Source organism: Thermobia domestica, chromosome 2 (genome assembly GCF_964235325.1).
Source record: "Thermobia domestica chromosome 2, izTheDome1.hap1.1, whole genome shotgun sequence".
NCBI classification, from domain to species: domain Eukaryota; kingdom Metazoa; phylum Arthropoda; class Insecta; order Zygentoma; family Lepismatidae; genus Thermobia; species Thermobia domestica.
The window spans coordinates 119789875-119934053 of NC_137455.1; the positions used below are offsets into that span (position 1 = coordinate 119789875).

Below are 144179 nucleotides of genomic sequence, written 5' to 3' on the forward strand. Positions count from 1 at the left end.
GTACCATTGAGCCATCGTGTCTCCTCGAAGTATTACAGACAAGGTGGTAAACAAGTAATATACTCAATATTTTGCAGCACATATTACACAACTCTTGTAATATTCATGAATTACATATGAGCCTTTTTAGCGTATTGTTATTTCTGCATCGTTATCATGAACCGCCGGGAAATATAGTTACAGCTTACACCCACTTTAAATATCAAGGACTCTATCCACTAGTCTGCCAACTACGAAAAGTAAACTTACCAGTACCTACTCATAGTCCTCAAGCCAGATGAATAATAATTGTATTTTAAACCTTGAAATAAAGAGTTGATCCTGAAAAAAATATCAAATCATCCGGTAATATACAGGTCAGTTGCAACAACAGCTTAAGGTTCACCAATTGTAATAATAACAATAGAAAAGAATATTAAGCTTACTATGAGTGTAGCGAGGATTCGTAAACATTCCATAGACATCAGGGTCAGCGGCCTGAATATCAAAGTTCAAAAAATGAAATCTCAGTTTTGCGTCCCACGGTTATGCCGGCTAGGCTAAAGGAGACGGTGATGATGAGAAATGAATGAAATGGTGGAATGAAGAACGTGGGAGGAAACGGGAGAACCCCGAGGAACCCCACACATACGGTGTTTGTCCATTACAAAGCTCAGTAGCAAACACACCATTAGCCAGCAATGTAATTAACAAAACTCGAGACTTCATACATGCATACAATGATTACAAATTAACTCATAACTTTACACATTACATTTCACACCCTCATTGAATGAGTAAAACTCACTATTTTTTGCTTTGCTACTTACGCTACACTTCAACAGTCTCTCTGCTGATGTAATATATCTTAATCACCTGTTAACACTACCACCCAGCAATTATTTAGGTAAGGAATTTTTATACAAGATTATATATATAAAGATATCAATCAATATTTCTCAACACGAAATTCTTTATAGATGTAGATCCAACAAAGTTCAAATAGAATGAAAATTTGTCTCTAGACAGGGATCGAACTCAGGCCTCCGTGTTACCGTTCTACTGAGCTGACAAGTCGCACCTATAAGATATGTGCAATAAAGTAGTGTATATATATATATATATATGTGTGTGTGTGTGTGTGTGTGTGTGTGTATCGTGCTCATGTACTTTCTACTCATTTCCTGTTGTTTCAATTATAAAGAAGAACCACTGGTATTTCGTTTATCCTCTGTGAACCTCCAAATTATTATGCACAATCCAGTTATACCTTATTAAGCTTTCGAGTATTCCTTTTTGAATACCACCGCTCTAATCAACCAAAATGAGAAAACGCGTAACCATGATTGTACACTGAGATCTGGAATTTTCCAACGCACACTAGGCAAGAAATTTATGAATGATAACTACAAATAGATATGTCGGATCAGAACAGAATCCTCAATACTGATAATAAAAAATCAATCAATAAGTGAGTTTAAATACTGTTTTCAATATCGCTTTTATTTAACTTGAGGTAAATAAGTACACAGCAGTTTGTTGGAAAGGAAGTTTATTGATTTTTTTTTTATTTTTATTTTAAAAAAAAGTACTATGATTCTTTTCTAGCTTGTGTCCATAATTGTGTACAAAAGGTAAGAACAGTTCTTCGGGACAAAACAGCTTCAAAATATTTTATTGCACAGATGACTCTGCCGGGGGACATGCGTGTAATCTTCCCCTCACACTGACTACGTAGAATCACAACACAGTACACGAACAAATTCATCCACTAAAAGTAATGTATTTTTTTTTCTTTTTAAACATTTTACAATATGTAGGTTACAACTTATTCCATTTTTTCATCAGTCTTCACTACTTAATGATGTAAAACAGAGATCTGAAAAAAAAAAACTACTTAAAAACATCACTCCGCTCCTTACAGGAACGGAGCCGGCCAATAAAACTTAATACAACTGAAAATGTTATTTTGTGCAAAAAACAAATTAACAGTTACAGAAAATAAAGCATGGTAATTTAACGGAAGTTCATAGTTACTCAAATGTTTAGGGGCTGCAAACATAAGTTTTTTTTTTTTTTCTCAAACTAAGAACACTAATGTAGCTTTGTATACAAAAGTCTGAAACATTAATATTAGAATATAAGAACTAGAAATATTTACTTTGTAACCATGTGAAACAAAACCTGTTTAATTGATTTATACAATATACAAATAGAGTTGCGAGTAAATAACAAATAATAGTATCCCTGTACACTTATTATGCTCTAATATTAGTGTTACTCCATTACCAAACAGTGACTGCTTTTCGCAACCCCCAGTAAGCCAGTATGAGAGATCATTTGTCAGTTTCCCCAGATACAGTTCCACTTTTCTATACAGTGCAACTGTAAATGACATCAGAAGTCGCAATACATCTGTGTCAATGTTATTTTCTTAATACATGTCTCAAACAACAGGTAATACATAAAATGAAACTTTCTCCATGTTAAGAAAATTTACCGTAACAAGCATATCTTCAGTCAAAATCTTCAAATGTTCCTCTTATTATTATTATTATTTACTTTTTTTCTGTTATGAATATTTCGGTGGAAAAAAATACAATATTTACATATTTCAAAATATTCAACTTTTAATAATAGTACCAGCAATAATTATAGTAATAATACATATAACTTTTACAGTCACAGTCGTTTTAAAAAATTGTAGTTTCTTTACCATATCAAATATGACGATAACAGCTTCCTTGCATATGTGACGTCATCTTATGTATATGGACTTATTTAGTTAAAGAGTTGAGAATTTTGTCTCATTCTTTGTCATTTTGCAACAAGTAGAATTAAAAAAAAAAAAAAAAAAAAACTACCTTATTTATATATACGTCTCCCTCAACTATTTATTTCCAACAAAATAATATACAGAGGACAGTCTCACGTGGGCTGATCTATGTGATGGAAGATTGAACAGGAATACAAATATCTCAACAGAGATCCGCGAACAGGATTTTGCATATAGCTTTTGCATGCGAATTTATTATGCATTAGCCTGATTCTCTCAGGCTTAGTAACATCACACAAACGCCCAACATTCATACTATATATTTATTATTATTTTTTTTTTATTTACATATATGTATTTATATATGTACACACACGGTTAACACTCATTTTTTTTTCTTTTAAACATTTTTCTTAACTACAAAAACTACTTTTTTTGTACCCTAATATTCAAAGGCATTTTTTTTCACTACGAACAAACACAACACACACACATTTCTGACTACTGCAATTTAAAGAAAAAAAAATTATGATAAAATTTACATCATCATTTACTTAAACAGGAAAAACGAAACATTGGAGAAATGAATTTTTTTCTTTCTTAGATTATTGACAGATTCAATAATAACAGTACTTAAATACTTTCAATTTTTAAGTCTACATCTCAATGTACCTAGATATTACTATTTTTTTTTAAAAAAAAAGCCCATTAAAAATACATTTCTTTACAATAGATATAGCACTTAATGGAAATTAACGAATTATGGAATGGACCAAATCAACCTCACGTTCGTAGATTAAAAAAAAAATCTCAATAGTTTAAGTTCCAGTTACTTGATATGCTGATATTACAATAAAAAAAAGCATTCATTTTCTTACCCTCCCTTTCCCCCCGATAAAACAGCTTCCCACTCCTTTCCCTATAAAAAAAATCGCAAATAAGGAACACATTAACAGTTATTTGACTATAACAAAGTATTTGGCATACGTGAAAGTCATTTAAGATTATTTAAACAGTTCTGTGGCACTGACAACTTTTCACTTTGGAGGACTGTCACAATCATTATCGTCGCCATCCTTTTGACATATTTAGATGCTTATAGTAATCTGGTTTCTGTAACATTCCTGTGCCGGAAAAGTATGGAGTTTATTATCTATTTTAACACAAACACGAAACGTTTTATTCTTTACACAAAATATATTACACATCTAAACTCAATTTGGCAGCTAGCAATATAATTTGCGAAAGACTTATTTCAGTTTAGGTATTTTCCTTTCGTTAATACGAACAGTACTTTTTTTTCTTCTTTTTCTTCTAGTTCAAAAGACGTTGCATACTATTTTAAGAATCTTAAGCACATTTATAACAATTTATTTCCGAGAATTAGATCGATTATCACTAATTTTAATCAAAAACCAGGAAGTTTTTATTTTAATTGTGTGATGTGTATGTGGAATTAGCCAAGGAAACAATTTGCCAAGAATTTTATTTACTTTTGTTTTCATTACCGTATGAAAAGGATACAATAAACCTGTTAGTAGTTATCTGGTAAGTCCAGCTGCTGTTCTTGTTAGAGCGATACAATATGTTAGATAAAAAATACCACACACACACATACACACGCTGCCATGTGCAAGCTATTTATATTTTTTCTAGAGGTTTGCATTTCCTTTTTATACTTGTAAACAGCAGCTGTACTAAAAAATTGGGAAAAAGTAAGGCATCGATAATATATTTTAACAATGATGGCAGTGTTACGAATATTACAGCTAAGTTTTCCTCTGCTTTCTGATTATCACAGAACAAATACTTGGGTTCGATAATCGTAGGTAACTAAATCAATTTCTCAAACCCAAATCATCACCGTCAAGAGCAGCGAAAATTACAGGGAAGTGACACATTATAGGGTTGCCAGTTATATGGCACTTCTTAAGTAAATTTGCATTTTCCATTTAATGTGACAAACAAAAAATAAAAACGTTTGTCTACTCTCAACTTCTACAAAAATATTTAACTCATCTTTTGAGTTTAAATATCTTCACCATAATAATATTAATAATAATAATAATAATAATGAACATTCACTCATTCAATATTTTTCTACATTTTGTACAGAAAGACAGACACAGAGGCACATAACGAGTGAAGAGCCACTAGCTTGAAAGGCAAGTGTCTTTGTAAGTTTTCACTGCAATGATTTAACATGTCTTTTTTTTTTTTTCAAAAAGTTTTGTTATTTGCAATCTTGTAAACTAAATTCGAAGTCTTACACAAACACACATCCTCTTCCTTATACACACGCTCTCACACATGTATATATAATTATATGCATAATTTATATACACATATATTTATATACATAACTTCACTTTTAAAGAGTGAGTTGCGTGACTATTTTTTAACACAGTCACAAAGATAAAGTTGAACATTTAGTTTTAGCTGTGACATTTCACTCCACCTCATGTCTCACTGCATGGGTTATATGTCTGCCCCTAGAAAATGCAGTAACAAACTTTGACAACAGGTCAACGCTTGACGCCAGCGTCAATCACTTACCGAAAACATTTCGATTTGACACGAATAAATGCCTTGCCGGTGCATATTCAGGCTGATCTACATGATGTCCTGTGCATCACATTCATTTTATGTTATAATATACATTAATACACAAATTCACACACACGAGCGCGCGCACACACACATTTTCACGAACTCATTCACGCACTTTGGTCGTTCACAACCACAAACTACTGGCACAATAGTTTTTCTCTTACGATGTCTGCAACGCAAATCATTCCCGAACTGCTACACCGGCTGGCTAATTATCATCGCCCCACGTAACTGCTTTTTCCATTATTGTCTTTTCGAACGTTTGCTACATTGCCAGCGTTTTTCCTACGTTTGCGGCTAACCGAATGAGACTTATTCCCTGAGTTGTTCTGATTATTCATATTCACGTTTATATTAGTGGTCACGGTAGATGATCCACTCACCATGTTAGGAACACTGTGGACTGGGTTGGTATTGTTCGTGCTGCCGCCGTTTCCCAGTGATGAGTAATTTCCTTTAGAGTTTTGGCTCCCACGGTAGTCCATACTGTTGTGCTGGGAACCTATAATTAAAAGCCCAAGTATTAATAATATTATGCAGCAATCAAATATGAAATTAAATGCTTTTCTTATTTGTCTCACCAGATATGATACTTATTATTTGTAAATTAAACACCTCTACTTTAACACAGACAACAATCACTAACCTTTTCTTATTTCCCTGAAAATCCTAATTGGCCTGTTAATTTTCTGGTATAACTTCGGTAACCAATCCTGTTATTATCAACTTCCAGGAACTAGCTGAAGAACATTATTTACTTAGCCCTTTTCAAAGACAATAATTTTTAAGTTTTAAGCTTAATACTTGGTGAGATCATCGCCAGACATGTGACATCGAAAACATAACATTTCGACTCCGCAGAATGACAATGCTGTATAAAATATAGAGTTGTATTTACTATTTACTCTAAGGGATATTACATAATAGGAAACTGCAAATTTTAAGTTGTTAGGCTCCGCGATCTGCTGTTTACCTTCTAATGACTTGTACATACTTTGCACACACAACGAATTTTTCTTCGAAGATCAAGATCTAAAGATTACCTACAACTACCATAAATCCTACCTTATAATCAACTATAACAACAACCACATCATTGTCACTGCCACAACGAAGAACTATAGTCCAATATGGCCTACCCCATTACTGTTATTATAGCACTATATTACAGCCCTGTTTACTTCTAGTATCCGTTTTCTTCACACTAATATTAATGTAATTCGTGAACGTATATTCCGCCAAGTTACGCTTTGCAGCTAGCCTACTTGATCTGACACTAATATGAAAAAATGCTTTATGATGTTTAGTTGTAAATTTCACACAGTAAAATATCCTGAAAAACAAACTGTTATTGAGTCAAGTGGCATTTCTCTGCTCTCTACCCAAGTCTATGTGTGGATTTGTCCATAAGCAACGTAAAAGAGCACGGCATTTTAAAAGGCTAGATCTTCCCATCTCGCATGCTTTCAGTGCATAATGATGTTATCACTACATGGCGTTAGGAAACTTGCACTTATGTTTTGATTGTACAGTCCGCAGCAAAAAACCTGCAACATGAGCATGTAAGTTTATTGTGAAACTACACCTAACAGCGCAGGGAATCAACATAACGTCTAAGTGGTACGAATCACGCCAGAAGAAACCTCGGCGTCCTCCACGGCACACTTATTTTGGAGCAAAAGACTTCGTCGTTTCACAATAAACTTACATGTAAGTCGGCTAAGAAATGAACTGAAAGTGGTTTATACTCTTGAAGAACAAATAATACATCAAAGAAAGACTTTACTTCTTACATAAATCTCAATGGGTATCAAAAGGTTTATAAATATATTTTCACTTTTTCTTCAACAACTGCTTCAGCTAAATTCAGATTTTTGTTTGGTAACAGCTTGTTAGTGCATCCTGCAATGAACTAAATTCTGTATATTAAAAAGCGGTTTTGAAAAATTAAATTGCATTTCTTATTACTATTAAACAATCATTCTTGAGGAGAGGATCAATATTGAGAAAGCATTATTGATACTTGTAGTTTTAAATAATCTGTGTATGTATCAGTATGTACAAATACTAGTATAATGTGCGAGGAAGATAGGTCTGGCATTTCTAGGGACTGTTCTTGATTTTTTTTTTTTTTGGAAGAAATATGGCCATTATATTATTATTATTATTATTATTATTATTATTATTATTATTATTATTATTATTATTATTATTATTATTATTATTATTATCCTATTTATAATGCATAAATAGAATCAAACTGTGAGTCCTACTAATTCACAATATTGGCAGGCTAATAGTTGTTACTAACTGCGTTGCCTCCTATCTGATCCCATAAGATATCAATTCTGGCAATTTGCAGATGAGTAGAATCCTTGAGAGCAACAATTAATTCCAACAAGAAAAATTATTTGGTTGAATAACTTGTATTTAAACCACTGTCTTATTTAGGTTTTTGATTTGGACGACTGGACTCAAAGGAAGAGCAAGCCAGTCTTTTACGTGCGCGCTGGCGACGGTGGAAATCGGTAATTCTTTCTAATAATGGCAATATTCGACTCTTACAGTCTGAGTGACGCCGGTAATGCCCTTTTGACAGTTCTACTGTGCATAAGTTCTGTTTGAAATTCCACTATATAAAAATACAATGAACGATCACTGGACACTCGACATGGTACGGACTAGTCCTGGAAAGGCCGATAATACGTGGCTCCCACGTCATAAGCAGGTAAGAGAGAAGAGGTGTACCGCTACCGAACATAGTCAAACGCAGTAGACATCAGTCATGGACAATCAAGATGATGTGGGTGGCTGAGCGAGAGCAAATTGAGGGAGCACGGAGGGTTGGTACCAGTATATCTCTAACAGACGCACTTATGGGATATTCAAGAATTACAGTGTCAAAGGTGTACCAGCAGTAGTCAGACATCCGCCAGACAATCACTCCTGGACTAGCAATGTGCAGTGGATGCAAGAGGTGAGCGACATTTAGCATGTATGACACCTTAGCACAGGCATGTGACAATGAAATAATTGAATTACCAGAACAAGTGGACCAATACGACCAATTTCAACGATGACATGTGACGTACCCTGTACCGGCTGGGGTATTACAACCACAGATCAACTCGAGTACCTATGACAATATACGGGATCCATAATTACGGCTGTCACGAGCAAAGGCACGGATTCATTGGAATAAAGATCACTGAAAAGGGAGAACAAATGATGCTCGAAGAACTGGAGGCAATTAAAGTAGCTGTTGAGAGATTCACATATCAATTATTTTTCATATTTTTCATGCTGTGAGCACAGATGCAACGCGTTGTAGTACTTTCAAATGATATAGATGTTTTCATCTCTCATTGATTTTTGCAAGATATTACAAGAAAATGGACTCTCAGAATTATGGATGCGAAAGTCTAGATCAGATATACTAATTCACAACCTTGTCAACGATACAGGTGCAATTACAATGTACTTTTTGTATCGCATTTTCTTACATGGTCTGGTGTGACCAGTAAGACATGGCAAAAAAAAGTTTAACGTCCAACAATTATGTTCTTTAGACTAAGGAGACAGACGGATGATTAAGGCAGAAGAATTATCAAGGAAGAATTGGTGGAACGATGATGTGGGAGGAAAAGGGGAGTATCCCGAGAATAGCCAGACATGATGATGTTCCACCTCCACCACAAGCTTACTCGGCCGGAGATCAAACCAGGGACCCCATGCCTAGAGATATGCGCTCTACCACTGAGCCACCGTGCCTCCCTTCCCCAGTAATGTAGGCAACGAAATATCTGCAGTTACGGCAGAACCGGAAAAGTATCTGTGCGAATTTGGTCGGCATCTCCCTCTAAGTGCCGAATTCTTGAAACTTGCTGAAGTATATTTGATGAGGGCTGTGAAACTGGACTCAGGGTCGATGACGTTTGACACATTTCGATTTGAAATTATGTATTAAAACAGTTTCCATAGTTTACGGGAATTGGCTTGCACCAGCTCTTCATTATTAAAAATCACTTGAAAACATCCTTTACTTGATATACGCATTTCTACACTGTTAAATATAGAAGTACCATTAAATCCAACAGATTTAGAATGGACATTCAATGCTGATGACTCATCGCTTACACCGGATGATAACACTAACTACCAAAAGATGTTATTTTTACCGTACTTGCACGACCTGTTCTACAAAACGGTGTAAATACTTCAAAACCTTTTTCAGTTGTACGATCTTCTGTAAGTGCGAAATAGTTTGTGAAAGCAAGAAACTTTTATGAACTGTAATACAATTCAACGCGTAACATTATGTAACCGAACTCTTATCACATCCTTTAATTAGTTACTCTCAACATGTCTGAAAAATACTTATAACACAGAATTACACGAAATCCAAAACCAAGCACTTTCGATAAAGCTTTACTTACTGTAGATTCTTACACCACTGAACATCTATGTAGTTTCTACGTATATCGCTCTCCAACTTAAACGCAAATTTTCATGAATACGATCCAGGACGCTGTTTTTAGAATTTCTCTTGTGATTATCAACATGCTGCTGTTATTTTTACGTTTACTACTTTTAATTGACTAATTTGATACTAGCTGAAATGCCCGTTCTTAGCACGGACTGAGTTTAACGTCACTTTCAGCAGCGAGGCTATATGAGACGTGGATCTACAGCCTAACATGGGGTCCGAACCACATGAGCTCTCGCCGAGAATCAAACCCGGGTCTCCCATGCCAAAGGAGTGTACGCTAACCGCCTTACCACGAGGTAAGCTTTATGAAAGAAAAAATATCCCCTTATGTTGTATTATAGACAATTATCCACGAAAATGCTCAAAAATTGAATGAAGATATTAACTATTTCCTGCGGTAAAACTCCCGGACTCCCTCCTACTCCACTGTGGGGTATTCCAAACTCCCGGAAGGTCTGCCCCCAGCAGGCAACCCCTAACTCCGCCCATGCTTAAAACACTGCATTTATATATACATTAAGGGAAGAAGACACATACATACACAAGAAAGAAACAATTCAATATGGCACATCAAAATATAAACTAGGTGAACTTCTTTGAAGACACCCCATTTTAAAAACAAAAGGTAGGAAAAAGATTTAAAAAATATCGATGTTAGCTACTTAGAAATTATTTCTACATAAGAAATAAAATATTTTTACATACAAAGTTGTTCGTCAATTACTGTGTATAAAAATATTTAGCATCTACTTTCCAGTGGTGATATGTCTTGATCACTGAAAAGCCAGAGACGGTATGCCTTCATCACTGAAAAACCAGAGGTGGTATGGCATACCACCACATACCGTCTCACTTCGACCACTGGATATAACACACCGTTGATTTCTTTCTTTGACACACGGAAACCTTCGTCATACACCGTTCAGTTATTTGGCTACAACTACGTCCAATGTCGGAAAGGGTACAAATGTCCCACTCGCAATATCTTCTCGGGCATGTTCACGCGTGCTGTTACCTAGTGATTGAATTCGTTACTACAAACCTGAAACAACCCTCTGTATTAACATAAGGCTGGCTCTAAAATTTTCAATAACAAGAACTACAAACCTGTACGTAAGCTCTGATTATTAATACTCTAATTTGACTCGAGTATGACTTGCGAATCGGCTTACGTTAAAAATATCGAACTATAACTCCACAGCCGGAAGTATTGCTTTAATTATTTTATTTTATTATTTTTTTTATGTTCATACAGTAATAGAGACACGTAATTAATGTAAGGAAAATTATATCGTTGCCAAATGAATATTTTTTCATCTGATGCAACTTGGGAAGGTAACCGTAGCTGACGATCGTTCAGCGGATAACGAGCGATACAGTGATCAACACATGTATGTAAGTATTAATACTCTAGCAGCATATTACCATAATTTACGAAGCTGTAGTTTAAGGCATGAACATAATAATAATTATCTTCTAAAACGTGCTAAAGAATATTATGATAGAATGTTTTGCCTAACTATCGCTCTGTACATTCGAGAAAATAGCTAACACGTAACTTAAACAACAAATGACGGGCATTCGAATAGTACACACATAAGTTTTACACCTAAATATGGATACTGAGCAACTTTGTAATTCACGTTACTGTTGCACACATTATTGTATACTTTAATATTTAATTTTCTTAAAATTAATAGTAAGAATTAAATTGCAGCTGTGTAAATAACCATACAAAATATAAAGGTAACCAAGAAAGTTCCGTCGCTTTTTGTGGAGGTCTGTGTTCTATTGGCCTTTATACCGTGAGATGAATGCGAATGGAGATAAGGCGAGGGTCAGTTATTGGTGTGGGATCCAACAAACTACATGGTTGTGGTAGTTCAGTTACACCGTGAATTTGCGTAACGAAAAAGTAAATATTTTTGAGACCTCCACAGAGCGTCATAAGGGCGTGTATGCTATAAGAGTTCAAACTGGGGTCAAACGCCATTGCAGCGGAGCGTAACATATGCCAGGCCTTTGATGAGGGTATCGTTAAACTATCCCTGCACTGTCTGCGTAGTCACAAGTTTAAGGACGGCGACGAAACACTCGAAGACGCACCACGTGCCGGAAGACCAACACATGTACAAAATGTAATCTTCAGGCAGTAATTGAGGCGAACAGTGACCGGACATGAGGAACTGGCACTACAATTCAGTGAGAGTGGAGAAACCATTCAGCAGCACCTCCATCAACTTGGGAGCATTATGAGTTGGGTCGACGGGTCCCACATGATTTGACTCCGGGCCAGAAGGCAACACGAGCAGACACTTGTTTCTTTGCTGTTTCGTCTGAGGAAGGAACCATTTCTGGACACGGTGTTGACATATGATAAGTAGGTCATGTACGAAGCTCTACGGCGCCGTCGTCATTGGTTAGCATCTCATTAACCGGTTCTAGAACAGTAGAAACCAGCAATGAACCAGAAGAAGGTACTCCTGTGTGTTTGGTGGACTGCTCGCGGCATCGTGCATTGGAAACTGCTATCAAATGGTCAGAGCATCAATGCAACTGTGTACTATCAGCAGTTGAGCCGTGTTCCAGAAAAACTCAAAACTCTGGAGCAAGCACTTCTGAATCGCAAAGGGGTCCTCCTGTTACAGGACAACGCTAAGCGCCACGTGGCTAGAGTGACCTGGGACACCATTCTATGTCTTGGATGGGAAACACTATTGGATCTGCCATACTCCTCGAACATTGCACCGTCCGATTATCACCTGTTCCATTCCTTGGACAATCACCTTAGAGGACGCCAGTTGAAATCCCTAGTAGAGGTGCAAAATGCACTTAATACCTTCTTCGCTTCACGGCCCACAAAGTTCTACCGCAATGGAATTCATGAACTTCCAGAACATTGGCAGAAAGTCGTCGATGCTGATGGGGACTATTTTTGATCTTCCACGTACGTCTTAGGTGACATATCGATGCTCGAAGGTGGTGGGTGAAAAACCGGCAGAACTTTCTTGATTACCTTTATAGTAAATAAACCACAACAATCTACTAACCACTCGTATAACAGTAAATTAGCACAGCTAGCAAATCAATAAAACTTTCAAACAAACAAACTGAGAATGAAAGTCAGTTAAAGTATAATTTATTATAGTAACTAGAGACCGGATATTTAGGCACTAAAAACCTAGAAAATAGGCACTAAAAATTTAAAAAATAGGCAGTAAAATAGACACTAAAATGTAGCTCGAAATAATGAAGATAAATATTCAATACCATTAAAAAATAGATTCAAGTCATAAATAATGCTCAAAGAATATAGAAACATACTTATTTATCAATATCTTCTTTTATTGCATATATAAAAACGAAGCTTGCTATGCATTCCATATATAATGGGTGAACCTGGAAGATGTGCACATACTTCGGGAGGTGATTCGTGACATCAAAAGAATAAAAAAGTCCTCTTGCATGTTGTGGAATTCCGCGTCGTATACGAGTGACAGGGGGCCAATTTGGAATCGAAAATCGAATCCTGACAATTGGAGCGAGACATAAAAGTGTGTACATACTTTGGGAGGTGATTCGTGACATTCAAAAGGACTTTTTGACTTCTTTTCATGTCACGAATCACCTCCCAACGTATGTGCACATCTATCTGTTCCAGTCCAATTGTCAATATTCGATTTTCGATTCCAAGTTGGCACCATTATCACTCGCACACGACACTGAATTCGACAAACTACAAGAGAACTTTTTGTCTTCTTTTGATATCATTAATCACCTCGGAAGTATGTGCACATCTTTGAAGTTCACCCTGTGTATATATTGTAACGTACCCACGTGCTTGTGTTTACAAACACCTAATATACGTATATATGTATGTATTATTTATGTTATATAAATTATATATTTTCCCAATGAAGGCTTATTTTGAAGAAAATAAATAGAATAGGCAACATTAGGCACTAAAGCAATTATTTAGGCAGTAAAGGTCGAAATAGGCAAAATAAAATTGGCTTTAATCGAAACTATAACCCCTATATAAACTTTAAAGCGTTATTTTTGATCATATCTTGAATATTAAAGAATAGGCATTTTGCCTAACATCCGGTCTCTAATAATAACGCAAATAAAAATAAACCATTACTACTCGAAATAATACAAACAAACGCAAGGATCCGCATACCATATATTATCCCGTACACAAGTAATCAGACCATAACGTAATTGCCATTGGCCAGCTTTAATGATATGGTATGCGGATATGTAACATCTTGAGACAAGTTTTGCAAAGCAGTAACTCTTAGTTGGAACTGAAATACATTGAATGTTGCGAGAATTCACGAACTCCTCCGACAAAGAAAAACACAATTCTGTTCCTAAGAATTTAATATAAATGGTATAATCACAGAGGGAACGAGGAGACACGCGAGGTAATTTGCTAATTGAGTGTCTAAGTAGTAACACAAGCACTTGAGAACCACCAATTCACTGAGGAATACGGAGTTGATTTCCTATGACATCTTCAATATCTGTTCAACTTAACCTGTTATCAATTTGTTTCTACAATAAAATATACTATTGAACTTAAAAAAAAAAAAAAAAAGATTCCGTTATTAAAAATATATTTTTTAATATTGAACTCGTAAATTTAACAATGAAACTATAACCATTATACTGTACTACAACGAGTTTCTTCAAAGTTGCACCCGTGACTTAGCATTTCATGACTTTCTTCCACCTACTTAAAATAATGATGATTTAGCTGTTTAGTAGTCAGTCAACGGTTACTCATGAGCGTAAAGTATTTGACAAAATAAAAAAAAAAATAAAATAAAATAAAAAACAAAAATCACAAAGAAACTTACTATCTAAATATTGAAACTGATGGAAAGAAAATAAAATTATGACCATCTAATGTTTGCATAAATGTCATACTATGTGAAGTATTCTACTATTGTTCAATTACATTTAAGGTAAAAGTTCACGACAGTAATGTATGAGAAGCAAATCGATTTCATACAAACTAAACAACAATGCACAGATACAACTGTCTCACAGATTTTGCTTAATTAACTCTTACAGCGACAAACATGTCTCTTCTACTATTTCGATTTTGACTGCCTATGGTAATAATTTGGTCTAAAGTTTTGCTTTGGGAGAAATATTTTAATATATGCTCTCTTCCCGATTTTAATAGAAAACCGACACGAGTGAAGAAAAAAAATTAATTAAATTCTGTTAGGAAACAAATACGAAATTAATAGTTCGAAATATTTACTTTGAATTCGAGTTAACTTTTTTTTAAGGGTTTAAAACAACTACATTCCTTACAGATTTCAACAGTTTACCAATCTAAGGCATTACTAACTAGAATTTCGAAATAACTATAAGCCTGCAACTGAAAGAACAAACATCATGTACTTCAACCTTATTTTCAAGTTTATGAGCATGATAAGTGTTTTAATGTTTTTTTCTTTCTTTCTTTGTATATGTGTGTTTTTATAAGTGCGTTACTGCATAGTATTCAAACATAAGCTAAATTAAAATGTGAACGACATCTTGAAAAGAAAGAAAACGAAAGAAAGAAGAAAGAAAAAAAAAAAGGAAAAATCCTAATAATATAGGGAATTCTTAAGTTACGATATCTCAACACACAATGCTTCGAGTTTACGACGCTCATTCCCATAAACACTCTGTTCTTTCTTTCTTCAATATGTTATGTGTGTACAAATTCGATGTATCTCGAGGATTATATTGTTAAATATACTCTTCCTAAAAGCTATTAATATACTATGCGCAACCTTTTATATTTATCATGTGCAATTTTGTAGTGCCCACACACGGTATTTTACGAAAAGAAGAAATGTCAATATCGATACGCTCCTTGTACGTTGGAGTTCAAGTATTAAACTTGTAGATTGGGTTGTAACTCAGCAAGAGTAGTTGTAAAAACGTTGCACAATCTTGTTAAAGATTTAGTATAATTTGCATGTTTTCTAATATGACTTTTTGAATCAGAACAGCCAAGACTGCAAGACATTATGTAACGAAATCTATTCATTTTAAACTTTTGAGCTGATGGTGTTTCCCCTTGTATACGACTGTATCAAATTGATACGGTGTGACTAGCGATGGTATTATCGTTTATTGTCAGTTGCAGTGTGTTATCGCAGTGACTTTTTTCGTTAAGAGTTTATTTCACTTACGTGAGTTATTTCATTTTTCTCATTGAGTATGACAAAGGGGATGTGCGAATAATTATTCTGATGTTCAACTAGTTCAGAAACTGTTGTTTTGATTATGGAAATTCACACAATTCACTTAAATTAGAATACTATGGAGAGGATTCTGACACATTTGACAATGCTGATGAGGGACGTGAAGGAAACTTGAGACAAAACAACAAGGTGGTATAGTGATAAAGCTTCTTGAGATTTAAGATATTGCCAAACAAAGTAAGATCCCATTACAATGTTACGGCTTTAGAATATTATTCGTTGTACGAATCAGTAGTGTAGAACGGGAACTTTAAAAAGAGAGTGTGATACAACTGGTATCAATTTGTGTGCAAGATCTCCATTGGATTTCTTGATCTGGCCAGATCACTACATGCAAACAGATCGATATAGGAAGATTTGTGAGGAGGTGTGTTGCAAAAATTTAGACATTTCATGAACCATCTGAAATTTAGATTTTTCACGCAATGTCTTAGGTTTGATGACCAAATGAAGCGTAATGAAAGACAAGCAAATGTTTTTCTCTATTGCAATAGAGCAGATAATCGGGTAATAAATGGGTTCTACAGTATGTTATTATATTGATGTTTTCTCTGAAAAACAGTAGATATAAATAGCGAATAAGTCCGTCACAAAGATTTGTTACCAACTAAATACAAAAACTGTCCAATATGTCTTAGTTTTAGAATGAATGTTTCCATTTTGAAATGAAAAGCAATTATGAAGTGTAGAAAGGAACTAAAACCCAATAAAAATTTGTGTTATAGACTAAAATTAATGTATGCGTATTAAGTGTTGTATAAAATGGCAAAGTATTTTTCCAGTGTATCAATTTGATACATTACGACTCTTGTCATCATAAAAGACACTGCACATCTCCTTGGTTTCACATTATTCCAAATGTTTTTTTCTTCAAATGATGAAAGGACACACGATAAATTTATGTCCTGGAATTATTTAAAACAAGTTACTGAAATTACCGTTATATAAATAAATAATCACTATGTAGAAGTGATAACTAAATCAAGTGTATCACTTTTATATACTGCGACGAACTCCCACGGTTAAAATCTGTTGTGATACGAAGTATACGAACTTTCACAACCGAAAGATATATCTAAGCCATATGGCACATCCCTTTGTGACTTGAATGTAAGTCTCAGTTTTCGTGATATCATTTTTGATTAGTTTTTAAGTCTGTTCGGGGACTAATTTTTAAAGAACATGAAAACAGAATACTCATGTACTTCCTTCAGACCACAGGTTGCCTGACAATCTTCTCCAAAAGACTTCTGTAGATTAAGAACGTGAACTCGTGTTGAGGGTGTAAAGTCTATATTCCCTTCGCATCAGCAAATTCTACGTAATATCTTAAATAGTTGATAATTTGTACTTCAGTCTCTTTTCAGCACTGAGGATACATGCAACAGGATCTCCTAATAATATAGGATCCGAAACTTATTTGGGTATTTTTCAAGGCAAGTTCTTTCACCAGGAATCGGACTTGAAACCAAGCATATACAAAACGCACGTTATCTACAATTTGTCTGAAATAACAAAAACTAAGGCAATAATAAAAACATTTTTTACAAGAAAGTATTTACTTACATTTCATTCAAACTGAGATTCATTCGACTTTTGTTATTCAATATATTCTTATGTTCAGATCAAAAATTAATGGCCAAACAGCTAAATAAGTGACTGCACTTTGACCATTGTTTCCTTTTCGTAATTTCTTGACTCTTTCGCTGGTTTTATAATGGACCGATAACCTACATTTGGCGTGGAAATTAACTAGGCTATTATATTCTATCCATTCAATATTATTAATTGTTTGCCCTGGGCATGTCTTCCGCTTGAATCTAATGTTTACTTTTTTCCCCACCGGAGTCAAATTATTTTCATTTCTTCATCCAGTGTAACAACTTCATACAGATGACATATTCGTACATAGTACATGTAAAGGTGGCGAAGAAGATATAAAAGAATATCACTTGATTCTGCATTCCAACATTGCGCCCAACAGTTTTCTGTTTTTTAACCTCTTCCCTTCCCATTTGATGAAGATTTTCAGCGAAAGCACTTACAATGCAGCTTTCTCGTGTATATTATTTTCGCTCTTTTCTGGATGTAATTACTTCGTGCTGTCATTCATCCGGTTCGCCCGAAAGAACCAATTGTTAAAATTGTCTCTCCATCTCTAGATCAAGTAGTTACGAAAACATTTAGCTCTCTAGTGTTATTTTTGAGAACCTACTACATACTTTTTTCCTTTCCAGTTTTTGAAGACAATTACGACTTATTAGACATTACACTTTTATTTTCTATAGCACCTCATCAGTAGAAATTTAAATCTGTCGATGTATAGGCATGGTTCGTCTCTGTAACATGTGTTCAGTTTCCTCTCAGAAATGAAAGTTTTGACATAAATCGATACGAAATGGGGATCATGATATTTTAGTGTTCTGGCACTCACAGCGGCGTCGCTGCTATGTTTCAATGGCCGGAAGATATGTTTATTTTAGCTGGTGGGTAAATTACATGGCTTCCTACTCTGATATATCGTTTAAGAACAGATTTAGCAATTAAGTGTCAATGTAAGCATATTGCACGACTTATAGTTTCACTGGAATTAATACACAAATATATATAAAATATAGTAATTTAATACTAAGTTAACTTACTTCACTAATTAATAGAACACTTACTAAATTATTTGAATGTAACAACTGATTATATATTCTCTGAAAATAATTTTTCTTTTTAGGTGAACGAAACATGTTCAGCCTATTTTCCATCGAAACATTTCTGTTTTGAGATGTCCGTACAAGAATTTTCTTCTTACATGACACGCATCACACATTTCTTTATTTTCTCAACTAATACAAATGGACCACCAATTGTTCCTTCTCAAAACTAACTTTTCTTCCTTGTCTTCTGACTATTGTGTCCCGCCCAATTTATCACTTTCCATGAACATTTCCAATATTTTTACTACGCCAAAGGTGTATCATCACTAAATAACTTAAATTAATGTATGGAAATTGAACTAAAACAGGCTACTTATAAGTAAGTGAAAGAAATTATGAAAAACTAAAATTAAATACAGAAATATTTACACACACACAAAAGCATACGAACGTACATGCTATTTGAAAACAATTTGAAAAAGAAAATGAATTCTGCATCCGTGACTAACACAATGTTAAGTGATATTGAGTTAATTTCTCTCATATTTGGCCTTTGACTCAAGGACCGTGTTCATGGAAAAAACTGCATTTATTCGTAACCCTTGCTGTTTCCATAATAATAAACTCACTTCTTAACCTTTCATTCCCCTAAAAACATGTGTAGTCTTTACATAAGATATTTCCGATGTTTGTCCTTTCGTCAGATTTCGTATAAAGGAAACATATTAATATGAAAGTTAAGTTTTTGATGGCACAGCCAACTCTTCAGAAACCGATTACACAAATGAATACAAACTGAATAAAAGATTTTCCACCTACCCTTATGTCACTGCAACAGAATCCAACTTCAGAAAATGTAAGAAATTCATGTATATGCTCTCTACAGAGTTCTCATGACGAAAAGATATTACAGTTATTATCCTTAGAACCAAAAGAAAGTGAATGAATAAGGAAAATACCTTGAGAAGCAGAGTAGCGTCGGTGTTTGGCCCATCCTACCCTGTTGCCTACATGAGGCGGGCTTCTACCTTTATTTGAATGAGACTGAGAAGGGTGTTGAAAGTGAGCAGGAGGAAAAGGTACAGCTGGGACGACCTGTCGAAGCTGTGGTGGTAGAGGTGTCATCATTGGCATAGGGAAAGTAGGTGGGGCAATGATCACAGAACCTGGGGATGGACTACTGTTGTTGTTAGGTGATCCTCCTCGACTAGGGTGACTGGGATCCACATTGGTCTCTGAATCCTGCAGAACAAGATGATTTCAATATGTTACTCCACAAGCAATTAAGGGCACTAAATACAGGCGAACTAAGAACGAAAAAGTGATTAGGATAATGAGATTTTCACCACATCGATTAAAAAGATGAGGAATGACTACAGTAACTTTGACCTAGGTATTTCCTTTTATACTGAAGGAAGACCTATACATATTGTGTACGTATGAATGAAAGCGTTATTTACAAATATGTGGAAATGTAAAAGTCTAAACTGTTACATTACTTTCACCTACATCTCGAAATATGAAAGCTGTACTTTTAGAAAATCATTCTGTTTCATGTAAGAATTCCTGTCAAACTTATTTTAAATCTACATCCTATATTAAATATACTATGATACAATTAATAGATTTCAATATTAGTTATCTGCTAATTTCTAGCTTAACAGTGTTTAATACCTACCGATTATTATTATTATATAGTCCATTGCTTAATATGAGGATTTTTTTTTTTTTTTTAAATGAACTGGAATTTTAATGGCTTGATTTTACTGATTTCTTCTTCAAATCTAATTAAGTTTATTTTGCTTTCTTCAAAATCAAATTTGCATTGTGTATAAATTTAGTAATACTTAAATGAAATATTAAATTATGTGTATCAAAATTTAATTTTCACAAAGTAAGGAATACTTAAATAATTTGAATAAGGAATCAGCAAAATCGAACTATTAAAATTGCAGAGAAAACACAAAAATAATATATCCCACATTAATCAAGGGCTAAAATATAAAGATGTCATAGGTTATTCAACGCTGTTAATATTTCAAGAGACCCAACATTATTATGGTAAGATGTCAAACTTATAAGTATTCCAAAAATTTACTTTAAATGTACATGTCTAGTGTTAAATTTTATGAAGAAATATTTAAACAAACTTCACAAATCATTCTTGGACAGAAGCAGCGCAATAACATAGAACCGAAATATGAAGTCCACAAAGGTTAGGGATTACATCGCTGTCTTAAGATATATAATGGCAGAGTGTTTAGAATGACAATTTATTTCTTTTTTTTTTTTCATTTTCTGCTCTTACTTTATTTCTTTCCTTCTCTAGTCCTATCCTGACAAAAATAATCAGAATTGTTTTGTTTATATTTATTAATGTTTTCTTCAAACCCATATAAAGTTACTTATGTACTCAGACTAGATTCCATTTGTTCTAAATATAAAATAATCATATTACTTAGTTTCTGAACGACGTGAAAGCACTTACGTATATTAGATGTTAGAATCCAATTGATAAGTATCAATTGACTAATATTTACAACTCACACATTGACGGGAATTCAAAAATGTAAAAATTAATTACCGAATGAAAACTGAAATATAGCTCTGATTCATGATCATTTGTAGCTTCCAGCAACCATCATCTTCGCATTAGATTATTTGTTATCTTCTTTTCAGTAACACTTCTTAGATTTGCTTCAAAATCTACCCTCTACTGACGCCCATTTTGCTCCATTAGCAGTCGATCAAACAACTTAAATTTTTAATCATACCACAATGTTAATACTCTGTGATGTTTGCATTCAGTTGCAAAAGGGAATGAAAGAATACTATACATAATATAAATAAACAAATAATAAACACAAAATCTGAGCACAATGAATGTTTCATACGTGTATGCATTTCGTATATGAACCAAAAATTGAACATTTTATTTTTTGAAGTACAAAATGAGTTGTAGCCTATTATATAAACAAAATCCTATCTTGATGTATACTAAATAGTATTATTGCAAACCTTTTCCTCTCTCTGTTTAAAGTCAGATGTTTCAACAACATTAACAAGTCTTACCGTGCACTTCAATGTTATAGGTTCCTGCTTTCAAAAATACAGCGCAAGAAAACTGCATGTTCATCTTCCAATGCAGTAGAAAAAATTGAATTACTAAGCAGAAACAGATTTAAAAACATCAAATATGAATTCTGATCTGGAACAAAGTCTACACGACAAAAAAATAGTGCTGATTTCATCATGGCTCCCATGAGACATCCTCAATATCTGACAACACATACAGAACTGATCTTAATAGCATGTTTAACCACCTCTAACCCGCTGGTCGTACATATGCTGAATCTAAGTCTGGGAAATGATATCGCACACTCACTACATACTTTGGTGGTCGATTGTCGCTGGCCTTCTCATCATGCGTTCGATAACGCTTATGTCTGGAGGTATAGCAGACTAGGGTAGGAAGGCGTGTAACGAGTACAGCACGGTGGATTCTTCTGCCAGTATGGAAACGTACGTTATCCTGCTTGAAGATGACTTCTCGTGAAGTATCTAGGTAAGATAGGATTATTGACGTCACGAAATGTAAAAGACGCACTAGTCATGCTCTTCTGTGAAAACTAGAGACAACCAGGATGTGCAGCATATTGTTCCCTGATGCCTGATGTTGGTCTTGTATGACGAGTGCGAATATACGTTTCATTTTCCCTGCTCATCTATGGACATATACAAGCCGTTACTGTCCCAAGACAAAAAAAGACCCATCGCTGAGTTCACCGCCTCCATTCGCCTCGCTACTAGTTTCTCCTATCATCGCCGAAAATATTTTGAACGATAAGAAAATCAGGCGCAATGATGTGAGAGAAATAAGGTAATGGAGAACTGTCTCCTACAATCGATTGATAGTGTTAATGCATTCACATGGGTGACTCATTGCACCTGGCAATCGTTATACTGTTTAAGCGGCCCGCATTATCCTTCTGTCCCCGCGCTTTCCAGTGCATCACAGGGGCACATCTACTGTGGACACTTTCTGTTTAATATCGTGAACACTACCAATGAACCACTGATAATTCACGATCCATGCCAGTGGCAATTCTGTTGAACATTAATCAAGCTTCTCTTTAGCTCCAATATGCGGCTATGCTCGAAGTAGTCACGCGCAATATAGACGTTCACTGGCGTTGTCTTGAAATTGCAAATACAATCCACACACACACATACACATTGCAAATACAATCCGCTTGCATTTATCAGTTTGAACGAGAACTTAAATTATTTGCAGTATACTCCTTATAGACAGTATATTTAGCCTCATCTCTAAAGAGAAACATTCTACTAATTTCGTTTGAATCGGACGATGTATAATCAGAAATAACCTTAAATGCGCTTCCACCTGTATACCGGGTAGTAAGACAATGTACAAGCAAACTGGAAAATGAAATTTTAGAGTTTTACGTCCCACGGTTATGCCGGTTAGGCTAAAGGAGACGGTGATGATGGGAGACGAATGAATGGTGGAATGAAGAAAGTGGGAGGAAATGGGAGAACACCTAGAAAACCCACCACAAAGTTCACTTGGTGGGAGCAGGGTTTGAACCCGAGACCCCAAACACCAGAGGTAAACGCTGTACCACTGAGCCACTACGGCCCCTTACAAGCAAACTGGAGGAGGCGATTATAGACACGAAATTAGGCAAAAAAAAAAAAAAAAATATGAACATGGGTCGAAAGCAGCACCGTTTCACATAAGGGACGTTGAAATACAGGCGAAAGCATTGATATAATGCTGAATATTTTACGAACGCGGAAGGATATTACTGTCGAGTCAAAAGATTACACAAGTTGCACTTAACAAATACAATAACGTACCGATAGGAGCAAAGTGGTCACCGCGCAACAGAGATACTCACATATGGGTAATACGTGAGAATTCTCGATTTGTCTGTAGGGATCCTGTATCGCGGTGACTCTCAGCTCCCATTGTATGTTATCGCATTTTTCAAATGCGGCTCTGTGTAATCTTTTGAGCTGACAGTAATATCTTTCCGCGTTCATGAGATATTCGACATTATATCAAAACTTTCACTGCTTTTTCAATTCTCTTATGTGAAAACAGTGTCATTTTCGATTTCTTGATTAATTTCATATCTAATATCATCTCCTCCAGTTTGTCGGTGCATTGTCTTACCACTCTGTATGTACTAAGTGTCTGGAAATTAAACCTATTCCTTGAATGGGGTTATTCAACTAGTTTCTAAAAAATTTGATTCCATGAACCAGGGTTTGCAAGTAAGTGGTTTCAGCGTAATTTATAGATTTGACTCTTTTTAAATTTGTAGATTTACAACTAAAAACTGCAAATCGAAAAGACTACTCCACTCTGACCAGTACACTGACACTTCTCTAATAGCTGACGAATGCAGTAGTACTGTAAAAAAAAATAAAAATCAGTGAATAAACAAAGCCCTAAAATTCCATAAAGTCAGACATAAATGAGTCATAATTCGCAAATTGAAGTATTAAAAAAAACTTTATATTGAAGCGAATATTTCAAAAAGAAACTACATCAATTGGCATACAAATTGCTAAAATGACCTCCTCAGTTTATAAGCTTTCCACAAAGGTACGAATGTTATTTACTTTCGAAAAAACAGCATGCTGTAGCAGTAATTTGTAATATGATTAGTAAATTTACTTGGGCGTGAGAAAGTTGTAACAGTAGAGAAATAAATAGTGAAAAAATACTAAGTAATCAAGTTTAATGAAACAAATCGAAAATACATTTAGAAACTCCAATTCTTGTTCGAACTGCCTCTCTTGATTGTATATCAATCACGCAGCCTACGACGTACTTCAATCACCGTCACTAGCGTTGAGAGTATGTCTCTTATGTACTGGGTGGCCACCAAATTCAACTCTCTCAACTCTTCTACGGATACCACCGGAGTGCGGAATGCTAGATCTTTCATGTGACCCCAAATGTAGTCACATGATGTTAAATCCGGACTTCGCGCTTGCCGTGGAATTGGCCACCTTCATTGAGCCATGAGTGGCTAATTGTTGTCCTGCTATTGTCGCACGTCTTAGAAGAAGTTGGTTGGGCAGCCACGTTAGAGATATATCCTCCAGCAGCATAGATATTTCTACTCTTAAAAACATGTCACACATGCTGCCGTGTACGTTTTGCGACAGAAAGAAAAGCCGATCAAATGATTGTGGATGATTTCCATCTACACATTTAATCAGAATCTTCTCTTGTGTGTCCTTTTCTTTGTATTATTTTGGATTTTGACCTTTAGGAGCACAATAATGAGCATTATGATAATTTGTAAGTCCACCATAATCGAATTTAGCCTCTGTCAGTCCAAAGACTCTTCTCAATTACTGGATCGAATGTTGACAACATTCGTACCACTGTGGACAGTTTATGAACGGAGATCGTTTTGTTTAGCAATTTGTATGCCAATAGTCGTGATTTCTTATTGAGTTATTCCATATATATTTTTAATAATGCCACGATCTGAGATTTAGGACTCACTTATGTCTGACTTTATGATAATTTTGAGCAAGTTCTTTGTTTCTACTAATACTTCGTTCAATTTAGCGGTCAGAAAGTAACAGTTTTTTCACAATTTGCAGTTCTTGGTTATACATCGGAAAAAAATCACAAACCTACAAATTATACCGAAAACACTGACTTGCGTCTTCAGGTTCATGGGAGAAAATGTGTTCCAAATTAGTTGTAGAATAACATCATTCAAAGAACAGATCGAAATTCCAGTTACTGTATACAGAGTGAACCATTTTTCTTGATACGCCCTGGTAACTTATGAATTAATGGACAAAAAATTATGAAATTTTGCACCATTCAAATATCGGCAGGGAGACATTAACATACCCTGTCATACCCGAAGATTAACAGTATTGTCAACCAGCCTAAAGTTATTTTTTTTTTTTTTTTCAAATAGAACTGCGTCAGGTTATTATATATTTCAAATCTGCATATAAAACGAAAATTTACAATGTCATACTTGTGAAGCATCAAGTGAAATCTTCAATCCCTTGTAGCTTCGTTTCTACTTGTTCAAAATACGTCATATGATCATCGTAGTATTCGACATTAAGATACTTTGGATGTACACTCATGTTCAAAATTTATTGTCGGATGTCTATAAATATGTTGTAGCAATATAATTTGATAACGAATTCGCCCGGTATTTCTTATAATGTTAGTATGTGTATAATCGGCAAAGACATGTATGTGGCGAATGTTATGTCAAAAGAGCACTAAATAAGAAGAATAAAACGAAAATAAAACTTTCTTGTCCATTTGGCAACATTTTGTTTTATTGTATTTATATTCTTTTCCTATGAAATTTACCACAAATATACATTTCCCAATTATACACATAGTATCAGTATTAAAATACCCTGCAAAATTGTTATCAAATTACATTCTTACAAGACAGTTATACATATGCGACAATCATTTTGGACATGACTGTACATTACTCTGTCTGTTTCACTTGCGTTATTACTGTTGTAGAACCGTCTAAAGTTTGGTTGTTTTTCAATGTTTACGACTGGAGCGTCCTTGGTATGCAACACTGAATACATGTAACATTGTAAGCTTTTGTTTTACACGTAAATTTGAGATGTGTAATAACCCGACGTAGTGCTATGGAAAAAATAAATTTTAAGTTAGGTTGGCAAGACTGCTGACCTTGCGGTACCACAGAATATGCTGAACAATGTTCCCTTGCCGATATTAACAAAACAAAATTTCTGCGTTTTTCTCCATTACTTTATGGCCCACCCTGTATACGCCGTAATTTATCAATGATCAATCCTCACGTCAGAAGTTAATAGTTAATGGGATTTAAGAAAGAGCATATGCAGTAGATAGAACACAAATATCTTATTATCAAGCAGAAACAACAAATTACCCTATTCTACTTCTATATAAATGTACGGAAGTCCACGATATACCATTACAAATGCTAAGCTACACTACTATATAACACGTGCTCAAGTTTTTCATTACATATATATAAGGTATTTCAAAACAATACCGACAACGTTTGGGAGGTGATTCCTGCCACCAAGTTAAGACAAAAAGTACAGACCAAAATGGGTGCATAAATGCTTTCTTTCGGAGTTACAGGTTGCCGAAAACATGAAAAAATTAACTTTAAAGGCCCACAGCTCCAGAACTATGGGACATATAGCAGACGGGTCACGATTTCACTTAGGAACTAATATGTGCCCTACCAAAAATCCATGTTTCAGAATTCTAAGGTACTCACGTAACAATTTTTAAAGAGGCAATTTGGCTACAGGCATATAATTTGAAGTACTCACCAACTACCTCTATAAAAATTGCTGTGGAAGTACCGTAGGATTCTGAAACATGAATATCTGGATAGGGCACATACTAATTCGTAAGTTGAGTCTTTATCCGACTACGGTATGTCCCATAGTTTTGGAGCTATGGACCTTTAAAGTTCATTTGTTCCATGTTTTCGGCAGCCTATGACTCCGAAAGGAAGCCTTTGTGCACCCAGGTTTGTCTATACTTTTTCTTATCTTGGTGTCAGGGATCACCTTCCAAATATTGTCGGTGTTGTTTTGAAACACCACATTCTATATTATATATATAATATATACAGGGTGTCCAATATACAACGCAAGCCGGAGCTTGGGATAGTAGAACTTTTGAACCTGAAGTGATACACAAATAATGGTTATACCAAAATGAAGCCTTCTTCATGCATATATTTTTAAACTATTAAGCAACGATTGAAGTATACTAGGAACCACACAGTGTTGCCAGATGTAACCGAAGGTGTAAATCAATTTTTTTGCAAAACATGTAAATTGACTCATAACTCATACGTATGGATGTTCTGTCGTTAATTTTCAGTTTGTTTAGTTGGAGTAGCTTGGAAACTATGGAGCAGTAAAAAGGATCTTTTATTTCCACCGACAACTAATCGCATGAGGCTTCTGTACGTGGGAACTAGGGAAATCGTAGTTTTCATAAATTAACACACTGAATTGGCAACTTTGCTGGTGTTTCAGTGCATCAAAAGGTGTGTTAAGGATCTGTCTACATTATACAATTCCTGAAAACAATGAAAAACAAACTTTGAAATTATCATGATAACACGTTTACTTACATGCACCCGGCAACACTACTACTATCAGAAATGAGTTACCAACTCTACAGCGGATGCTGGGGGTGTCCCCTGTTTTGATTCAAACACTGGTTCACACATTTCACCAGGTTCGCAGCAACTTTACGAAGATTAGACGTGTTAATGTTCTCAATGGCACTGCGTATGTTCGTTTCCAGGTCTTGAATAGTTCAAGAATTGTTCTTGTATACCTCTTGCTTTAAATAGCCCCATAGAAATGAATAGCAGTGTTGCCGAGTGCATGTAAGTAAAAATTTTATCATGATAATTTCAAAGTTTGTTTTTCATTGTTTTCAGGAATTATATAATGTAGACAGATCCTTAACACACCTTTTGATGTACTGAAACATCAGCAGGGTTGCCAATTCAGTGTTAATTTATGAAAATTACGATTCCCCTAGCTCCCCCTTACAGAGGCCTCATCCATCGGTGGAAATGAAAAATTCTTTTTTCTGCTCCATAGTTTCCAAGCTATTCAACTAAACAAACTGAAAATTAACAACAGAACATCCATACGTATGAGTTATGAGTCAATTTACATGTTTTGCAAATAAATTGATTTACACCTTCGGTTACATCTGGCAACACTGTGTGGTTCCTAGTATACTTCAATCGTTGCTTAATAGTTTAAAAATATATGCATGAAGAAGGCTTCATTTTGGTATAACCATTATTTGTGTATCACTTTAGGTTCAAAAGTTCTACTATCCCAAACTCCGGGTTGCATTGTATATTGGACACCCTGTCTTGTAGATATATATATATTAGGGATGGCCAAAATTTTCCGGAATCCGGAATCGGAAAATTTACTTTCCGGAATTCGGAAAAATTCCGGAATTCGGAAAAATTCCGGAATTCGGAAAAATTCCGGATTTCGGAAAAATTCCGACATTCGGAAAAAATCCGGAATTTAGAAAAATTCCGGAATTCGGAAAAATTCCGGAATTCAGAAAAATTCCGGATTTCGGAAAAATTCCGGAATTCGGAAAAATTCCGGATTTCGGAAAAATTCCGACATTCGGAAAAATTCCGGATTTCGGAAAAATTCCGACATTCGGAAAAAATCCGGAATTTAGAAAAATTCCGGAATTCGGAAAAATTCCGGATTTCGGAAAAATTCCGGAATTCAGAAAAAATCCGGAATTTTTCCGAGATCCGGAATTTTTCTGATTTTACTTTCCGGATTCCGGAAAGTAAAAATTCTGGAATTGGCCATCCTTAGCTAGTAGTTGTTAAAAGAGAAACACAATAATGAATAGGCTATATATACTGTATTAATTTCTTGTAGTTGGATATGTCTTTATCATTTACGTAGACAATTGCTACTGCAGTTATTTACTACTTTATGAGAAAGATCTTATTTTCACACACAAAAAAGTCGCCGGTATGTCTCAAACATTATCGCGTTCCCACCTGCAGCTGCTCCAAAGCACTGCAAACTACTTTTTAATCAGGCGAAAGGCAGTGAAGGAAAATAAATCTCAACAAATATTCTAATAACATTCGCTTATTGTCAACATACCTACAGTGAGCGCAGAAAGTGTTCGTACACCGTGCATAGTTTATATTGAAAACAGCTAGCATGAGAACGGGAGGTGGAAAAATATATATATAACCAGAATTAAGACTACACATTCATACATTTTATTTCTATATACAAGAGAAAGGCCAAACAAACACAATCACTGTTTTGTTCAGAAGAAAAGAGAGAATTCCTTTTTTGTAAACGCAAAAAGTCACCGTACACTTATGCTTGAATTAATGCTTATAAAGTATATTACGTTATTTAATATTTTGTGGGATTACCCTGTGCGTTAATGATTGTCTGTAATCTTCGTGGCATTGATTTCACCTGTAGTAGTTCGTAGTTCTGTAGCTTCGGGACTGATTATGTCCCATTCTTCTTGAATAGCTTTTCTTAGGCCTTCTTTAGTAGACAAGCTGTGCCTTCTGATTCTTGTCTCCAGAACAGATCATAGATGTTCTATGGGGTTCATGTCTGGGGATTGGGGAGGTGTGCGAAGCTGTTTCAAGGTATTATAGAGTCAGGGGCGGGTCCAGAGGGGGCAATCGCCCCCCCCCCACAAGAGGAAACTCTTATTTTATACATAAATAAACCCATCCATAACAAGTTTGGAGCTCTTAAAAGTAGCAGTATTACCGCCGACCGCCCCCCCCCCCAGAAGTCCGTCCTGGATCCGCCCCTGGCAAACCTTGCAGACAGGCCTTGTTCAACAGTACAAACAATAATTGCGATGTATAATGTTTCTATCACTGTGCGAAACCATAAAAAAAATAATAAAAAAAGAACTCGAAGACCAAGAGTGTTGAGTGAACAAGTTAAACGTTACATTATTAGGGAAAGAAAAAAGGTTCCAAAAAGTAGTGCTGTGCAATTGGCAACGGATCTGGAAACACGCGGTGTTAAAGTATCAGCCAGTACAGTGCGGAATATTTGCAGGGTATCATGGTCGGATAGCCAGGAAAATGTTCTGGGTGAACAAGACAAATCGTATAAAGAGACTAAAGTTTGAAAAAGAGTATAAAGATAAGGGATCAGGCTTCTTTCTGGAATAGGGTCATATTTTCGGACGAAAATAAATTTAATTTTATCGAGTCCAATGGGAGGCGTATGGTATGGCGCAAGGTGAATACAGAGATGAATCCTCAAAATCTCGTCTCTAAAGTAAGACACGGAGGAGGGTCCGTGCTCGTCTGGGGTTGTATGAGTGCCTCAGGAGTGGGTCGTCTCCACCTTATCGATGGAGTGATGATCTACAAAGTGTATATTAACATATTAAAGGAATATCTCCATACTAGTGGGCAGAAGATGGTTCTTGAAAACAATTTATTGTTCAGCAAGACAACTACTCCAAACATACAGCGGAAAATACTCGATTGTGGCTACTCTATACAGGGGCGGATCCAGGACGGACTTCTGGGGAAGGGGCGGTCGGCAGTAATACTGCTACTTTTAAGAGCTCCAAACTTGTTATGGATGGATTTATTTATATATAAAATAAGAAAGTTTCCTCATGTGGGGGGGGGGCGATGGCCCCGATCGCCCCCCTCTGGATCTGCCCCTGAGGTTTGCTATCTTTCTCAAAGACTTACCCTTCTTATGCACTTTAATAATTACTTTTCTTGTCTCCTCATTTGTTTCTGTTCGGTTGCTTCCCATTTCGACAGCCCACCGTGCAGTTTTTTCACTCCTATTCACAACTAAACTCATTCTGTTACTCGTCATGCTATACAGAGGTGTATACTCAGGTGAATACTAGTGAACCCCAGTTGTGGTATCTTTGTTTCGTATTCGTACGTCAGGTGTACGATCACTTTTTGCGTCTACTCTATATATTTTCTACGGAATTTATTTACTTTCTGACCATTAAACTTGTCTTTGTGGTTCTTTATTGATATATTCATAAAGCTTAGTTTTCATTATTCATATTGTGTGTGTTATTACACTTCTTAAATTTTCTGTTTCTTTTTCGCAGGCATTCTCGTTTCAATAGCATAGGTGTACGAACACTTTCTGCGCTCACTGTATGTACAGTAAATACAAATTGACTTTACGAAGTATACAATGTAATTGTTCAATAATTAACATAAGCAGGCATTCATTAATTTATATTAATATAATAGTTAACAAAACTAATAAGCGGGTGATTGATGACTCAGTGGTAGAGTTTTCATCTATGGTATTCTAACCCAGGACATGTGGGTTTTCGATGGCTAATTTTGTGTTCGAAAATTTTCCCGGTGGTACTCTTGGTTCCCTTTCTTATATTTGTTCCATCATCACTCATTAACGAATTTAGTTTATCAAAACTCTATAGCCATATATTCATTCTGTCCGTCAGTGAAACAAACAGTCTCAAGAACTATCTGATGGATTACCAATCAATTTTGGCCATGATGTACAGAGTCAATAGTTAAGAATCGAGTTCCCTGATGAATGTAATATTCAAACCGGAAGCGGTACAAATCAACCATTTCCGGTTTTAACGTTAATCATTATATAGTAAATATGGTAATAGATAGCGAGAAGCGGTTTCCAGTAATCGACATATATAACATTCATGTAGATAGCATGTTACCCAGTTTGTGCATCTGCTGAAAATAATGAGCTTAGGTATTTAGAGAGCATTTTCCGCTTTAGAAAATGTGTGCTTGGTAAAGAATGTAGAGATTTAGCTGAGTCAGGCACGTAGCTAGAATATGGTAATAGGAAGGGGGGGGGGTCTGTCACGAAATACTATGGTTATTTACCAGGGGCTCAATCATTCTAAACTATTTTATTGGCAACATATATTGATTCGTTTAGCCAAGATTTCTAATGGGGGCATGATACTGTGGTTACACACCAGAGGCTCGATCAATCTAAATATTTTACTGACACCATACCCATATTGATTGGTTAGGACAATAAAATGAGGATATATTAGTAAGTATTTTAATAAGAAGCTATGAAGAAATCTCGAGTAAAAAATTATAAAAAAGTATTGAAAAAGATATAGTCTTCCGAGGTCATTCGAACGGTGTCGAGAATTTTGCGTCTGGGAAATTTGCGCCCTACCTCAAGAACAGGGAAAATTGCGCCTGCGATGTACCTCCACCGGGAAGTTTGAGACCTGCGAAATAAAAGAACCTATTGGAGCTTACGCATTTCCTCGGAGGGGCTGACATTACAGCATAAACAATCCTCCCCCCACAACCATGCCATTTGTGATTTATTTTCATTGTGGCTATATAAGGGGAGAATAAACTTCAATATAAGCCAAAAGAACACAACGGATCAACGCAATCACTGCTTCTTCCAGAGATGATTTTGGGGGAACACTGGCCTCCCCAGAGCTCTCAGAGTGCCCCCTCGGAGGAGACCAAAATAATACGTCTATAATATAATAATAAATAGAATAGTACCAGCAGTGACCCCCCTCCGGAATACTAAATGTGCCCCCCGGAACATTTTTCCTGAAAGAACGACTGAACGCAATTGTGTGTTTGAAGTGTAATTCCAGCAAGTAAACACACTGTACATAGTTTTCTTGATAATATTACTGAACTGATTTTACATTCACTTTACATTTTCTTTTCTATATTTTGTGTCCTGAAAAGCCAAACAACTCTCAAGGATTGTGAACAGAGATATCTGGGTAGAGCCAAACAGCCTTTTGTAGATTAAATTATACTCTTTGATTATATTAATAAATAATTATATATCAGTCATTTATACGTTTATTGTAAATTTTGTAGTATAATGAAAAATTGTATTTGTATGGATTGCCCTTTAGTGAACTAAAATTGTATTTTTTTTTCATTTGTTCGGAATATTATAACGGATGGAGTAACTCACTGAGACGATGAGAGGCAAGCCTAGTTCAAGTGCGAGTGGAAGTTACTTTACACAATACAATAATAAGTTGAATTGTAGGGCGCTAACATCCCAGTGCAAATATATAGCCGGCGCATTTTCCCCTCTTTTTGGGGTAGGGCGCAAACATTCCAGTGCAAATATATTGCGAGTGCATTTTTTCCTATTTTTGTGGTAGGGCGCAAAATTCTCGCATTCAAGGAAAATATAATGTCCGTGAAGTTGACAAGCCACTTATGTCAGACTCCAATTTCGACTTTAAACGTCGCTAGTGCTAAGTTAGTGTTCGATAGTGACGCAAATCGTTAGTACTCCAACTGCATGCCAACACGCCCACTTCTAAGAATCATCTCAAAAGTGAGGTTAACCATTAGAGCAAGTAAGTGCTCATTGGTGCCATTAACATTAACGTTAAAGCCTCCATCGTACGGCCCTTTGAGTAATAATAACACCACGTTTTTTGCTAGTCTCAATACGTCCCTATATTCTCGCGAATATTCTGACGTGCCCAAGTTAGTTACTTTTTTTTTGGGACTATTGTTTATGTTATTGTTTATTGTTTATTGCTAGTCTGCAGAGTAGTCCTTACATTAATATGCCATTGTCCTTGATAATCATTGCGTATTTACAAGCAATTTGTTATTACTGTTAGAAGATATCAAAAAACAAGATAAAATATACTACTTAACGGTTCATATTTTTCTTTTACAGTACATAAACGATTAATAATAATAATAATAATAATAATAATAATAATAATAATAATAATAATAATAATAAGAAGAAGAAGAAGAAGAAGAAGAAGACTATTCCAGCATAAAAGTTATCAATTGCATTACACTGGCAACAAGCGACGCATATTTTAACTTCATAAAAAATCGTTTCTCACGATTTTCTGGAAAACTACGTATGATAACATCTTCATTATGTCAAGTTGTTTATCTCAGTGTAATATATGTCTTACCTCTGGACAATATCACAGTAAAACAAAAATTAAATATTAGGAGTACATCGTACTTTTGGACTACATCTCATTAACCATGGGAAGATTGAGTAGTGTATACTTTAAGATATAAGTTTCAGCTTAACTTGCATCATACATTCTTAGGATTACAAAAAGGAAATTTGTTCGTTTGCATTTGAACAAAATTCTTAGGATTACAAAAAGAAAAAATAATTTTTCCGAATTCCGGAATTTTTCCGAATTCCGGATTTTTTCCGAAATCCGGAATTTTTCCGAATTCCGGAATTTTTCCGAAATACGGATTTTTTCCGAATTCCGGAATTTTTTCGAAATCCGGATTTTTTCCGAATTCCGGAATTTTTCCGAATTCCGGATTTTTTCTGAATTCCGGAATTTTTCCGAATTCCGGAATTTTTCCGAATTCCGGAATTTTTCCGAAATCCGGATTTTTTCCGAAATCCGGAATTTTTCCGAATTCCGGAATTTTTCCGAAATCCGGAATTTTCCGATTTTACTTTCCGGATTCCGGAAAGTAAAAATTCCGGAATTGGCCATCCCTAATATATATATATATATATATATATATATATATATATATATATATATATATATATATATATATATATATATATATATATATTTCAAACAGTTTAACTTTGCAAATTGAAATCTCAGAAAAATATACGATACTGTCTATCCTGAGATGCGAAACTCCACATCGCAGAACGTGCTTATTGATGCTCATAGGTACAAGCCTGATCGATTCTTAATGTGACACGAAGCATTTCCGTGAATCACCCTGCATAGTTACTATACTACTGATAATGATACTTTCATTTAGCACTAAAGAATATAAACATTATCTTTATAAAGCAAAGAAATTAAGTTTGCCTATATATATTACACTCTAGTTAAAGGTTTACATACACGAATAGAAAGGTAATGTACACGAAAATCAGACTATATAATTTAGAATACCAAAAATACTGTTCTAATGGACATAGCATTACTAGAATGATTGTCAGTGTTAGTCTAAATATATTAATTTCTTTCTTAATCTTTCTTCTTGTCGAATTTTTATTGATTTTTTTTTGGGGGGGGGGGAGGGGTATTACACAAGAAGATACGAACCTGCCCGATAATAAATATCCGACTGAGATATATATATCCGAGAAGTAGAAAATTAAAGAACACCTTCTAAATAATAAGAAAATAGTTTACCTTGACATCATATTTTACTAGTATCAAGGAACCAAAATTAAATCTGGACAAAGACGGCCTTAACCAACAATGGGATTATACTATATACGGAAAACTTGTACCATTAATTTTATTAGCTCATAATTTGATACCAAAACTCCGAAAAAATCTAGTTATTAATTTTCTGCTACTCAATAGTGATAATTTCAGTTCCTGCATTTGATAACATTAACCATACCGTAATTCGCAAATGGCGGAGCAGAAGACGATTTAATTGTTTCGATTTCACAAGCTTTCTGATAACATTTTAGTACCTTCCTTCATTACATATTGCTGAAGTGCCCAATGGATTTTTTAATTTTCTATAATACGGAAGAGGCCTACAGAATGTAATCACAAGCAGTAGTGGTTATCCTGACTCCTGACTACAACTCTCCTATGAAGTCTCCACGCTTTCAACCGTTATATTCTCATTCTTGTTAAATGATTAACTTACACACTTAACGAGTTAAAACGACACTTGTCGCACAAAACATTTCCAATATCGTGTCTGTGTTTTCCAAAAAGGCGAATAATAATAATAATAAAACTTATTCTGCAACAAGACAAATACATAAACATGAAAAGCAAAAAAAAATTCAAAGAATTTTCCTTGATTAATAATTCGGTGTATGAATTTCTTCACCACTTACACAGGAAAAACGATATACGTTCTTGATGTTTACTAATAATAATAATAATAATAATAATAATAATACAGGGATGCAAATAACCACTCGCCCAGGGCGACTGGTTCATCGGTGCGGGCGAGTATTTAATATCATACCGAAGGTAAGTAAATTATTTCTATTGTGGCTTTTTTTTTTTTTTTTTTTTTTTTTTGAGCGAGTAAAATTTTGTTGTTTATTTGCATCCCTGTAATAGTATAATAGCCTTTATCTTCCATAAACTTTCATTGCTGTAATGACTATTTACTAAATATTGTTACTAATATGATTCTGAAAATATATATATTTTGGAAAATCATCTTTAACTGGTGTTAGCTCGTTTCTGAGATCTACTTTTAAGAGCAACATACATGTAACGCTGCTATATTTAGCTTAACGAGGTCTGCTTTACAATTTGCTTCATATCTATATATTCAGTAGTAATACTGAATATAGTAATATACTTAGCAGCCGCTTCTTCGTTGGTTAGTTGAGAGTTCAACGCCTTTTTCAGTACCAAAGCTGTATGAAACGTGGAATTACAGCTTAACTTGGAATCCAAACCATATGACCTCCAAGGGAACTGATTTATAATCACTTGCCTTTATAAACGACAGATATTGTTATGACTTTCATAGAACTATAATCTTTTACGCCTTACTTCTTTCCTATGTAACTTACGCAAGTAGCGACCAGTACTTGCAAAAACTGGCTAATTCTATCCCATGGACATCTGCGAGTTGTAACATATAGGTACTGTTCATTTGTGTGAAAAACACAGATCTGTTTATCTACAGCAGGTCGAGATTCATTTTTTAAGCTACTTAACGTTGAATATACGGGCACATTACAATTAGGGCAATCAAAAAGTAATTTTATGTTTAAATAATTTAGAGCTTATTTTTTGGAAAAAAAAAAAAAAAAAAAAAAAAAACTCATATTAATACTTTTCTCATATTATAGATTAAGGTGTGTCAGTTAATTAATTTATGATCAAATTAAATTTTGTCGATAAATATATTAAAATCATTACAATACACATTTCTAAAAACATTGGTTGACTAGATGCTTTCATTTTTCTATTACATTTGTTTCATACACGCGCTACAATTAGATGCACAGACATTATCAACTCACCGTGTCACTGGTTACACTACTATTGGAACTTCCAGCTGCACTGTCAACTGTTGAACCTGACCCATCACTACACGTTGTTGATGAGGCCGAGGATATAGAGTCGTTGTCCTCTCGCGTATGTTGTCGACTAAGCGAAGGATATGAACACGTAGTGGACATTGGTCCAGTCAATGACACCTGAAGCGGCATCTGCACCACTGACATGTGAACTGTCACTGGAATCACAGGATTGCCTGTCATGGTAGGCAGAGGTACTGTGCTTGGTACGATCACTGGACATGACACGGACGCCGACACAGGTGGAGGAGTTGTTAGCGATGGCAACGTTGTCACTTCTGTAGAAGTCGTATTGGAGGAGTCTGACTGATTTGGCAGAGGAAAAATTTCCTTAATCCATTGACGGTATTCTATTACTTCGTCAGTTATCCTTATTATTCGACCCAATATACTGAAAATACAATAATACAGTATTGGTTTGGTATGTACATAGTTTCAGAATAAATTACATTAAATAAATTTCAATGTTATATTGACACTGACTCTGTGACTATTTGATAAATAGTTACATATAGGAATATGTATACTGTACAGAACGGACTCATGATATACTGTATTTATGGCTGAAATTTTGAACGTACTCCCTTAGGATACGTTCTTTAATCAAAGTAGTACGATAAAAACTTAGCTCAAGGTAGATTGTAACAGTGTTCCAAAATTCATTTCGAACTGTTCAACCGTATTCCCGTGATGCAATTACAAACAGATAACAATGCTTTCATATGTGAAGGATAAAAATATAGAAAATATCCCCCTTAAAACGTGAATTCTCAAAAGTGCTAGGACACGTGTCCACGTATTTTTAACGAGAAGTGTATATATAGTGTTTAAACTTCCAAACTTCTCGGGTTCGTGACATACTGCATTTACGTACATTTTGAATCCCCTCTAACCCACTTACGATGCGCCCTTGAATCAAACTACGTGATAAAAACCTACCTGAAAAAAGGTGATTATGTTCCAAAATTCATTTCAAACTGGTCAACCGTTTTCCCGTGACACAAACAATAGGCAACATAGCCTTCAATGTGAAGAAAAAAATCTATAGAAAATGTCCTAAACGTTGGGACAGTGTTTATACACCAAATTTTATCTTCCGAACTTGGCAGGATCGTGAGATTCTGAGGTTTTAGCATAATTTTTGGATACGCATTTTAATCAACACAAGATAAAAATCCAGTTCGCAGTACGTGGTAACTATATCCAAACAGTTCGCAGTATGTGGTAACTATATCCAAAAATTCATTTGAAACGGTTTAGCCGTTCTCTCGTGATGCGATCACAAACAAATCTTCATTTTCTTACAATTAAACGGAAACAGTTACTACTTTAAGTGTTATCTAAGTAGAATGGAAATATACATATACAGTCGTTTTGTTTTTCAGCCGTTTGTGTTTATACGTTTCACGAGTATTAAGAGCTACCATACACTTCCCTAATACATTTTCTATTGCCATGCCCCCTTCCATATAAATTTTACATCTGTAATAGAGTATGCTTCCTTATACAGTACTTAACACAAGCGATAAATGTCTACTAACACATCATTAGAGATTAATTTAAAACCTTCTACTTTAAATACGACAAAGTGAGATTATAATATCCCCTCTCTCTGTAAAAATGAATGTCTCTAAAACACACGCTATTTCAGACAAGTAAACAATAAGCCACTCTCCTCTATAATTTGCTAGAAGGTAGATAAAGATAGCCTGAAGAAGAAACTAATAGTTTATACTGGTAAAAAGCACATGGAATTCATTGAGTACATTGGTTATTGTTACTGAAGTGTCAGACCCTAGACTATAAATAACCCAACATTTTCTACATTTAGCTCAGAAAACATCCTGATGAAGGATATTCGTGCATTATACCAGAAATATTAATGCGAATTTAAGACAAAACTGATCATCTCTTCAAAACACAAAGATGAGTGCTGTATGTATTTTGAATTATGTTCTATATGTTCAGTAAGTTGTTAAACTTTCCGCACGGAAAGGACAAAATGGTAGACCAGTTATTAATGTTCATTCACATTTATTATTAAGTGATTCATTTCGTTTCTTGCATCCTTATAGAATCTCCTCAAGTGTCTAACCTTTGTAATTTTAGACCATTTTGCTTTGGCTCTCGTAAGTACTTGAAATATTAGGTTGGTGCGAATGAAATGTCCGTTTTAACGTCTGGTGGTAAACTCACCTCAGCAACACAACACAAGTCGCAAGCTAAATACACGTCCAGCAAACAGGCTGGGGTATCCAGACAGTCGGGAGGCAGTATGCTGCTGAACAAGGTCGTATGAAAGTACACCACGGAGCGCATACAACTGCAGTTTTCTTTGCGAATTCAAACTGGGATTTTGCGAAGCAAGCCACAAAGAACATTAATAGTACACTTAGGCCAGAAACAGCGAATGAATGCACAATTCGCCGACAGTTTGTTCTGGTGACAGCATTGCAAAATGAGAACAGTGAGCATCGACCAACACCATGTTCAGATAAACTCCAGAACACCATGAAAACAGCCCACTGGAAAAGTGTTAGTGCCATTGTAGACGAGTATGGCATACACTTTACCATCATTGTTCGGTGGCTTCGTGCAATTGGTAAGGTGAGAAGATTTTATTCATGGGTACAACATAACATTGGCGAACTAGAATCGGCGTTTGAAGATATGCAGTTTTCTGAGTGTAAGGAATAACCTGAATATACCTTTCTATTTTAGACTGTAACTTCAAATGAAAAACTGATCTGGTATGTCAAGAGTAAATGGACAATACATTGGTTGGATCATAATCAACAGAAGGTGTTTTTGCTGGAATGGTGAGAGGTTTTTCTCAGACGTGGTGAAACGATCAATATAGTTTGTTACATTGCTGAATTCCATGCAATGCACCGCAAGCATCCAGTAATGGTTAACAGACGTGGTGTTCTCATTGTTGCACGACAACGCTGTCGCGTAAAAAATGGTAATGCTCCTATAGGATGCAGTATGAAACCCTTTTTCACCCATCGTATTACCCCGATATCTCTCTTATTGACTATCATCTCTTTCGGCATCTCGATCACTTTTTGAGAGTAAGACTTTCTGATTGGGCGGTGCAACGTGAGCTTAAGGATTTCTTCATATCCCTGATTCCAGACTTTTTTCGCCTCGAAATCCAATCGCTGGATGAACATGGCAAAACTATGCAGTTGTAGACGGTAACTATTTTGATCAACTAGATAGTGAGATTTTTTCCCCTTTAGAGCATTTCAATCGCACAAACCTACTTCATAAAATGTAGAAAGAGTTTTTTTTTTTTATTCGACTGGCTTTGTTGCGTTTATAACTATTATTCTTCATATCATTCACATAATACATTACTACGCTTCTAAAATTTGTTAGCCTTCCCGCTAATTTTAAAAATTATTACACGCACACATACATCTATCTATCTATCTATCTATCTATATATATATATATATATATATATATAAATCACAAGTATCTTTCAAAAATCTATAAAAATAATTATTACTGTGAATTCTACGGAATTACTGCAATATGATCTCATAGTTTCTATGATGTTTCACGTCTACTAGATAAAAAAAATGAACATATTTAAGTTCCACAGTTATGCCCTTTAGGATTAAAAAGACAGATTATGGAACTGGTGGAATGAAAATATGGGAAAAACTGGAGAAACCTAAGAAAACCTGCGGGCACGGTACTGTCCACCACAAATTTAGATGACCTCTTAACAAGACTTAACGTGAGTGGAAAAAGAACATTCCCCAACACGTTACTTTTGAAAAACAAAGTAAAACTGCTTACCGGAAATACCATTTCTTATATAAAAATATTTGTATGGGGGAATTCCAAAAACGTAATGGGATTGGATATTTAGTTATAAAGAAATTGTTATCATGGAATGTTATCCCTTATTTTTGGAATGTTCTTTTTCTACTCACCGATTCAGTTACAAGTAAATATTTTTACATTATTCAAGATTTTCTAAAATGGATTCGACAAGAAATTTTATTTCTTGTTCATTTTGGTTTCACATCAATCTGCAAAAAAAGAACTACGGAAGAAACTTCCTCTGAAACTGTACTATTACAGAAAAGTACTTCTATTGACGTGAAAAAAAATTTTTAAGCAAATTATTATACATTTGAACTGTCTTTTACGAATCCATATATTTTTTGCTTCATATTTTAAAATTATATTATAAAAATGATTTTACTGAATACTATATTATAGGCTGAAGAAATACTATATTATAGGCTGACTTAACAATTTACATTAAATATTATATAAACACATACAAAAACTAAACGTCTACAAATATTTTATAGGAACAGCACTTATTTCATGAAACTAAACTAAATGACAAGCCTAAGAATAAATCCTCATGCGCAGTTTTCGAGAAAATCGACAGACTAAAATTGGAAAATGTAAAAAAAAAATGTCATTCGTACCTAACACAATCAAGTTCAAAAACACGCAAACTTTTACGATGAAATTGATACTAAAATATACCCCTTTTAAGCTTTTCATTATTATATCTACAAAATGACAGTTTATACTATAGCTAATGATAATAACCTACTACTATCATTAAGTCTTAAACTCTAATTTTAAATATTTCTAATATTACCTCCATTTACTGGCATCATTGATCGTCGTATTAAGAGGATTTACTGCCTGAGTAAGGACAATATACGCATATTCAAACGCCTGTTTAACATGCAATGCTCCGTATGAACTTCGACCAATATCATTTCCTGGAGTGAGAGGATCTTCTATACACAACAAGGAAGGACGGTGGCCATCTATCATGTCTTTCTGAACCTGCAATAAACAAAAAATAGTTTATATACTTTTTTCAATGACACTATATATATATATATATATATATATATATATATATATATGTCTTCAATTTCAACAACAACAACAAAATAATCACATTGCATTTGTGTTATTTCAAGTACCCGTTGACGAAAGAAACATTGTTGAATAAACCCCTACAAAAATGATTACTCCTCAAGAAAAGGATGGAAAAAGACAATGTGTGTCTTGGTTTATTGAAACAAAATCGGATACGCAAACTCAGCGAAACATCCACCGTTAAATCTGTCAATTTGTGCATGGCACAAGATGGTGCTAGTGTCAACGTGTACAGACTTTAGCTTTCAAATTGACAGATCTTGAAACTAGTTTCATCTATTAACGTGACAATCGATGTAACTGCTTGATGAATTCCCAGATCAAGGCGCAAAATTTCCGGTCGCAGAGCGCCATTGGCGACTAGAAATTTAGATCTGGCGACCAGTGTTCAGTAGGAATGGTTTCTGTCTAAACCCACAGGGATCCGCAGTTTCTGTTTCGAACGAAAATAATTGTCACTAAGTGAGAGAAAACCCGGAATGTGAAGTCTTCACAACGTTGTAATTCCCCCTTCTTTCCTTAAGGACCATGATCCGAAAACTGCAATCGACAACTGGTACTTCAGTGCAGAGAGAGAGCATTACACAAACGTGAATTCTTAAGGTAAGATATTTTTTAACATGTAATGCAATTCAAAATTCATTATCCTGAATCTAATGGTCTGGTTTTGAAATTTTATGCCCTGATGTAATTTCTTTCTTTGTCAAATCAAAGGCCGTGGAAGGGGGGGAGAGAGTGCTCTCACTCAATTTGTTCGTAAGAGATGCTGGTGATCCTCATTTTTGGATTGGCGAGTGCGTCTGACTTTGAAATATTGCGCCCTGTCGTAGAGCAATGCTAATGGTTTGAAGTAAGTTTACGACGTTGGCATATAGTGAAATTTTTGATTCCCCATAGCGGCTGTAGGAGGCCCCAAAGCCTATACAGTTATATAGCATTTTCGCTTTGACTTGCAGAAAAGAGCTCTGTTGTCCGTGGATGCCATTTTTAGAACACCCGATATATATATATATATATATATATATATATATATATATATATATATATATATATATATATATAGGGGTTGGATAAAAAAAATCTAAAACGTTTGCAAAAGTGTGAAAATCATACCTAGTATGGTGTAGGGCCTCCTTTTGCGTCCAAAACAGCTTGGATCCGACGTGGAATGGACGTATACAGCTCCTGAATCGTGGTGTGTGGAATTTTCTTCCATTGTTCCCCCAAAACATGCTCCAGTTCCTTAAGGGAGACTGGTGGAGGGTAATGAGACCGAACACGCCTTTCTAACTCAGACCACAATGGCTCAATAATGTTCAGATCTGGTGATTGTGGGACCCAGGGGAAGTGTGATAGCTCCTGGTCATGCTCCTCAAACCATGATTTCGCAGTTTTTGCAGTGTGACAGGGTACCAAATCATCATGGTCGATTCCACCACCATCAAGGAACAATATTTGGGTCATGGGTAGAACCTGGTTCCCCAAAATCGCCTCATACGCCTTAGCATTCATCATTCCATGCAGGGCTATGATGAGACCTGCGGAAAACCACGATATCGCTGCCCATACTGTAACAGAACCACCTCCATGCTTTACAGTTGGGAGCAGACAGTCTGTATCATACGCCTGCGACGGTGTTCTCCATACGTAAACACGACCGGTTGTTGGAAACAAGGTGAAGGTCGATTCATCGGACCACATTACGTGTTTCCACTGCTCATGAGTCCACGCCTTGTGGTCCTTGCACCATTGGATACGCCTCCTCGCACTTACTGCTGTGACCAGGGGTTTGGCGATAGCGGCCCTGCCATGAATTTTTATTTTCTGAAGTTCCCGTCGCACTGTTTTCGATGAAACTGGGTTCTGTAGGCCGGAATTGAGTTCAGACGTAATTTTCATTGCAGTGGTCTTTTTAGCTGCTACAACCCGTTTTAATGCCCTCCAGTCCCTATCTGACAGGACTGTCTTTCGACCACTGTTGTGCTTTGCAAACGTAGTTTGCCCATGAATTGTGTATGCCCTCGCGACATTGGACACGGTGCCTTTAGATACTCCCACAATGTTCACCACTGTTGCCATTGAAGCTCCAACCAGACGGGCACCAATGATCATGCCTCTTTGGAAGTCTGTCAGGTCGCCCATTTTACCGCATAAAATTCACACCATGGCACTTACAGGTGAACTGGTTACTGCTGATATATATATATGAATGACTGTGTCAAATATGTTGAGTATAATGCAACATCCTCTTGATTTAAATTAAGTTACAGTGATCCCTTTTAATGATACTCTACCCATCGCGACTCGAACTCTCTGCTGGAATTATTAATGCTTCTGACCAGAATAAATATAGTTATCCAAACATCTGTATTTATCTTTTTTAAACATCTGTAATCCACTTGTTGTTTCTAATTGACCAATTGCTTTAAAAAACTTAATCTTCCCTTGATGCCTATTAGATATATTTGGAAAGTAACAAAACTATATTATACTAAAATGCTATACAAAACTATATTAAATACAACTAATCAGCTGTATTTGGTATAGTTTCGTTTCTTTTAAATTATATCTAATAGGCACCAAGAGAAGATTAAGAGAAAGTTTTTATGGCAATTAGACAATTATAAATAACAAGCGAAAGGGTAATTAAGTCAGGGTAGGTGGCCGAAATGACGCCCGAGAAAGTACGACCCAGGTGGCTTCTCATACAAACAATGAATCTTAGTACTTTCACTTTTAGTATATATTTCTATGTTCTCAAGATCTCTCTTTCAGTTAGTGTCTGATGAAGATAATGTTAAATTGTTGAAACCGTTCCACTGTATTTTAGTTGTAATAAATAAGTATATACACTCCGATCAGAAGTGTCATTCCTTTTAATTATATGTTATTGGCTGATTGTTACCGTTAAATATTTCCAATTTTCTTTACCTAGAAAGATCACACCTTTTGAATGACGTTATTCTAGCTTGGAACTGCGTTGCTTCAATCAAAAGTAAAATCTGACTAGGCAAACTACTTTTAGTAAATAACCATGTTACAGTTTCGGCAATGTACTGCTCCCTTCATCAGACATGTTCAAAGAGGCAGTTTGTAAGAAGGATCGAGGATAAAGAAAAAGGAATAAGTTGAGAGGTGGAATTAGAAGATGGTGAAATAAACTTTTTGGATATGATAATAATGAAGGTAAGAGGGACGTTCAATACAACGTGGTACAGGGGGGAAAATGATACAGCAAAATGTTAGTGCACAATAGATACAGCAGAGCAAAACTGAAGAACGAGAGAGAGAAAGAAAAATGAAAATGAAATGAAATTTTTCAGTTTTACGTCCCACGGTTATGCCGGTTAGGCTAAAGGAGACGGTAATAATGAGTAATGAATGAAATGGTGGAATGAAGAAAGTGGGAGGAAACGGGAGAACCCCGAGAAAACCCACGCACACGGTGTTTGTCCACCACAAAGTTCACTTGGCGGGAGCAGGGTTTGAACCCAAGACCCCATGCACCAGAGGTGAACGCTCTACCACTGAACCACCGCGGCCCCCTAGAAAGAAAGGAGAGAGAAGGAAAGAGAGGATCAATAAAAAGAAAAATTGTTTGAAATAGGAGGCATATGAAGTTTTTTTTTTTTTTTTACGTCTAATTGTTATGCCGGCTAGGATAAAAGAGACGGTGACGATGAGCAATGAATGAAATGAAGGAAGTGGGAGAAAACGGGAGAACCCGAGGAAGCCCACGCACATGATGTTTATCCACCACAAAGTTCACTTAGCGGGAGCAGGGTTTGAACCCGGGACTCTATGAACGCTCTACCACTGAGCCACCGCAGCCCCCAGGAAGTTTGAAGGATCAGGAACTTAACGGAAGTCCTGAAGAAGCTATTGAGGAAAGGAAGAGTAAGAACATAAGGACAGGGAATAGAAAAATATTAGATTATTGAAAAGGAAGAAAAGAGAAAAGGAAATTCAAAAAAGTGAGGAAGGAGCAGTATATAGAATTAGGCACAAAGAATGCGAAAGGAATTATATAGGAGAAACAGGAAAAAATTAGAAGAAAGGAACAAACACAAGAACGACGTTAGACTGAAGAGGGATAATGATGCAGTATATATAAGCAAAACGCAAGAAACAAGACACGAAATAGACTGGGTAGGTGTATAAGGTGTAGAAAGGGAAAGAAGAAGCATTTTAAGAAAATGGAAAGTGGTGGAATGGATATGAAAAGAAAAGAGAGAAACTGATGAATTGCAACAGTGGGGCTAAATATCCATGATTTATAGTGATAGATTTTGGAAAGAGCAGAAAAGAAGATATGATGAAAAGATGTTGAGGTATTTATAGAATAAACAGATGTGTTAATTAAAAACTTACGTTCTTATATATATATATGTGTGTCTTATTAAAATTTGAGATTGTATGCAATTAAAAATTGTTTAAAATGAAAGGAAAGAACTAATTGGTTCTTAGAAAAGACTTCTCATTTTCTAGATGTTCCCTGTCGTCGTCAAGCCCTGACACATATTTTAATCTTCTGGTTAAACTCGATCAACTTGCACAAAAACTCACGAAACTTCCCTTTTCGTTCAACTGACCTGCACTATTAATTCTGATGTATCATGTTTAACTTCTCTGCACTTCCACATTAGTCTCAGTCTTGTGCAAAACTTTGACTAGTTTTAATGTCATAGTATTACTTTTGGTATGTAGAAAGCTCAGACACACTTTTATATATCTTCTTAATAAAATGTTCTTAGAGCTGTAAATCTCTCATAAGAAATGAACACCGAAAGTAACAAATATGAAAATAACGAATGGATTACAGATCTGTCGCGAAATCAAGGTTTTGAAAATTTGGAATCAATTCCATATTTCACCACATTTGCCCAGCAAATTTCAACTTCTAAGACCCTGAAAATCAAAATTCCTCACTTTTCCAGGAGCACGCAAAGTACAATCACCGTCAAGGAAACAACTGCATCACTGAAAGATTGCGTCTTAAAAGAAATCATCACGGTTAACAAAATATCCAAAGGTTTCAATTCACTCACCTCTTCTTTCGATATATAGGCACCACCATCCTTTATCCTAATGCCTGTTTTAAGATAGTTAAACTGCCTTCCATACAATTCGAAAAATTCAATGAGCAAAACACCAAGATTTGCCTCTTGCGTGTAAGCATTTTGTCGTGGATGTAACTAGAAAATGAAAGTAACATTAAGCAACTGAAACTATAGTTATTTGAAGCTTTTTCAATTATTTAACATTGATATTTCATTATGATTACTCCTCATTTTCACGTTGGTACATTATTACAATAAATCATGATTGCACAGCAAATTCTAGCTAAGCTTTCCTGTTACTATAAGATGTAAGTTAATATGCAATTGAGAGGCTACCTGAAAGAAAGCACACAAGGAAAAAAGATCACAAATTTCTGGAGTATTTTTGTTGCTTGAATTATAACTTATCACATTACATGGAATCGTGCTTACATCTTCAGACACTTATGTAATTCAACTGATCAAACTTAACTACCTTCTAAAATTAATGAAAATTTCTAAACAAAATTAATGACAATAATATTTTTTTTTTTTTTTTTATTATTTCTACATACCTGTAGGAAGCTTACTGTGAGCAATATGAGACTGTATGAGCTAATACCACCTGTGAAAACTTCATTTAGGTCCCTTTGTAGCAGGAACTGTTTAAGAACTAGAACAAGTTTGGATAGGACTGGAAACTTCTTCTTGAAGTCCTTGATAAGTTCAGCAGATTTAACTCCATTACTCATATTGAAGCTAATATCTACTTTTACGTCTGACTTTTTATCAGTAAGCTTTATAATTGGCACCTAGAAACAGAAAAAAAAAAGCATATTACTATTATTTTGAAATTCATATTGAATATCACGGAAGGAAGGAGTATAATGTTATTATTCAGGATAAATTTGAAATAAAACTGAAAAATATAATTTCGAAAAACAAACGACAAAGAATATAAAACGGCTTTGATTGAGTCGTCCAGTTCCAAAAAGGCTCTTGTCCATTTATATCAAATCCCAGAAAACCGAGAAAAACTGTAGGATCGATGCGTTTTGTAAAACTGGAAATATTTGAAGATGTTTAAGTTTTTCACATGAGCACACGAAAGTATTCCCAGCTTTACAAAACATGCAAACCCTACTTTAAAAAAAAATCTGGAATTTGCTGAAAATGGACAAAAGTCGTTCTGGAAATGGACGATTCAATTATAAATTATTGTGGTATCAAATATTCTTCAGTATCTGAAATTTTTTCACTCACTTCCATGTTTCCTGAAGACGTACCAACTACATATTATGGCTTTCTTCAGGGGAAATGGACAGTGGCGGCGATTGGACGTTAAAAGTGGGGGGGGGGGGGCAAGACATGATCTGAATATTTGTATATCAATGTTAATATACAAATTTCCCTAGTTGAAACTATATAAATTAATAGGCCATTTCAGAAAAGTGGGGGGCAACTGCCCCCCTAATCGCCGCCCATGGAAATGGAGGTGTGTGTGAAAATTTAAAAAAGTAATCCTTATTAAATTAAAATAAGCACTAACCTTAATTCTTACTTTAATTTATTAATATGTATCCTATTACGTCCATTAGCAAGTATTCCTTATGCACTACGTAAATAATAAGCAATATCTTAATATTATGTTAATTAAACCTCTAAGAGAATTATGAGGTTCATATTTATTTGAAATGAGAGTATTTCAAGAACGAACCTAATGCACGCCAATGTAATACTGCAACAGATTACATCACTTCCCTAACTATTGTGGAATGATAGACACTACGTATGTAATATCAATTACTTACCGAAGCTTTATCCAACACTTTCAGCGACTTCGGATCAGCAATATCGTTGTCCAATAAAGCTCTCTCCAAAGTGTAAAGTGGTAACGTTTCCCACTTTCCTATTACTACCAAGTCTATATCACTGTAAACAAAAATTACTCTGATGAGTTTGATATCAATATGGAAATGAACTCAAATTCTATCGATACAAATATTTTCTTGAAACTTTCCTTTCACTGATATTTCTTTTTCTTTCTATTTCTGCTCCTCTCTTCTGTTTCACGAAAAATTTTAGTTTACTGTTACTTTTCGCTGCTTTCTGAGATAGGTTTTCTTATTCATCGATAATCTGTTTTTTCTATGCCCACTTCTGGAAATGAAATGAAATCTTTTGAGTTTTACGTCCGACGGTTATGCCGGTTAGGCTAAAGGAGACGGTAATGATGAGTAATGAATGAAATGGTGGAATGAAGGAAGTGGGGGGAAACGGGAGAACCCCCAGAAAACCCACGCACACGATGTTTGTCCACCACAAAGTTCACTTCGCGGGGGATGGGATCGAACCCGGGACCCCAAGCACCACAGCGTCCCCAGTGCCCACTTCTGGGTTCTCCACTCTAACCATATTACGTCTTATTTTGCATGTTCTATTTTGACAAGCTTCGAAATTTCGAATGCTAATATATTGTAATATACCAAAGACCAAAAATATAACCCCGAATTTATCGTAATTTGTAAACATTTAAATTTTGTATTTAGTAAATTTACGTAAATACTTCAAGTCTGGCTTGAATACAAAAACATTAACTGCCTATATTGAATGGATTAAGATAGTATTGTTTTCAAAATCTAATTCGGATTATTGAGACAAGCCCAAAACTTATTTTAACAGAAACACGAAACTCTTGAAGAAAAAAAAAACGAATAATTTCAATATTTGATATAAAAGAACCCTGAATTTAGTATATCTTCATTCATTCATTTACGCTTCCTCTCGAAAGAATTCAGATTTGCTATTTGTCTATAGTGACGCCAGTCTCAGTGTGACTCCGCCTCCGAACGTCTACAACATATGTCATTTCAGATTTTCATTTTTAAATCGTATGTATAGTATTTAGGCACGGTATTTATACTCACTGTACTAAAAAGAGTAACATGAAAACTTTCTTAACACTCAATTGCTGGACATGCATTTCCTTCATTATACTTTTGTTTCCATAACTGCTGCGGGGTTCCTACTGATCTGGAGAAATCTATTTGGTCTAGGAATTAATTCGTGCGGTTGGTACGCACACATTGAAGCTGTAGTACAAACACAAAATACATAAATACCTTAAGAAAAATATTGTCCATCGCTAGCCACCACTTTCGCCCATCTGTCAGGCAATGTACGGATTCCGTGGCGAAAGAAGTCCTCATCCTTGGAAGCGATCCAGTCAGAGACCCATGTTTCGATATCTTCTGAAGAAGTAAACCGCTGTCCAATCAAATCGTTGTTCATGCAATCGAACAAGTAGTAGTCCGAAGGAGCAACGTCTGGTGAATACGGCGGGTGGGGTAAAACTTCCCATCCGACATTTTCTAAATAGGTTTTGACCGGTTTTGCGACATGTGGGCGAGCGTTATCATGTTGAACAATAAGTTTATCATGTCTGTTCTCCCATTCTCGTCGTGTTCTGGCCAGAGCTTGCTTCAAACGCATTAATTGTCGTCGATAACGTTCTCCATTCATAGTTTCACCCGGTTGCAGCAGCTCATAGTACACCACACCTTTCATATCCCACCATATGCACAGCATAACCTTTGCACAGTGAATATCTCGTTTTGGTTGTGATGGACCTGGTTCACCTGGTTTCACCCAGGCCTTTTTTCGTTTAGGGTTCTCGTAATGGATCCACTTCTCATCACCCGTAATAATTCGATGCAGAAACCCCTTTCTGCTCTGTCGTTGAAGCAGCAATTCGCAAATGGTTTTTCGTCTTTCAACGTCTCTGTCTTTCAATTCATGTGGAACCCAATGTGACATCTTTTGAATCATTCCCATGGCTTTCAAGCGTTTGGAGACTGTTGTTTGATCAACGCCTAATGCTGCTGCAAGTTGTTCCTGCGTTTGACACGAATCCTGCTCGAGCAATGCTGTCAATTCTTCGTCTTGAAATTTTTTTGGCTGTCCAGCTCGCTCTTGGTCTGCCAAGCCGAAATCACCACTTCTAAACCGTGCAAACCACTTCTGACACGTTCGCTCAGCTAGAGCATGGTCACCATACACTTCCACCAAAATACGATGACTTTCAGTCGCACTTTTCTGCATGTTAAAGTAATGCAGCAGGACACCCCGCAAAAACACTTTATCAGGCACAAATTGCGCCATGTTCACTTAACTAGAAAATGGTGTTGTTGACGCTTTAATCCACTGCCCTATACTACGAACGATACGCGATGACAGGGGTTTGCAACACATGTGTGGATACACGGAACTGTGGGACGCTCCGTTCGTTGCGCCATCTCTTGTCCACCCGCACGAATTAATTCCTAGACCAAATATTTCCCTGACTTCTTCCTGACTTTTGGCAGGAAATTCCCTCACTTTCATTACAGGTGTCGGATGACGTTGACATACAAATAAGCAATAAATAACGGTGAATATTTATATATGAGAACATTTATTCCACAGAAACAAATAATAATCAACTGTTCATAAATACAATGCACTTACCATCTATAAAAATGTGAGCAATGTTCCATGCTGTGATCATTAATGGTTGGCTAGGCTGAAATTGGTGTACAATTAATGTTAGAAAAAATATATTTTATAAAATTTCCCTGACCAGTAGGAACCCTGTTTTGAAATATGTTATAAAGGAAATAGTTGAAGACAGAACGAGTGATCTGAATTCTAGTCTATACCTGTGAACGTTAGAAAAGACGACGCGTGTACCCATTAACTGCGCTTTCTTCTGTTTTGTAATTTTTCTACATTCTTTTGAATTGTATTGTAATCTTTAACCTTCAATAAGCTTCTACATATCAACTATTTGAGATGATTAGTTGATAGCTCTTGAGCACATTAAAGATCTGTTTTGTATATTAAAATATACAAAATATTAACTCAGTTATTTTAAAATCCGAAGGAATAAGAAAACTTGACCCAACTGATTTCCAATCATTCGCTATCACAGTCACACAATATATATTTTAAGTGCTAACCTGCGCTTATCGTCACGACAAAGGCAAAAGTGTTAGAAAGAAAAGGGAGTATATATATATATATATATATATATATATATATATATATATATATATATATATATATATATATATATTATTTATTTATTTTTATTACACACACACTAAATGTTAGATATTTCTTTTCAGAACAAAAAGGGTAAAGGGTAAGCTTACTAGCATCAACCATCCGGACCATCAGAGAAGATGGTTATGAAACAACTTGGTTAATTAGTGTGTCCTATCTGAAATACAGACTTTTGTATCGCTGCTGAGATATAACACTTTTTCCTAAAATAAAGTTCAAACACTACTTAATACTCTTAGTACTTCGCTTTTTTCGTGTGTCTGTCATAGTTTTTTCAACTGTTCTAGTGACAAGCATAAGTATCAAGAACTTGTTAAATGAATTTCCTCCAAATTGGGTATTTTAATTACCAAACAGCTACTTCAGTATCTACATGGTATTGGAACTGAGAAAAGTATTATGGTTGATTCATTTAATTTTACAGTGCAATTTCATATTTTACAAAATATTGTGAAAATACAAAAGATAATAATAAAAAATGCTGTTCCTGACAAGTCCCCATTACTTAAGAATAATCTTTATGTTAAACCAATAGTAATTATATAATCCCTCAGCGCAAACAAACCAGCAAACCTGATCCTGATTTTATTTACCTGGTAGGAAGATAGAGTCCAGTTCGAAAACTTCCGAAGATCTCTACTTTTGCCTCTGGCCAAAGATCCAAAGTCACCTTTTCAATGCGACGAACCACGTCAAGCCGTAGTTGATGTTCTTCAGGCCGTGGCATCATATATGTATAGAAGTCTTCTATTTCTTCATGAAGCCTTAAAACGATACATACTATTACTTTCAACAATGCATGTTCAAGTTTACTTTAAAAATAAATAAGATATATTGCCCATGCTGACAGAATTTATCTTAAATCAAAACTTCATTAAAATAATCCCCATTATGGTCTTTCAAAGACATTTACTCATTTCTAGGGGCACGAGTTTTTCGCACTAAGAATTTGAAAAATTCGCGTTTCGTTTTTCATATTTCGCATTTCGTAGCTCTTGTGGAAAAGATATCCCCTGACATTTTTATAATTGTTCCTTTTATTCATAGATCACTACAGAAATAAACCATTAAGTACCTAAAAACAAAACACACTGAATATTTCACTTGACATTGTAAATTTTACTTATAGAAAATTATATTTTTTAAAATAAACTGAAGGAAAATCAGTAACTAAACTTGTTTTGCTGTCTTCTGAAAAAACATACGAAGAAGTTACATTTAAGCATTAAACATAAGCATATTACATGTTTCCATATTTTCCTTCTTCATTGTTGTACATTTGTCACTTATCATATGTAAACACTTGAAAACACTCTCACAACTGACATGCTAATGCGCAACATGTTCTCTATAGCCGTGTCCGAATCATCCAAAATGCACCGTTCATGCCATGTTCTACCATTCTGTCAGCGGAAAACTGGCGTTTTTAAATTAAAGAAATGTATTTTTAAAACTTCGCGTTATTTCGCGTAGTTAGAAATTTTGCACAAAACTGCCCATTTCGCATTTTATCACTCAACGGAAACCAATGAAAATGCACAAAGAATATCACAAAACGTCAAAAAATTGAAAATTACTTAATTCAGACACATTTCGTTTTATCGCGCATTGCGAAAACTCGTGCCTCTACTCATTTCATAAAGGAAAACAAACAACGATTTTAGAAATAGTATTTTAACAATATAGCAACTCTTTCAAATTGCAACGGTAATTATGATAAATGCGATCTCTCAATCGAAGTTTAACTCAATTCAGGGTGTCTACCAGATTTAAAAAAAAAAATCGTAACTATGTCTTCGCCCGAGTACTCAATTTCATATTCTGTATTTCAAAAACGAAAAATGCACATTCACCCATCAATTTTTTTTCTTACGAATCTCTTTTTTTTTTCTATAGCAACACATGTCAGAAATACAAAGTTTTGAGAAAAATGAGAAAGATAATAATAATAATAAAAAAACGCTATCGTTTACAAAATACTACACGCTATAGTTTATCCAAAAACGTCTATTTATTACTAATATATCAAGCGTCGTCAATAGTCTGACTGGTGCAGTTATCTTCCAAAATGTGTATCTACGCGTAGCAAACAATAGTGTTGTTCACTTCATATCTGTCAAAACTTCACATGACCGTTTTAGAAGAAAGAAAAAAAAAATCAATTTTAGATCTATATGACAGAAATTAAACATATTCCAATAATCTAAGCAAACTTAAAATTGCTATTCCGATATTGAGACTAACATATTTTAAAAGGAAACAAGTATGTTTGTAGATAAAATAGTTACTGAAGTAACCTCTTTGGATTTAACACAGGACGAGAGTGTAGCTTACATTTGAACTACATCCAAACAGAAACGTTAAGGAACACGATTGTTGGATTAAAGACTGGTCACAAAATGTTCCAATCCTAATGCTTTGGCTTGTAGTAATAAATTTCCGTCGCATGAGAACAGTCTACTAGAAAACCCCGTAGTTTGTGTCGGAGTTTGTTTTCATATGATTATACGTATTACATCGAGAAAGTTAACATCCTAAATAGCTCAACGTTTCAATTTTCTATCTACCGAACACAGCACATTTTTTTAAAAAGAGAAATTCGAAAGACTGTGAAATGCATAAAATTTGCATATCTAAAAGAAATAACTTCGAGAAAACAATACAAACTTCATAAAATTATTAATATGCCTTTCAGCCTTGCTATGCACACTTTTGTATCAATCGTATCTTATGAAGAGAACAAGAGTTACCAAAGTTCATTTTCATTTTCATCTCTAGTTTCTCTTTTAACTTTTTTTTTTTCCTTTTTCAAATTAAGAGAATTTAATTTGACATTTTCTTCCGAATCTAATTAACTCACTAGAATTTAAACTTATGCGACCTGTTTTAACCGAAAAACTAAACTTGTGTATTCCTTGACTTTCATAACCTCCTTTCTGATTTCTTGAGTCCCATAATACCCTCAAGTTCACTGTATCACAGAAAAAGTATCTCACCAATAACGAACGAATCCTGAGCAACTATTATCGTACCAATGGCGAAAGAATCCTAACTACTTTTCTTACAAAATATACTGTAACTGCGTGGATATGCGCTAGAAATTGTACATTTATCTGGCATTTAAAACTAACGCTTCATGATGCACATTCACCTGTAGCTAATAGTAGTAAGAATACGTCAGTACCTCTTAGTGTTCAAGATATTATCCAATACGATTAAGATAAACTCACAACATCGCCCGTTCAGATATTTTAGAGCCTTCCTACTGAAAACAGAGAACAGGAGAAAGTAATCTGTTTTTCACTCTGGCGCTAGTGAAGGAAATAGTGGATGCACTTCACTCGGGTGTAAGTTGTCTAACACACAATTTATTTGCAAGCATTTGAATTTTCGATCGACAACAAATAATTTGACCGTAGAAGTAATAATGGCAAAATGGGATGTTAAACGAATATCAAAATATGCGTACATCAGATAGAGGTAAGCATACAACCTATGATTTTCCCATGGCTAGCGTGCACGGAACTTTGGTGCACGATGTTCCGGGTTCGATTCCCGGTGGGAGAGACTTGCCATTTGAACGCATTACAGTGGTTCGGACTCCATGTTAAACTGTAGGTCTAAGTCTCATAGTCTCGCTGCTAAAAGGGAGGCTAAACCCAAATCCAACCAATCAACATCTCTCCATGGACATGTGAACAGGTAACTATCCCTTTCGCGACGTACCCGCACGACTGTGCGGGTTGTGCTGGTACCAACTGCAATCACTAATAATTATATACTTTTGTGTTGCATTTTATTTCTTCGGTCGGGGACGGCTCGCTAAAATTTTATGGGTTACATGAGTCGTACAGATGCGTCAATTCCATACGCGAGTGCGTATTTCTTTTGTTTGCGGTTAAAGTTTGATGGGGATTTATAAAGATGCTAAAAATTTTCCCGTAAGGAAAGGGCTGTTGAGAGATTCGGATGGACTTCTGATACTGATGTTGTTGACTTTAAAATGAATGTATTGTGAAATTGAATCAATGAAATTTAAACAAAAGTGAATGTTTACGTAGTATATTAAAAGAAAAATCACTATTGTGAAGTTAAAATTGCAAATAGGATAAATGATACCCTTTTAGATAAAGAAGTTGTGCACCACACGCGCATATGGTCATGAACTTATTGCTATCTCTTAACAGGAAGTACATGCTTAACCAATCATGTTTCAACAACAAGTATTATGGAGAAATAATTTTTATTTAATCCAAGACGCAATTTTAGCCATCCAGTCAGAGTCGAATGTCCAGTACGCCTGGTTTGATCCCATCCGTACTATGGAATAAAAGTGTACCGTGAACATATGATTAGCCTCACGTTTTGATACTGCAGTATATTAACGGACTCAAGAAAAAATTGACTGATTTGAATTGTCAAACGGCATAATCCCTCCAATAACGAGTTGCGATATGCAAACAAATAAAGGAATATCTTATCAGAACAGGAGATTATTATCGAAGACGCCGTCTTATGCGACAACTATAGTAAATAATTTGAAAAAATATAATAATTGACTCGCATCACGTTCAAACGCATGACGTTTATTGAGTATAGCTCCCTGATTCTAGTGAAAACCTTCACAAGCTCAACTTACTAATGCTGCTATTACTTAATCAGCAAAGGGACATTATGAAACAGGAACATCCAGATACAGATAATGTTAATCAGCATAAAAGGCCACAAACACTATAAAGTAACGTTTATGTAAAATAGAACACCTAATGTTGAATTCATGTGTAATACTGACGTATTCAGTACCATGAAGAAGTACAGGCATTAAATTCAGGAAGAAAGAACGGAACAGGAATCTAGTCCTTTAGTTATACATTATTTGTATAATTTGGCACACATCGTAAAATATGGCCAAATTTCGTTAGATTATCTATTAAATATAATTGTTAACAAAGACATTCCATGCGAAGTCTTACAAGGACATTCCATGTTAAATCACACATGTTAAATATAATGGTACTCGACCATCAAGAATTTTTTTACATTTTCACCAAAGTCTACCTTACTAATGACGCGTTGAGCAAAATTATCAGATTGTTTTCTATCTGGACTGCCATCTTGGATTTACACTCATTGAAAATAAAGGTTTGCAGTGACGTACAGAACAAGCTGCTGCGCGGTTACTACGAAAGATAGAAAGTTGCTGTTGTACTACCTTAAAGCAGAAATATTGGTCTTTCAATAAAGCAGGATAATGTTTTGGTAAAAGGGATTTTCAAGATCCCGAAAGCAGCAATCAAAAAGTATAACATCTCCCAATTTCGAGAGCCTGTAAAATCAAAAATACTTGAAACTAAAGAAATTTTCTGTACGAGAACTACGGCTAGAAAGTTTTCAGAAATGGTGAAATACAGCTGGAGCCCTTCATACCAAATTTTGGCTCATAAAGTCAATCCCCCCCCCCCCCTAAGTTTCACGGTCAAATTTCTCAAAACGGAAAGCAGCAAAAATCTTGAAATTTTATTTAGCCCTAGATATTTCTACTAGTTCTGAATAGAAACAATGGATTTCATTTTGTGGTTTGCACTGATGAAAGAATTACAGGCTCTAAAAATCCTTATATACAGAGTTTTTTTTTTTTTTTTTTTTTTTAATACTTGAGACTGCAAAGTACCTGGAGAAAAAATATCAGACGAAAAAACTGTTCATATTCTGAAGAAGGAAATTCACCACTGATAAAATTAGCCCCCTCGTTCCCTTGAGGTGAGGTGGGTGTGGCAACTTTAAAAACTCAAATGACTTTTTTCTTTCTCTTTTTTTTTATTTATTTATTAAATCGCAGATTTGGATTCTTGGGGAAAATACGTAAATTTTATTCGAAACATTTTTTAATCAGTGCAAACAGTAAATAAGTTATGAATCTTTGAATACCGATCCTGATGAAAATGAAAGATGATGTCACATGGAAAAACAGTGATCAACTACAAAAACGGTGCCAATTTCTGTTTTCGTATCGCAAGCTACAAACTTAACTGTAAGAATAGTAACTCATAACTACATTCAAAATATTTAAAGCGAGTTAATTGCTACCGAAAAGCGTTGTGTAAAATCAAGATACAGATTCTATTTTCCTGTATGTAGCCTTCGCTAAAAACTGGACGGTTATTCTGTACAGTGAGTTATCACTGAAAAAATGAGCAAACCTCCATCTTCACAGCAGTAGTGTACTATTATGAAACAACAGGCATTTTCAATAAGCGATTAAAAACACACGATTCGTCGTATGCGCTCATAGCCATAAGGTGCCTTCCATTTCAATTCAGGCAGAGCATGTACCATCACCATCTCAGATATTGTTGAAACTTTTTCTATAGCAACTAGATGTGTTTTTAAGAGACCCATATTTTTTGTTTTGTCGAAAAAAAATTTCCCGCCAAGTAATGGGCCATCAAAGACGGGGAGTACAATTTATGAATTGTAGAAGACATGGAAAATGGTCAACTTCGGAGCCCCACCATTCAGCTATGGAGACCGGTAGAGTTATATTTCTTGTTGTGGTATGTACATAGGGATATAAATAAACTATATTTCATTATAGTTTGGTTTGCGCATGCGTATCTTTTTGTACATAAATTAACAAATGAACGTCAGTTTATCTGAAAAGTCAAAGTTTGCGAATTTTTTTCGAGCACTTCCGGTTCGAATTTTAAAATTCTGTTTTCACGGTTGGTAAGTCCTAATTACCCGCTTTCCGAAAAAAAATTTGTATCGCTTCTGTGTGCAACCGTTTTGTCGCAAAAAATCGAGAAATTGTAAAATTTTCAAAAATAGCCATTTTTTCGAAAATACCCTCTTTTAAAATTCTGAAATTTTGTCAGATGGTTCAACTTTACATGAATAATAAACACACCAAATACCATTCTCGACCAATACTTCATGAATTAACTGCAACCTTTAGAAGTTAGCGAAGTTTCGTTAACTTTGATGTCACAGTTGGCAACACTGGAAACAATAAGAGTGCAACAATTTGATGATGTTTGTGGTTCACATTCATTAAATGAAGAATAAAAGGTTTTCTTGACTGTTTTTTTTATTATTTTGATCAAAAACGCTCTCTGAAATAGTAAAATGAGCCTCCCCCTAATCCTCCGTTTTTATAAACCGGAGTAATCTGAGGTGGAAATTACGATTACGAAACACACAAATTTTAAGTTTATTTGAAATGGCCATCCAATAAATTCTGATGATCTATAAAAAGCCTGAACTATTACCTCAGTGATGATTTGGAATGCTCCAGACAAAGTCTCAATTAAGTGCGATATCATTACAGCGATCGAAAAAGGACAAAAAGTTTTAAAAAATCGAAACGTTTTCTTACGCGTTCCAAAGAAATTTACTGATTTTTAAACAAAACAACCCCAGCATAAGAATGGGTCACTCGGAATCTTATAGTATTCGACTAAAGTGGGTCAGTCCGCAACCTGCGAGGGAAGTGTGTGTGTGTATTGTGCAAATTGTAAGTTAGCTGCTACTGAGTTGCTACAAATCAGAGGTGCAGCCTGTATTGAAGCTGACATGAGTGACCTATTTCCTTTAGTAGTACGATCCGTAGAAAATGACAGCTGTCTTCTTCAGGCGAATGTCCTGGAGTGGAAGGAATAAGTGTGAAGTCTTTAATTATTGATCCTGATGAAAATGAAAGTGTTACTTATGGGAAAACAATGATCACGTTAAAAAACTGTGTTACTTTCTGTTTTCGTATCGTACATTGCTGGTTTAACTGTAAGAATTGTAATTCATGACTACATCAAGAAAATCCAAAGAGAATTAATTGTTACCGAAAAGCATCGTATAAAATTTCAATATACAAATTCTATTTTACTTCAGGTGGACTTCGTTGAAAACTGGACTGTTATTCTGCAAAGTAAAATTCAGAGTTATCACCCGAATATGAAATAACTGACAGTTTTGTTGTAATAAACGACGATAAAACACGATTCGGCTCATGTACTCATAGCAATAGACAAGATTCTAAAAATACTCGAAGAAAAGAGAAAATATATTTTATAGAAAAAGGTTTGAGTACGTGCAAATAAGTGTCTACAATTTCCCAAACCGTGTCAGTAATTTCTGATGGTGCTGCATCCCACTTTAAAAATCGCTTTCAGATGTTCGAGACGCAGACAGGTCCGATAAAGCAGTGGTTTTGCAGTGAAACCGGCCATGTAAGAATCTCTGCGACGGTATTGGGGAGGGGGAGAGGTGTAAAGAATGTGGCAACGCGGCATAAACTTAGGCAAAAACAGATACACAGTATTAAAACCGCAGAAGAATTCGTGAGTATAGTGCAAGTACAAACTCCGGGTATTACTCTCGTTTTGTTGTCTGGAACTAAATTCGACGACTTCCGAAAGAAAGATGAAAAAAAAAAAGAAAAAAAAAGAAAGAAAGTATGCGACCGGTAACTGGTATTCAACGAAGTCATCTTTGGCTTTCGGAAAATGGCGAAGTTTTTATCGCAGTAACAGGAACTAACTTCATATTTCCCCCAAAATCGAGCTTCTGCAATTCAAAGTGTAGATTTAAGAACTGCAAAAAGGAACTTACATACATATATGTATGATAACCAGTGGTGCGTAGCAGAAATATTATAAATAAATCATGAATTACGTGAAGTTGAAGTGCTGTTTATGCTTCCACATGAACCTTCAGCAGGGTACAGATTTCCAGAAGAGCATAAGAGAAGTGAAAATAAGTGTTTTGTGACTATCGACAATGTGCTATCCAGGGGTGGATCCAAGACGGACTTCTGGGGGGTAATCTGCCACTTAGAGCTACTTTTAAGAGCTACGAACTCTGGGATGGGTTTTATTTCAGGGTTGGTTGTTTAAACCAAAAACGAAAAATGTTCGTAAAAGTGTAAGTGTTCGTAAAATCTTGATGAACACACATTTGTGGGTTATCACGTTTCACTCCCGTATATTATTCGTATTATATTCAGACCTAAATTTCCCATTCAGTACTCAAAGAGATTATGCTACAAAAGCAACTTTTGTTCTTTTTATAAGTTTACGAATGTTTATTTTGTGTTTTTTTTATTGTTATTACTGTTATGCAATTGCAATCAAAGAAATTTTTTCTAAATATTGTTTCGTTTTGATAATGCTTACTGTTGTTAAAATACATGGAAGTGCCGTACTTTGGGGGGGGGGGGAGCACCACGACAGGCATTTAATCAGAAGTATCTTTAGCATCCATTTATGTATAAATCGGTCAGAACCAAAGTGGACTTTTTTTTTTACTGATATGCAAATTAAGTCGTTTATTTCTTTAACTTGGACTAATAAGAGTCGTAGTAAACTAACTTGGACTAAATTAGTTATTCTGTACTCTGCAGTATTTTGAAATTGTCCATATGTAATTCTGTATAATGGTTTTACTTGTGCAACTGTTTATCTTTTTGTCCTTCTGAAATGACTCTTAATTATATTAACAAGTATGTAAAGATGAGTATAACGTATTTTTATCAGAAGTTCTTCATGAGTGAGTCGGCAGACGTATCGCCAGTTAATCCTGGTTTCGAGTTCAGATGGAGGACAATTTCTCTCGGATGTAAGCCAAGAAGCGGTTTGGATTTCGCTTTAAGCTTATGTAACTCCTTCCAGCATAACCCGGTTGTTGTATAATAACACCAAGGCGAAACAAACTTATTTCTGTCCATATGTGATATAAACACATAGAGCAAATTATTTAAACCAAAAAAAGCTGGTTTAAACAAATAAAAAAAAAGGTTTAAACAAAAAAAAAAAACTTTTTTTGTTTTTTCAATAAAAACCATGTTTTTTTCCAACTCTGTTTTATTTATTTCCAGTTTCTTCTTCTGGGAGGGGACGTCCCCTTGATCCACCCCTGGACGAGTTGTGAGTGAACCAACACCTATTGGAGCATCTGCACGGTTACATGCTATTAGCGAAGAAGAAATGATTGGTCCATGTAAAAAAAAAAACATAAGCGAAATTTTGTTTCCGAAGACCATTTTAAGTAAGTCAACTTGAAATTTGTGTGTTTCATAATCGTAATAATTTCCATTTTCAGATTACTTCGGTTAAAAAAAAAAAAAAAAGAAAGAAAGAAAAAGAGAGGCTCATTTTACTATTTCATAGAGCCTTTTTGATCAATAATAAAAAAAACAGTCAAGAAAACCTTTTATTCTTCATTTAATGAATGTGAACCACAATCATCATCAAATTATTGCACTTTTATTGTTTAAGTGTTGCTAACTGTGACATCAAAGTTAACGAAACTTCGCTAACTTCTAAAGGCTGCAGTTAGTCCATGAAGCATTGGTCGAGAATGGTATTTGGTGTGTTTATTATTCACGTAAAGTTGAACCATCTGACAAAATTTCAGAATTTTAAAAGAGGGCCATTTCGAGAAAATGGCGATTTTTGAAAATTTTACAATTTCTCGAATTTTTTTTTGCGACAAAACAGTTGCACACAGAAGTTACAATTTTTTTTTTTTCGGAAAGTGGGTAATTAGGACTTACCAACCGTGAAAACAGAATTTTAAAATTCGAACCGGGAGTGCTCGAAAAAAATTCGCAAACTTCAACTTTTCAGATAAACTGACGTTTATTTGTTAATTTATGTACAAAAAGATACGCATGCGCAAACCAAACTATAATAAAATATAGTTTATTTATGTACATATCACAACAAGAATTATAACTCTACCTGTCTCCATAGCCGAATGGTGAGGCTTCGAAGTTGACCATTTTCCATGTCTTCTATAATTCATAAATTGTACTCCCCGTCTTTGATGGTCCATTACTTGGCGAGAAAATTTTTTTCGACAAAACAAAAAATATGGGTCTCTTAAAAACGTGTCTAGTTGCTATTAAAAAGTTTCAACAATATCTGAGATGGTGATGGTACAATTTTATTTATTTTATTATTATTATTATTTGTCTGAGTTGAAATGGAAGGCACCATAAACAAAATGAGAAACGGCAAGTATCTACGATTTCACAAACAATACCATGCGTCCGCGCCTTTGGCGTGGGAGACCCGGGTTCGATTCCCGGCGGGAGCTCATCTGGTTCGGATTCCACATTAATCAGTAGGTCCATGTCTCATATAGCCTCGCTGCTGAACGGGACGTTAAACTCAACTCAACAAACAGTATCAGTGATTTCTGATTGTGCTGCTTCCCATTTTAAAAATTACTTTCAGATGTACGATAAAGTAACAGATTTCCCGTGAAACCGGTCATGGCAAGGACCCCTGATTATGAACAACGTGGTATAACCTTTCGCAAAAACAAATGCACTGTATTAAAACTGCAGAAGAATGCATGTGTAGAAGTCCTTTAGGCATTACTCTCGTCTTGCTACCAGAAACTCAAATAGATAATCAAAAAATCACAAGAATGGGAACTTGTGTACGACCAGTAACTGGTATTAAGCAAAGTCACCTTTGGCTAGCGGAAAAGGGTGAACTTTTTTATCTACCATCAACTTATTTTATGATCCTCTTACTTTATACGTCTGCTATTAAAGGTATAAGGAGTTTGTGAAGGGAACTTTTGTTACTTGAACATACGATAACCAGTGGAAAGTTGCAGTACTATAGTGTTTTCAAAACTAGAAACAAATTGACGTTTGGACAAGCACGTGGTACGCTGGTGCCACTTCGTATGTATCCTGGTGAGTCATCGGCTGGAATGTCTGAGTCTTAACGAAAATCTCCAAATATTGCTTTGTTTGGATAAATGAAAGGATATGTTTGTTGTCTCATGTTAGAAAGGAGGAGAGCTGCGTTATTTTATTTTATTTTTAGTTTTTATCACTCCCATGCACGAAGAAACGAAAGACTAAAATAGCTTCTTTCCTTCTGAAAACACGTGTTTAGTAGCGGCAACATTGGAATGTTAAGGTCTGTTGCCGAGGAAACCCTCCACCCACTGTTGCTACAATGACGTTTATGATTCGACCCTCGCTGAGTGACCGCAATAACTGTCACGTAATTCCCTTCTTCGAAACAAATCTGCACGTGCTTTTGAGCTGCCAATTTGTTTCTAGTTTTGAAAGCACTTTTATATCAATAAATCATGAATTACGTGAAGTTGGAGTTCTGTTCATACTTCCACACGGACCTTCAACAGGGTAACCCTACAGATTTCCGGGAGTATAAAAAAATGGCAGTAAGTGTTTTGTGACTATCGATAATGTGGTGCGAGTTATCGGTACACGTATTGGAGCATCTGCACAATTACATGCTATTAGCAAAGAATATACTAAGCAAACGAATGATTGCTCCAATGTGAAAAATAAATAAATAAAATCAGTGAAGCAATTTCAGATGATTATTTAAGTAAGTGGATTTAAAATGCAGATTCTATGTTTCGTTCCGCAATTTCCACCTATAGGATCTATGTCAGGTCTTCCGGATTAAGAATACGAGAGGACGATAAGGATCATTTTTACAAAGTTAGAATATCTTTTTGATTAAAAAATAAATAAATAAAAGGTACTTAGAAAAACATCATTAATCTATATTTAATGAATGTAAGCTGCAGCCACGATCCAATTATCGCCACAGTATTATTTCCAGTGTTGCCAATTGGGTCATTACACTTGAAAAAAAAGTCGTTTACTTCAAAAGGTTGTAACTATTTCGTCAAGCACTGAGGGATAATAAGCTTGAGCTTTGGTGTGCGTATTGTTCATATAAAAGCCAACAACGAGTCAATTGTTTTAGAAAGGAGTAACTCGATCTTTCAAACTGTGTGACCAGAATTTTAAAAATCAGAATCGAAAAAGCGAGAAAGAACTTCGCAAAGATCGAGTTTTTGGATCAACTGACGTTCATTTGTTAATTTTAAAAGAAATACGTATGCAGAAACCACACTATAATAGAATAGTTTTAACATATCCATATATACACTCATGTCCAAAAACATTGTCGCATGTCTATAAATATGTTGTTGTAGGAATATAATTTGACAACGAATTTACCCGGTATTTCTTACAATGTTAGTATGTGTATAATCGGCAAAGACATGTATGTGGCAAATTTCATGTCAAAAGAGCAGTAAATAACAATAAAACGAAAATAAAACTTTCTTGTCCATTTACCAACATTTTGTTTCACTCATTCTAATTTTCGTATTTATAATTATTTTCCTATGAAATTTACCACAAATATACATTTCCCGACTATACACATAGTATCAGTATTAAAAGTACCCTGCAAAATCATTATTAAATTATTCTTGCAAAAAGACAGTTATAGATATGCGACAATCATTTTGGACATGAGTGTACATCTCACAACAAAAATTATAACTAGCAGTCTCCACAGCTGAATGGTGAGGCTTCGAAGTTCACCATTTTCCATGTTGGCTTCAATTCGTAAATTGTACCTGATGTCTGATTCCTAATTATTTGGCGGGAATATTTTTTTCGGTAAATATATATATATATTCCATTTTGAAAAAAGCTTGATCAAAATCTTTTTTTTTTTTTGGGGGGGGGGGTCTGAGTAGAAGTGTACATCACAAGTAGATGGACAATAATTTTAACAGAACTAAATGATCCTAACAAATTTGCCTCTCTGTATATCAGAAGCGAGTGCTTAAGGGAGATGGTGATGATGAGATGGATGACAATGGTGGAATGACGGATGTGGAAGGAAAACGAAAGAACCCTGAGAAAATCTACGCACGCAATGTTTGTTTAATAATTTGCATTATATCGATTTAAGTTTTCTTTTCCAGTCACTCATCTCCAGTGCCTGTATACAATTGAACATCAAAAGCTTTCGCTGTAAAATCTTATCCAAAATACTTCGCTTCCTGCAACGACCTCATAAGTCAAGAAAAATACAATAATTTATATTGTACGGAAGTATGTATAAAAGATGCCTAGTTTACTGGTTAGTTGTCTTCTGTGCAATTTCTATTTTCATATTTGCAGCTTGCTGAATTCTCCGAATTACTCATTAGTTCTAAGCTCAAATTTGAAAAACCATTATATCAGATTTTTTTTTTTTTTTTTAATACAAAATCTGAACAAATAAAGTAAAATGAGCGTATTATGTTCTTAAGCTACCAATTACTTGGTAGCGAAGTGTTTCACTTATAAAGTAGTTTATAATTTATGCATTTTTGCAGAGCAATGAGTAAGTTTTGCCTACTACGATGATAAATATCAATAATTCATAATACCCTATTGCTTTCAGTTGTTTCGTAGAGATTATATCTAACCAGATACAATTAAAAATGCTCACCTTATATAGATATGTAATGAGGTACTCTAGTGTTTGCAACTATATGCTACCTTGGCGTGTGGCAAGACTAATGAAGCTGAATTTCTTGCTGACAAAAAATTGAAAAGTAATATTTCAGGAGATAGGCTGTAATTCTAGTAGCAGCAAGGCTTGTATACTAACTACAAGTAATGCATATGCTTTCACACGTCATTCAGAAAACTCTGAATTCAACCTATCCTACGAAAAACAGTGCCCCCAATTATCATCTATCCTGATTCTAAGTTTTTAGTGGGTAAGTAGTGAATCTAGTGGACTTCGCGTTTGGTCTCATTCATCGATATACACGGACGAACCGTTTCTAGGTTCATTAGAAGGAAACCATCTACATCAACAGCAGGTTAGTGAGAAAGAAATACGTTCCGCACATACACAAATTCACTACGCTACACCGAATACTCCATATTTCCTAAATGTTCACTGAAAATTATTAAATTCAGATGTAAAACATACTTCTGAGTCAAATAATTCACTTCTGTGAAAAACCTTGAAGATTATCAATATAAGATTGGTAATGTACGTACGTCTTTATGGCACTGAATATTGTAGTATTTGGGCTCTACCTTCACCCCTATAAGAATGCCATTAAGACATATCGTTATGGTGGAGAAAAGCTGGTCTGATTTAAATTATTAGTTCGACCCCAGATTACTGTTATAAGCCCGACCTCCTGACATGGTCTGACACTTAAGTCCCGATTTAAGTACCTAAAGTACCTAGAAAATAAAGTAATTCTGAATAACAGTATTATAACTAAAGAATATTACATACGAATTAGGTTTAGGACCGCTGATTCGATGTAAATTTACGCAAGTGTGGTTCATAAGTGTTTTCTTTGGGATTCTATTTGTCCCTCTCACGGTAAGGCTAATGACCGACGCAGCTCGACATTAAATATTCAAAATAAAACCACTTAAAAATGTAGTTCAAACAAAAGTTCTATTAAGAGGTTAAAATATAACCTCCAATACCTGATAATGCACTAGCTCTTGTGCCTTTGGTGCACGTGTCAGATTCCCGGTACGAGAACACAGAAATCTGAACTTATTACGGTCGTTCGGATTTCACCTTATACTATAGGTCCACGTCCCACATAGCCTCGCTGCTGAAAAGGGACGCTCAACTTCAATAAAATAATACATGGTCAAGATTTTTAGATATTCTTAAATGTTCTCTGAGGACTAAGTATAGTGGACATCCCACATGAATGTGCCGAATACTCTGTGGAACAATAGTCTTTACATTAAGAACAATTAGCGCCACGTGCCGAATAGGAATGTGTGAGATGAGTGTCCGATACTCAAGCGTGTCATGATCACTTCACTTCGACGTCGTCTGTCAATTGTTAAAAGTAAGTTTTACTGAGTGGACCTTATTTTCATTAGTCTCTTATCAATTCGCTTGCCACTGAGAGCGCATCCGTTGGAGGAAATAGATACTAAGATCGAAGCACAGTCCAATCCGTTTAATTGTTGTTGGCACGTTCATTTCCTCGAATGCCGACATGTCCCGGCACTCAACAGACGACAATACTGTCGTTCAGCCGTTACTGTAGCTGATAGCATCTAACAGGAATGTCTTGTACTACAGTGTTTACACCAGGCTTATAATAACGCTTTGTAAGTCAGAAAAGAAATGCCTCTGACAAAGTGAAATCTGATACACATGTTCGAGGGCAAGTTTAACTGTTGTTATTTCAACACTGAAAATATTGAACACAGGAGACGCAGGCTAGATAGACATCTGTGACGAACGCGTACTGTAAGAACAAAAAACAGCACAGAGTGACACACATTCCTACGTGGTAGTTACATTTCCTACTATAAACATGGCAACGCTCCCGAAATTCAGTTTGTTCGTTCTGTATGTGCAGCTTGAAAAAAAAGAAATAAAGTGAATCCGTTATGAGAGCGTGGCTAAAACGAGCAACGGAGTACGTGACTGAATTTGTAAAGTGGGAAAACTTAAATACCTCAACGTTTATACCTTTGCTGCCGATGTTACTAGTTTGTGGCTGCAACTGCTGAACATGGTCTGTTAAGATTCAACCTCAAAGATCACTCTGTCCTTTTCTGAAGCACGATTTACTCGGCATACTTTGATCCGACTAAAATGACTATGAATTTCACTATGATTCGCAGTTTCCACTGTTAAAAAGTCAATCATGCGCAATGGTTTCGTTGTGTTGACATGGAAAGCAAACAGTTATTTCAGGGACTACTCGATACAAAACGAATGAACGGAATTCATTCATGCAGTGGATGAGAGATGCTGCTACCAGACAGGCATGGGTGTTACACTATACACGACTTTCAATTCGTATTACATGAGATTGTGTAGATTTTTCATTTCCTTCGTTTAGCCAGTCTGAAAATTTTACTGGGGTCCTTGGTTCAATTCTCGCTCGCACCAAGTGGACTCTGTAATAAGCAAATAGTGCATTGATTCTCTCGAGATTATTCAGTTTCCTCTCACTTTCTTCACCCAATCATTTCCTCCATTATCATCACAGCCTCCTTCTGCATCAGTGCACACATGTCTAATGTTAAGAAAGGAAAAAAAAAAAAACTTTCACGCCAAGCAGTATGACTGAAACATTATGAACACTTTTCGTTGCAGCCGTTGACAAAGGCACGATATTTGGTATTTGCTTCAGGAGTCATTCACGAACTTCGCATGAATTAAATGTGTTTAATGTGAGTAGAAAGTTGACGCAAAATAAGGTCAGTCGCGGTGGGTACGGCTGCATTTGTTAGTCTGCAAGAAAAACTAATACGGATGTTAGGCACTAATTCACTACCTAAAATTAGTAAAGTGTCCGTTCCTCGTAAGAATAAGGTTATAGAAAATTTGCCTATTTGCTAATTTCAAGGGAGTTAAGTAGATCTTCACATTGTTGCTCTAAATAAATTTTTACACCGTCATGAGAGTCAAATCGGGCAAGTCTTTACTTTAGCCATTTCATTCATTTTTTTCGATTCAGTGATTTGATCTTTCGGTTCCGGTTTTGAGAACTTACCTGTTCTGCTAACTTGATTGCTGGTATCAGGTCATAGTTCGTGATGATGTGCTGTTGATGCTTTTTTGTTTGAACGGGGAATTACGGATCATGTGACGTAACTTTGTATCATCGTATTCAATCTTCCACGTGGTTAGTTGTGGGTGCAAGTGGTTCGCTAAGCTCTGATTGTGATGTCAAATGAAACATAGGTTTTTTCTTTCTTCGATAAAGGAGTTATATGAAATTTTATATTTTTATTGGTTCAATGATATTAGTGTGCGGAACTGATATAAATGGTTATAAAATTTTTGTTTCTGTGTGAAAGTATTGGATCTTAAAAGGAATTACAGTGTTTGTGAAAAAGAGCAGAAACTATTAAATACAATTTGACTTAATCGGTTAAACGTGTACTTTTACAATCGTCAATGTTCGTGTTACTTCAAGCAGCTGTCTGTGCGAAGAGGTAGTTTTATTAGTAGATGTAAGTTGGAAGTACGTGAGATTCTTTTACTGTGTTAAATGTTTGTGTTAAAACTTCTCTTTTCATACCATAAAAGGAAAAGAAAACATACCAGGCAGATCCTGGATTGGATCGCCACTTTGAAAACTACTTATTCTAGCACAATTTATTTATTTAAAATGGACAAAATATCAGAATGAACAAATCCTAGCTGGTGTAGCCACTTTGATAACTTTACTAATTTTCAAGTGTTAAATAAAATTAAATAATCTCATCACGGTTGGAGACGCCACTTTGATAAAAGGATAGATTTTCACAACTTATTTAAAAATTAAAAAAAAAAAAAATTATCGGAATAATTAACAACTTAATGTCAACGAAATATAGTTTCTTTTGCCCAGCCAATTATTCCAGAATTCAATATTTATTCTCATTTTCCCAATTTTATTTTCAAGTTTGTATTCAACGCATTCTAACTCTTTTTTCCAGCATTCTCACTACAACAGTTACCGCTTGTGAAGAATTTATAAGGCACTATTCCGTTATCTACTAAACTTTCATAATATTGTAACTTAATTGATTCATAAGACTGAATTAGACTGCTTCATTTTTATATTTTTCATCTTATTTATTGTTTCACGTAACACCGTACAAAAGAAGATTTAACATTATGTATAATATGGATAACAGTAAATATCATGTGATTGAAGAAAAAAAAATAAATCTTTATATGATACTTAACAATATTTTTCATATGACATTTTTATACGATCTCTATTCTTTATATGTCAAATTTTCAGAACAAGAGTGTTGAAATGTATTCTTTTCATAGTGAAATAAAAACTGAACATTTTTACATTGCTTGTTTCCATTGAAAAGAATAAAAGAAAGTGAAAAAAAAATCTTACTTCTCTGTTTAAAGTACTTTATTGCAGTAACATACGTAACACCTCTACTATATTCCAGACTAATCGAAGGTTTATCTCGAGTCTAATCATAAAAAAAAAAAAAAAAAAAAAAAAAGCACATTACAATCCTCCTCCTTTAACAACATAGCGTATGATGACTCCTCATGACTCCAATTAACATTTAAGCTGTCTCGTTAAATATATTGGTTCAAATAAGCGATAATATACCCTTGACAACATTCCACAATCGTACGCCTTCTCAATTTCAGTATTAGAAGGAACTAGTGGCAGATATGAGACATCACTCTATATGGCCATAACACTGAATAGCTCAATTCAGCCACAAAATTAAACATGATGAAGTAATGAAATATGAAATATATACAAATGGACATGCATGAAAAAAAAATCCTACCAGACAGTATATTAAAGTTAATTCACAATACATATCAACTGTTGCGAGAGGAATTGCAGAAACACAATTTAACACGGATGAAGTGCCAAAAAGAAAGAAAAAAAAATTTTTAATATAACAGATCAGTCGCTCATAAATAAGTGCAACAAGCTGATGCCGTATGCGTATCTACAAACGAGGTAACTATTCTGTCATTTGATGTCATTAGCCCCCCCCCAAAAAAAAAATATATATGCTTAAGTTCCAGACTTTAATTTATTTCTGGATTTCTGTACATAAGATTTAAATTATTTCAGAAGAAGGAAACATGGAATTGGAAGTTATGCACAGTTGCCATAGCAACGGAAGTTATCCATGATAGCTATCATTATTCTAGAAAACTCTTAACAGACTACATTAGTGGAGAGACAACTAGAGAATGTTTAAGGTGTGTGACGCCTTACACAGTTTAACCTAACATTTCTGTATCCATCGCCTTCAACACATAAATAAACTAATAACACAGTCACTCAAGTTATTTCAATAAATATATATATATATATTATGATGGTAGCTGGAAGTCGCCATCTTAGTTTTAAAAGTTTCGAGTTCCTGACTGTCTAAAAATTTAAAGAAGATTTAGGGTCACCTTTTTTCACAAAATTAAACATCGGTAGCAACCTCTCCACCACCGAACTCCACTCCTGTTTAGAGGTGATTCTTGGTCGGCTCCTGATCCTGCTAACGATTAATCTTGGTCCACAACACCAATTCCATGATGGACGAAGCTAACACTCAATATTGACAAGATTCCAAATTAGGATCAGCAAAATTTTATCGGAGCTCTCTTTATATTGCTAAACGTAACAAATGTTGATCCAAGAGCTAAAATTTATATAGGTTCGCCGAAAATATGCAATTTCGCAACTAATTTCAAAAATTAAGAACTCCTCGTCGTCACTCTGGGTTTTAATTTAACATGGTGATCATCTTCTCTTCTTCGTATGCACTCGACATGCTTACTCGCACATTATGCATGTAAACATCATTACCCGCTCAGATTTAAAGATTTGCATTACTCTTATTACACTGTTCAACAAATTTTCATCAAAAGTATGTAAATTCTTTGAAATTGCAATTTTTACATTCATTTAAGCATAATATGAAAGGAAATGATAATAGAATTTTCTTAGCTCAGGTTGTGAAAAAAAAAACGCCCTTGTACAACAACAGTAGCTGTATATACCTTATGCAAATGTCTTAATATTTATAGAACATTTAAGCAAAATCCTTGTAAAAACCTACATTTCTTTCTCTTTTTTTTAAAAAAATCTATTTCACTGTGATGTGATAAGCTGGGGAGTTAAGAAGTACCCTAACCTATAGCTTTCTATACCCTTGTACTTCCTGTTTCAAAATTGCGCAAATACCAGTTTCACAGCGATACAGAAAATAAAGTAACCGTGGTCAAGTTAAACATTAACAATTCCGTAAGAAAAATCAGTATTAACATCAAAACATGAAAAATATGTACAAATACCTTTTTGTGCAAGAACTACACTGCAATGTAGACAAAAGTTTCAAGTGATCCCTTGTACAGGATTATGTTTATTTTATTTTGAGCGTCTTCGCTTGGCTTGTCTTTTGTAGGTTATATCTGGAGCATCCCTTGCAATAGTCCAACAGTAGTCGGCCAATATGTTAGAACTCCACTTTCCCTCATATCTCTTCTCCATAGCTGCAATATCTTGATGGAAACGCTCACCATGTTCGTCACTTACTGCTCCACAATCTTAGAGAAAGAAGTCTAGATGTGAATGAAGAAAGTGGAGTTTCAGAGACATATTGCAACCAAGATTTTCGTAGCACAATAACTACTTTGCTACCAGTTTTGTAATTTGTTGCTCGGTGTCTTCCCAAGAACTGTGAACAAACACTCTTCAAGTTTTCCCACGCAGCTTTCTCCTCACCTTGGAGAATTTCGTCGAACTTGTGATCTTTGAATAGTTGCCTAATCTGTGGCCCTATGATAACACCTTTAACCTTGGCATCACTTAATCGAGGGAATTGTCCTCTTAGGTACTTATAGGCCTCATCCTCTTGGTTCATGCTCTTAACAAAACTTTTCATATGACCTAATTTAATATGTAGAGGGGGAAGCAAAATTCGGTAACGATCTACCAGTGGTTCATGCTGCACATTTTTCACTCCCGGCTGAAGAGTTTCTCTGGTACTCCAATCACTTTTGCGGTAATGAGATCCACGATCTCTACTGTCCCATTCACATATAAAGCAACAATACTTTGTATACCCTAACTGCATACCTAGCAACAGTGCTATTACTTTAAGGTCACCACAAATGAGCCACTGAAAATCGTAATATTTAATGGCTTGAAGTAAACGTTTCAAGTTTTCATAAGATTCTTTCATATGAACTGCGTAACCTACAGGAATTGAAGGAAGTTCATTTCCAATATGTAAAAGCACTGCCTTTAAACTCACCTTAGACGAATCTATAAAGAGCCTCCACTCCGTAGGTTCGTAATTAATTTTAAGTGCCCTCATGAGACCATTTACATCTGTACATGCCACAAGTGTCTCTTCCATAGTAAAAAATGAAGTGAACATCTTCTCCCTATTCCGATACACTGAAATATTTACTTTTTCCTGAAATAAATTCCATTGCTTTAAGCGTGACGCTAAAATTTCGGCTTTGCTTTTCGAGAGGTCCAAGTCTCTGATTAGATCACTTAGTTCTTCTTGAGTAAGTCTATGTGGTTCACATGAAGGTTCTTCTACAACAAACGTAGGGTCCTTCGAAGTACTTGATTCAGGAGCTTCAACTTCCTGAACTTAATCATAATCAGAAAAAAGATCGTATTCTTTAGGTGGGTCAGGAACAGGTAGTCCTTCTCCATGTGGAACAGGGCGCATTGCAGAAGGAATGTTAGGATAGATCAAGGCCCGCTTCTTCTTCGTGGAAATTCCCTTCTTGACGGAAGGAACCATACAAAAATAACAATCTCTGATGTGGTCGCTTGGCTCCCTCCAAATCATGGGCACTGCAAAAGGCATTGAGCGCCCCTTCCCATTAATTCAATTTCTTAGATTGCTGGCACAAGTGTTACACACAATGTCGGGTGCCCAAGATTTATCTTGGTCTCCAATTTTACAACCAAAGTAATATTGATAGACTTTTCTCATTAGTGGTGTTATAGTCTGCTTTTGTGAGGAAAATGTCACTTCCCCACACACGTAGCACAAACTATCCGCACTGTTTACACAATTTCGCGGCATTTTTGTTTATTGAAATCCTCAAAATGTCACCTGAAATAGTTCCGACAAGTATTTAAAAATATACATTCGAAATACCAGTATTTTTGCGTACTTGTAGTTGTATTTTTATGTCCTGCACTACACAAACGTCACACCCAAAACGCTGATAACTGCACTAAACCTGTCTTTTCTAACAATAGCAGAACACTACTGAGATAAGGAACACAATGAAACCAAGCGTTCATATAGTTTCTCCAGTGTTGCCGGATCAGTGTAACATTTTACGAAGCGAATATATTTATTTTTAAAGCGTTATTATTAGACATGCCTGTAAAACGAAAAGTAGAGCTAATATTCGAAAATAACTTTCAAATTCGTGATCAGCACCACAAAATCAATAAGAATTAGCTGATTTTGTTCTATTTACATTTTCGTTGCTGAACAGTGTTATCTATCTATATATATATATATAAATCCTGAACTAAAAATTTTTACGTGTATAACAAATTTATTATTCTCACTTAATCTCGCCATGTGACACGTGTCGATATCTTGTCAAACAAAAGAGTAGTGTAATACTTGTAGTAATACAAACAAATGAAAAACAAAAAGGAGGAAAAATCAATTTCATCACCACGCAAACTAGGTTGTTATCTCATCCTACTTACTGGCAAAAGTAAGTAATTTCCTTATGCCAATGATAATAATAATGATATGAACGAATTTAGTTGCGTAAAACCTAAAATATGTATGCAAGTATATATTTCACATAACAGGGCAATTTCCGTTAATATACATTTGTTGTATCATGTCATATTATAAAGTTAGGTCACGCACACTTCTAACTTAATAATGAAATGAATATTTATGTTAAATTATAGTCTGTTGGGTTTAATTATACAATTACCGGTACGTAGTAATTAGTTAATAGGTTTTCTCTCCACTATTAAGGTCTGCAGATATACAATACGCGGGTCAATAATACTCGCCAACATAGAATATTCATTACATATCATTACTGAATTAATTTAAGCCGAGGCCTAACTAAAGCCTGTGACAAACATCTTGGCATTTCAGCTAAACGAATAAAATGCAAGCTCTGACGCGATGTTGCCGAGTGCTAAGGGGTGTGGCTATGGCTAAGCAGACGAACTACAGTGCGATCAGATGGCAGAGGATAGACGTGAATGTGTACAAAATAAACTTGACAATACCGCTGGCCTCTCATTTGCTAGCAGCATTTAAAGGGAATTTAGAGGGCCGCCTTCAAATACCAAGATGTTTGTCACGTCGTTTAGCTTCCAAGGGCAATAACATAGCCTATGGCGCAGATAAAGAGTACGTATACCAAAGCTATGGCGCAGATAGAGATTACGTATACCATCAGTATAAAATCGTAAGTATAATGAACTATAAATAAAATGTACTATCGTTCCCATGGCGCAGATAGAGAGTACGTATACCAAGGCTATACGTACATGGCGCAACACGTATAACAGATTAAACACAACTTCGCACGTATAAGAACGTGCGAGCGATAAGTGAAACCTAACACAACATAAAACAAAAATTCAAACCCTATGCAACTAAAAATGCAACCAGAATGTATCGTTCGTTACCAATACGGTACGTTACATGTGTTTGGGGTTACAGGGTATGACAATATTTTTCATGTATTATTATTATTATTATTGTTTGGGTCGCCATGTTGCTTCACAACAACCGCACCCCTTTTTTTTTCCTTTTAATGAGAAAAGTGTCTTGTGTACATTTGAGTTCGTTATGACGACGATAATTGGTGCCGCAAAGACATTTTAATCTTTGTAGGAATACGACTTAGAAAACAGTAGTTTTCTATATTGGTCAATAGATGGCAATGCATTCACAGGTGTAAATTTTTGTATTTAGTTCCGTTTTACGTGTTATTTAGAGCATATGTGTGGACAAATTTAAATTGGAAATAACAAACAAATGTCAATTATTTATTTTATTTTAATTATTATTTTTACACAAGCATTTACAACTAAATCGTTCTCTCCTTTGTTTTTAATTACAACTGTTATTGTAACTAAAATAACTTTAGACTATATACCGGTATAATATGTAATTGATTTTTTTCCATTTCGTATTTGTAGTCTTTTGACATGATCGTTATTTTCAGGGGATTGAAGTTTCCTTGTGGGTCTTGTATCATCACGTGTAATTAAATAAACAAAGTGATCATTATGTGTTCGATGCGTAGGAATAGTTATTGCAGTGGTATTTACCTTGTTGGTAATGTCAGTTAACAGATACTGGGTTCTAAGTTAACGTCCAACAGACAAGTACTTAGCGTGTTGTTTTATAACTTGCGAACGGTGAAATAACCTTTCAGACAGAGTGCTCGGTTAGCTACTCGTGAAACAGAAATGTTTCTTGGTCTAAAGCAAGAATACCAATCAAGGATACTCGCGACAGTATCGATAAACTCATTGGTTTGTACGAAATGTGGCGTTGGTTTCAAATATCAAGTATAAGAAATAGTGAAAAGAAGAAGAGACAAGACATATTTCTTCGAGATGTTAGGCGATTTATTTCATATAGCGCATGCAAATGCTTTAGACAATACAAACTCAGGAGGACAAATAATTTTTTATTTCTCAAAGGCAAAAAGGTAGTTCTGGAAGTATGGTTGGTAGGGACGTGTGTCTAGCTCGTAAAGAAAGGATAGAAAAGCGACTAGAACTTGAAACGTCTCGCAAACAAATATAAAGAGGAACAGTGCAAAGTGAGTGAATTGGCTGAATCGTCGATTATCAATTCAGGTGGTGAAGACGATGTATGCCAAACAGAAAATACAATTCCGATGGGTGGCGTAGAAACTGATGAGGCAGTGACAGTATCTTCGAAAACAAGAGGGAGAGACGTTTCACTACTCCACGACTCGTTGCGGATCTTGATCGATACACAGTGGTTGATAGAGCTCCATACACATATTAATCACAACAGCATTGGCATTAGAACACAACTTCTTCTAATACTGAACGTATCAATGGAGGCTGTGTTGTTCGTGAACAGAAATTGGAAAAAAAAAATCTTTATATTTTCCATGTAGGCATCACATTTTTGAATTGATATTAAAGCGTGTAATTGAAGAATTGTTTGTTTTTTCCTGTCCAAAGGTGCCAATTTATAAGAGTTTCCAGAAAGAGTGGCCAAGATTTCATCACAATCATTTTGTTACAGAAATTTCTGATCAAAGTGTCAATTCAGTTTTCTGCAACACGAAGAAAGATATGCTAGTTTTTGCTATTCAAAATTTCTAAATGGAGCATTGCAGAGAAGATTACTCAAAACTTTTGAAGTTTACAATAATTTTTCTAGGAAGTACGCCTCCTGGAGGTATTTCTTTCCGTTTCCGCGGAGTTGTACATCAGGAAAGGTGGATGGGAAAAGCCTTATATGGCTCTCTTCCATAATCAGTTTATATTAAGTGAGCGGGAAGAAGAAGGACTACGTCAAGTGTGCATTTTTCTTGTTCTATTGTATGTACAAGCTTGTTTCACTTGTTCCAGTGCATCTCGTGCACATCAAGATTTACAATTTTTGAAGAGCCTTCAAACGTACAAGCTTAAACTCTGATGTCTCGAGAGTGGCTTTAAGTTTTCCTGGCATCTTCGGTACCTCTCAAAGGAGTGTGTGGCACTTTCATTTTTTGACGAGATTGTCAGTAATAAAAAAAGCTTTTATATATATATATATATATATATATATATATATATATATATATATATATATATATATATATATATAAATGGTGAAAGTTCATATAAAACGATGAAGAGATTTGAACTGCACGCTAGTAAAATAGGTGGTATTGAAGGAAAAGAAATTGCTGATTTTCTGACAGGAAACACGAAGTTCTTTGAAATGTTTCGGATTTCTATAGGTTTTTTTGGACCTTCATCCAGTTTGTTGGTCGACAAATGATGAATTTCTTTTCTGGGAAAAAAGTAGTTGATAAGCTGTACGCAGCCGAAAGAGAGTAAACTTAATGGAAGATTATAATGCAGTTCTAACTAGAAATGAAGAACAGATTCAATTCCTTTTACAAGTGGTCTAAGACTATAGAAACTTGTATCCAGGATGTGGAAAAGCTACCTTGTGTAAAACGCTAAGGTTATCGTTAAGTCGATCTATATTTCTTCATTTAATATCAGCCACTATCATTTTTATTGTATTTACAAGCTGATTGATTCCTAACTAATGTAAATTTTATTTAAGAAGCAAGTGGCATGAGAAAAAGATCCAAATATCTTTTGCACAGTGGTTCATAACACTATGTATTATTATAAGTACTATATGTACGGACAATGACTATGATGCTGTCTGAATTATGGAGGAAAACTTTATATTGTTCCATTTACATTTGTGATAATTATTATACGTTTATTACAAACAGTAAATCGAGTGCCATTGAAATTCAAATGGATTTTTTATTTTCAAAATCAAGCGCTTTGGGGCACGGGTTAACATTCATGGATTTTTGTGAAATTTTGTATATGATGTTTTCATTATCAAAGGAAAATAAATAGGGGGTGCGGCGGAAGAAATTCGAAAATTTATTTTTTTCCATATACCTAAGGACCACCTTAGTGTTCATTGATGCCATTTGAAGAGGTGTGAGCTGCGCGCATGGGTCTCAAGAGATGATGTTCCAGTTTGGATATTATTTATGGAATACGAAATTTTCTTCCGGTTAGGGCAAAAGTATTTTTTTTTTTATTCGTGGAGCACAATTTGGATTTGTACATACCGCACTGAAACACCAGTTATTTACTTTTTATTAATGTTTCCGTAGTTGTAAAGTATTTACTTGGTTTCGTTTGCTGTCATTTCAAGTATATAGTTCTGTGAAGTTTCCATTGTACATTAATTGCTTTTTAAATTGTAATGGGGTTAGGAGGGCTTGCTCCCCTCATGTGTATAATTTGTTTTCCCTTTCTAAGAGGGGGATTGCCTTTTATTTTTTTAATTATGAAAGTGTGTTGGTTCTTGCTGTAGTTTCATCTATTATTTAATACGTAATGTATTTCAAGTTTTGTTACATTTAGAACTGATACAATAGGAAGTTCGCTTAGTTCTATACGTATCAATACTTGAAAGATGGAACGTTGTAAATAATAGTAGAATTATTGGTCATAACCATCATGATTTCTAACCGATTCGATTCGTGAGGAACTGGTTGCTAGTGATACTTAACGAACTGTTCCGAGGAACCGGTTCCTTATGAATCGGTTTATTGAACGACTCAAATGAATAAAATGGCCAAAGTACAGACTTGATGTAAAATCGTTTTCTCGTATTTCAAAGTAAGAAGGTATTATTGTAATCCATGCAAAATCATTCATCTCCTCAAAATCAATTTTCTTCCAGATATATATATATACACATATGTTTCCTGCACCTGACATGAAAATTATCTGTTTTGTGAAAAATGAATTTTCCGAAAGTTACACTGTCTTTTTCTAGTTTCAAAACTTAGCCAAATCCCTTTCTCGCATGAGATATCCACAGTCTGTTTGTGAATATATACGTATATACTATACAAACTTTGTGGCTGTATGTCCAGCTTCAAAAGAAATTAGTCATAATAACAGAACAGTTTTAATTCCTTCACCTATTATTCGGAGCGGAATTTCTCAAAACTACATCTTACCAATAATTTAACGTATAAAGAGAACACTAGTATAAAATTCCAACTCCTTATACCGTGAGAACACTCCTTTCCACCTTCTCGAATGACAGGTCCTAAGTTTTACAGAATTACGTCCAGTCCTACCAGTTTTAGAGCTAAGGAGAACACCTGTATAAAACTTCAAATTCTAGCCTATAACTTTATTCTATCCGACTCCAATCTGGGAAACCTCACAGATACTACACACACAGGCAAACTTAGTGGAAGTTAAGAGACCATCCTTACAGCAATATGCCATAGTTCGCTCAAACTTCCCTTCAATAATATGAGCATAATTTTTTGATCATTTTAATAAACTGTGCTCTGTATTCACAGATGTCACATCAGATAACGCAAGCCTACATTCTTTTTAGTTTGACAACCTTTCCATGTAATTCCCTGAAGATTTTTTTCCGGAACTTAACCCCATGAATTTAATTCCCAATTGCTCACAAGTAAACAAGTGGTAATATGTAAGCCCTACTTTTATCTATTTGATAATGTTAATTTCAAGGAAATCACAATGAATTTTACAAGCACTGTTAATTCAGTACTAGGCTATTTGCTTTAAACTGAGCTTTTCGTACTAGGCTGATATTTAGTATCTCCCCCAAACTAAGCAGTGGGAGTACGAATAGTGGTGGTAGTAGGAACGGGTTAGAAGCCCCACAGAGGTTTGTTCGGTTCTGTTCTCGACATAAAATAGGCAAACTAAATACCATCCTCGTACTATATTCCTTTGCCACTTCCACGCAAAATTAGGTTAGTATACGCGAAATTTTGAATTATACAAAATCCAATACAGTGATCACAACCTTCTTACTTTTAGCCAGTGGGATGAGGATTTATATCTTGTCACAAAATCTTCCACACCCATCCAGCTTTTTTCCTTTCATGTATAGGCCTATTATATACTCGAAAAGCAATTTGACAGGCACAGCACAGGGTCCAATATCGTACTGAATACAATATGGGCAAAAGTACACTTTGAACCTAACCTAACCGTGCCTTTTACGTACCAATAAGTGATTTTATTTCTCCAATGCCACATCCTGTGACATAATCACTCATTCTGCTCAAAGTGCATTCTTACTATAGTGTGTTCAAACACACACACAAAGGCTCTCAAGAAACTAGTAACATATTTACATAATGTACTTTGCGTGTCCATTAAGTAAAGGGCCTTTGTGCCGCACAAAGTGTCCAAAATGTTAACGCTAGGTTAGGTTCATATTTCTAGATCTACGCTCCAGCACTTAGCTCAAGTAAAGTTGCGCAGCTTATTCTGACAATCTCTACATATCTACATCAATTAGGCTATAGGTCAATAATTTACAACTTGCATAATTCCTAAATCAATGATTATGGCAATATGCACACATGAAGTGGTAACAGAATCTCCACTAATCTTCAATAAGCAATTTACTGTCCATGGTTCACATCAACATTGGTCACGCCCTCCGCCTTTTCTTTATTTTTACCTTATAAAAAACAAACGTAACAATCTATACAGAAACACATGTTCGCACACCCTTCTGCACACACATTTAAACATACTTTTAAACTACAACACAATGATAAAATCACGAATCGTTCAACTACTTTATATATATATATATATATATATATATATATATATATATATAGATATAGATATAGATATAGATAAATAGATAGATAGATCAGTACTAAACCACGACAGAAGAGCTGAGTTTATTTTATCCGTCCCGTTCAACAGCAAGGCTATATGAGACGTGGACCTACTGATTAACGTGGAATCCGAACCACATGAGATCACGACAGAAGAAAGAGAATATCTATCACCGGGTCACTGGCACACAACACACACACACGAACTGCCCATTACGACTGGCCACCTACTATTACCTTTGCACTTATGTACCGTACACAATGAATTTAGATACTCTACTTACAAGCACAAAACAACGTTCAACTTGTCATGATTACTTACACTGCTATCATATTATTGTATGAGTTAAAAATTTAAAGCACTAATTCGTTATTTAAATACTACATATTAAATGCACATATTTCACTCGTAAGAGCAATGAATATATACTACGCCAATTCGTAAATTACTTCTGGTCACACACTTTATCGTAAAAATTACAGTGTGCCCTAATTTCTACCTTTAAACATACAAAATGTTGCCAAAATCGTTTTCTTCTAACGAGAGAAAAAAAAGCTACGAACAATTCATGGTCGCAAAGTTAAGCGGCCGGCTCTACATCAAACTACCTCTGTCAACATAATTCAAGTAAATAAATAAATAACAAAATACAATGACAATCTATATCGAAATTACAAAAAATAAAAGCTGTCTTACCCTACAACACCTCGACTGTAAATCTTCGTCGGAACTCTCCACGGGCAACCGCCATGACTGCCAATCAACATGGTATGATTTTGGTTCATGCCAAACGTGCTGGCACGATTTTCTCTTTTCCTTCTAGTCCTGTTATAATAGTTGTTGGAATTTTGAGGTCTATTCGTTAAAGTACGTCTTTGGTCCTCCTTATCTGTTATAGAAATAGGAATGTAGTCTTGTGCTTTAGATTCAATTGTTTGATTGGAATTCATTTGATTAAGATTCATGTTGTCCAGTCCTTGTTGGGTTTCCCAAATGCGAGTCCACAGTTCTTTCGCAGGTCCTTCTTGTTCCGGCTGATACCAACCGATTGTCGGATCCATCAAAAGCACCGTGCAAATTTGCAGGTGCCTTGATTTTCAGCACTATTTGTCGAATAAATATTTTTTCACGTTAACACTTAATTCAGAATAAAACACGAGTATTGACTTGAGTCACAGCCTATATTATTTTACAAGACACCATCATTGGTACCATATTAGTACCACTAACCAACACCAGTGGACGCCTGCGCAGCGTGTATGTGCACTGCAAGACTGTCGGTTCGCCGTATGCTAAAGGAGAGCGATTTAATACTTAAAATTAGTTTTTTATATATATAAATATCTATTGCTTACTTTTTTATAGGCATTCTCAATTAATTTAATTTGTGCACACATATATAGCAATTGATGGAAAAATCTCACTATGATGAGCATAAAAATATACTTCATTTGTCGGAATCTGTTCAAACTTCTAGAACGTTACAAAAATTCTACATTAGCTAATCTATTAGCGCTCACACTGGACCATATTGTGATACACTTGTTCTTCAACTTTTTATGAAATAATTAACATACATTTTTATAAGCATGTATCTTCGTTAAAATAAGATATACTATGTGTCACATCCATGTGAAGTTCACGCTTAATTATAATCAATTCAACAGATCTATACGAACAAGTATGCTGTGAAAATAAACAAATGAATATTCAAAAGAAGCCGCGCAGAAAACAATAACGTGTTACGGGTACGGACATGAACAAATATGTATGTATAAGGACATCATTATTATAATTACGAATTTCTGTTTGTTCTGTGGAGGGAAACAGCTCAATCCCCGTTTTATGTATATGAATATTTATAATTAATTTACAGTAAACGAAACCAGTTGTACAAAAGTGCCGCTATGATACATTGTGGGGCAGTTACCGTATGAACTTTGACGTAATCTCAATAATTTTCTAATCTTTTAATTTGGTTTTATTACATGGGAGAAACCACTTCCTAAGGAAAGCATAACACTAGCCCCAGTGGCGTATTTACGATTTTGTTTCGGGAGGGGCTTTGCTAACTTTCGGGGGGCTTTGCCTGAAAATGTGAACATTCTGCAAGATATTTCATATACTTTACTATAGTAAGTAAGATTTCGGGGGGGCTTAAGCCCGGAAGCCCCCCCCTAAATACGCCACTGACTAGCCCGTTCCTCGATGATAATGATAACCGAATCTATGATTAGGATAAGGTTTAATGAACGTAAAACCGGGTATTTGAATATTATAAAAATCGCGCCCTTTAACCCTTTTAAGATTTCCACTTTTTGAGGTATACTTTCAGTCAAACAATTGTTGCTTTCTTACTATTTATCGTAGGATCATGGTTCATACTTTTTTTTTTTTTTTTTTTTTTAGAATACAGCCTTTCCAACGGTACCACTCGCCTGTCCGTATTATACACCAGAACAGTGACGCCAGAGGGGGGCAAGGGGCGACTGCCCCGTAGTAGCTACTTCTGCCACCTAGATTGCACCCCCCCCCCCAGACTCCTACAATCTTTAAACATTCTACATGTAGTATTTTATATCAGTATCAAAACCAATCTCATTGTCAAATTGTAGTCTACTTTCCATGCATTTACTATGTGGCAGATTAGTCCTCAAGCTTTCTTGTTTGAGCGTCTGGATATGCACGCATATTTCTGTTTTCTAATTTAGCGCCTTTTGAGGTAAATTTTAGTTATACTTCTTTCTTATGATTTTTAAATATTGTGCCTAGCGAACAATAGTAGATTTGATCGACGAAAAAAAAAAGTTACGTAACTTGTTTGTATTTATCCAGGTTTGAAGTTTTCAGTTTCATATTTTGTTTTATTTTAAGGTTCTATACTTTTTTTTTTTTTTTCTGAAACATTATTCTCGGCTTTCAATATTCAGAGGATGTGGTTATAACAGCTTAGTTTGCAACTACCAGCAAGGTGACCAGACGTCCCGTTTTAGCCGGGACAGTCCCTTATTTTCAACCGTTGTCCCGTTTTTTCCTGATTCTCAAACGGGACGCCTAAATGTCCCGTTTTTAAGCAAACATGATCCAGATGTCCCGTAATTATTATTCAAAATATAAATGGTCAATGCAAATTCTATACTTTTCCTTACTAACACTCATTGGGAAGGTACAGCTGTGCCTAGAACTTCTGAATATTCAAATGAGAATTGAGTGTTTTGTGGTTCAAGTGGGAATTGAGTGGGAATTCTGAGTGTTCAAGTAGTTAAAAGTATTGTTGGGCTGTACTTAAGTTAGAAATGCTGTATTATCATTCTTACTCGTGTATTTTGTAAATTGAAAACACTGCTGAGTCCCAAAATGCAATGTGGAAGTCACCCCCCCCCCTTCCGCCCCGTCGCCGATTCGTATGCGTCCCGTTTTTGAAAGTAAAAGTTCTGGTCACCTTGACTACCAGGGATTAATTTTTTGAAGGGGATAAAAAGAGTTGTCTCTTCCCTTCCTGCAAATGATAATAATAAATTTATGGAATTAAATTGATTCCCAATAAAACGTATTTTCAGAGTGCTGATCTTTCGTTAGTAATTGGTATATACTAGTGTTCCCTTACATATTTTGTTTCAAAGTACTGACGTGACGTCTACTATATTGACTAGGAACTGCCGAAAAATTCGTAGCTCAACCCAGGAGTACAAGTGGAATGGTGAAGTTTTACTTCTTCTACACTTCCCCCGAGAGTCAATATACTACCTCGTACAGTGTTCCAGTTTTTGCAGAAAAGTTAAAAAATCTGAAGATTTCCTCTCACCACTGTTCGTAGCACTATCCCTACCAGATCTAAAATGGCGTCCTTTCAAGTGTTATTTAAGTTTGGGAAATAAGTACACGTAATAGTTAGACGGAGCTAAATCTGCGGAATAAGAATGATTATCTACACATTGAAATCCTAATGATGCAATGTCAGTTGTGTTCTCAGGGGCTTGATGGACAGATGTATTCTCCTGAAGGAACAGAATTCCTTTTTTTTTTTTTCATTTTCCGCGGCTTTGAACTTTGAATTTTCTTTCAGTTTTGTAAGTAATGTAGAGATTCTGGATTAAATATCTGACCGTTGCGGAGGTAGTCTATGAGTACGACTCCATACTTATCCCAGAATAATGTTGCGAACAGTTTCTCAACCTACTTCTGTGTCTTGAACTTCTTGGGGCGAGGGAGAAATGAGTACTACTACTCCATTGACTGTTGTTTCGTTTTAGGATCATAGTGGCACAACCATATTTCGTCCATGGTTACTATTCGTGAGCGAAATTGATCAGCATTACGGTCAAATTAGAAGAAGACTTCTCTTAATGCCATCACTCTTTTATTCTCCTGACAGATTTTTTGGGAACCCATTATGCCGAGAACTTGCGCATACAGAAGCCATTCTGAATTATGCTACCGACGAGTTCCAAAGAAATGTTCAGAATCTCTGACACAAGTTTTGTTGAGAAGGTAAAAACTGAGAAAGCGGGGTACAGCCAGACCTCAGACTATAATAAGTATATCGTAAGTTTATTATACACATTAAAAACTATATAAATAATAGCTTGAATTATTTTTGTCACTCAAAAATTGGGGTGGCCTAGGCCCTCCGGCCCCGGGCTAGATCCACCACTGGCTGAAATTGTGCAATTTTCAAGAATAATGTCACAAATTGCATCCATGATTTTGGGAAGAGTCCTTGCTTTTAATCATCCTGAATGTAAAGTATAATTTGTTGAGAAATTGCCACGTTTATACTAAGCCACTTACTTCTTCACCACTGTATATAACGGAGGAGAGTCCCGCGGTGTTTTACTGATTTCCTAATTAATTTACTTCGGTGACTTTTCTTAGTGGAACAAAAATGTTATAACAGTTAGGATCTGGATGTTCGTGAAATTCGCTGTTTGGGCACACATAATCACTTCAGAGGCCTGAGAAACAATAAGAATTTCATTATTAATATGAAAATTTGTATTTGTACATACAGAGATATGTTTTTCTAAACTAAGGTTTCATTTTTCTACCTAGTACCTAAACTCCTTCTGGATTGGACTACGACATTTTCAGCAGATCCTCGTAAATTCTCTCTCTCTCTCTCTCTCTCTCTCTCTATATATATATATATATATATATATATATATATATATATATATATATATATATATATATATATATATATATATATATATAGAGAGAGAGAGAGAGAGAGAGAGAAAGAGAGAGAGACAGGCAGACAGACAGATATAGATATATACTAGACAAATGTGTTACTTGTAGCATACGCGAAAGTAATTCAATTTATGTTTAGGCTTCAAAAGTTTCATTGAAAAATATTTCATGTGCAGACGTTATTTATTTGTTAGTTACAGATTTTACTTGAAATAAGTTTAATTTATAATCATCTAGGTCTAATATTAAAACAGCAACGAAATACACAATATAATGTAAAATAAGTCAAACGTAATAAATATGTCATTTTTGGTATGGCAAATAGCCGCCCCCGAAGATGTATCTGCCTGTCCTTTGCCCCCCTAAGAACTTACAGCTGGCGTCGTCACTGCACCAGAAACGGGACAATTGGGGAAAACCGTGAGTTTTTTCGACTTTTTTCCAAAACATTTGCGCCCCTCTGGCCCGGGCCTTGGTTTACGTAGGGATCTGAAAATCACTTCAAAAGTATTTCTACGTAGTTATGTACACAATCCGTGTGCAAAATTTCAATCGTATATCGTGAAAACAAAGGGCGGATTTTTTTTTAAATCTGAAGGTGATCCATTTATATATATATTCTAAAAAATTCCTACAACATTACTATTTGTCGTAGGATAATGGTTTATACCCCATTCTCTTCAGAATAAAGCAACCTTCTAAAGGATACCACTGTTATTCCCATATCATGCACCAGAAACGGGGAATTAATGAAAATCCGTGAAATTTTCCGAAAAAATCACCTTCTCGGAAAATTTGAGCCTCTCTGGCCCTGGCCAGGGTAGACATCTCAAAATGATCCGAAAAATACTCAGAGGTATGCACAATACATGTACAAAATTTCAATCTTATGAGTTGAAAAATAAGGACGGGAGAATTTTTCCAAATTTGGCCGAAGGTCAAAAATATATAGATCTATAGATTTATATACATAGTCAGTGGCGTATTTACGATTTTGTTTCGGGGAGGGCTTTGCTAACTTTCAGGGAGGGGGGGCTTTGCCTGAAAATGTGAAAATTCTGCAAGATATTTCATATACTTTACTATAGTAAGTAAGATTTCGGGGGGGGGCTTAAGCCCGGAAGCCCCCCCCTAAATACGCCACTGTACATAGTACATAATATAAAAATTTCCTGCAACATTGCTATTTGGCCTAGGATCATGGTTCACACGTAGGGTTGCCAATTGGCCGGTTTTTGACGGGCCTGGCCGGAAATATTGCTGTTATTTTGATTAAAGCCGGTGACCGGTACAAACTTCTTACCAGCCTCTTTATGACCGTTTTTTTTTTTTTTTTCAAATCTGTATCTAGTTCGAAGCAGTTTCATCTAGTTCGAAGTATAGATTTAAAAAGTAACTTTCATTCTGTAAATCCAAAACTGTTACCATTCCCCATAAACGATTAATATATTTTGTTCATCTGTTTAGATAATTTTAGAGATCACAGGGACTGTATCAGGAAAATTTGAAATTTGCTTGTAAGGAATTTTATACATTTATTGAAAGTGAAAAAACAATTTTCTATAATTTAAGTATGGGCGACCAGGGCAAGAGTGAACACTTTTTCTAAATCGAAGAATTGCGGTGGAATGGTGACAGCGAAAAACGCAATATGTCTTTGATGTGAAAGCCTGTTATCTCTAATAACATATACTTTAATTGCGACAAAACAAGCAGAAGATACAGAGGAATAACATAGTTTTGACGAAGGAAAAAATTTCTACTCTTGCCCCATGTGTTGGGGTAAGAGTAAACAACGCTTGGAGCAACAGTGCAAAGTGGAATGAAAACATAGAAGCGTAGACATAAACACCAAGAAACAAGTTGAGTCATAGATGTATATGTACTGGTTACATGGAACTAAAGGAAGTTATAAAATACCAAATAGATTAGTGTCAGATGAAACTGCCAACAAAAGTTACAGTGCTATATAGTACGTGTTATAATTACAAAATATGAAAATAGGGGAAACCAATTCGTCAACATCCGTCACAAAGCACGAAAATGTTACGTGCGGTGCTACATACGTACACAGTGGTTCACACACGTACACAGACTTCCTTTGCTTAAAATTGGAACACTGTTCGTGAGACCATTCGTTGCATATGACACAGGAAATCTTTAAGTTTTAAGTTTTACGTCACACAATTATGCCGGTTAGGCTAAAGGAGACATATGGCACAGGAAATCTACATATCACCATTTAGGATATCTGAAAAACAATTCTCCACAGAATTGACAGGGCGTATCCATGTCGTCCGGTACAGGTATATTTGACTGATGAGTGATGCTTTGTGATTGGGTGGATGACTGATGGAATTGTTTATTTGCTGATCCTAGCTTCTTTTGTGTTCCCGCGCAACATTGCCTGTCGACATTCCCGTGCTACATGGCATGTGCTCAACAACTCAGGTTGTGAAATTCTAAACGATAATGCAAACATTTTGTTAGTAGTCTATGACCGCCAACTTCTTTCTTTCCTCTGCAAATGTCTTTTACTCAATGTTACACGTTGACTCCTATGTTTTCTTTACCCAACTATATCACAAGGGGCAAGAGTGAACGTTCACGCTTGCCCCGCCTCAGGTATCTTTCAATCATTGCCCGCCATCTCCCGCCTGAGCACTTTTTTCTTGCGAACTACTGATAAGAAATACGAACCGATAGAGCTTTTCCATGAAATACTTCCAGTCCTGTATCTTTAACTGAAACTGCATTACATTCTGAAACTGAAACTGCATTACTGCATTACATACGTACCTACGATTATTCTTTCCTTCTGCAACAAACTTTCCATTCTGCTGCTCTTCACAGTGCATGCACACGGCTCCCCTCCTTTTCCGTTCTGATATTTGTGATGCCGGACTAGTTTTCCAAATTCGCTTATTTACCGACGTTGCCATTTCTCCGTAAATAGTATTTTCACTCTTGCCCTGGCGTTCACTCTTGCCCTGGTTACCCATATAAGTTTAAAGAATAAATTTCATTTTTCAAATCCAAAATTGTCACGTAAAGATTAATATACTTCTGTTCATCTGTTTCGATGATTTTAAATAAGTGACAGTTATTGGTAAACACAATAAAATGATCAAGACCGATTTCAGTTTTCATTTATAGCATTATTAAGCTTATTAGTAAATGTACTATGGATATGCAGAATACAGGTGCTAATGCACTTTTGTTCACGATAGTACATTTCCTTCCCATGAATGGATCCGAACAGACATACTTCACACTTACAAGGAGAAAGCATACTTCGGTAAATGAACTTCGTGGTCATTATTTTTCAAGGCGATAGTGCACATTTAAAGTGCTCATATTACAAACTGGAAGAGCGCAATGACCTAATATAGCAGAGAAAAAGCGTCTTAATGTTTTCGACTCGTCCCATAATGTCGTACGTTGCACAAGTTTACCAAGTGACATCGTGGCAGAGTCACTAGCATCTGTGACTCATATCCCAAGGGTCCCGGGTTAGATTCCCGCTTGAGGCACCTTTTTCGTTTTTTGCTTGAACCAATAAAGTAGCCACTTGTGGCTACAAGTAAAATGTTAATTCACCATATGTTTATAATGAATTAAAACAATAGAAATATTCAAAGCAGTTGCAAAATCTTTCAATGTTCCAATAAACTAGCAACGAAATGTAATCTATATAGTAAATATTTTAATAACACGAGTTATATTATGGTTACCACAGTCGTAGTGTAAAAAATGTTCTTGAAGCTTCGTGTCTCCATCTGTTGCCAGTGTAAGAATTACAAGGGGGATGAGAAGGAAATCTCCTTTGGTAATACTGGATGTTACTATAACCAAAGGCGATTTCCCCCTTATTCCCCTTGCAATAAGCAGCGAAAATCTGTTTGCAACATTTGGGGAGGACGGGTAAGATCGTTCTCATATTTTTTTTTTTTATCGATGTTTAAAATATTTATGAAGTTGAAAACCAGCACTGTGGAGGATCGTGGGAGCAGAGTTGTCTTCAAAATTAGGAGGCGGACAGATTTGAGGCTTATTCTGGGAGGATATTAATTTCATCTCATTTTCCTTTGTGGCAATCGGACACAAATCATCATATTTCTCCTCAAAACTCACATTTCAAATCGGATTATCAGGAGGACAGTCGTTCAGTTTCAAGATTGGAAGGGATTTATGTCCCCCTCATCCCCCCGTGACATTGCGCCAGTGCTTGTAATACACACACTGTCAACAGATGTAGACACTAAACGTCAAGAACATACACAACGACTGTGGTAACCATAATGTAACTCGTGATATCAAAATATTTACGAAATAGATTTCGTTTCGTTGGTAGTTAACATGGAACATTAAAAGATTTTACAACTGATTTAAATACTTCTATTGTTTTAATTCATTATAAACATATGGTGAATTAACATTTTACTTGTGGCTGCAAGTGGCTCTGGCTACTTTAGTGGTTCAAGCAAAAAACAAAAAAGTTGACTCCAGGGGAATAGAACATGGGACCCTTGGCACGAGAGTCACAGATGATACTGATTCTGCTACGCCGTCACATGATAAATTTGCGCAACGTACGACATATGCGGCGAGTCGAAAATTTTACGACGCTTTTTCTCTGCTATATTAGGCCATTGCGCTCTCCCAGTTTGTAATATGAACACTTTAAATGTGCACTATCACCTTGCAAAAAATGGCCCGAAGTTCATTTACCAAAGTCTGTTTTCTCCTTGTTAGACCTACAGTATATCGTAGGTAATTTTGAGGGGGTGCCGGTTTTTTATTTTCCACAGTTGGCAACCCTATTTACACGTCATTTTCTTTAGTATAACGCGCCCTTCCCAACGGTACTATTGTCCCCTTCAGAGGAGAATACAAGTGCGGGGTGAGGAAGCGGGGAGCAGAGGGTATAGTTGTTGCCCTCTGAAAAGTTCTACGATAGTTTATTATTCTCCAAAATCAAACTTTTTTCAGAGTTGCCAGGTATATGGTGAATGCCATGTTTGTGTAGAAATCCAAAGAAATGTTCCCTTCTGATCATTTGGAGGGAGGAGATGGCTGTAAATCAAGCTTCAGTGACACCTGATACATGGCTAGCCAGCAGTTATAGAGCAGAGAAATTCCGTCTTCCTGTTAGTCTTTAAAATGAAGGAGACAAAAAAGCGTTTGAAAAATATCAATGCTTTTGATTGGTCAAAACAGGAAATTGTCAACAAATGTATTTGAGAGTAAATATGCTACTCATTTCGCTAGTTTAATTTATTAGAGTACAGGGAGAGTCTGGAGAGATTGTTTGAAAAAATAAATACAAATTATTTGAGTTTTTTCATTCTCGATACTTCCAGTCAGAAAATAAAATTATAAATCAATTTACCTCGCATCACCATTGAATTTATACTTCTTGCAGCTAGCATTCATTATCGACTCGAACAACTTTATTATTATTATTATTATTATTATTATTATTATTATTATTATTATTATTATTATTATTATTATTATTATTATTATTATTAAACATCTCATATTTTGGTTTAAAGTAGTTTTAAACTTAAAAATTTGACAGGATCTGTGATTACTGTCCTTCTTGGTGATTACCCGTTTGTTAATTTCGTAGCTTTCTTCCTGAAGAAGAATATCATCATGGTTTATTACCTAAAGGAATTAGCTGTTATTCTTACAGTTCCCAAAACTTTCTTACAGCACTTACGAACATTAATGATGGAAATGCACATCGGGATAATTTATACAAAACTGAAGGGTAGTTACTGGGATACATATAGTATGTAGTTGAAACATGAATGCAAATGTTTGCTTTTGATTGGTCAAAACAGGAAATTGTCAACAAATGTTTATCTTGTCGGTGTAACAGCTGCCTACAGTTTTTAAAGAAAGTTTTTCCAAACATTAAAAAAAAAAAAAAGTTTTAGTTTTGTTAACAAAATTTCAATAACAAATTGTCAATGGTTTCTCAAAATATAACTTCCTTTCTTTTTTAATTACGGTTATGAAACAACTATCCAACAACTTACCAACGTGAGCGATTTGATCCAAAATTATCCATTTCAGTTGCAGTTATGCTTGGCTAATAAGGTCAAATTTAGGGGCACTTGATCAGATTTGACTCGGAATCTGAACAAATTTCACACTGATTAAAATTATATACATATTAATAAAAATACTTATCAGGCATACAAACAAGCAGTAGAATTTAGTAATAAACGGAATGAGACATTCTGAAAGATTAGTGAAAAACAGAAATTAAAAAACTCGAGCAGAAACAGAAAGGTAACAATCAAATGATATTTCTATTCATACTCTAAATATATGCCCTTTAACGTACAAACTATATATTTACTAACATTCTGATATAAGAAATAAATTACAAATTAAGAGTACTTTTTAAAAATGCTCACTTTTTAAAGGATGAACAAAGAAGGATTAAAAATGGAATACAATGCAAGCAACTACATACATTATAACCACCCCACCCGCAGCAATAAAAAAATCTTTCTTTAATTTCAGCCATCATATCTTAAATATATGCCTCTTTATCTTAAATATAATATACACTACTTTTTTCGATTATGGAGTGGTGCTTTGTTGATGATTAACGGAAAGTAATTAGAAAACTTTTTCGAGTTCATCTTTTTAGGTTTTGTTGTTTCAGTTTCCGGCTGACATAAAACCAAATACTTCTTCAACCCTAGACTAAATCATAACTAAAGGGAAAGGCCAGGCCGGTAGCCAGACCAAAAATGTAGGGAGTGGGCAATAGAAATTACGGAGGCCCGATTCAACCATATTATAGTTCATCTACATATTATAGTTCATTTGCAAACCTACCGTGAACATTTTAGGGATCCGGCCCTCCTAGACCCCCTTGGATAAGTATAAAATAACTAAGAGGAACTTACGATAGAGCAAAACCCGTGCAACGATCTGACGGACAGCTATGTCTAATAAGTGCAATAAAAAGAGTTCTCTAAAGAACTTTCTTACCACACGACCGGGATCAAGACATACTTTTTTTTTTTTTTTTTAATGGGGGGTGTCTTAGAAAATGTTTTACATTTATCTATTTCAATTGCGTCATAACATAATGCTTTTATGGATAATAGATTTAGCTGAGACATTATTATTAATTAATATTCTTATGTATAAGTTCATATGTAGAAAGGTGAGAAAACTTGCGATCGTTGGACATCAAAATGCCACTAGACTAAACTTCACATTGTTTCCTTTGTAGGCATCTTGCACGTATACTTTTATCTCAAGTCTAAATACCTGCTTACATTTTATGACATAAAATGAGGAAGAAAGTGGTTCAAGCTTTTCTAAGTGTCGGTCCCAGTATTTGTCTAATATGAAAAGGGAAAACAGGAAGAGTTTGGGCATTTGGTATCCAACATAGACGCGGGATCTCGGTCAAATGAAACGAAAAAGTTGCAGTTAGTATTCTTATTTTTTCCTATATTGTAGGATACTTTCTATGGATGAATTGTCAATAAGTGAGAAGATAATCCTTTATCTTGAAGCACGAATGGATACACACTTAAAAAAGTTCACTGGGAGGACTTAAAACGAGTTCTAAATTATCTTGAAATGAGAGTATTCTTTACAAATGTGAACCAGTAGCCATGTGATAAATGTGAAACAGATTGCGTCAAGTGCCATGTTGAGAATGGACAATGCACACACCTAACACTATCTGGCCTTCCTTTGCTTCGTTTTCTCCAAGACCCTTCCATTTCAAGAAATAGAGTTAGTCGTGTGTTTGTATATATAAGACTGGCCACCCTAAAAATCTTCACAGCCGGGAGTGGGTGGAGAAACTCAGCTGGAAGGGTCGCGAAGATCGAATTCCGTAGACTTGCAACCTCCTGAGATGCGGATTATACTCACATAGCTCTATCATACATTTGAACCCCTCGGGCCCAGGTTCACGTAGAGATCTCAAAAAAATATTGAGAAATACTCAAAGGTGCACACAATCAAAATTTCAATCTGATATCTTGAAAACTAAGAGCCTGAAAAAGTCTTGAAATTTGTCTTAAGAAAAAAAAAAAAAAAATGAAATTGTCACGCCCCCACTTGGCGCCGCCAAGTTGACTATTCCGTTCCAAAATGCATCTGGGGTGTTCTTCGGTCCACGCTTGACTTGACCGATAATAATAATAATAATAATAATAATAATAATAATAATAATAATAATAATAATAATAATAATAATAATAATAATAATAACAAAACGAGTTTAATACGTGTTATATGAGTTTCATAAGCGTTTAATACAACACTACGGTATGGTAACTTTTGTTACAATAAGTAGTTGTGCACATATTACGTAATGCGTCAAAGGGGGGGGGGAGAGTGTTCGGCCTTGTGTTACGAAGTGTGACAAGGGGGTAGGAGGGGTTTTACGACTTCGTCACGTAACGCATGTTTTTTGCTGTAATTTTTATTTTTATTCTCAAATTTACATGCAATCATTTAAACAAATAATTTTATTCACTTTTCTTTTTTATCAATAAACTAGTAGGGAAAATACGTTTCATTTTGGACATAAAAGGCACCAAAACTGACCAATCAACTTAGGGACCCCAAAAACTATGAATTCGGCACTAATATAGGTCATTTTCAGTTATTTTTACATGTCACCATCAGTAACGTAGCGAGAAGTTTCGAAATGGGTAGGCTGAAATTAGCTAGGGTGTGGTTAGGAGGGGCCCAGTCCCCTTGTGATCACTGTGTGAACCTTTCGTGAAACCTTGTTCTATGTATATATGAGTGTAAAGTGAACTGAAATTGTTACCCATTTCTCTGCGCTTCCATTTAACCGTAACCTTGTATGGTACCACTTAGACCGGATATGTCGTACTTGCTTTTCCTCAAGCTGAAGAGATTAAGTATGTTGCTTATTGTTTGTTTTAACTTTTTCCTCTATTGTGAGACGAGTGAAATATGTTGCGTTCTCAATGAGTTCGTCCACTAAGTTTCGCGATAATCCTGTAGTAGATCTACATATGTCACCTCACTAATGAATCTACACACATGCATATCACACAAAATTGTCCAACTACACTATCGAAGAAACGGAAATAGACCTATATATACGTATAAATTCCCCTCCCACAATAACATACATCACCGTACTAATAAAAATCAATAGTGCTGCAACGCACAATCAATTCTGGTGTTACAGAAATAGCTATTCTTTACATGGCTATATTTAACAAAAACAAAACAAAACAAAACAAAAACTATGCCTTACCTAGGGCCTCATTCCGTATCGGTCCTCGCCAAACTTACTGATCACAACACAAAAAACACAAGCAATAACTGCTATACCGATTATCGCAAATTAAAATTAAAATTTTGTTCTGTGATAACCAGGGCCCGGATCTTGTTGCCCTAAAGTTTTTTAAAAAGTGACCTGTAAAATGACACTAAAATTCCTGTAAAATGACCCTAAAAATCACAAAAATTGACCTTAAAACTTACGTTTTCTCAAACTTTTATTTCGTTAAACATTGACATTTTTAATATCCATTGGATTTTTAATTAGCATTTCTCACTCATATTCAAAAAGTTTTGTTTCAGTTAGTTGCAGTCCATTGATCATTTATTTCTATTGATCAGTCCATTGTACGGCATTGTAAGTATTGAAAGCGTCAATTCACTTCCGAGTTGAAACTAGGAAGCACTCTTAAACAATAAAAGTTAGCAAGTGTAGACTACATGAAAATAATAGATAAAAACCTGTTTAAAACCCTTGTACGCCTTCTAATCCATTTTTAGTTATTCACCTGATCACATTCTTTGTGGTCAATAACCCAAAACTATCTGTTTGGCCACCTACCAACCCCCACCTTTCGTTAACCAGCTACAGTTTAGTTTTCATTAGCTTGTTAAGAATGCAGTTTTTCCACTCCAATAGTCAGGAAGTAAGAAAAGAGATTATTCAACTTCGTAATTTCCACATCCGTAAACCGTGTTCATTTAAAGATTTCCTTATGTAATAAATAAATAAATAAAATAAAATAAAATAAAATAAAAAATAAAAAGACCATAAGTGACCTAAAAGTTACCTTAAAATATTAAAAAATTACCTGAAATTTCAAAACGGCAAAAAGTGACCAAAAGTTGACCCTAAAAAATTATATTTTTAGAACCTAGAGTTGATGGATAACATTTTTATTTGAACTTGCCTTGTCCTATGCGCAACAGAAAAAAGGTGACTTGTCAACAAGATCCGGGCCCTGGTGATAACGCAAACAAGTGCGGAATAAGATACTATTCATTATAACGTATTTTTAATCTTTTGGTTTTCGTTGGAAGTTTTACTGGATGCGAGTTGCGAACTTTTTGATAGTCTTTTTGTTTTCTGAACACTTTCTTCGAATAACCATTAAGAAGATACGCATGAACAAGACCAGTAAACAAAGAAAGATACCAAATATAATACATTCTGTTCTAACAAACATTTAGAAAGCAAGTGGCGGGAAGTAAGGTACCCAGGAGCAGACGTTGACGCAGACCATAGGCCTACTTTTGTTTTGATGAAGAGCGCACTCCGACTAGAGAGGAAACTAGTAGTAGCACCAGGTCCGTATCCAGGGGGGTCTAGGGGGCGGGCTTTCCCTAAATTTTTCACGGTAGGTTTGCCAATGAACTATAATATAGTGATAAACTATAATATGGTTGGATCGGCCCCCCTAGCTTCAGCCGGGCCCCCCTACATTTTTGGGCTGGCTACCGGCCTGGGTAGCACCAAACAAAAGATGGAACACAATCAAGCTAAGAAGAGATGAGCACATGAAAAGGGAATTTGCAAATGCGATAGACAAAGAGACGTCTAAGGTAACTTTAGCAGGTGATAACACCGACTAGAAATGGAAAGCCATGAAAGCAGGGATTACAAAAGATGCCGACGAGCACATTGGAAGAGAAACGAGAACCCAGTATAAATCCTGGATAACAGCAGAAATATTGGAAATGATGGAGCAAAGAAGGCAGTTCAAGATAAGAAACAAAGAAAAAGAATACAGAAGGTACAGAAATCACATGAACAGAGAAGTAAAGAAGGCCAGAAAAAACTGGATAAACAACTTCTGCAAAGAAATTGAGGAAAAAGGCAATACAGAAACGGCATATAGAAAGGTTAGGAAACAATTCGGTGAGAAAAAGAAACGCACAGACATAAGGACGGGACAACGCTAATAGAAGAGGAGTAGATAACAAGAAAATGGAAGGAATACATTGAAGAACTCTACAAAGGAGACAGAGTGAACAAAGAAGAGATAGAGAAGGAAGGCCCCCTTCGTTCGTGGCCCTGAGTGGAAACACTGAATTGCGCCATTGCTTGTGAAAAGACAAGCAACCGACAGCAGGTACCAAGGCTTCTTGTTATTTTGTCCCCCCCCCCCTTTTATTGCCCAAGTTATTAGTGGTGTTGCCAGGACACACAGAAATACATGGAACAGGCAGAAACACACATACAGCCGTTCATGGTTCGAGATTTCAGTGTCCATTCGGCGACTATCCGGTTCATATAGTTCGTAGAAGCATTTTCACCGTCTCAAGTTATTCCAATTTGAGAAATGGCTGTTAATAGTAAGCAAGCACTTCTTATTTTGCTGCTCAAAAAGAAGAAGCGTAGAGGGAAAAAACAATTTATTTGTTATCATTTTTTAAGGGAATTAAGCCAGATTGTTCCGACTACTGGAACAATTTTTAGATATTTAGAACTAAATCCTTTTAATTGAGTGAGTTCCCTGGGTTTTGAAGATGCTGACATGAAGGGGAATATTTTAGGTTCCCCGGATGACAGTTGGCCTGAACTAGCTTGAATGAGGTTCCTGAGGATTCACAGGACGGCTCTCTTTCTGCTAAGAGATTTGCCTTAGAGGAGGATTTGCATGAGAACAATCCTGTCATTAGGACTATATACATATGTATATTATTTCCTTTTTTTTTTTTTTTTTTTTTACGTGTTGCAGCTCCAAAGTCAACATAAACTTTGTAATTAATTTCTTAATTTATATTCTTTTGTTAGACGCAGGTAATACTCTTCCACTTACCAATATTTTTGTTTATATATTTTGATTACTTACTCCGGTGCTTGTGGTCCCTAGTTCGATTCTAGCTCCCGCTGTGTGGACTTTGTGGTCGACAAACACCGTGCTCGTGGGTTTTCTCCTTTCCTCCCACTTTCTTCATTCCACCATTTCATTCATTTCTCATCATCACCGTCTCCTTTAGCCTAACCGGCATAACCGTGGGACGTAAAACTTAAATATTTTTTTCATTTTTCATTACTTAGAGTTCAACTTCATTTCAACACCTACGTTACTAGGCTACATGGGACGTAGATCTACAAACCACAGTGCCTGCCACCGGAAATTGAACCCGACTCCTGCAAGGGCAGCAAAGTTCTAAGCACTTAGCCACAAAGAATCCCATCAATATATATATTTGGTTTTGTCAACAACATATTTCCGTCCTTTACTTCTTTCCTTAATGATTTAATAATAATAATAATAATAATAATAATAATAATAATAATAATAATAATAATAATAATAATAATAATAATAATAATAATAATTCTGTAAAAACAATAAAGAGGAGTGCGCCAATATTTTTTTTCAAATTAGTCTGGAAACCAAAAATGGTACATGTGTACAGGTTTGGTTTTAATAAACAGATTAGAGTCGAGATGGAATATTATTCTTGGGACACAATTGATTACAGAAAACCGCTTCTCCCTACCTATTACCGTTTTTACCTTATAGCAATCAACGTTTAAACCGGAAGTAGTTGATTTATGCCATTTCTGGTTTAAATAGAGGGTTAAGAGGGGAGATAGTACATATATTTGAAATGCTAAATTGATTACAAAAACACTTTTCGCTATCTATTATCGTTTTTATTCTATGGCAATCAACACTGAAAGCGGAAATAATTGATTTCTGCCACTACCGATTTGAATAAAGTGTTAAAAGAGAAAATGCGAACTATTCTTAGAACGCTAAGTCGATTCTAAGGAAATCGAACTTGCTCTCTTATCGGTTTTCTTAATATAGATTAATATTGAAACCGGAAGTCGTACTGGATTCCTACTTCCGGTTCTCATACAGTATTAAGGATGGGCATGGAAGATATTCTTGGAACACTTAATCGATTTGAGAAAACCCTTTCTCGCTATCTATTATGGTTTTCGATCTATAATGGCAACGTTAAAACCGGAAATGGCTGATTTTTACCACGTCCGGTTGATTAATCGTCTCTATAACGAACTCGAACGAGATACCATAATCGCTCCACATATTAATTGCAAAAACAATTTGCATTTGTCCAAGAGTTGTCGTAGGAGTAACGGACGGACGGACTAAGAATACAATAATATAAGTCCCGATACATGATAATAATAATAATAGTTATAAACGTATCCGGAAATGATTCATTTGGCATAAGGGGTGGCTGCTAATCTGGTGATTAATATAAATGACTAATACCCAAAGAACAAAACATAATAGACGACTAGGCAGAGTTGGATTTACCACTAGGCCCAAGTCTAGGGGCGCAACGTTTTGAGGGGAGCACTTTGAATAAAAATTTAATTAGCAAGATGAAGAAAAGTGCAAAAGTATAATAATAATAATAATAATAATAATAATAATAATAATAATAATAATAATAATAATAATAATAATAATAATAATAATAATAGAAGTTAAACAGTCTCCAAATAATAATTGATTTATCAAGTCTAATGGCGTTAATCATTGGTCGTCGAAGCTAAATAGAATTTTAACGTTCTACTTGTAGTAGACAGTAGCGAAGAGGCGGGTAATTATGGTGTACTGCACTTCCCTCGCAACCCTCTGTGCATGTGCTCCTCAACACCTTGTCACCATATAAATCTAGATAAAGTTCAACAATCCGATTATTTTGTTTCCTTTAATGAAATTCTTAGTGTTGGAATATTCAACTATTACGAGCGAAAATTCAAAACGAATTTATTTCATTGTAAACGCATATTGTAAAACTCATCATTCTCTGTAACTATTTCAAACAACAAGAAAAGATCGTAAATTTATAGTAATTAAAGTCTTTCTTCAACATATGTAAAATGAAAATTCATTAAAATTTATACTAAAACGAAATGAAGGTATGCATAAAATAAGTTTTTCATTATTATTTTCTATTGTGTTAAAAATTTCCCCCATCGGAGAGGGGTAGTAAACCCGCGACTAGGGCAGGCACGGAAAAATCAAGTGTGCATGTTTCGTCTGATCAGCACCTTTTCTTCTTTTCTTTCTTCCCTTTTTTTTAAACAACATATACATACATTGGCATCGAGATACACTGGCAACGTTGTGCGGTGACCGTCACTGCAGTGTCCCCGTACGAAGGCTACAATTTAAAGAAATGCTTTTCCTCGAGTGGCGGACACTTACAGCGTTTGCACACGTCCCCGGCAATGCCGGATCCGGTTCCGACAATGCCGGCGATGGAGTCGGCGGCAATGTAATCAAATGGTAGCTGGCACACGCTTTCCGACCCGGCAAAAAAGCCGGTGGAACTCCCGGCTCCGGCAAATGCAGCCGGACTAGCCGCCGACATGTCGATGCCGGCTCCGGTTCCGGTTTTGTCGGCGGCAATGTTTTATTACTATGCGTAGATGCACACGCAGCCGGCAAAGACGGAGCCGGCTTGTTGATAGGTTTCTTCAATCTAGCTACAGTGAGTGAGTGGCAAGGCGTTGTGTATTCTTGTTTCTTTTCCTGTATTTGGATTTTTTGTTTACTTCAGGTTTTTTGTTATTTTCTTTTTTTCACATCATATGAATATATAATGAAGAATGAAATAATAAAAATGGCTGTGAGGTACCACAGATATAGTGGCTTGCTATTTACATAAATTCTCAGCAAGAGAAATTCGGATCTTGTTTGAATTATCCAACTACGGCAACGCGTAAAGTGAGTTTCACACATGTATGTATGCATATTAATTTGTTATCTCCTACAGCTGAAACTTACTTAAACGATTTAAACAAAGGGGTCGTTGGATTCGTTTTGATAGAGAATATTTCTTAGCATATATGAAGTCATAATTTTTAAAAAATCAACTTGGCGGAAATGAACAAAATGGAGATACGAAGAAATTTTGAATCTAGGATAGTTGTCCAGTGCCTATCCTGTTAATTATGCAACCCAGTATGTACGGTATAAATATCCATCATAATCGTAGAAGTAGACATTTTCAAGCATAACAAAGGTTGTAAATAAAATTAAAGTAAATAAAAACTACAACACAGCTACAGAAAGAACTGAAAATGCACAAACAGAACAAGAAAATTTCTATTCTTGTGGTTGCATACTGTTTTACCTTATAGATCGTAATAAAAATATGTACTCTGTCTTGTCTGGTATTTGTTCCATAGAACGATTGTATACTGAGTGAATAGGCAGCCGCAATGTTGCCTTTGTAGAGCTTATTATTATTATTATTATTATTATTATTATTATTATTATTATTATTATTATTATTATTATTTTAAATAGCTTGATCTCAGCATGTTTCAATTTTGAGAAATTTAAATAGATGTTAAAATTATGGCAACAAAAGTGAAAAAAAGAGAAAGAAACCAAAAGAAGGCCATATACCTCGTGCGCACACATCCACACACACAAAGAACAAATATACCTTTGTGTACTAAAGAAAAGATATTTGGGGATTTAGACGTTAATGCTCCTACGTCACTTGATTGACGTAATACAATTAACCTTGTTCTTTGCATTGAGCTATTTCTCAGATATTGAACGACCCTTCTATTTATTCAAGTCAGTCTGTAATATTACACGGCTCCTGCAAAATATATATATATATATATATATATATATATATATATATATATATATATATATATATATATATATATATATATATATATATATATATATATATATCTGAACAGCGCTGAATATGATTACTAATTCGTTGTACTAAGAAATCGAACTTTTGTTTAGACATGCGAAAGTAATTAATAAAAAAATTTCGAATCATATATACGCAGCTTTTCATATAATGTATAAAACGGACTCATGTTCTCTCCATCACGTTCAAACTCAAACTACCTTTCGGCACCGGCATTACCGGGATGTGTGTGCAAAGCAGCACCGGCACCGACATTGCCGGATCCGGCTCCGGTTTTGCCGGCTGCGTGTGCAAAGCAGCCCCGGTTCCGGTTCCGGCATTGTCGGTGCCGGATCCGGCATTGCCGGGGACGTGTGCAAATACTCTTACAGCGTTTGCACACGTCCCCGGCAATGCCGGATCCGGTTCCGACAATGCCGGTGATGGAGTCGGCGGCAATGTAATCAAATGGTAGCTGGCACACGCTTTCCGACCCGGCAAAAAAGCCGGTGGAACTCCCGGCTCCGGCAAATGCAGCCGGACTAGCCGCCGACATGTCGGTGCCGGCTCCGGCTCCGGTTTTGTCGGCGGCAATGTTGTATTATGCGTAGATGCACACGCAGCCGGCAAAGACGGAGCCGGCTTGCTGATAGGTTTCTTCAATCTAGCTACAGTGAGTGAGTGGCAAGGCGTTGTGTATTCTTGTTTCTTTTCCTGTATTTGGATTTTTTGTTTACTTCAGGTTTTTTGTTATTTTCTTTTTTTCACATCATATGAATATATAATGAAGAATGAAATAATCAAAATGGCTGTGAGGTACCACAGATATAGTGGCTTGCTATTTACATAAATTCTCAGCAAGGGAAATTCGGATCTTGTTTGAATTATCCAACTACGGCAACGCGTAAAGTGAGTTTCACACATGTATGTATGTATATTAATATGTTATCTTCTACAGCTGAAACTTACTTAAACGATTTAAACAAAGGGGTCGTTGGATTCGTTTTGATAGGGAATATGTCTTAGCATATATGAAGTCATAATTTTTAAAAAATCAACTTGGCGGAAATGAACAAAATGGAGATACGAAGAAATTATGAATCTAGGATAGTTGTCCAGTGCTTATCCTGTTAATTATGCAACTCAGTATGTACGGTATAAATATCCATCATAATCGTAGAAGTAGACATTTTCAAGCATAACAAAGGTTGTAAATAAAATTAAAGTAAATAAAAACTACAACACAGCTACAGAAAGAACTGAAAATGCACAAACAGAACAAGAAAATTTCTATTCTTGTGGTTGCATACTGTTTTACCTTATAGATCGTAATAAAAATATGTACTCTGTCTTGTCTGGTATTTGTTCCATAGAACGATTATATACTGAGTGAATAGGCAGCCGCAATGTTGCCTTTGTAGAGCTTATTATTATTATTATTATTATTATTATTATTATTATTATTATTATTATTATTATTATTATTATTTTAAATAGCTTGATCTCAGCATGTTTCAATTTTGAGAAATTTAAACAGATGTTAAAATTATGGCAACAAAAGTGAAAAAAAGAGAAAGAAACCAAAAGAAGGCCATATACCTCGTGCGCACACATCCACACACACAAAGAGCAAATATACCTTTGTGTACTAAAGAAAAGATATTTAGGGATTTAGACGTTAATGCTCCTACGTCACTTGATTGACGTAATACAATTAACCTTGTTCTTTGCATTGAGCTATTTCTCAGATATTGAACGACCCTTCCATTTATTCAAGTCAGTCTGTATTATTACACGGCTCTTTAAAAAAAAAAAAAAAAAAAAATCTGAACAGCGCTGAATATGATTACTAATTCGTTGTACTAAGAAATCGAACGTTTGTTTAGACATGCGAAAGTAACCAATAAAAAAATTTCGAATCATATGTACGCAGCTTTTCATATAATGTATAAAACGGACTCATGTTCTCTCCTTCACGTTCAAACTCAAACTACCTTTCGGCACCGGCATTACCGGGATGTGTGTGCAAAGCAGCGTCGGCACCGACATTGCCGGATCCGGCTCCGGTTTTGCCGGCTGCGTGTGCAAAGCAGCCCCGGTTCCGGTTCCGGCATTGTCGGTGCCGGATCCGGCATTGCCGGGGACGTGTGCAAATACTCTTAGAGTTGGTCAAGACAGTTGCGCGAGAGCGGTCGGTGGCGGCAACCGTTTTAGTGGAAGCAACTGCAGTTACCTCGTACGAACGCAGCAATTTAAAGCAATGCTTCACAAGCAGTTGCACCACCGAGTTGCGCCACTGCAGTGGCTGAATATGAAAGGCTCGGGAAGAAGACATCGATGAAAATGAATTAGCACCATCAATATTACAGTGCGAATTTGACAATGCTTTAGAAAAAATGCAACATGCTAAAGCAGGGGAGTCATTTAGGGGCAGCAAGAGGTGCAATTGCCTCCCCCCCGAGTTTGTGGAATATATAAACTTTAAGTGATTTTCAACTACTATACTAGTACAAAACCTGAAAGTCTTATGTCGGTGGTGCTCTTTCCTCCCCCCCCCCCCCAAGCGAAGTCTGAAACGACACCCTTGTGGTAAAGCCCCAGGAATAGAACAAATCCCAATGGAAGTGATTAAGAATGTCGGAATAGCAACAAAGAAGAAACTATTTGATCTTATTAATGAAATGTACATCTCAGAAAATATACAAAGAGACTTCGAGAAAAGCATATTGGTACCAATCCCGAAGAGAAAAGGCGCACGGAAATGCGAAGAACACAGAACGTAAAGTTTGCTTTCCCATGCATCAAAAATACTGTGCAAAATTATTGCACGACGAATAGAAGGGAAAATCAAAGGACGGCTATCGAAGGACCAGTTTCGATTCAGGAGGAAAAGGGGAACAAGGGAAGCAATACTGAGTCTACGGTTGATCATGGAACAGCATATCAGAATAAACAAACTAATTGTGTGATAGTATTTGTAGATATAGAGCAAGCTTTTGACAACGTAGATTTTAATATCATGCTCAGAGCGTTGAAGAATCTGAAAGTGGATTACAGAGACAGAAAAATAATATATCAACTTTATAGGACAGCTGTTATATGAAGAGATCAGAAGGAAGCAAGAATAAATAAAGGAGTGGGGCAATTATGTGGACTTTCGCCTCTCCTCTTCAGCGTCTATATAGAAGAGGCTATAAAAGAATTCTTTGATAAAAACCAAAAAGGCATAAAAGTAAATGTTCAGGTTTTCAACACAATAAGGTTTGCTGATGACATAGCATTGATAGCGGAGAACGAAAAGGACTTGTAGGAAGCACTTTCAAACTTGAACGACCAACTGGAAAAAACATGCAAAATGAAGATAAATAAAAAGAAAGCCAAAGTGATAAAGTGCACAAGAGTAGGGCAGGAAGAGGCAAACGTATGGCTAAATGGAGAGAAAATCGAAGACGTTAAGACGTTCCCCTATTTAGGAGTCGAATATCCTCGGACGGAAGAAGTGAAAAAGACGTTAAGTTCCAGAGTAGTGCAAGCTAAACAAGCGTTCAATAGGAAAACGTTGGCTACATTCAATAGGACTACTAACATCAAGGAATGTGTCGTTGGATATTCGTAAACGACTTATTAAGGCGATAGTAGAGCGTGGTGCTTTATAAATCAGAGACGTGGACATTGAGAAAAGTTGAAATATCCAAGCTAGAAGCATTTGAAATGTGGTGTTGGCGCAGAATGGAGCGCATATCTTGGACCGAAAGGAAAAGAAATGAAGACGTATTAAAGGAAGCTAATGAAGGAAGACACATCATGAAGATAATAGGAAAAAGAAGAAACAGCATGCTTGGCTAGGGATGCGCACGAGTCGAGACATGTTTCGAATCTCGACTCGAATTCGAGTAGAGACACACTGTAAAATTCGAGACGAGTCAAGACAAACGTATAGTCTAGACTGTTCGTAAAAATCTCGACTCGACTCGAATGTCTCGAAAATCTTTCTGTAATTTTTAATATTATTTTCAAGAAAGTATTCACTCAGAAACAGCCTTGAAACCAATTCCAGCATTTATTACTTTAAAAGATACAAAACAAGTAATTTAATAGTCAATCATTCGAGATCAATATTTAATTTTCAGTTCAATTCAGTTAATTAAAACCAATAATTGCAAATGTTAACACCATGACATTGGCAACTACGACTGAAATGGACACGTGACCATCGCCACTGGACCTTGGCGCAGTGGCAGAGCGTTGCATTATTTTTGATGAATCCCGATACCTTCTTCATCATGACGATGGGAGGGTGCGAATCCGTCGTGTTCCACGGGAACAGCTCCTTGACACCTGTACTGCGGGACGGAGATAAGCTGGCGGCGGCTTAATTATGCTCTGGGAAACATTCACATGAGCATCCATGTATATAGTGGAGCTCGAGCAAGGCACCATGACGGCGTATCGCACACTGCTTGCAGACTAAGTACACTCCTTCATGACGACCATGTTTCCCAACGATATTGGTATTTTTCGAAAAGATAATGCACCATGTCACAAGGCCAGGAGTGTGATGGAGTGGTTCGAGGATAGTGTTGCCACGAGACGAGACAGAACCCTTTTAGACGAGACGAGACAGACTGCGTGTCTCGTCTGGAAAACGAGACGAGACGGGACGTCTCGTGATATGTCTCGTCTCGTGTCTCGAAAATGAAAACGCTGGCGGGAATGGCCAAGATTGAAATTGCCATTGGTCCTATAGATTGCAAAAGGAAAATCCCCTTTGTGAGAAAACATATTGAAAAGCATTCATAGAAAAGTGTCGTCTGTCTATTGAATGAAACAATTGTGATACGTGAGCTTCCAGGAATATCATCCTTAATCTCTTGTCCCAAATTCCCCTTGCTGTGAACTCAGGAATTCTCTCTCTCTCTCTTTTTTTCATTTCTGGCTGGAATTATGACAAACAAAACAAAGACAGGGAAGATTTTTACAAGGTCAAGAAACCGAACTACCAGCACCAGCTATTCAATTTGAAAAATGGGTATGGTCTATACTCATCACAGGCTGTAGTTGAAAGTTCTGGCTGAGGTGGCAAAGAAGAACAGACTGCACTTGTCTTTATTCTCTGGTGGCGCGGCGGTATTCTTTTTGCTAAATGAACCGAAAACGGCAATTGAAGTACGTCATCTTGCAACTAAAATTGTGTCTTCTCTCTCTCTCTCTCTCTCTCTCTCATACACACATAAAACACACGCTTTTACCGTTTTACCAATCGCCCGCTTACAGCAGTCATGTTGAAAAATTCACATCTTCGTTTGGAAGCCGGTCGAAGGACAAAGAAAGCAAAGATATTTTCGACGAACCCTTCAAATTGTTTGCTTTCAGCAAATTTATGGTACCCCTATAGTAACAATAACCCTGGAGCTGAAGAGGTTTTACAGGGGGGCCTTCCTTTTGTTACGCTGAAATGTTTGATCTAACCAGAGTGCGAAATTGCCCTCTGCTTCTATGTTGAGAGGAGGGGAATACTTCACTTTCCTAGTGAATAATATTCATTAGGACCTGAATTATCTTCAAAAATGGTTTCTTACAGGCGCATAAAACCTTTCGAACCTAATAAATGTAAAGAACATTTGGTATAATATTCATGTAACTCTGTTGAAAGCAGTAAATATCATTAGAATGATCAAAATTCGAACATTGAAGAACAATTAACAGAAAAGAAATAGGATACCCAAACCATATTTTTAACCCTGCTATAAAATGTATATCCTATATTTTTACTAATTCCTTACTCCCATGAAAGTAACCTGGCCAGGATATACTCTCCAAACTTTTCAGACTGAAATCCTTTTATTCCGTACGATTTCGCCTCCTTACACAATACAGAAAAAACAAATGCTGTTAAAATCCATACACATGACCCTTCCGGGACACAACCCGGGGCCTTCAAGCCGATGGTCTATCGCCGCAGACCGCTCGATTTGGTATGAAGGTGTACTTTGTATGATTACGAATAGATCACGACAATATAAGAAACTTTAATCCAAAATGGCCACCCAAAAATCATTTTTTTAGACCACTAGCTAATCTGGGTGTACTGTCATGAGTTTGTTACAAACGGGGCAACCACCATATAAGGCACACACCCCGCGGTATGGGAAGCGATTTGTACCATGGAGGTGTAGATTGGCCCCAAGCATTCTTTCCTCCGATGTGTCAAGTAGAGCTTACTGTGCAGTAACCTATAAAATTTCAATCAAATACTTTCCATTATATATATACCGACACTATAAAGCAAGTGGGCTGATAGTATACGGTAGTGTCGGGGATGGTGACACCTTTACATCGAACTTTGCTTGTCGTGGAAACATTATTTGACATTAGTGTCTTCATTTTCCACGTACCTATGAGCAATTTACTGTATATTTGTGTATTGAAACTGGTGAAACAAATTTTAATGTTTCAAAATGTAAAAAGGCCAGGGTCGAGAAGCCTCAGACAACTAACAGCAGAGCTATATTATCTTGTAAACTATTTGTCCTTACCTTGTGAGCTTATTTGAATTTATTTTTAAGACCCTTAGGCAACTTTGGCCCACTCCGAATAGATGATGATGGGAAAATTAGTGGACTGAAGAAAGTGATAGAATACAAGACAACTTTGAGAAAACACACACACACTCGATGTTTGTCCACCACAAAGCTCACATGGCACTAACCGAGCTCGAACCGACTACCACACACACCAGAGGTAAATGCTTCACGGTATAGCTACCGTGACATTTCTTGTCTTGTGTGTTCTGAGTGGTAACTTAGTTGTATCTTGATTAGCATGATGCAGTCTGCTACATTTTACTTTCGTTCCCATGGTATGCTGCTATTTTTTACGAGACAAAACGAGACGAGATGAGACGAGACGGGACAGAACCTCTCGAGACGAGCACATTTTTTCGGGACGAGATATGCTTTCCACAAGACGAGACAGCCTGAAGTCTCGTCTCGTCTCGTCTCGTGGTAACACTATTCGAGGAACACAGGGGCGAGTTCCAAGTGATTTGCTCGCCCCCAGCTCGCCGGATCTGAACCCAATTGAACACATCTGGGATCTGATTGAACGTGACGTCAGAGCGCATCGCCGCCTCCTCGGAATTTACGGGAATTAGGTGACCTGTCTGTGCACATGTGGTGCCAACTCTCTCCAGCGACCTATCAAGGATCACTGCATCCATGCCAAGACGCGTCGCCGTTGTTATCCGTGCCAAAGGTAGACATAGTGACAATTAGGTAAGTAGTCTTAATGTTGTGGCTGATGTGTGCGTATATTTTGTCTCGACTCGAATTTCGAGACTTTCTAGTCTGGAATTCGAGTAGAGTCGAGACAGAAACTGTCGAGTCGAGACTAAACAACAGTTTCGTGATGAGTCGAGACAGGCTTAAATCTCGACTCGACTCGACTCGTGCGCATCCCTATGCTTGACCATCTTATTCGGCACTCCAATTTAACCACCGTGTTGATGGAGGGAAAAGCGGAAGGAAAACCAGGAAGAGGAAGACCAAGGATAGAATATCTAGATGCAGTTAAACAAGAGGCCTGATCAAACAATAAAACAGCTCTCCCAATCGAGGGAAAATTTTTAAAATTTCCATGTTGCCCACCAACCTATGGTTGAGGTGAAAAAGAAGAGAAGTCAAGACACCGCCTTAGCTAGCTTCTTAACCATACGCCCACTTTCGTTGTATCGTGTTGAATTTGTGTATTGCTTAAATAGTTTTTGTCTGCTGAGAGCGATGACTGAGTGGGTGTTGCCACTCTATTTGATCACATGAGAAAAGATGAAGGGTAGATGTAAATAGCCAAAACTTCAATGATTCAGGAGATCTACTTCAAAAGCTATTAGTACTCGGTTGATGTTTAAACAACGCATTATAAAATATTTTTGTTTATATATATATATATATATATATATATATATATATATATATATATATATATATATATATATATATATATATATATATATATATATATATAATTCATTGTATCAATGTCTAAAAACATTATTTGAGACTGATGTATGAATATTTGCATAGGCTGAACCTTGTAGCATACGTCCTTGGTTACCATTCCTCCTTAGGAGTACTAATGGGGCTGAATTTAGATTCAAATGGCATCGGAATTGTCACTGTTCATCTCAGCGACCCGGAAAACTATGGATTCGACTTTAATATCGGTCACTTTCCATCTTTTTTATATATGTGCCTCACCTCAAAGTTGCGGGAGTAAATTTTGATTTAAACTGCATCTGAAGTGTCATTGTTCATCTCAGCGCTCCCAAAAACTATGCATTCGACACTAATATCGATCATTTTCGATCATATATATATATATATATATATATATATATATATATATATAGATAGATAGATAGATAGATAGATAGATAGGTAGATAGATAGATAGATAGATAGATAGATAGATAGATAGATAGATAGGTAGATAGATAGATAGAGAGAGAGAGAGAGAGAGAGATACCCCTTCCCAAAGTTGCACCTTCAAAGTGAAATGTTAGAAATAATTCCAGGCCCGAATCTCATTTATATTTAAAATGTGATCGAGATCGGTCGGGTGGCTCAAGAGTTATTAAGTTACACCGTACAAACATAGTCACTTTCATTTATATAGAAAAGATAGGTAGATAAATAAATATTTCTGTTGTTTTGGAAAATTGCGAAATATAACCTATATAAATTGCACGAGACACCAGCATGACTGGTGTCGAATCCTGCGTGTATTATAATACAATAAAACTCCGTTTTTTTTTTTTACTTTCGCAGCATTGCATTTACGGCACACGCAGGGGCGCCGATCCTGGGGGGCAGGGGGCCCGGCCCCCCAAAGCTCTTCTAGGCCCCTATTGTGTTTATGAATATATATTATTTGGCATAATTTGAATACAATTTGTCTTAAAATCCTCATATATATACCTTCTGCATCTGAATGGGCACCCCAAATTTATAGAGAAATCTGCATCTGAATGGGCACACGCCTCCTGGTGTTAGTTGTTAGTGATCGTAAACACTGCTTTAAAATATCCTCGGGCTCCACTCGTATCTCTATTTCTGAGAATATTATTTAAAACTTTCGATTTAATCATTACCCGCTCGTTTCTTCTCACGTTCGCATGAAAAACGAAGAAACTCTTTTTCGTGAAGTAATATTTTCCGCGACGGAATGATCCAAGATTTGCAGAGCAAAATGAGATATTAGAAATAGGCATGGGCGCGAGACCAAACGAGACGAGAACTGAAACAAGTCTTGTCTCGTCTCGCAAAATCAAAAGCTATTCTCGTCTCGCGTCTCGTCTCGCAGACCTAAGTTCTCGTCTCGCGTCTCGCAAAATTTTGGAAGTCTCGTCTCGCGGTCTCGCAAATCAATACTGGAATAATGTAGTCTTCATTCGACCCTTTTAAAATAATGTATACTCAAAGTTTACATAGTTTTGTTTCATAGTTGCATTGATACACAATGCTTATCCACTCGTTCCGATTCACAATGCATAATTTTACATCCCACATTCTCGGTATTAAAAAATGCGTTTACTGTAGTCTCTGTCTATGTAAAGTATGAATGAAATCGGCATGTTACATCTGAGTAATCTTACTTGCAAGATAAAAGCTTTCAAATAACTTGGTAAGAACGGTAACTCAAATAGCCGTATTTATAGTAAACATGCAGCGTTAGTAATATATATTTCACAACTTAAATGCACTTTCATCTAAACGTTTTCTTAACAATTGAGAGTTAAGAGATTAATCTTTAATAACTACAAGAAAGACTACAATGAGCTTAAATAAAACTTTATTATTATTATTATTATTATTTAGTCTAACCGAATTACATACAAGATTTCCAATACTTGGAATTATTGTCACATGGAATTAAACAGTTACAAATTTAGATCTAACTCTGTTACAAGTAACACACGTTGAGATACAGAAAGCAACAATGCAGAATCGATAGTCACCTTGAACAACTTGGTTTTGGTGAGAGGATCCGTCTTGCAGCCATAAATCCATTTATTCTAAATTTATGTTTACGGAAAGAAACAACTGCTTTATTTTGACTAAAAAATTTTCCTTCTTAAACAAGCCAATAGGCCCTTTTTCTGCCTTCATAAAACAAACAATTTGGTGGGCAGGGAGAACAAATCTGTTCTAAGCCCAGAGGCTTTACATCACATTGGAACTAAACACGTGTCTTTTTCCCTCATATATATGAAGGAAGAAGAAAGTCAGTGTCAGAGACAGACAGAAACAGAGAGAGAGAGAGAGAGAGAGAGAGAGAGAGAGAGAGAGAGAGAGAGAGAGAGAGAGAAGATATGGTATCCTCTGACCGACGCCTCGAATTTCTGCACTGAAGGAGAAATCAAAGCGAGCCGTATATTTTTGAACTATGATATTTTTACCGAGGGTGCAATAACAGAAGACCGGAAACCGCAGCCGCGAATATGCTATGTTACCTAAGTTCATTGTTTCCGTCTACAAAATTTTCTGAAAAGACAGCTTCCAAATATGTCCTCAATAAAGAAATAATAAAAAAAAAATGTATTGTACTGGTGTTTGCTATCCTGCTTTCATGATTTGTCAATATGTTGTCTCATCATCAGGAGGAGGATAGATACACAAGACAAAACGTGTCGTTTCCCCCCCTATTTGCCTTCCCCTCCTCAAGAACTTTATGACCAAAGATCTTGGCTCACGACTCCAAAGAGAAAATAAAGAAAACAGTGTAGATAATGGACGAATCTATTTTATTGCATTTTGGGAAGGTAGTGACAAAGAAAAGCTAACACAATCTTTAGTTCTTGAATCTTTTGTCATGAGGAAATCTCCTAAAATAACTAGATTTTGATTAACCTTGTTCACTTAAACCTATCATGAAATCAGTAATTGTGACAACCTGACCAAACCATTTCAAGAAACAAGAACAGCTAACTAAGCAACTATCAGTGTTGCCGAAAAGTCACAACACTTACCCCGTTAACTAGATACTTTGAAACTACCAAAATAACAGTAAAACATTAAAAAATCAATACAAATTTCATAATACAAAGGAAAATTGTATTTTTTTTATTTCCACTAGTCGACATAATTTATAGTAAATGTTCAAATAAATGCTAGCCCAAAAGTTTAGAAATAAACTATTAGTTACTGACTTGCCTTCGTCTGCGATTGTCTCTACGATTTCAGGTGATGATGTTGTGTGGAAGGGATGTTTCGATGAGAACCATGCACTTCTAAGGTATCAATTTTGTAGAACATTAACATCTTTGGGGAGTTCATAATTATGACAGCATTGTTCCTAACTGCAAAGTACAGCACGAACGCACAATATTGATTTACCTTTTCTGGACCCATTCTGTTCGAGGGTTGGGGACGAGCAAGTTCAAACAAATTTTCTTTAAATTTGGCTTCACTCGAAATAAAAATATTTTATATCCACTAGAGAACTCGGTTCAAAAAATCTCCAATTCGACTCGATATTTGCTCAAGTTTCGAGTAGTGTCGGGTCCAAACGAGTTTAATTCTATAGTATTAGTAGTTTTTATATTAACTAGTGATGCTCACGAGATGCGACAAGAGGAAAAATTAGTCTATCTTGAGATGTCGTTAATGTATTATCTCGAAACAAATGTGAACTGTTTCTTGAATATCACCAGTCCTGGTCACGAGGCGAGACAGATTTGATTTTGTCTCGCCCAGTCTCTATCTCTCGCCTCAAATACAAGATTAAACAAAACAAAATACGGATTGGAAATTTAGCTGTTCGTTTAGGCAAATAGTGAACATTTTCACTTTCGGTATGACCAGGCCTGAATTCAATTCATTTTTGGTGTTTATTTAGCGTGGTAATGGTACAGGAGGAGTTATATAAAGAATAAACACGCGAAATCAGTGGACAATTTACTGAAGATATTTTCAGCGAAACAATTGTTGTTGTTCTCCTTCTTTTGCGAAAGCTTCATTCTCAACCATATAAGTGTCTACACGTTCAGCCGAATCTTTATCGAATTCATCGTCTGAATTCTTGTCAGCTTGTCAGAATTTCTTTCGAAACTGTTTTCGTATTGAAAACATGGATGATAAGTTCCGAAGGCTTTTGGCAACAACAGATCCTTTCATTTCTTCTTTGGGCAAATCATTTCATAAGAAAATGAAGAATTTGTCATCTGAAGCTGTAAACCTTTTAATTATTTCCAACACGGAAGCTGACAAAAATTTAGACAACTCAAACGAAGGTGATGAAGGGAATAACTTCCATGGAGATTCGGCTGAACATGTAGACAATACCTATAGAGTTATTCCATGTGGAAACGACAAATTATGCCAAAATCTTCGTGCGATCGCATTCGAGATTTGAGTGTTTGTTTGAACACTTATCAATATGTGATAGGAAGGAAAATGTAATGGTGTGTAATGCACGCCATTCATGTTGAAGATACGGCCATAGTTGAATCTTAAGTTATGTTCATTTTCTTGGAGCTCTATCGAAAATGAAAAAAATAAATAAATAAATAAATAAATTCAAAATTGCACTATAGATATGTGGACAGTCCTTTTTATTTTACCACGTAGTAGTGACGCAAATACACATTTTGGGTTACGAAATAATTGGATCTTTTTAGTCCAAGTCGATGAATTAAACCAAAATTATATTTTCGGAAGAAATATTGAAAAAATTGTTGTGTCAAAGGGAACGTAATTTTGAGAGAATAATAAGTATCATCTGTACTTTCTATAGAAAAAAAAATCATCTTTCGTGTTTCTAATTCCTATTAGTGCTAGTGGTATAAAGTATGTAGTGCATAGAGAACGGATGCTGAGCTATGCCCCCTCTAACTTCTGATCGGAAATGACTAAAACACTCAAATTTGTGTTTCTGAGCCTCACTACAGTATCTGTTTTCATGTTGTCACTTTATATTGTTGTTGTTGCTCCGAAATTTAAAAAAAGAAGAAGAAGAAAAAGAAAGAAAGAAAGAAAGAAAGAAAGAAAGAAAGAAAGAAAGAAAGAAAGAAAAGAAAGCAATATATATATCAATCTCCAAAACAGATGTGACCATTACAGCCTTTTGAAGCTCCAACGCTACATCAAGATTGTTGTGTTGTCTGCATTCCAGGGTCTGAAACCGCTAAAAAAAAAAAAAAAAAAAAAATCAAATTTTGCAAGCAATTACAAACAATCGTGAACTGAGTCTACTAAAAGGAGTGAAAACAGAAAAACACGACTCTCGTTTGTGATTGCATTCCTTTTTACACCCGGGCTTTGTTTACAAGAATTTTTTTGTGGAATTTTACAGCTGCTAAGGAACGTGAAGCAGCAAGGAACGTGCAGCCACGTAAACACATGCCGGAACAGAAGTAAGTCGAAATACAAATTGAAATTTTCACCACTTGTGGAGAAAGCATATTTCTTGCTGGAATCAAAATATTGTTAGTATTCTACTGTGCCTTTTTGTTCCACACGGTTTAGAACTTTATATATATTTCTGGTTATTATCATTCACATAATCGACCGTCTTGCTCGACTTTTCGCTTTCAGGTGGAATGACTCTATATGGTTGAGGACTAAGCTTTCGAAAAATAAGGGGGAGAAGAACAATTGTTTAACTGAAAAATTAAAATGACTTCATTAAATTATATTTTAATTATTTTAATAAATGACTGGTAGATTGACTCTATCCTAGCTATTGAAGTAGACAAAGTATCTTTCCCTCTCGAATCTCAAACTTTTTCAGACGCAGTCCGCTATATGGATCCGCCATTTTGAATTTTTAAATTTTAGTAAGTTTGTAATCAACAAAGTCAAATGCACCAATGTACCAGGTCCTACATTTTTTTTATTTGATGTCAAATTGATAATTAACAAGATCAAGAGCTTCATTATAGCAATTTTTTCCATTTTTACTGATTTTGAATCATGACCACGTTTCAAGCATTTGATCCATAATTTATCGATCTCTGTGCGTCGCCCTTTTGGACCGTCGCTCTCCTGGCTGTCGCTTTCTTTGTGCATCGCCTTTTGACCCGTCGATCTCTTGGCTAACGCTCTCCTGGTCTTCGCTCTTTTGTCATCACTCTCTTTGCTGGCGCTCTACTGTAGTTTATTACAAAACTCGATCCTGTCATTATTAACTATCTTCTCTTCAATATGTATGATGGTACTTGCAAAAGAATACCTTATCAATATCACAAATGTAAACTATGCGAGACCGCGAAGTCTCGTCTCGCGTTCTCGTCTCGCAAAAGATATCAGGTCTCGTCTCGCAAAATATTATAAGTCTCGTCTCGCGTTCTCGTCTCGTTTGCGAGACGAGACGAGACGAGACTTCTCGCGTTCTTGCGTCTCGCGCCCATGCCTAATTAGAAACCTAATTCGTCGGATATTCATCTTGTATTGATTTTTTTTTTAATTTTTGAATTTGAATGTTTCTGAAGAAATCGAGTTTATTCGCATTCTCGCACTGATTTAGGACAAGAAGAATTTGAAATATGTTAAATTGAAGTCCGAAGTCTAAAAAAGATGCTCGAGAGCTTGATCACAAACGAGATGGCCTTACTCCTTCACGTTTGCAGGTACTTTGAATCTGTGGTTGACGAGAAAGAGAACTTTGCATCTCCGAAACTGGCGAACTTCAAAATTCACGAAGCATCCTGGATCTCTGAAAAAGAAGTCGATATCAGTTTATAGATTATCTTTCACTTGCATCTTCCGGCAGTATATCCTCCTTGCCATCATCGGTGACCTAAAACGATATGTGCGATCTCTTTGGGAAAATAACAGTGTGGATTTTTGAAGAATTAGGACCACTGTATGGGGTTAAAATATTATTACGGTTCCACTATTTTCTAATACTTTGATTTGTTGGCGAAAAACACTACAGATATATTCAGAACACAAGCATTTTGTAATACAAAAGTTCTACTATTAAAAATTGTTTTTTTTATTGTAATAATCCCCAAAATAAGCAAATTGGTAAAAAAAAAGTATTACGTAACAAAAGGGGAGGAGTTCGACCTTAAGTAACCCCAAAATTACAAAGGTAGATGAATTTCACACTGCACTAAAAAATTTATAGTACGTACGCCTTCTACACATTAATATTGATGTTAGACATTTTCATCTTCAAAGCTGGGAAATACAAGTAATTTTTGAAGTACTCGTATTTTTTCAAAACTTTTAAGAGGAAAATGTTTTAACTTCAATATTAATGTGTAGAAGGCGTACTTACTATAAATTGTCCAGTGCAGTGTGAGAGTAATCTACCTTTCTAGTTCCAGGAAACTTTCCCTGTGCCAGCAAGGCAGCAGAATAAGTACTTTTTTCTCATTTTTGAATACTAATAAAATCTCATTTTTGAGTACTTTTTACTCATTTTTTTTTTAAAAAAAACCCTTCTCATTTTTGAGAAGAGTTTTTCTTAAATTTGAGGGGAAATATTCTCAATTTTTGAGAAAGTGTGTTTCTCAATTTTGCGGCTATCTGAGCATTTCGAATACTTTTCTACTCACTTTTGAGTATACATGTTCGCAATTGTGAGGAGAGCTTTACTAGTTTTTGAACCAAAGAGTTTCTCAATGTTGATTACATTCATCTCATTTTACGGTTAACTTTCTCATTTTTGAGAAAATTTGTTCTCGTTATTTTTGAGAAATAGCAGTTTCTCATTTTATTTAAGAATATTTTATCTCGTTTTTAAGAGAATTTTTACTCAAAAGTGAGTAAAACTTACTCAAATTTGAGTACATATTGTTCTTATATTTTGAACACCCACACATTCTTACTTTTGAGAACAATGTATTCGGAGCTATTCTGAGAACACAATGTTCTCAAATTTGAGTCAACTTTACTCATGTTTGAGTAAGTATTTTTAACAGTGTTCTTTCACTACATTAAGTAGTTGGGGCCCTGGATGGACCCTTTTTCATTATGTTGGACAGTTGGGGCCTGAGCCATTTTTCATTGTGTTGGGCAGTTGGGACCCTTCTTTCTTTACATTGAGTAGTTGAGACCCTTTTTATTATTATGTTGGACAGTCTTACATTGTGTTGGGCAGTTGGGATCCTCATCGTTGTAGAGTGGGCCCTGGTTTGTAGCTGGGCCCATACTTAACCACAGGCTGTTTGGTCCTTTATGGATGTTAACACATCCTGTAGATCTATATTTGGTAACTCAAAAATGAAAAATCAGCGCATTTTTAAAAATGTATTTACTTTTGACCAGTCTAAATATCAAGTTAATTTAGAACAGAAAACATGCTTCGATTTTGAAATTATCCTCTGGAGCTTATGCCACAGTGTTGACATGGAATTTGTTTCGTCAGCAAAAATACCATAATTCTATCCAGCTCTGGAATAAAAGTGTTCTATCACAATCATGTCCAGCAGGCGATAATGTCAATAAAGTACGAGATTGAAAATAATGGTGTAGGTAATTACTACAGTAGATTCAAAATAACCGCTGAAGCAAAGAAGGATATATCATCTCTCTGTAATATTAATGTAAGAAATCTGTGGAAAGAGCAAGTAAAGAAGAAGCGAGCTGTGATTAAACGGATATTTGAAATTTTGTTTATTGGAAGACAACACTTAGCTTATAGGAGAACAGGGAACACTGAATCTGCTTACAAACTGGTTTATAGAAATATCAACTATGGGATCATCCTGGAATTGGTTTTATTAGTGGCTGAATAGGATGCTGTGCGAGCATGTTAAGGAAGCTATATCGCTCAGTAAACAATGCAAGAAATTGCAGCAACATCGTCGAAATCTGAAAGGGCAGGAAGAGAATCGCCAATGACTTTTCTATTAAAAACGTTTATAAATACACTACTCCATATTATTGGACAGTTATTGCAGAAGAAAACAGTGGAAGATATAAAGAAATCGGGTATTTTTAGCATAATTGTTGATTCTACCCAAGATGTTTCAGAGCTCAATCAGCTAGTTATAGTAATTATGTTATAAACGGTCAAGTATTTGAGAGGCTGTTAGCAGTTGTTGTAAACAGTGACACTACAGGACAAGCAACTTACAATGAAATCAAAAGAGTACTTTCTGCCAACATTGTTTTGATGTCTGATATTGTAAGCTGCTCTTTTGATGGAGCTGCTAACTTGAGTGGATGCTATAAAGGATTTAAAACATTACTGGAAACGGATAATCCTCAAATCATTTACACAACCACTGCATGGCTCGTGCTCTTAATTTGGTTATGTCAAATTCAACTGAGCAGATCCCTGAAGATCCAAACTTATTTGGTGTGGTTCAAACCTGTCTCTATCCTACAAAAGAATGGATACTTGGAAGAAAATTATTGATGCAAGCCACAAGGGACACGACAAACTACGAAAACTTCGAAGTTGGTGCAACACGATGGTTGAGCAAAAGCAAGGCACTGAATGCGATAATCGACTCTAACGAGTTTTGCTATGAAACAGAAAGCCAAGACGAGGAAGACTATCCATCATTATCATCATCGTCAAAGTTTCGTACATTTTTATTGTTCTTCAGTGGTATTGTACAGAACAGACGCTTTAATGCGAAATCAAAATTTCAAGCTGAGACTGTGCTAAATAAATGGATAGAATTTAACACCGTAATGATGTGCTCTGTGTTTCTGGACTTGTTTACAGAAACGGAGCCTGTTTCAAAATACCTACAGTCTCACGGATTGGACTATCTTACGGCCTGGAGACTTGTAGACAATCTGCAGCAGCAAGAAAATGGAGGCAAAAGAAGATGTATGTTTAATGCTTTACGAAAATACAAATACAAAAATATTTTGTGAGAAGATAAATCAACAGCTTGCGCAACCTGGTGTAGAGATAGAAATGGAAGAAGATTATCCGCCCAGAAGAATCTCAACGAAGAAAATGCCAGGAGAGCTTGCTGCAGATGAACTTGGAAAGAACTTAAATGTAAGTGAATATCATTTATTCAGAATAAAAACTTCAACGAAGTTCTCAATAAAGCTGCTACATGTGTCAGTGAACTCAAACGCTGGAATCCAAGCACTTTTCGGTAATCACGAAAAATGGTGTGCCTGCCGGAGCTTTCAGAGTTCTTGCGGAAAAAAAAAAACTAAATACAATAAAACAGGAGAAACTTTATAAAGAGCTCCAGCAATTCTCTGTCGTGTATGACACATGTCACAAAACGTTCTGCTTTTTGATGATCCTGAAGAGAATGATGCTCCTGAATCCGTAGAAGACGAAAATGATTATGATTATGCAACTGAGCCTGCTATACGAGATGGAACATCTTTGGACGGGATTCACGGCAAGAGTGATAATGATGTTGCAAACACCTTGTGTAAAAATTCTCATGTACAAGGAAAATTTTGTACCAATTTCTATGTCAGTCTAGTTGTTTTAATAATTGTTTTAGTAATTGTATACAAATATGCTTTGTCTTTACCATGCACACGAGTGAGATGTGAAAGGTGCATCTGAAAGTAAAGTTGGTGAAAATAAATCTCAGAGCTAGTTTGTCTGAAGACATTTTGGACACATTTTTTACTAATGAGCATGGAAAGAGACATGTTAAATTTAGTGTCCGTGTATGAAGTTACTCAGGAACTCTGCAGTTCATCGGAACTGAAAAGAATCTTAACTTCGTAAAATTATTAGTTGTTTAGTGTTTTACCATAAAACTGTCGTGTTCATTCCGCAGTCAAAAGTTTTTTGTTTAGTGTTTCAATTTTCAGTAAGCTGTCCTGTTCATTTCATAGTAAAAAGTTACTGGCTATTTATTTGTTTAGTGTTTCAGCTACTATATGGCAATAGAATAATAAAATATTCTCTCGAGATTTTGTTCCTCTGCTTTGCTGTTTCATTAAAAATTGTTGTGATATCAAATTATCAATGATAAATCATAGCTTGCAAATGTACCAAGTAACAACGAATTTACAACTGCATAACGCGATGATCCATCGCAGATGTTCATTATACGCTATATTAGAAATTGGTGTTATAATCTGAGTGCCCTCCTTGGTAACCGCGGCCTTGGCTCTAATATACTCAGTCCGCCCCTGGTATTAACTGTCAAGACCAGCGTTTCCCAACCTTTTTCAACTTGCGGCACACCACAGTTGTAACTTCAATTCTCGCGGCACACTCATAGTTATTATTATTATTATTATTATTATTATTATTATTTGCAAATATAAAATACCATGGTAATTTTTTTCTGTAATTACTGATCTCCTTCTCACAGAGTTGAAAGCTCGTTCACTGGTTTTCCCCTAAGCTAATTCATTATGCTTATTTTTTTTCAGATTCTAATTTTAAAATAGAAAACAATTGCAATGAAATATAGGACTCAGATTTTTAAAAATTCGCTTTCTTTTTCGAAAACTATATCCAACCTTTCACTAAGAACGAAGATCACTAAGTAAAGAACGAACAAACAAATGTCTTGTACTTTTAACTCTGCTGTTTTAACCAAAACCGGTGCATATTATTGCAATCACACAGCTTGCGATACGTCGAAGTCAAAACACACCTGTTGAACAAAGTGTTGTTCTGTCATTCACGTGCGAATGAGTGTTCTACGAACGTTCACTTGACGCGTACCGTACACGTGCTTCCATTTCTCGGTGTTAGTATGACTCTCAATTGAAGCGTAACAAAGCAGCTAACCGTGGAAATGAGTACGAGCCGAAATACTGTCTGCTACACAGTAATAGATGTAGAATAATATATTACAATTACAGTAATATTTTCCATGGTAGAAATTCATAATAATGTGAAATACAAAAATATACATTTTTTCCGATGTCTTGCAATTTGATTGCTATAGAATTAGTAATTTTGTTTCGATTTCTTCGCGGCACACCAGCGGTCCATTCGCGGCACACCAGTGTGCCGCGGCACACCGGTTGGGAAACGCTGGTCAAGATTATTCTAAGGTTAATATGCGGATTACCTCCAGGATGGGATTATCTACCTTTATAATTAATAATGATTTCTATTATTCAATATATTTCCCAAAATAATTCTACACATCAACGTTTCCGCTCATAAAAAGTATATACAGGGTTTTTATAAAGTATGGACGGACTTAATTCGCTTATAATTTACATAAAAATGCTCATATTGAAATCAAATAAAGTGTAAACGGTATCGGAAGGATTAAATTTTTACCTGTAATCTGCACCAGCTCAGTTCATTTACCGCCACACCTCCAACTGGGCGCCATTTACGTCCACACATTCGCGTAGGCGGCGCTGGAATCCAATCACAGCGTTCCGCCGTGTTTGATCCGAAATGCCAGCCACAGACTTTGTCCTTTAAGCTCTCCAAACCACTTGGATTCTTTGCATAAACTTCCGTTTTCACATGACACCAAAGCCAGAAGTCGCAGGGGGTAAGGTCGGGTGATCTTGGCGGCCAAGCGGTCGAGCCACCACGGTCAATCCATCGGTTAGGGAATTTCTCGTCAAGGAACTTCTCACCTTGATTGCATAGTAAGGGGGTGCCCCGTCCTGTTGGAACACGATGTCGTTCTGGATTCCACGTGCCTCCAGTTCCGGAATGAGGTATTTCTGCAACATATCCAGGTACGAATCTCCATTCACAGTCTCCTCTTCAAAAAAGAAACTGACCCTTGCCCTTGTAACGCCCCTATATAACTTATTTACAATTGTATTACTAGTACAATTTACAATATACCTCTTGTAGCCTTTTGCATTTGGCAACCCTGTTGAAACATCATGTTCGCGGGTTCGCGCAAAGGATTCTGGGTACTCAGCCAGAAACATGAAGGCGTGAGGGGTGATAGTAATTCTCGCCTGCCGATATAATTTTGTAAAATCTTGTTCATTAGTGGTCATCAGAGTATCCAAACTGGTTTTAGTTAATTCTGCAATATAGGGGATGATTCCTCACCATCAGTTTGTGCAATTATTTGGAATAGCAGCAATATTTGGATGGAGTTGGAAAACAGGTTCCTGCCTTAGTCTACCACGTGAGTCGACATTGTGTGCGTGAATTTCTCAAGTCATCTTCAGTGATTTCGTAGAAGCTAATTTACATATATAGTGTGCAGTTTTAGGGAGTGACTTTGTCACTATGCTAGTATCATCATACATATTTAGTTTGTGGCTTAAACTAAACTTCATCATGCACAGCTAAGCTCTTGGTAGCGGGGCCCCCAACCCATCCACGTCGGCAACGAAGCAACGCAATGTTTAATTATCTTCCCATCTGCATTATCACTTTGCATCGATTCAATTACCCACCATGGAAGTCCTAAGAGTATATCGTCAACCCATCAAGGACAAACTAGTCTTCTGCAAGAGCATTCCAGTAAGCTGCCTACATAGCAAGCCAAGTGTTCAGTCCGTGTGGTTAAGTGATCATCGCATCTTTATGATTATTTTGAATTTATTGCCCAGCAGTCAGAGTTCGTGCAACCTTGTAGTCAATCTAAGCCATTGTTTTCGTTTGCTATGTGTGAAGTTGAACATGTAACAATAAGTCCCATGAATGGAGTAGAATCTTCTACTTTGGAGGTGCAGAGATCCAAGCCATGAAGTTTGCTTGTGTGTATTCTGTTCAGAAGTTTACTCAGTATCTTGTAAAGCAGCCAGTCCTAATTAGGTTGTGATAACCCAACGCTCATGCTATCCATATAGTTCATTCAGGCTTATAATCTTAAATTGGTGTAACATCACCGTATTATTGAGACTGTCCATTGTCATCCTGGAAAAGGATGCACCACCAGCTTCTCCCTGCCCAGGAAAGGTCACCGGAGATGCGTATGTCTTCCTACTATTGAACTCACGTGCTGAATAATCCAAAGGATCAACCCAGCGATAGTGATTGGTCAATTTATCCAAGCATCAATGTTACGTGTGTGAGTGATGTAGTGATTCTTGTGTCTCGTGTAATCAGTGTTCTTTTGGAAATATTTCTCGTCTGTGTAGAGAGTGTATTTGAGTATATGACAGTATATCATATTTATCCAATGCCTGCCATAAGGGTAAGTACCCCATGTGATTAGAGCCCGCCTTCGCAGCCGGCTAACAATTCTGCTTCGCACAGAATTTGTCTTCACTTTCTTAGTGATCTATCGACATGGTGATAGTCATGGTCGAGGACTGTCTATGAAAGTGAGCGATAATTCTAAACACAAGTTGGCAGTACAAGGGAACATCAGGCCTGGAGCGAAAAGTGTTGATGTGTTATCTGGCATCAATCCGAACAATGTAAATAAAGAAGGTAATTGTGTAGTAATATTAAGTGGAACAAATGATGTGGCTAGCAATGAAGGTTGTGAGGCTGTGAGTAGGATTAGAAATAAACTAGCTGTTTTGAATAAATGTAAGTTAATAGTAGTAAACATTCCTTACCGGTATGACCTTATTAAAGAGTCATGTGTTAATAAAGCTGTACAAGCCACTAACTTAAAACTAAAAGCAGTATGTAATCAATTCACGAATGTTGATATGGTGGATATCAGTAAGTTAGGTAGGGAAATGCATACTCAACACGGTATGCATCTGAATCAAGCAGGGAAGGATCTATTAAGTATAAAGATCTGTGAAATAATTGATAAGAGCATAGACACTACATTAGAAAGTAAAAAGGCAATAGCGATGCCTTGGTCTGTACAGGAAAACCCAAATCACCCGACTCCATGAATGAATTTAAAATTCCGTGGGGCCGGGTGAAAACTTCAAACCTAACAAAGTCGCTTAAAATTAATGATATAAGTAGAAATGTAACTGTTAATAAACGATCAAATGTACAAGGTAATATGAGTCAGGGAGTAGAATCGATTTCAGTCAATGCTGTCCACTTAGCCCAACTATCTAATAAAGCTGACGATACACACTCAGTGACCAGCAATGCTGTTAAACTATGCTTTCTTAATGTACAAGGGTTGAAGGACAAATCATTCCTTATTTCAGATTTTGCCTACGAAAATGATTTACATATTTTCTGTGTGAGTGAACATTGGAGTGCAGACAGTGAACTCCAATACAACAATATAGATGGTTTTTCTATGGCAAATAGTTACAGTAGGAGTATATACATACATGGTGGGGTCGCTATCTATGTTAATAGCCAAATAGAATATCGTCAATTAGATATAACTTTTCTTAATACTGAACGTGAATTTGAATCAACTGCAATTTTTCTGGATCAGTACAAGTTAATAATTGTATCTGTTTATAGAACTCCTGATAGTAATCCAAATATTTTTTTAGAAAAATTGGAGAAGTTATTGGTCTTTCTCAGCAACTGGCATAATTATGAGATAGTAATAGGGGGCGATGTAAATGCACATTTTGATGTGACTACTGACAAACGAACTGTCCATGAGTTACTTAATCTACTCAGACAACATAATCTTCAAGTGGTTAATCGTAAACCGACTAGAGGCAAAGCGTGCTTAGATAATGCATTTACCAATGTAAAAACGGAATATTTAACCAGTAATGTATGTCAATTTCCTTTCTCAGATCATGATGCCCTGCTAGTCAATCTAAGTACAAAAAAAGTAGAATCCTGCAACTTTAGTTTTCCCACCACCGAACTTATAGCAACTAGGCCCATCACAGAAACTAATTTGCAAAGTTTCATTCAACAATTATCGTGTATAAACTGGGAAGTAAACATTAAGTATGATAATTTAAATGCCAGCGATACATTTGATCTTTTTTTAACAAAGTTTCTAAATATTTTTGATATGTGTGTGCCTAAAAGGGTGGTCCGATATAATTCATCAAAGAAAACAAAGTTAGGTAAAAGAACGTGGTATACCCCAGAACTCTCTGCCATGAAAGCTAAAGTAATGCAGTATTATAATATATATAAGAATAAAATGACTAGTGAATCCAGTGATATTTATAAGTCTCAAAGAAGTAAATATAAATCTGCAATAAAGGTAGCGAAAGCAACATACAATGAAAATTGCATTGAATTAGCATCTAATAAATGCAAAACTGCATGGAAGATAATCAACAAGGTAAGCAATAGTAATAATAATAACAACAATAATGTTATGCTGTCGCCTGATACTCTTAACACGTATTTTGTTACTTCCGTAGAGGAAATCAAGAAAAACAATGCAGATACTAATGTAAATATGTATCAGTATTTAAGTCAACATAGTCCATTTAATAGTTCTTTTGTTATTAACCATGTTAGCCCTGATGATGTCATAAAAGTAGTTAAAAAAATGAAAACTTCGGACAGTAAGGATATATTTGACATATCGAACAACCTTATAAAAGCTATCATTAATCAAATTGCACAACCCCTTGCAATATGCTTCAATAAATGTTTCTCTCAAGGTATTTTTCCTAAAGCACTTAAAATAGCAAAAGTTATTCCTATATACAAAACGGGAGATCGATCGTGTTCATCTAATTACCGTCCAATATCCCTTATTCCAGTTTTTTCTAAAATTATGGAAACTATTGTTAAAGATCAGCTATATAAATATATGACTGAGCAAAACATAATTCTAGAAGCTCAATTTGGATTCAGATCTGGGAAATCCACAATTGATGCAGTAGAATCACTAACGAAAAAAATATATGAAGTTTTTGAAAATAAGGGTTTTGCTCTAGCTACATTCTGCGATTTAAGTAAAGCATTTGATTGTGTAGATCATAAAATTCTATGTGATAAGTTAGCGTATTACGGATTCCACAGTAGCAGTTTAAACTTTGTAAAATCCTATTTAAAGGAACGTAAACAGATAGTCAGTGTTAACAACATGCATTCAAACATCTTAGAAGTGAAATATGGGGTACCGCAGGGTTCTGTTCTGGGTCCGGTACTATTTTTAATAATGATAAATGATTTGCCTCTAAATACTAATACCACATCAATTCTATACGCGGATGACACTACGCTACTTAACATAAATACAAGCTTTGAAGAAGTGTATATAGAAGCTCAAGCTGCATTAAGAGAGGCAGCGACCTGGTTTAAAAGAAATGGTTTTGTGCTAAATCAAGATAAAACAAAAAAAGTAACCTTTAGTCTCAATCACTGCAATGATAGAGGAAACTATGATGTATCTGAGGTTAAATTTCTAGGTATACGTATAGACAGCCAACTAACCTGGGAACAACATGTCAAATATGTATGTACAAAGCTCTCCCGAGTGCTCTTTCTGTTAAGAAAATTGAAAGATACAGTTCCTTATGAGTATCTGAGGAATTCATATTTTGCATTTTTCCACAGCATAATTGGATATGGGATTTTGCTTTGGGGTAACAGTAGCCAAGCACATGATGTTCTAGTTTTGCAAAAGAAAGCCATCAGGATTATTGTTGGAACACATGATAAAGAACACTGCAAACCACTATTTATCAGGCTTAAGATAATGACAGTAGTTAATGTATATATTTATCAAGTGCTACTTTACACTAAGCAAAACCTGGCAAATATGACACTCAGAGATGAAGTACATACATATAATACTAGATTGTGTAAGAAAATTGATATACCCTTCACTAGATTATCGAAGATCAAAAATAGTTATTTAGTTATAGGACCAAAGCTATTTAATAAACTAACATCCTCCATACAACAGCTGCCATTTAAGGTTTTTAAGAAAAATTTATATGACTGGTTAATAACGAATCCATTTTACTCGATTCAAGAGTTTATTGAATGTCAAGACATTGTGTCCTAGTTTGCAGTATCACTTTATTTCAAATATTATTAGATTGTTCATAATAATATTAACCAATAACTGATTGTCTGTATGTAATGATTATTATATATATATATATATATATATATATATATATATATATATATATATATATATATATATATATATATATATATATATATATATCTGTATCTATAGCTATGTATATTTCATTCGGACGTTGTCTATTGCTTGTAAAGCTCAATGACAATAAAATATTCTATTCTATTCTATTCTATAATGTGTACATTTTGCACCCTCTTGTGGATTTGACAGTACACCATTAAAATGTTGATTTGCAGGTAATTATTTGTACTTGATAGAAGTCTTGGTTACGTCAGAAGCAGCTTGTAAGTAAGATGAAGTGCATAACTTATATCTGTCCTTCAAGATCATTATTGTCAAGCCACGAGCACGTCTCCACCGTTTAAAGTTTGCTTGGCCACTTAGCACAGGTTGGTCAAGAGTGTTGTCCTCTTAGTTTATTATGGTTGTGTTACAACTGATTTAGCTTTTGCAAATTCATATTGGTCTCTCTCCAGTTCTTTCCTTTTAATCTCTGCCTGAGGGTGTCTAAGCCGCAGCAGTGTTCCACTGCAAATTGATTACATGGGTTTTTGTTATTCATGACCTAATGTCTGTATTATTATGGTATGTCACAATATTAACTACCATGGCTTGTCGCAATGTTCTTATAGCCATGTTTGTCTAACTTGTCCACCTCCTGTCCACCTTAGAAAATTTTATTTAGTCAGAATCGTTTTGTTCGTTTTTTTTTTTTTTTTTGGCGACGTTTACTATAATTAAAACCAATCCAGCATGATGTTTCTCTTGGGGCTTATTAACATTCTAGTAATAATTCATTGGTATGTAATGTGTATTTACACTTATACAATACTCAACTCTATGTCCACCCGACTAGTCGTGGTTAGTAAAAATTAATTTGCTCGAGCTATTTTGTCCTAATACATGTCAAAACCATGGTGAACTCACTAACATAATAATTTTCTTGTAGTGTATATTAGTTGCGTGTTTGTTTAACTATATAGTATATTTAATTTATCATTAGTGTTTTGTAACAGCAAATTTAACCAAACTTTTGTTTTTTAGGAAATAAGATTATTTCTTAATACACTTAAATCTTAGGACATTTTAAAGATCCATTTAATATTTTACACTTAGTTACTTCTTTTTCCTCTTAATTTTCTTAAACTCTCCTTCTTGTGAAGCCAATGATCCTAACAGATCTTTCACCTTCTTCTTTCTCTCCATATCCTTCTGGATTTGTTCCTTGATCTGGTGTTTAGCTAAGAAAGCACTGTCTTGTCTGATCTCTCTAATTGCACCTTTCATTTCTCGTTTATACTTATGAAGAAGCTTCTCTTTCTCTTGGCGCTTCTTCGACATCACACGATGTTTCTTGCCATCAATCCGGTATTAGCCATGACTTCCAACAATGTATATTTATCCAAACTGGATTCAAAACATTCTTCATGAACATAGTCAAAGTGGTTGTCAGCCTCCTCGGATATGTCTCCTTCCGTCTTATTGTGTGTTATAGAAGAAAAATCTCGTCCAGTTCTTTACCAGGAGGTAATGTGCCTAAGATCGATGACACATTCCCGCGCTGGATGGCGATACTGATACGTTGGAAAAGGAATGCAGTAGCTCGGGGGTCACCAGTTTTGATTGCTATTCGATGACCAACTTCATTAATTAAATTAGATCCTTCGTGACCCCAAGACCCACTGGTTTCTATTGCTACTGTTACAAACCAATATTTGTCCAATAGGTTTGAGTATTTTAGTCTTTTGTATTAGTGTTTTGTTGTATCCAGTATAAGTCTATTTAGTCATGTGACTGTGCAAGTTGAAAATGTCACAGAAAGTTTATTAACTGATTCTAGTCTCAATTTAAGTAAACCTCATCATTTCATTTACTTGTATGAATAGTGGACACTCTTATTTGTGAAAACATACTTAGCCAAATAAATATTACAACCCATATAATCTCAAGTGTTATATTCCATGAAACCAAACTTTACAGGTTTACCTTTAGCGGCTGAGTTTTCTTGGATTACTTATAGGTAAGGAAATCACTACACGAGGAAAGGGCTGTTCTCTGTGCACTCGTAGAGTGTACAGGGTGCAGTCTCGCACATGTTGGATTCGTTTACCGTTGTATAGTTGTGTTATGTCTTTTTCTTTTAGATCATTTAAATGCAGGTTTATCCTGTTTTTGGTGTTTGTTTACTTCTTTCCTGTGTTCTAAGCAGTTCACAGGTGGCGACCCCTTTCTTACAGTTATTAACTCGGTGCTCCGGCACTGAGCGTTCAACTTAGCCGTAGCCTGCCAGGGATTAGGGCCCTCTGGGGCGCTACAGCGGTTGTTTTCGTTTTTTGGCGACCTGATCGCCAGGATATCAGCTGGTACCTTTTGATTTTTCTTGTGTTTTAGTGATTTCTATTTTTACTTCTCTATACAGGATCTTGTCGGTATCGTGTTACAATCTTGTTTATCAGTATCTTGTATATTTTGTATGTTTCTTAATTTCCGAAGATGGATACCGCCATCTCTGAATGTTTCCTAAAAAAAAAAGCCTTGTTGTTTTAAGTCAACTTTCATGGTAAGTGAAGTGCAGCGCTCTTTGTTGACAGTGTCGGATTGGGTTGGGGACCCGCATCATATGTCAGTGAAGTAAAAGTCAATTGAGTGTTTGACGTCAGATAAACTATTTTTTTTCAGTGTATTCTTTTAATTTTAGTGCATGCGTTAAACTGTTAGTGCCAGAATGAACAAGTCTAAGAGGAAAGCTCGTCAGTGTGGCCATTCAGGCACTTTATTAGAGTGTACTTCCTGTAATACTTGGTACTGTAGACAGTGTTCAGGATTAAGTGAGGAAGCTTTTGCCGAGAAAGGCAAGCCCAATGTTTTTGTGGGATTGTAATTCATGTTTGGTACAATCTCCTGATTTAGCAGATAATACCCTTGAAATAGATGATTTAAACACTGGATCTTTGGTAGAGAAGAATCAAAGCGGAAGTAGTAGTGAAGTTGGTGTTGCTTCTAATTTTTCGGATCTTCTAGCGCAGCTCACCGCCCAGATAGATTCCATTAAGATGGTTGTAACCGAAGAAGCCATAGAACTGAAATCAAAGGTGATTGAAGAAACTACGCAGTTAAGGTTGGATGTAGTCAATGAAAATTCCCAATTAAAATCGGCTGTAACCGAAGTCGTAGAGAAGGAAATGTCAGAGCTGAAGGACACCATGGATCGTCATATCAAAGAGCAGGACGCTCGTATAGCAGCCTTGAGTAACCAATTGGAAAATAACACGGCGGAACTGAATCATCAATTAGAAGTGGTAAATGAGAATTTAGCCTCTCAAGAAGAAACCTTGCTTAATTGCTTAAGGGACAATAGTATGTGTAAGCGTCAGTTGGAAGCTTTGTCTACCCAAGTGAAAGAAATCCATCAGACCAGCAACTCCTGTCTAGGACTACGGGACGAACTTGAAGCCTTGAAGGAGAAGGTTGATAGCCTTTTTGATCAAGATTATGATGAAGAAGTGGAAGAACAGAGTAACCAGCTCAATTCTGATGTTATTAATGTGGAGCGTAGACGCTTTACAGACTTTAAAAGATTTTTAGGTCTTGTTAATCCTAGTACTTTTGAGAGCAGTAGTCAGTCTGAAATTCCAGTGGTTGTTTCTAGTCCTTTGATTGGAACTACGTCAGTAACCACTACCTCTGGTCTTCGCCCTGCCAAAGTCAATCTGTCCCAGGCACAGTATTTCTTTAACAATGCTAGTTGTGTTTCCATTGCTTCTTCCCATGGTATGCCGCATAGTCATTGTACTCATTCTCAGCCTAGCCGTGACAAAGGTTTGGATGGTCGGAAAGCTGATGGTTCTCCTAATTATGAACGACATAATTTATTCAACCCTTTTCTTTCTCAGCATGCTAAAGATAGGAATGACTTGCCATGTGTTTCGTCAGTCAGAGTTGGTCGAGGCGACTCTGCCTACCCAAGAACTTCCACCTTGGAGCCAGATGTCCCCTCTTTTCTGTCCAATGGTTGTCCACTGTCTAGTATTAATGGTAACAATAATAATGGTCACAGTTTGAAGTCTTTACGTTTGTCAGACTTGAGTCATTTTCCTGAGTTCACAGGGAATGTGTTGGAAATTTCTCCGCTCGATTTCTTGCAACAATTAGAACAGAATTTCAAGTTGTTGAATCTTGATCCCGAATACCAAGTATTAGTTGCTATGAGAGCCATGAAAGATTCTGCTGCTTGTTGGATCTCGCAGGTTTCAGATCAAATTCATTCATATCATGACTTTAAACGTCTTTTCTTGTCGCAGTATCTGAATCCAAAGGTTTGCAGGGCTCAGTGGAGATATTTGTTGTCTACCAAGTACAACCCCAGCATTCATGGAAAAGCTTCTGAGTTTGTCTGGAAACTTTCTAAAGGTCTAAGAATGCTTAAGAATAACATGTCACAGATAGAGTTAGTGGATTATCTAATTGATACATTACCTCCAGAATATCAATTTACTTTAAGTCAAGTAGAAATCACTTCTGTTTCTGAGCTCGCTGAGCGCCTAATGAGACTAGAAGTACCTGACAAAACTAAGTTACTAAACAGTCCCCTAGTGTCTTTAGAGTCATTTAGTTTTAAACGTAAAGCAGGTAATGATAACGACACTCCTAGTAAGAGTAAGAAACGAAATGTACATTTTGATGTTAACCTTGCTACTACTATGATCAATGAAAACAATAATGAACAAGGTAGCTCTAGTGCAAATCCTAATTCTGAAAATAAGGTAACTACTAAAGAAAAATGGGCTCAAGTAGGATATGCCAATGTAAAGGATTACTTAGGTAATAATCTCCTGGTAATAACAATAACAATAGTAATAACAACAATGTTAATTTCAGGCGTAATAATCGAAAAAGGTTTGGCTTTGGTAATCGCAATAATAACAATAGTAGTAATAATTTTAATAATAGACAGAATGGTAATTTTAATAACAGACTGGCTAATCGTAACATTAGAAGAGTAAATGTTAGAAATAGAAATTCTAGTAGAAATGCTAATAATCAATCAGGAAATTCTTGTGAACAGGCTGAACCTATTTCATCTTGTTGTAATTGTAGTCATTGTCCTAACTTTAGGAACAACCATGAAAGTATGGGTGTAAATTCACAAACTGTTTCTGAGCCTTATGCTCAATGTAATGCAACTTTAAATTAACAGGGCAGACTCCTGATTGGTCGCCTGGAGCCCGCCAAGATTGTAGTCAGCGACCAGAAGCTATGTTATCTAACAGAACTAATGGTACCTGGTTTACTCAGTCCCCTCTTCAAGTTTTCTTTATTTTGAATGAAAATTCACATGACAGTGTTAGTGAAAATGGTGCTTTCATAACGTCACTTATTTGTCAGGCCAGATAGCCGGTTTATCTCTATCTTGCATAATCGATAGTGGGTGTGAGGCTAACCTTTTGAGTTATGATAAGTGGAAAAGAATCATAGAAGTGTTGCCTACCGCCAAGTTAGTACCAGCTAAGCATGTAACTTTGCAAGCTTTCGTGGGTGATAACAAACACCGTGTTAAAGGTCAAAAGACTTTGTATCTAGAATTCTCCGGTCATGTTCTCGAAGTTTCTTTCTTCATTGTGGAAGGTATGAAATCAGACGTTCTTCTAGGAACGCCTTTCTTGAATAAATACAGCTGTGTCGTAGACTTTTCTAACCGCATTCTTACATTCAAAGATCTCGATGGTAAGCCAGCAAAGTTGAATCTGAACTCCTTATGGATAAGTTCAGTGGAGCCAGAACCTTTAATACAAGAAGTGAACCAAGAAGACGATTATTTGGTACCAATGAGCGAAATTCGAGATACCATCTTGTCCAGAACTGATCTAGCCGAGGATGTTAAGTCCAGATTAGTAGATTTACTAATTCGTTACAGGGAGTTATTCTCTGAGCGACCTAGACCAGTAAAAATAAAGCCTCTAAAGATCGAGCTCACGGATAACGAGCCAGTGGTGTGCAAGCCGTACCCGATAGCCTACTCAATGCGAGAGCCATTCCGAAAACTCTTGCAGAAATGGCTGGAATGGGGAGTGATTGAAGAAAGATTGTCACCGTATTTAAACCCTGTGCACTGTGTCTACAAGGCAGATAAGCAGTCTATTAGGCCCACTTTGGATTTAAGACATCTGAATAGGAAGGTAATATCTGATAATGTGCGCGTGGAGCCCATACAAGACATTTTGGCTCGCCTCAAAGGTTCTATGGTGTTTTCCTCATTTGATTGTAAAGATGGATACTATTGTCTACCCTTGGAAGAAGAATCCTACGAGAAGACCGCTTTCTTATTTGAAGGAAGGCAATATTGTTTTCGTTATCTAGTAATGGGACTGAAATCTGCTACAAGTCTGTGCCAGTTCGTCATGAACAGTATTTTCGACTTGTCTACAAAACATTTTGTTTCCTGTTATTTAGACGACCTTCTTTGTTTTTCACCCTCGATAGAACAACACTTCGAGCATCTGGAATTTATTCTGTATACTTTAAACAAGTTGAACTTTTCTCTAAATTTCCGTAAATGTAGATTTTTGTTTCCAGAACTGCTATTCTTAGGACACATCATATCTGGCCGAGAAGTTAAAGTCAACTCCAAGCTGAATGAAACTATCAGAAATTTTCCGGTGCCAAGAACTCGTAAGCAGCTACGTCAATTTTTGGGCATAGCCAATTGGCGTCGCAAATTCATTAACAATTACGCCGAGTTAACCGAAGATTTGGTGCATCTTCTGCGCAAGGAAGTGAAATTTCAATTTGGTCCAAAGCAACTAGAAGCTTTTGAGTTATTAAAGCGAGAGTTAATCTCTCCTCCTGCTTTAGCATTGCCTGACATGGGTAAAACTTTTCACATCTTTTCAGATTCCTCTGCCATAGCCATTGGCGGATATATTGGTCAGTACGAAGGTGACGAGTTTAGAGTTATCTCTTATGCTAGTAGGCGTATCAAACCCACCGAAATGTCATTGTCTATTTTTCAGACAAAGTTGTTAGCGGTAATATTTCTCTGTGAGAGGTTCGCAGATTATATCCTTGGTAGAGAAACTGTTGTCCATACAGACAACAAGGCCATAACACATCTTAAGACTATACGCAATCTAGACTCCAGAACTACCAGATTGTTATTAAAACTTCAGGATTATAATTTGCAATTCGAACACCTGTCCTCTGGTGAGAACTATATTGCTGACGTCATTTCACGTAATCCTCCTGATGAGGATGAGCCTGGTAATACTATGTACATGGTGAATGTTGTGTTTAGGAATTTAACTCAATCCTCTTTCTTACAGCTAATGTCTAAAGAACAGCAGAACGATGCTTTTGTCAGTAAATGTTTAACTAAATTGGAAGAAGGTAATTTAAATTATTGTAAACATTTAAATTTAGTATATGTTAAGCAATCTAATGTTTGGAAATTAATTATTCCCTAAAGTTTAGTGCTTGTAGTAATTGACGAAATTCATAAGGAAGCACATTTTGGTTCCAGGAAATGTTACTTGCATTGTAAAAAGCTTTTCTATTGGCCGAATATGAAGCGTGATATTGCTAAATTTATAAACGATTGTGAGATTTGTGCAACAACTAAACCATGCTCTCAGGCCAAGGTACATCAAATTTGTCATGTAGAGGCAGATCGCCCACATTGTAAATTAAGTGTAGATCTTATAGGGCGTTTACCAAAAAGTAACTCTTATTCGTACACATTGTCTGTCTTAGATGTTTATAGTAAATTTCTTGTGTTGTATCCAGTAAGGAATGCTAATGCCAAAGAAATTATTTCTATCTTTACGAAAAGGTATTTTTACCACTATCCGATTCCCCAGGAGATCATCACTGATAGGGGAGCACAGTTCGTTTGTAGCTTGTGGCGTCGTTTTTGTCGCAGGAATGGCATCCAGCATTTGTTATTGAGTCCGTATAATCCTAAATCTAACCCCGTGGAAAGGTACCATTCAGAAGTCTCTCGTTTGTTAAGAGTATTTATTAATAAGGATCATACTCAATGGAGTCAAAAATTGTCAGAGGTTCAGTCACTGTTAAATAACTCTGTCTCTCTTACTACTGGTTACGCTCCTTCAGAGCTTTTTCTCAATTTTTCAGCTCTAGATAATTTCAAGAAAGAATTAGATTGGCCTTCCGAATTTGGTGAAGTAGACCATAAGTTCAGACATCAATCAGTGTTATTGAATACAAGGAAGAGTCTTAGGAAAAATAATTCCAAAGTTAAAACCAAAGGTATTGAAATTAAAATTGGTGATCTTGTTTTTGTAAAGAATCAGAAACATAGCTCTATGATAGATAAAACCATTAGCAAGTTGTTCTTGAAATATTTAGGTCCATTTTTAGTCATAGGTGTGGAAAATAATGCAGTAAGCCTGGTAAACTTAAATAATGAATGGATTGGTACTCATAATTTGGATAATGTTAAATTGTTTAACTGTTCCCTGGAAAAGCGCCAGGAACTTTTGGTGAATACGTACTTATAAAAAAAACTGTTTGGTCAAAGTTTTTTTTTCTTCAACCAGGGCGAGGTTGTAACGCCCCTATATAACTTATTTACAATTGTATTACTAGTACAATTTACAATATACCTCTTGTAGCCTTTTGCATTTGGCAACCCTGTTGAAACATCATGTTCGCGGGTTCGCGCAAAGGATTCTGGGTACTCAGCCAGAAACATGAAGGCGTGAGGGGTGATAGTAATTCTCGCCTGCCGATATAATTTTGTAAAATCTTGTTCATTAGTGGTCATCAGAGTATCCAAACTGGTTTTAGTTAATTCTGCAATATAGGGGATGATTCCTCACCATCAGTTTGTGCAATTATTTGGAATAGCAGCAATATTTGGATGGAGTTGGAAAACAGGTTCCTGCCTTAGTCTACCACGTGAGTCGACATTGTGTGCGTGAATTTCTCAAGTCATCTTCAGTGATTTCGTAGAAGCTAATTTACATATATAGTGTGCAGTTTTAGGGAGTGACTTTGTCACTATGCTAGTATCATCATACATATTTAGTTTGTGGCTTAAACTAAACTTCATCATGCACAGCTAAGCTCTTGGTAGCGGGGCCCCCAACCCATCCACGTCGGCAACGAAGCAACGCAATGTTTAATTATCTTCCCATCTGCATTATCACTTTGCATCGATTCAATTACCCACCATGGAAGTCCTAAGAGTATATCGTCAACCCATCAAGGACAAACTAGTCTTCTGCAAGAGCATTCCAGTAAGCTGCCTACATAGCAAGCCAAGTGTTCAGTCCGTGTGGTTAAGTGATCATCGCATCTTTATGATTATTTTGAATTTATTGCCCAGCAGTCAGAGTTCGTGCAACCTTGTAGTCAATCTAAGCCATTGTTTTCGTTTGCTATGTGTGAAGTTGAACATGTAACAATAAGTCCCATGAATGGAGTAGAATCTTCTACTTTGGAGGTGCAGAGATCTAAGCCATGAAGTTTGCTTGTGTGTATTCTGTTCAGAAGTTTACTCAGTATCTTGTAAAGCAGCCAGTCTTAATTAGGTTGTGATAACCCAACGCTCATGCTATCCATATAGTTCATTCAGGCTTATAATCTTAAGTTGGTGTAACATCACCGTATTATTGAGACTGTCCATTGTCATCCTGGAAAAGGATGCACCACCAGCTTCTCCCTGCCCAGGAAAGGTCACCGGAGATGCGTATGTCTTCCTACTATTGAACTCACGTGCTGAATAATCCAAAGGATCAACCCAGCGATAGTGGTTGGTCAATTTATCCAAGCATCAATGTTACGTGTGTGAGTGATGTACCGGTAGTGATTCTTGTGTCTCGTGTAATCAGTGTTCTTTTGGAAATGTTTCTCGTCTGTGTAGAGAGTGTATTTGAGTATATGACAGTATGTCATATTTATCCAATGCCTGCCATAGGGGTAAGTACCCCATGTGATTAGAGCCCGCCTTCGCAGCCGGCTAACAATTCTGCTTCGCACAGAATTTGTCTTCACTTTCTTAGTGATCTATCGACATAATGTGTACATTTTGCACCCTCTTGTGGATTTGACAGTACACCATTAAAATGTTGATTTGCAGGTAATTATTTGTACTTGATAGAAGTCTTGGTTACGTCAGAAGCAGCTTGTAAGTAAGATGAAGTGCATAACTTATATCTGTCCTTCAAGATCATTATTGTCAAGCCACGAGCACGTCTCCACCGTTTAAAGTTTGCTTGGCCACTTAGCACAGGTTGGTCAAGAGTGTTGTTCTCTTAGTTTATTATGGTTGTGTTACAACTGATTTAGCTTTTGCAAATTCATATTGGTCTCTCTCCAGTTCTTTCCTTTTAATCTCTGCCTGAGGGTGTCTAAGCCGCAGCAGTGTTCCACTGCAAATTGATTACATGGGTTTTTGTTATTCATGACCTAATGTCTGTATTATTATGGTATGTCACAATATTAACTACCATGGCTCGTCGCAATGTTCTTATAGCCATGTTTGTCTAACTTGTCCACCTCCTGTCCACCTTAGAAAATTTTATTTAGTCAGAATCGTTTTGTTCGTTTTTTTTTTTTTTTGGCGACGTTTACTATAATTAAAACCAATCCAGCATGATGTTTCTCTTGGAGCTTATTAACATTCTAGTAATAATTCATTGGTATGTAATGTGTATTTACACTTATACAATACTCAACTCTATGTCCACCCGACTAGTCGTGGTTAGTAAAAATTAATTTGCTCGAGCTATTTTGTCCTAATACATGTCAAAACCATGGTGAACTCACTAACATAATAATTTTCTTGTAGTGTATATTAGTTGCGTGTTTGTTTAACTATATAGTATATTTAATTTATCATTAGTGTTTTGTTGTATCCAGTATAAGTCTATTTAGTCATGTGACTGTGCAAGTTGAAAATGTCACAGAAAGTTTATTAACTGATTCTAGTCTCAATTTAAGTAAACCTCATCATTTCATTTACTTGTATGAATAGTGGACACTCTTATTTGTGAAAACATACTTAGCCAAATAAATATTACAACCCATATAATCTCAAGTGTTATATTCCACGAAACCAAACTTTACAGGTTTACCTTTAGCGGCTGAGTTTTCTTGGATTACTTATAGGTAAGGAAATCACTACACGAGGAAAGGGCTGTTCTCTGTGCACTCGTAGAGTGTACAGGGTGCAGTCTCGCACATGTTGGATTCGTTTACCGTTGTATAGTTGTGTTATGTCTTTTTCTTTTAGATCATTTAAATGCAGGTTTATCCTGTTTTTGGTGTTTGTTTACTTCTTTCCTGTGTTCTAAGCAGTTCACAGGTGGCGACCCCTTTCTTACAGTTATTAACTCGGTGCTCCGGCACTGAGCGTTCAACTTAGCCGTAGCCTGCCAGGGATTAGGGCCCTCTGGGGCGCTACACCCTCCCTCTCCTTCTCTCAACGTGTTCAGAGTTGCCGCTTATCTAACAGTGTTGTCAACTAAAAATTTAATCCTTCCGCTACCGTTTGCACTTTATTTGATTTCATTATGAGCATTTTTATAAAAATTATAAGCAAATTAATTATGTCGTTCAAATAAGCGCAAGTAGCACATAAAAATGTTAATGTATTTACTCATAATTTAATTATTACGAATACCGAAAAGGAAAATGTATTGTTAACCAAACCAAATCCGTATTTGTGTTTCTTGGCTTTCGTCAGAAAATAATGCTGAGATGGGAATTCATGAATTAAGGAAGACTCTTCCGATATAATTGATTGGAGGGATTAATGACAAGTTGGATTAATATATAAACATGTTAAAGTACAAGTTCAATTAATGGTTTTCGGGAAACTCACGATCAAATGCACGGTCATTTAGAGCATTGGTTCTCAATACCGATGTTAAGGCCACCAGCAAGGGCACCGATCCTGGGGAACCAAGGGGCCCGGGCCTTCCAAACGTCACGTGGGCCCCCGTTTTCTATTTATGAATATACAATACTTGGCATAATTTGAATGCAATTTGTCTTAAAATCCTTATATATATATATATATATATATATATATATATATATAGACCTATATATATATATATATATATACAGGGTGGTTGTGCATCAATGACGGAAAATTCGGGAGATGAATCTACAAGTAAAAACAAGCAAGAAATGTCATATAAACATTGGGTGAATGATGCTTCGTTTGGACACTAGACGCGTCTGAAATGTCACCTTCCGAGGCGGCAATTTGCAATATCGCAAGAACGGAGAGAAATACGAATGTCGGGTCAAAACATATCAAAGGAAAACCCATCCGAAGAATCAAATTATGCATAAGTGATGGCGAAACAGTGGCGGCGCTAGAGGGGGCACAATGAAAGTGAATGAAACATGAAGAAAAGTGAACAATTTACACTGAAAAATTGTAGGAGGGGATGTTACTTAGAACATGCAGCAACAAATGTTAATGAACAAAGGAAATAATGGCTACGCTGTAGAGACACTATGGGAGGCGGAATGTAGGAATAAAGTATCTTCGTAACGGAAAGAAAAAGGAATGTCGGGTCAAAAGATGTCAAAGGAAACCCCATCCAAAGAATTCAGTGATGCATAAATGATGGCGAAACAGTGGCGGCGCCAGGAGGCACAAACGAAGTGAATGCAACGCGGAGAAAAGTGAACAACTTACACTGACAAACTGTAGGAGAAGTTACATGGAACATCAGCAAGAAATGTTAATGAACAAAGGCAACAATGTCTACGCTGTAGGGACAGTATGGGAGGCGGAATGTAGGAATAAAGTATCTTTGTAACGGAGAGAAATAGGAATGTCGGGTGAAAAGATATGAAAGGAAACCCCATCCGAGGAATCCAATTATGCGCACGTACTGCGGAACAGTGGCGGCGCATGGGAGCTACAAAGAAACTGTTAAACACTCTTAGTGATGATACGTGCACATCGTTCAAAAGACGTACGGAATATGAGGCCCACTGTACTGTAAAAACAAGAGGTATTGTACTTACCGTGGTCAACATAATGCTGTCTTAAAGAAGGTGTTCAATATGTCCTCCTTGTTCTTCGAGACAGACAGTTACACGATGGCGTAAGGATTCTCTGAATTTGGCAATTCTCTGAGTTTGCCGTAGTGTGGCAAATGCAGCTCATACACGCTAGCGAAGATCTTCAATACTATGCACGGGCCGTGTATACACGAGACTCTTCACGTAACCCCACAGGAAAAGGTCTAGGGTATTGAGATCGGGTGAACGTGGAGGCCATACTCCTTTGCTTCCACGATCTATCTACATGCGTGGAAATTTTTCGCTCAGATATGCTGTCTCTGCAATTGCATGCGGGTTGTTGAGTGTCCATCGATAGTCATTGCGGACATTTGTAATGTCATCCCGTATGAATGCCTCATCCGAGAACAACATCTGTGCTAGAACTTTTCTCCGCGTTTCATTCACTTTCTTTGTGCCCCTTGGGCCGCCACTGCTTCGCCATCACTTATGCATAATTGGATTCTTTGGATGAGTGTTCATTTGAAATCTTCTTACCCGACATTCCTATTTCTCTCCGTTATACTGATACTGTTAGTGATGAGCGCAAGAGTCTTGGTCTTGCAGTTTTTGCAAGAGTCTTGCATGCAAGACCAAGACCAAGACCAAGGCCAAGACCAGGAATCCGGATGCAAGACCAAGGGGTGCAAGACCAAGACCAAGACTCTTGCGCAAGAGTCTTGCACAAGTACCGGTATTACTTGAATTTTTTATAGAATTCAAAAAAGGGGGAAAAGTCATTACATCTTTTACTTGAATTTCTTGGCTTCAGTAAAAATGCCGCTGAAGTGATGTGTTCCCAGTAGTTTATGCAATCCATGTGAGTCGATCTGCCTGTGTTGCATATAGCTACAGTATGTCGTTTTCTGAACTGGTTGTTCGCATTTTCTGTAGATATTGCTCGTTTTCAAGCCACATAGGGTCATCTTGGTGGACAAACACCGTGTGCGTGGCTTTTTTCGGTGTTTTTCCGTTTCCTCGAACTTTCTTCATTACACCATTTCAGTCATTTCTCATCACCACTCTCTTCCTTAGCCATGGTGCATAACTATGGGAAGTTAAACTAGATACTTCATTTCATTTCGAAGCATATTAGTGGTGTTCTTCTTAAAAAAAATAAAGAGAAATATAGTATTGAACATCAGTAATTATGTACACACAGATGCCAACTACATGGGAATGGCTTTGGCTCCGAGACTCAAGCATCCGTTGGAAATTTTTAATGTGTGCTCATAAAATTAATATCGACATAACATTTTCATGACATTGACAAAAACTTGCATGTGCATGTAACCGCAAGTTTGATTTCATGGACGCATGCTTATACGTTGAATAATTGTTTATCAATAAAACTTTTAGCCTCATTAGGTACACGGCACATAGAAGATTGAGCGATATAACATACTACAATAATAAATCTATATTATAAAATTGAAAATTACTATGTTTGTGACTCCTAATCTCTTGAACCAGTGACACTTCCGATGCTATTAAAAAAATCCAAACTCAGCCCCTTAGTTTGGTGGAGGTCGAAAATGACGAATGTTAGTGTCGAATCCATAGTTTTCGAGGTCGCTGAGTTGAATACTGATACGATACCATTTACGACCAAATTCAGTCCCGTAACTTGGAAGAGGAGGAGATACATAAAAATGATAAGAAATGACCAAATGTTAGAGTCGAATCCTTAGTTTTCGGGATTGCTAAGGTGAACATTGATACTTCCGATCCCATTTAAATGCAAATTCAGCACCGCAACTTGGGGGAGGGGAAGAAAGGAGATATATAAAAATTATAGAAAATGACCATTATCAATGTCGAATCCATGGTTTTCGAGGTCATCCAGATGGACAGTGACACTTCCGATGCCGTGCCGGGAGGAGGAGATATAAAAATGTATTAAAAATGACTGATATTAGTGTCGAATCCATATTTTTTGGGGATCTCTGAGATGAACAGTG

The 144179-nt window shown here is 35.9% G+C and overlaps 1 protein-coding gene and 1 pseudogene across 1 annotated transcript; both read right to left on the minus strand.

The window, feature by feature from the left end:
• Positions 1 to 1514: 1514 nt before the first annotated feature.
• LOC145675119 (uncharacterized) lies at positions 1515 to 83896 on the minus strand. Its single transcript, XM_081745490.1, has 9 exons — positions 82935 to 83896; positions 53099 to 53269; positions 49214 to 49334; positions 47978 to 48214; positions 47412 to 47558; positions 42071 to 42264; positions 37375 to 37822; positions 19740 to 20022; positions 1515 to 5867 (listed from the first exon to the last, which is right to left on the minus strand). Exons 1-9 carry the CDS (start codon positions 83297 to 83299, stop codon positions 5581 to 5583), a joined length of 2253 nt encoding a protein of 750 aa, XP_081601616.1. The 5' UTR covers positions 83300 to 83896; the 3' UTR covers positions 1515 to 5580.
• Positions 83897 to 130265: 46369 nt separating this feature from the next.
• On the minus strand, positions 130266 to 130531 carry LOC145679724 (nucleolar protein 14 pseudogene; annotated as a pseudogene).
• Positions 130532 to 144179: the final 13648 nt, after the last annotated feature.

Coding starts and splice junctions, on each gene's coding strand:
- LOC145675119 (XM_081745490.1), bottom strand. CDS start 83,299: ATGGATCCGACAATCGGTTGGTATCAGCCGGAACAAGAAGGACCTGCG. Junction 53,270..82,934: donor TACAGTCGAGGTGTTGTAGG/GTAAGACAGCTT, acceptor TATCGTTTTAAG/GCTTCATGAAGAAATAGAAG. Junction 37,823..42,070: donor AATGATGCCAGTAAATGGAG/GTAATATTAGAA, acceptor TTGTATTTTCAG/TATATTGGGTCGAATAATAA.